We start from the raw sequence: 116,493 nt of genomic DNA, 5'->3' as shown, positions 1-116,493 counted from the left end.
CTGGGCCCCCACTTCCAGCACCCTTACGCCCCGATCCTGCTGGGGCTTGGCCAAACCCTGACTCAGCGGTGCCACGTGCAGCATAGAAACCCACTCCCAACCCAGCCCGGTGGGACTTACTCCTCGTTCCTTCGTGGCTGCACAAAGCGGGAAAGGGCAGGAGAAGTGCAGTCACAGGGCAGGCATTCACTGCCCAGGAATAAGGAAGGGGGCAGGATGGGGGAATGGAAGCGGTTAACGGAGGGCAGGGGGGTTAATACTGCCATCCCCAGGCAGCTCAGCCAGGGTCCATGGGGCTGCCCACCCTTCCCCTCTCCCTCGCTCCGCTCCATGCTGGGACAAGAGCCAGCCTCAGCCCCGGCATAGCCAAGAGCTTCCTGCGCTGAGCTGGTGCAGTACAGGCTATTCCTGTTGTTACCTGCATGACGGCCCCCGGGCCAGGTCGGCCAGTGCCACGGGGGCAGAAACAGGTCACGGCCTGTCCATCCACCGATTGCACCCAATGCATGAGATGAACACGGATCCAGGGGCTGATCTTACATCAAAGTGCCACTGCTCGTGCTTGCCAGTACTTTGAGGATGAGGTATGTACTGGCCATGGGATGTGCAACTTCCCCCCATCCAGCCCCTCCTGTCCCGCTGGCTCGAAAGAGCAAATCCTGCTCGGCTGGCTGAACCGTCTCAGCGTTTCCAGGATCCCACGGCTCTAATCCACACTGGGTCCTGTGTGCACGGGGAAGCTGCGGGTTGGCATATGATTGAAACAGCCAGGAGGATTCCCTGTCCCCTGGCTCACTGACTTGAAATGCCCCTTGTTACCCCCTCAGACGTGCTGCCCCATTACTCTTGTGTGCTAAGTGCTGAGGAGTTGGGCTGCGACTGCTTCCCATGAATGCACGGCTGCAAAACCGTGACACTGAACCAAGCAAGGAAGCTATACGCACTTCTAATCCTTTTTTTTTTTCAGTTAATTCTGTTTCCAGGCCCAGTCTGTTCTGAATTAAGTTCCAAATTTGCACTGAGCAGAGCTCAATGTTGCCAGTTTAAGTGGTGCTACCACCAGCCTGTCTCATCCCTCCCAGGCTCTTCACCCTGGGGCTTCAGATACTTCCATAACCCATGGCAGGCTCCTGCAAGCAAGCTCCAAGCCTGGAGGCCTTGGGCTTCAGATGCCCCCTCGTCTCGCTTGCACTGAGCCAGAAGGGGGAAGCTAGAGGGCGAGCCTCACGGCAACCCCTCATCACTATGAACTGTGTAGACAAAATCTTTGCCTGGGAGGCATGTGTAGACTCTTGCAGGGCTGCCCCGCCACGGTGCAAGGGACAGGTCTCCACCCTCAACTACAGCTTACAATCAGAGGATCATAGAAAAGGAGGGTGTGAAGGGACCTCAGGAGGTCACATCTAGTCCCACCCTCTGCTCAAAGCCAGAACAGCCCCAGCTGCATGGTCCCAACCAAGGCTTTGTCTAGCTGGGTCTTAAACACCTGTAAGGATGGAGATTTCACAACGTCTCTGGGAAAACTATTCCAGTGCTTCACCACCCTGCTAGTGAGAAGGTTTTTTCCTAATATCCAACCTAAACCTCCCTTGCTGCAACTGGAGCCCATTGCTCCTTGTTCTGTCATCTGCCCCCACTGAGATCACTCCAGCTCCATCCTCTTTGTAACCGTCCTGCAGGGAGCTGAAGGCTGCTATTAAATCCCACCTCAGTCTTCTCTTCTGCAGACTAAACAAGCCCAGAGCCCTCAGCCTCCCCTCACAAGTCATGTCCCCCAGCCCCTGAACTATTTTCTTTGCCCTCTGCTGGACTCTTTCCAATGTGTCCACCTCCTTTCTGTAGTGGGAAAGGGGTGGGGGGGGAAGCTGAATAGAGGGAAAGAATCACTTTCCTCGATGTGCTAGCAATGCTCCTACTAGTGCAGCCCAGGATGCCATTAGCCCTCTTTGCACCAAGGGCACACTGCTGGATCATATTCATCTCCTTTTCCCCGGGGTCTTTTCTGCAGCGCTGCTGCCAAGGCAGTCGGCCCCGGCCTGTACCGCCACATGGGATTGCTCCGTCGTCCGTGCAGGACTTTGCACTTGTCCTTGTTGAACCTCATGGGACTCCTTTTGGTCCAGTCCTCCAATGTGTCTAGGTCACTCTGAACCCTAGCCCTGCCCTCCAGTGTATCTAGTACTCCCCCAGCTTGGTGTGATCTTCACTCTTGCTGAGGGTGCGCTGCAGCCCATCCTCCAGGTCGATGATGAAGACATTGAACAAAGCCGACCTGCGGACTGACCCCTGGGGCACTGCTCTTGATACCAGCTGCTTCTTTTTGCCAAATGTGGTTACCTTTGACGGGGAGTCTCTCTTCCAAGCTCATCTTTTCATTCTTAGGTGGGGGTAGGTTTGCTCTCACTGTTCATCTCTGCTCAGGCTGAACTTATTCAATTTAGTTAGCTAACTTTCTGATCAGCTTTAAGGTAGGGACAGTATTTTTCCATCCGTTCCTTTACTGGATGCATGTCTCAACCACAGTTCAACTAAGCATGCAGCTTAAGCTAAGCACAAAAGTCAAAACCCAGGCCTGATGGCCCATGGGTCCCAATACCCCTGCGGGGACCCTGCTCCTGGGTCCAAACCTGTGTAAAGCCTCCCCGTGGGGCCAGGGCCGGTCTCTGCAGGAGCAGCAGGCCCAGCCCCTTGGGCCAGCAGTGGGGCAGTGCCCCGCCTGGATGGAGGAGCAGGAGCAGGGGCCAGGCCGGCACCAGGGAGGGCTCATGCCCAGGGCAGGTGTCCAAAGAGGGACAGAAGGGCAGGGGCCGGTGGCAAGGCTGGCCCAGAGCTCCCCTCTGCTGGGGCTGGGCTGGGCTGGGCTGGACTCGCTGCAAAGGGGCTTGTGTGTGTGTGTGTGTGTGTGTGTGTGTGTGTGTGTGTGTACCGCCCTGCCGGTGGAGAGCCTGGCACGCAGGGACTTTGGCACAGGGACTGCTGATGGCCAGAGAACTGAGGTGCAGCCACTGGGGCTCTTGGGAAGGGGGCTGGGGAAGCATAGGTCATGGCAGAGACACAGCCAGGGACGAGGAGGGAAGGTTTGCTTAGAGGCTTCAGCTGCCCCCAGGACAGTGGTGTATTGTACAGGCCACGTCTGTGGGCCCCTGAGCCCAGCCAGTCCCTGCCCGGCAGACTGAGCGTCATGGTCTGGTTGCCCCACTGTGCCCCACCAAAAAACAAGCTCTGAGTGCCTCCTGTGGTGCATGACCCCCATCCAGGAGCACACCTGCAAGCCTGGGGTACTGTGCCACCACCCAGACTGAGGTCTTTGTCTGGGACCTATACCACCCGGGATATACAGACCCTGCAGACCTAAGGGTTGCTTAATCCCAGAAGGATATAGCTGGGTGCTTCTTATAGCCTGTAGCATAGAAAGTGGCTTCCCTTAGTCAGCCGAGGAAAGGGAGCAACAAGGCCTCTCTCAAGCATGTACAACAAGACTGGCTATAACAGACAGTTTTATTGGGTAGAGGGGGTAGGCATGGGGAGGGGTACAAGTCAGAGAAGTAGCAAAAGAATAACCCCGAGCAAACAAAAGCAGCTCGGTATCCTCCTGATCCGTGGCTAGAGTACGTCACACTAAGTTCCCAGTTAGGTTTCTAGTACGTTTCTCACTTCCGCATCCGAGGATGAGCGAGTTGCGGAGGTCCATGCTTCTGTGTGCGTGTCTTAAAAATGTCTTCCTGCCTTCGTCCTGGCGGGACCCTCTTAAATACCCCTCGTGACCTCACCACCTGGACCCAACCAACATCAGGTATTTTCTCAGCGTCACTGATGCTGACCAGTGGGTTTGAGTAACGTCAGCTCACACCTTCAGGAAGGGCCACTGCCTTAGGACTACCCTCCCAGGCCAAAGGCCAGAAGTTTAACAATAGACCTGGCCACAAGGAGAGGGGAATCCCCCTGCCTAGGGGACCCCCAGTGGCGACCAGCTACTGGTTGAAAGACAATGGCCAGAGAGAGACAGAGAGAAGAGGGGAACAAACAACTCAGAAAGTGAGGAGGCTGGGAGGGAGTTTTTTCAGCGGGGGCATGCCAAAGTTTTGGTGAAACAAATGCATGGAGAGAGGTGGAAGACAACGTCCAATGCTTTCGCCAGAACAGGGAAAAGTTAGGGGTGGGTGTGCAAAGGTTTAGGAGGGAAAGGTGGTGTTAAAAAAAAGCAATCTTCCTTGAGTCAATGCCCCTTTGCAGATGCCTGAAGTACGTGCAGGTTTATCTGCATAGAGCAATGGCGGCTGCCGCTTTCTTGGCTTCACTGATTTTTGTATAGCTTGTCAGGTAGTGAAGCAGGACCGATGCTGAGGCTGTGTCCTCTTAGTCCTTGTACATCTCAGGAGCAGCTCCCCTGAAGACAGCTGGGCAAGCAGCTCTGTCCTGCATCTCAGCCATAGAAAACCAGTGCAGCCAGGAGAATCGCTATCCATGCTTTCAGGGAAGCACCTATGTGCAGGAGATGGCGTAGGTCTGCTATGGGCAGAGCCGTGCTAGGACTTGAATGTGAATGCTGCCCAAGGAGAGGGCGGGAATGAATTTTTTTGCAGGGACTGGATTTCCTAGAAAGCTAAATCCATGGGGGTGCAGTCCGGGCCCATACAGGGACTGATCAGTTAAAGGAAAAAGGATTCTGACTCAATCCAGAGGTCGACAGAAACGGATGAAGGACTTGCTGGATAGCTGGAAAGTTTTGACAGTTCAGTCTCCCCACCTGGATGCCAGCTGGGGAACCTGTGCACCTGCCGCAGGAAGATAATGGGGCTGCTCACAAACACGTGGCCGGGGGTCTTCTCCCTCAGATTACAAGGCACCACTCCAGGAGCACTTGGGAGGGATAAATGGGGACCAGTACGAGAGAGAGAGCTCTAACCAAAGACCATCTCTGCTTGCCGCACAAAGGGTTTTTTGGGCAGCGGAGGGATCTGTTTGCATGCACATCACAGATCTGCAGTCACTGTATGATGGGGTAACTCTCCTGAATTGAATGGCTCTGCCCTAATTGAAGATTTAGCCCAACACATTTGACAGGTGTGTAGCCGCAAGGCAAACTTCTCTTGTACAGTAATGCAAAGGAAGCCCACTGCTGTTACAAATAAAGCTCCCTTTTGGAAAAATTAAGCTGGTGAGATTTTTCTTTAGCCACAATAAGGATTGGGACTGGATCTCCTGGTCTGCTGGGGCCCAAATGGCTAGTGCAGCCTGAAAGCAGCACAGACCCTGCACTGACCCTGGGGGCGGGGAGGGCAGAAGGTGTTTCAGTCCCTTTGCCCATGTGACCAGCACAGGGGACATCATAAGCCCCTGTAAACAACCGTTGCCTGAACATAAGAGGCAACACTGCCTAAAAGTCTTGGGCTGAAAGCCACTGGAGCTGGCAGCCAAGCCCCACTGACTCCAGCTGGGCACAATGAGGCCTGGAGCAGGAGAGAATAGGAAAGGACTCCTTGTCTGCAGGCTGGGGGGACCTGGGACCCTGATCATCCCTATCAGCAGGGCAGTTTCCCAGCGTGACTTGAATGAGGCTGGATTTTGCAGGCAATGAGCAGAAGCAAGCCGCAGAGGACGAAACACTGAATGAAGCCTGTTGCAATACAGCATCCACAATGGGCTTGAAATGCGAGCTCAGTGTGGCCCTAGTGTGTGGAAACCCACCTGACAGCCCCTGCTCTGACCCCAGCATCCACCAGCACCTTTGGCTCCTGCTGGAGCTTTGCCCCGTGCGTGTGGAGCTCATGGCTGTTTGACACACTCGTGCGGTGCTGCTGAGACAGAAGAGGGAACTGGCTCCATCCTCTGCCTCTTACCGGAACAGGCCCCGAGGCCCCATGGACAGGAGCACAGTCTCAGCCGGGAAGCACCCCGAGCCTGGGGCTAGTGTTAAACATGCTTACGCCTAGTTGGAGGCAGTGGGGCAGTGTGTGACGATGCTGGGGGAAGAGGCAAGGCAGGGAGAACAGCCCTGCACTGGGACCGGGCTGGAGGAGAGCGGCTGCAGGATGAGGGGGGAGTCCATACCTGTCCCAAGCTGCTCACCCATCCAGTACCGCCATCACCACACGAGGATCCAGTGCATTCAGAGCGGGGAGGAGAGGGGACTTTCTGGGCAGTTCGGGGAGTCCCCGGCTTCCAGACTAATTTCACAAATGCAAGGGCGGACTCGCTTGCTGCAGCTTGAGCCCATTGCTCCTTGTTCTTTCATCTGCCCCCACTGAGATCAGTCCAGCTCCATGCTCTTTGCAACCCCCTGCAGGGAGTGGAAGGCTGCTATTAAATCCCTGCTCAGTCTTCTCTTCCCCAAACTAAATAAGCCCATTTTCACAGTTGAAAGGAAGCATTTTTTTCTTCTTTAACAACTTCTCGTTGAAACACCGCAGCATGACTCATTATAGCTCATGCATGCTGTACTCAGAGGGGAAGTGCCCCCACCATCTGCAGCTAATGGCCTCTGGAACCTGGAGAGCTCGTTACTGGTACCCAAGAGAAAGCTGAACTCCTGGATGACTATTTTGCCTCAGTCTTTCACCGGACCAAGAAGAAAACAATGCCGGGCGGAGTACAGGATGAGCACGGTAGGAAGAATCGCCTTCCTACTATTGCCATAGAATTGGTGTATGAGCAATTAAAAAAATTAGAGATATACAAGCCAGTGGGACTGGATGATCTTCATTTGAGTGTGCTCATTGTGGATCCCTCCCTCAGAGCTGGTGGATGCCGGGCAGCTGGTAGGGATGCAGGGCAGCCCTGCCAGCCACTCCAGGCAGCTGCAGCAGGGGTGGGGGGGGGTGTGCAGGCAGCCAGATTGCAGACCAGCGTGTGGCTCACTGCCCAGCACGGCAGGCAAGTATCAAGCTACTCTGTGAAGGGGAAGGGGCATGTGAGGGGAGGGTGTCACATTGAGGCCCCCACACTCGGGCCTGGGGCAGGGGTAGGGGCTGGGGTGAATGGGGCTCTGGAGTGGGTCGTGGGAGGGTTGGAGCCCGGGCAGCTCGTCAAGGGGTGTGGGTGGGTCCTGCCACTGCATGCACCCCGGCAGGGGCCCAGGCAGCACGTGCCATCCCAAACTGTGTGTGGGACAGAAGGCACGATGGGATCCGGGGCTGCATTCACCTCCCTAGGCCCCCTGCCTCAAATCAAGCTATGGAGGAGCAGGAAGATCCCGACAGTCACGGCAGATTCAGCCGCCAGCTGGAGCGTGGATGAGGCAGTGTCCCTGTCTGGATGGAGACAAGAGCTGGTTATTCCCATGCCAGACAGAGGGTCAAGAGCTAGAAGAGGTGGCTGCACCAGAGCCATAGGTGATACGTAAGCTTGGGGGCACAGGAGGGACATGTGCAGTTCTCATGCCGTCTTCCCGTCCGTTCACCCCCCCCCGCCGAGATTGGACTAGGACCCCGAGATTGGCAGACCCAGCAGGTGCTTCTCTGTGCTGCAGCTGGGACAGGAAACCCTTGGAAGCTGCAGACAAACGCCTTCCTCAGTCCCTCCCTCCCAGAGGGGAGCAGAGCCTGTCGCCTGGGCCCAGCTCAGTGCTGTTTTGGCTGCTTTGCAGCTACGATGTGCACTGCTATATTCCCAGCAATCGGCGCCCCCAGCACCAGCAGCAGGATGAGCCCCTTGGCCTGGCAGTAGGACAGCGACGAGGCTGGAGCAGAGCACGGCAGCGGGTCAGAGCCGGGGGGAGCGGTCGGCCTGTGGCGGGGCTGGGGTCCCTCACTGGCTGCATCTGGGCAGGAGCAGGCAGCACTCAGGAGCGGGGGCCCTGGGCTCTGGAGATCACTGGCCAGAGCAGGACACGGCTGCTGGGGCCGGGCCCAGAGTGGGGCAGTCCCGGTGCGCGATGCCAGGTCTCTCACAGCACCGCTCGGAGCAGAGGAAACGCCCTTTACTGTAACGGCGGTGATGGGAAACAAGGTGAGCTCAGGCCTCGGTTTCCACAGAGCTATGGGGAAGTGGTGCTCAAGCAGCAGCTCAGCCGGTCCTTGCAGGGCCGAGCAGGGATGGCACAGCTGTACCACCTCATGACGTATCCGGCTGTTTTCATGCTGCTACTGCCAGGACCCGGGCTACAGGGCAACCCCATGCATTCCTGTGTGGCTGGGTTATAGATCAGCCCAGTGCATCCCTATGGCAGGTTGACCTGTAGCCTGGGGAGCTATGCCTGGTCTAAAGGTCTACTCAATGAATTCCTACGGTGAGTCAACCTGTTGTCCAGCACTATCATCATCAGTATCACCTTGCTTGTACAAGTGGAGAAACTGAGGCATGGAATAACTGTGGGCCATCAGTTGTCAGTATTTAGGTGACTAATGCCTTTTATATCTACAAGAGCAATGTGCCTAAATATCTTCCAGGGCCCAGCCCTAAGTGTCTGACTCATGAGCATACAAAGCTTGGGAGCAGGGAAGCGCGAGTCTCCAGCGAATATTGTTGTCTCGGTTTCCCGAGGCAAGAACTTGCTTCCAATGGCAAGCATGTTTCTGCTTCTGGGGTGACTCAAAGGGGCCCTCAGGCCAGATGGGGACAATCTTTAGCCAGGTTCCTGCTAAAGGACATTTACCTGTGGCTGGGAAGATGCACAGCGGTTTGACATCGATGGTGGCCGTGCCCCAGCTGGCTGCATTGCTGGCATTGCAGTGATAGAAGGTGTCGTTGCTGCCCGCAGTGATCTCCAGCTGCAGCTGGGATTGGTGCCCCGGGAGCTGCTGGTCCTCTCTGGCTGGGCTGGAAGATGCACCTCGGGACCAGCTGTAGGTGACTCTGTCGGCAGCTGGGACCTGGCAGGACAGGGTCACGTTACACCGTCCAAGCTGCAGGTGAGCAGAGAGTGCTGTGAGGTTGGGCTGCCGGACTCGGTCTGCAAGGAGAAGTCACGGTGAGAGGGGCTGAGGGTGGCAAGTTCCCCCGAATAGGTGAGACTCGGGGGAAGCAGGGCCCAGATACTCACCGAACACAGACACACGGAAGCAGGTGGTATCGAGACTGCCGGATGCAGATGTCACATCCATGGAGTAGACACCGCTGTCCGACTTGTTAACCAGCTCAATCTGCAGCGAGAGATTCCCGGGGTGGAAGGCGATTCTCCTGCCTAGCGGGGAGGCTGTGTTGAGGTCCACGACACCGTCGCTACTAGACAATGTCACAAGCGAATACAGCTTTCTAGAGCTGAGTTTCACTCTCCAGGTGATTTCTTCCCAAACAGACCATTGATTCTCCGGCACTAACAGCATGTTTTCATCTGTAGCTGCAGCCACTTCTGTTTCTTTACAAGCTAGTGCTACACAAAAGACTGGGAGCAGGAGAGAGCAGGGGGTTAACACGTTCCTAAGCCCATGTGGGAAAAGTAGGGGAAAGTAGTTGCACTTCCTTGTCTGGCTTCAAGGGAACTCAGAGCCAGGGGCAGGGCAGGGCTGACAGCCTTGAAAACGTCTGGATCCAGGCTTCCCCGGACGTGGATACTGGGACAGGAAGCCACCTTTGTTTCTCAGTGCAGGAGCGCCCCGCTACTGGCCCGCCACAGATACGGGCAAACCCATGTCAGGGCTGTGACAGCCCATAATGAGCAAATAGCAGATAGCTCCATGGAGCACAACCCAATTTAAATGAAATAACCCAGCTCAGGTCCTGTGTTGCTGCTCAGTGGCATGTATGAGGGGTTTTTAACCTTCTGAGGCACTAAACTTTGTGCTAGCCCCCATGCACCCCACACACCCAAGCAGCAGCCCCCACCTGCAAACTCCTCCCACACAGCAATTTCCGAAGCTGCAAAAACTTCTTTCAAAGATAATACCGGTGTAAGTGCCCATGTAGCTGCAGCTCACAGGAGCTCCCATGCTGGGGCAGCGCTGGAACAAATGGCACGGCAAGACCAGGAACCATCCCTGCCTTGCGGAAACCAGCAGCCTGTGCTCACCCTGGGAAAACCTAGAATGGTTTACCTAGAGAAGTGGAGCAGTCTCCATCCTTGGAGGTTTTTAAGGCCCAGCTACACAAAGCCTTGGCCGGGATGATATAGCTGTGGCTGGTCCTGCTTTGAGCGGGGGGTTGGACTCAATGAGCTCCTGAGGTCCCTTCCAGCCCTCATTTTCTGTGGTTCTATATCCTCTCCTGGCTGCACCAGGGGTAAATGCAGCCCCTTGGCACTTACCCTGAGCGTGGAAACGCAGGAGGAGGAACAACAGAAAGGGACAGAGAAGTTCCCCCATTGTGGCAGGTGTCTGAAGGACGAGCTGGCAGCGGGGAGTGAGGCTGGAAGAAGTCAAACAAAGACATGAGTAAGGCGGAACCAGGCTGATCCCCCATGGAGAGGTGCATCCTGCAGGCTTTGAGTCCCCATGGCTGTATCCAACAGGGAGGTCATTACTAGAAAGCAGAATTATTCCCAGTGAGACTGACCCGTACAGACGCCCTTGCAATGAACAGCGAAGGCATCAAGTACTGAAGCAGAGCTGAGTGAACCCAAGGGATGTAGTCACAAGTCAGGATGGGGCTGACGTATAGCGCCTTCTTAGGGGGTGGGGAGCCTCTACTCCTGCCCTGGTAGGACAGGAGCTTGCCATATGATGAGAAGCATCGTCTGTGCTGCAGACGGCACAAGTGCAAGGGTTGCATGCTTCCTGCCTCACGCTCCTTCTCCTCCGTGGTTGGGGAGTGGTCATACGGGGTGCAAAGCGCTCACAGCAGCACTGAGAGACATGTAAACTGCAGAGGAGAAAACCTCACACCGGTTATGTCACACCTTTGGCAGGAAATAATGGCACAGAGACAGGGGTGGAGGTGGCGGGGCGGGGACATGCAGGATGGAGATAGAAACCCTGTGCCTGCAGCTGCACCACGATGTAAAGGGGAACATCACCCTTGGCACCCACGGCATGCGAGCAACCCTGAGGGACCTGCTCTGCAATGCCACCTCCGTGGGCCTTATTGGCACTCTCTTGGTCAGTAAGTTTTAAGGGACCCAGCACCCCATCACTGCCATGGAGCTATCAGAAACGGGGGTCTGGGCAGACTCTTTCTGGGTCCAGACAGACATCACGCAGCCCTGAAATCTGCACTGAGCCAGCAGGACACTGGGGAGCATGGATAGGCTTGGACCAACAAGGCTGCAGTAACAGCCTTGTTAGCATCCTCCTCCTCTCTGGAGGTGGAGACACTGCCACAGCATGGGAGAGACGTTGAGTGTGGGAACCCAGGACTTTGAGGGAAAGGCTCGAGTGACTGACATGAATTCTGAAGCGATTTAATATGTTGATGGCAGTGACTTCCTTCACTAGGGTCTCCCTCCCTCCCTTGCTTGACTCTGTTCTTGCAGGAGTGCATGCATCTTCTTTACTTTTCTTTCCATCTAGGAAGAGCGCACACCAACTGCAGAGACTTCCTCAGCCTGATGCAGGGTTTTTAAACCTGAAAGCTTGCTTCAAATGTTTTTCCAACTATTTAACATGGTCTAATACAAGATATCAGATTTACCCAAAGAACCTCGCCTGCATCTCAGCTGTCACCTAGTCCGCATCCCTGCACCACCCCAGAGCTGCTTCCCTTTACAGCACAGCACAGCCATTCCTATCCTGCAATTGGGACCTAGCTCCTAGCAGACAACTGGCCCTATTTTACTTTGTAAGGAAGTGCTACTTACCTTTAGGCTGGAAAAGCAGGAGTCAGAGAAGGGCAGGTGGCAGGGCTCCCATCTTCTTGGCAGCGAGCACGGAGGGTGAGCACAGACTAATGAGTCCCTATGGTGGATATCCATGTTTGGATGGGCAAAGAGCTGGCAGGGCTAAGAAAAGGATTGGTGGGGGGCTGATATTGGGAACACAAGTAAGGAAATAAAGCCACAGCTACCTCGCTTTTTCTTCTTGGCCTGTGGTAAATCTGCAGATGACAGAGACTAGCTCCAGAGAGCACGAGACTGGGGTTTACAGGAAAGAAGGTTCCACATTTCACAGAGAAAGCAAACACATGAAACAAGGGGGCAGTTGTTTTTGAAACCCTACATTTTAATAGAAGTAAAGAGCTGAATGAAACCAAGGCTATTTCCTACTGTTCTTGGCATTTAAGAAACTCTGATCAATCCAAAAGCTGGTCAAAAATGGAGAGAAAAATAATCCTAGAGATGAAAGAACATTTTGATGAAAACAATGAAACCAAAACCTATTGATATGGGAGCAGCTAGCAAAAAAGAATATCAGCTGTGGAAGAAAAATCAGAAACTCAGCAATGGGAAATTTCTGGTTTTCAGGAGTCAAAGGATGGAAAGTTTTCATCTCAAACAGCAAAACAAACCAAGATTAATAATAATAATTGCCATCATCACCACCACCAGAACCATCATCACTACCACTATCATCATCATCACCATCACCACCACCACCTTAATCACCGGCACCACCATCATCATCGTGGGTGTTCTTTCAGGTTCTTTTAGTTTTTAGTTTTCTTTCAGCAAAGAATTCGGAAAACTCCAGTGAAACGGTTCATCTAGGCTTTCAGTCAAAAAAAAAAATCTGGTGGAAACTTTTCGCCCAGGTCCAGTCCAACACAGCCCGGGGGGCCCTGGCTTAGCCAAGGAGATGCCCCACATGCGGCACTTCCACAAAAGGGGCCCAAGTCAGAGGAGTGCAGAGCACGGGGGCGGGGAGGCAGGCGGGGCTGGGGCAGACCTGGTCTCCTGTTCATGTCCCTGGGAAGCAGCTCCGGAGAGACCTGGCAGGCAGATCGCCCGGGGCTGGGAGCTGCCCCACAACATAGTTTTTGGGGCAGCTTTTCCCTGCAAACTCAGCAGAGGCCCCTGTGCTGCCACAGTGCCGGGCTCCAGACTTTCCCGACCCACCAGGAACCAGGCACCTGCAGGGATTTCGCGCCACATCTACGCCCTTTCCCAGCAGGCCCCATGGCCCCATGCTCCAGCACAACCTGCTCCTGCTCCCCCCGCATGGCCCAGCCTGGGAAGGAGGCAGCGAGGCCGTGCCGAGGGCGCCCCCACGCCACTGCTCTGGCGCACGGCTTTGCTGCGTCCATCTGGGCTTGGCGTGTGCGGGGGGAGGGGGAGGCAGGACGTGCTTGGGCGGTGCCCTTGGGCGGCTGGGAGAGGGTGTAGACCTGCAATGAGCCTCCCTACGTCCAGGCAGACCAGCCACGTGCCTGGCCCCGGGGCAGCCCCGCTGGGAGAATGCCACGGCTGGGGACCCCTGGCTTCAGGTCCCTGGCTCTGGGGCAGCCCACCCAGGGGGACTGCCCCAGCGCTGGCACAACGGTGCTCCCAGCTCTGCGGCTTCCCACCAGGGTGCCCGAGGCCGGAGCCCCGGCCCCAGCAGTGTGCCAGGCTCCCGGAGGAGCCGGAGCGGGATGGAGGCTGGGGCAGCTAGAGCATCCTCAGGGACGCTGGGCCCCTTCCCCTGGTTTCATTCAGGCCAGGCTCACGAACCAGCTCCACAGGACCCAGGAAGATGCTAAACATCCCTGTCCCCCCTCACATGTCTGGTGCAAAGGGGGCACTTACTTGTGGAGTTGCACAGCGGTTTGACATCGATGGTGGCCACGCCCGAGCTGACGGGATTGCTGACATTGCAGTGATAGAAGGTGTCGCTGCCGCTTTTAGGGAACTTCAGCTTGTTTTTATGCTCTCGGATCCCATGGTCCTCTGGGGCTGGGCGTGAAGATACGCCCCGAGACCAGCTGTAGGTGACCGAGGCAGGTCTGGGCACTGAGCAGTCCAGGGTAATGTAGCAGCGTCCACGCTCCTGGGAAGTAGATGCCTTGATGCTGGGCTGCTGGACATGGTCTGGAGGAAGAAGCCCCAGTGAGAGGGGCTGGGTGCCCCGGGGGTGAACACGGGGGGGAGGCGGCACCCCCAAACTCACCAAGACACAAACAGCTGAAAATTATTGGTGACATTAGAGCCATCCCCCAGCATCAGGTCCATGGTGTAGAGGCCGCTTTCTTTCTCCGTGACCGAGTTAATCTGCAGCGAGAGATTCCCAGGGTGGAAAGAGACTCTGTCACCAAAGGGCAAAAATGGACTGGCCGAGGTGTTGTTTTGATTGTGTCTGAGGATCCAGTAGCTCTCTGAACGCAGTTTCACTTTCCAGTTGACTTCCACCCAGGACGACGGCCGTGTCTTGGGCTGCAGCTGAACCGTGTCCCCAACAGCAGCAAACACTTTTGCTTCTTGACAACCTGGGGGTGCAGAAGGGCAAGGGGGAGAGAAGGGTTCGCAGACTCCTCAGCTCCTTTGGGAAAAACTGGCTGCCGCACACTTCTCTCCGGTGCAAAGGGCACTTAGAGGCAAGCCGTGTCTTGCCTTTTCTACAGAACAAGTAGAAACGAAGCATCGCCCTGGATGCTCCTGCTGCTTTATGATAACCCTCGTCCTAGCCCAGGGCTGCCCTCTGCAAAGCAGGGCACAAACACAGCTCCCAAAGACAGTCTCTGCTCCAAAGACCTCCCTCTCCCGTGCCTGAGCTCGCCCCAGGCTGCACCCGGGGCAAGAGCAGCCCCTTGTCACTCACCTCCAGCTTGGAGGAGCAGAAGGAGGGAGAGCAGGAGGGGGCCGAGAGCCCCCTTCATCCCGGCTGAGCTGCGCAGGGCAGGCGAGTGCAGACCAGGTGGTGCAGAGCAAGGCTATGTGGCCAGGCTGAAGAAGTCAGATGGAGAAATGATGAAGAAAGAGGAACCAGGCTGAGTTCCCTCTTGAGGATTCAATCCTGCAGGCCTTGAGCACCCCACAGGTGCAAGCAACCCTGCATAAAGCAGGGGAGTGGTGGCTTGAGCAGGGCTGGGCTGCGGCTCCATCTCCCAGCAGCAGGGGAAGTGTGAGAAGAGGCCCAGGGCAGCATGACCGGAAACTGGGTCTCCCTTCCAGCACCGTCCTGCCCCGATCCTGCCGGGGCTTGGCATAACCCTGACTCAGTGGCACCTTCTGCAACACAGATATTCCCCTCCCAACTCAGCCCGCTAGTACTTCCTCCTGGTTCCTTCATGGCTGCACAAAGTGGGAATGGGCAGACAAGTGCAGTGACGTGGAAGCAGGGGGAGGTGATTGGAGGGAGCAGGGAGCACCGCATGGGTCTCTATGCACCTCTGCAGCTGCAGGCAGGTACATGTGCTCCCTGCTACCTCCAATCACCCTCTGCCTGCTCCCACTAATGCAGTAAAGGAAAGTCCTGGACATTTAAGCAGATTTAAATTATCTCACCCAGAAGAAGTGCAGAAGGTTTAAAGAAGAAGAAGTGCAGAAGGTTTAAAGAAGAGGACTTGGACGTATGGTTGCAGAAGGTTTAAAGAAGAAGAAGTGCAGAAGGTTTAAAGAAGAGGACTTGGACGTATGGTAACCCTATCTTGGCAGTGCATGCACACTAAATCAAAAGCATTGTGGACAGACGGAGAGACAGACAGACAGACTAAGCCCTTTATTATATTAGAATAAAGTTACCTATATACACACCTTCTAGTCACTGTTCATTACCACCTTAACCCACCAGTAGAAAACCCACGCGCCCGTTATAATATACATGTCCATGGAATGGCAGTCCCATGCACTCATCCTCAAGGCATCGTGTCCCTTCACCCACCTGTCTCTGAGTCCAAGTACGGGACTTCAAACTCAGTTCATTTGCTGTCACTTTCACTGGAGGACTCACTGCTGCTGTCACCACTGCTGTCCTCATCACTGTCTTCCACTCTGGTTGTCCCTGTGGCAGGCCAGCAGGGGGTGCTCCTGCACGGAGCCACCCAGCTCACTGTGCCCCACCACCTTCCAGGCTCTGAGTGCCTCTCTGGGGGCACCTCATGTTTGGCCACCCCCTTTCTGGAGCATGCCCGCAAGCCTGGGGGTAACACAGCCACCACCCAGGGTCTGGACTCTTCCTGGTCCTGTGAACCCTGGGAAACACAGGCCTAGTAATCCTGGAGGGTACTTGACCCACTGCAAGAACTTGGTGTGCTTCCCTTACTTTGAAGCACAAATGACGGTCTCCCTTAGCCGGACCAAGGGGACCCCAAGGCATAATCTAGACCCCCTCCCAATCTGTCTCCCATGCTAGGTACAGAGGAGAACTTTATTCGTTACAAGGAGTAGGTTTGGAATAGGGTATAGGATAGAGCAATATCAGAGAAATCTCTTAGAGCAAATGGTGGCATGGTAGCCTTTGATCATGCATCTGAGTTACTGCAAGCTATATATTTAGTTAGCTCTGAAGTAGCTTACTCGCAAGTATTATCCAGAGGCAGGTAGAGATTCTCTCTGGAGGCAAGCAGTTTACTGACCATGAGTTTCAAGAGAAAGAGTGAGTTTTAGATGGTCCAGCTTCTCTCGCATCATGGCTGCTGCCCCTTCTCCTGGGCAGTCCTTAACTTATATAGACCTTATGACCTCATTTACCCAATCCAATGAAGGCCAGCAGTTGCTGGCTGCCAGGCAACCAATTTGAAATGCATCACTGGTTGCCGGGTAGACTGGCAGGGTCTCTAGCCCCCTCCCATTCATGATGACATTGCTTTGAACAATAGGGAGCTTATGCACCCCCCACCCAGCTGTGTGAGGCCAGTCAGTAGGCAGAGGGAGCAGGTTTCCCCCATCCCTCAGAAATGAATCCAGCTCAGGTTACAGCTCAAGGTTACCTGAAGAGATGGGGCAGGGGTGTCGGCCCTCTGCAGTGACCGCGGTAACCATATTGTCAGCTAGGTCAGAAGCCTGGTAGCAGACTTTGGGGAGAGACTAAGATGGCATTGTGCCATAGTCCCAACCTCTGCTTCACTGCCTCTGTCCATTTTCCTCCTGAGGGGTCTTGAAAGCTCCTGTGCCGGGTGCTCCTCTGCCAGATGGATTTGCCTGCATCTTCACTACCCTCTGCTACTGACTTCTAGTAGTAGGGCTGAAGTCCGCTCAAAGCCATTTTAACACAGGCTACCAGCTCGAGGTTTGTGTGTCTGTACTTTAGGAGGTGCTTGGACTTCCACAGCCTGCTCCTGATGCAGGACATGAACTCATGGAAGCAGGCCAAAAGGCTCCCCTGGTGTTTAGTCAGGAGGAATTATTATGGGCCATTACTTGACAGTATTTCGGTGTCTGATGCCATTTATATCAACAAGAGCGAAGTTTCTAAATACCCCCCAAGGCCCCGCCCTGAGTGTCTGGCCCATGAGCATGCAAAGCTTGGGAGCAGGGAGGTGCAAGTCTCCAGAGAATATTGTTCTCTGGGTTTCCAGAAACAAGAACTTGCTTCCAACGGGAAGCTCATTTCTGCTTCTGGGGTGACTCAAAGGGGCTCTTAGGCTAGGCAGGGACAGCCCTTAGTCAGGTTCCTGCTAAGGGACATTTACCCGTGGCTGGGAGGTTGCAGAGCGGATTGATATGGATGGTGGCCATGTCCCAGCTGGCTGCATTGCTTGCGTGGCAGCGATAGAAGGTGTCGCTGCTGCCCTCAGTGATCTCCAGTTGCAGTTGGGCTTGATGCCCCGGGAGCTGCTGGTCCTGAGTGTCTGGGATGGCAGATGCACCTTGGGACCAGGTAAAGGGGACTCTGCTGGCATCCTGCACCTGGCAGGGCACGGTAACGTTGCACCATTGGTGCTCCAGATGAGAAGAGAGTGCGGTGAGCTTTGGCGACGCGTAGTGGGTGCACGTGGGTGCATATGCACCTGCTGCGATCGGCCACCTCCCCTGAGAGAAGAGCCAGCGGCACTCTTGCCGCCGGTTACGATCAGCCATTGGGGAAGGCATGGGGCTAATGAGGCTCAACCCCCCAAATGCCAGGGCAACCCAGGCGCAGGCTGCTGCTGTACTGGGGAGGGGTGTGTTGGGCTTGCAGCCAGCCCAGCACAGGTGGCAGATAGCGAAGGTTACTTTTCTTCCTTTAGCTTCTGGGCTTGGAGAGTGGGGGAGAGATCAAGACCCCCACAGTGCAGTAGGGAGCAGGTCTGGGGCAGGGTCAAATCATTCTCTCCCTCTCCTGTCCCACGCCCTGCTGCACTGCGGGGATTGTCCCATGATGTGGCTTGGCCGGGGCCCCATTCATGGAGAATGGAGCCCTGGCCAGGCCGGGTCATGGGACAACTGGAGGCTGGCACCTCCCACCACTATGCGCACTGTGGGGAAGCAGCAGACCCTGTCTCTCAGCCCGATCCCAGCCCCCGCCTCGCTCCCTGCACTCCCTGCCCCCATGGCCCTTTCTCGTCCCCTCTCCCCTTCCTCCACAGACTTTTGCATGGGGGGTGGGGAGTTTGCATGCACCTGCGCGTGCTCAACCCTGCCACACCATTTTTTTTCCTCCCTCCACCCCCAGCCCCTTCGTCTGCAATTGGTTGCTGGAGGACCCCGCTCCCCCCGGTTGGCGATCGGCTGGTGGTGCCCCACCCCAATATTAGGAGGCACCAGTGGCCTATGGCTGTGAGGTTGAGGTGTCAGACTCAGACTGCAAGAAGAAGTCCTGGTGAGGGGGGCTGAGGGTGGTAGGTGCACCTGAAAGGGCGAGACTCAGGGAAAGCAGGGCCCAGATACTCACCAAACACAGACGCACAAAAGCAGGTGGTATCGAGACTGCAGATATCACATCCGTGAAATAGATGCTGCTGTCCGACTTTATAACCTGCTCGATGCTCAGCAAGAGATTCCCAGGGTAGAAGGCGATTCTCTTGCCTATTGCGGAGGCTGTGTAGGGGTCCACACCACTGTCCCTCTTAGCAAGTGTCACAATCTGATATGGCACCCCAGAGCTGAGTCTCACTTGCCAGGTGAATTCATCCCAACCTGAGGGCGATTATCTGGTACTAACTGCATGCTTGTTTCTCTGTAGCCCCCTCCATTTCTTTACAACCTAGTGCTTCGTAAAAGACTGGGAGCAGGAGAGAGCAAGGGTTTAACAAATTCCTAAGCCTGCAGGGGAAATGTGGGGTAAAGTAGTTGCATGTCCCTGTCTGGTTCAGGGGAACTCAGGGCCTGGGGCAGAACTGGGCTAAGACCCTGGAGAACAGGGGGATCCGGGCTTCTCACAGACCCGGATACCTGCAACCCCCTGCTGCAGCTGAGACAGTCCTTGATGGCCAACTAGCAGGTAGCTCCACTCATCGCAGCCTGTGCGGAGGGCCGGTGGGGGTGCTCCTGTGGTGACCCACCCACTTCACTGCGCCCGGCCAAAAACGACGTGGTGAGCGTCTCCCCTGCGGCGCCCTGATCCAGCCAACCTCCTTGCTGGAGCCCACTCGCAAGCCTGGGGTAATGGCTGCCACCACCCGGAACTGGGCCTTTGATAGGACTCTGTGCCACTCAGGGTACTGAGACCCTGTAGACCTTGAGGGAGCTTAACACACGGTGGGATTTTGGGGTGCTTCTATTAGCCTAAAGACTTCACAAGCAGCCTCCAGGACAGGAAGAAAGTAAGAAGCTGAGCCCATCTTAGCCAGCCCAGTAAAGTGAGCTAACAAGGCTGGTCCCTTCCCTCTTAAGCACACGCCGAGAGGCATGCTAAAACAGATAGATTTATTGATCAAAGAGGGATGGGGTGAGGAAAGAATACAACACAGCAGAATACAACCAACCTTGAGCAAAACAGTGTAGGCTTGCTGCCTTTTGATACGCGACTAAAACAACTCTAAATTCCTAGCGAGATTTCAGCTAAGTTCCTCACATCTACATCCAGAGGAGTCTGGAGGCCCATAGCTTGATTCAGGGACTAGATCTCTCTCTCTCAAAATGGAGTGTCTCGCTTTTAAAGCTTTTATTACCACATTGTTATGTTCCAGCCATAACTCGGTATGCTCAGACCACGGCTGATGCCAGCTGGTCAGTTTGAAAAACATCAGCACCCTCAGGTGAGGGTTTAGGGTTACACAGGACAACAGAAGAGCAAGCCCTCCCACTGCCTCAGGAACTTCTCCGGCCCAGGTCACAGGGCTGTCCAAGTGACCAGGTGGAAACAGCACCCAGATTTCAGGGCAGAGGGGACCCATAGTCACGCAGCTCAGTGGCATGTATCTGGGTTGTGACCTTCTGAGATTCAATGACGTTTAGGGCTGGAAGGGACCTCCTGGGCTCATCAGGTCCAGCCCCCCTGCTCTAAACAGAAAAGACTACTGGGGTCAAAAAACCTCAGCAATGTGTGCACCCAAAAGGCACCGAGCTCTATCCTCCCCTCTTCCCGCCCCAGCCCCCACTCACACCCACAGGCCCAAGCAGCAGCCTCCAACCTGCAAACTCCTCCTGCACAGAGATTTCCAAAGCTGTGACAGCTTTTTTTTTTTTTTCCAAAACGAAAAGACCCCAGCCACCCCCACAATTTCACATTTCAAATGCATTTAAAGACCCAATCCACTTGACCCAAGGTCCAGGAGACATTCAGAACAGAAACCTTCTGCAGAAGCAGATGCTTCCAGGCCTGCTAGGCTGTTTGCAGGCTGCCTGCCTTGTGTGTCTGTGCAGCACTCGGTGTTATCCTCTCACCCCTGACACAAAGGACAGTGCTAGGATCAGTGTATAGTGGCCGTGTGGCTGCAGCTCCCAGGAGCTCCCGTGCTGGGGCAGCGCTGGAACGAAAGGCACCAGGACAAGGCCAGAGACCGTCTCTGCCTTGCAGAAAGCATAACCCCTGGGTTACCCAGAGAGGTGGAGCAATCCCCATCCTCGAAGCATCTCCTGCACTGCAGACACTGCCAGCTCAGCAGCTGTGTGCTTCCTGCCTCACGTTCCTGCTCTTTTGCAGGTGGGGACTGGCCGTATAGGGTGCAGAGTGCTCACAGCAGCACCCAGAGGTGTGTGAAGCTGAAGGGGAGAAAACTTTGAACAATTTTCTCACCCCTTTAGCAGGAGATGAGAGCAGGGAGATGGAGTGGAGGTGTGGTAGGTGAGGGGAAGCTCAGGTGGAGACAGGCCTCACACAGCGCTGATGCACTCTTGGTCTCCAGGACACATGACTGCTGCAGGACCCTTGGCTCCCAGGGTCATCATGCAAGTGCCAGGCAGAGGCAGGAGGAGCAGGAGGCTGGAGCCTTCCTCCTCCTGGGAACAGGCGTGGCAGCGGTGAGTGGGACCGTCCACAGGTGGCTGCGGTGACAGCGGTGGCGAGTGGGCCGAGTGGGGAACACCTGCAGGTGGCCGCGGCAGTGTTGGTGGTGAGAAGGGGGGGGGGGGGGAAGTGTCGGCAGTGGCCAATCTCAGGGGGTGCACATGCCCCCCCATACCCTCCCTACGCGTCACCTATGGCATCAGTGCTCCTTACTTGGAGCTGGCCCCAGCTTAGGGACAGCAGTGTCCCTGGTGACACAAGTGCCCAGGGATGGGGGGCAGCACCCTGCAGGGTCCCTGTTCCCTGGTCCATGCCCATGTAAAGCCTCCCCCTGGGCACCACGATGGTGTCTGCAGGAGCAGCAGGGTGAGCTCCTTGGTCCAGCAGTAGGGCAGTGTGGAGGCTTGGATGGCAGAGAAGGAGCAGGGTCCAGGGTAGGCATCCCAGGGCTGGCATCCAAGCAGGGGCAGAAGTGCTGGGGTAGACGGCAAAGTGGGCTGGGAACTGCCCTCTGCCAGGACTGGGCTGCACTTGCTGCAACAACGGCAATGGCAGGGTCCTTGGGCACAGGAGGCCTCAAATGCCTCAACACAAATGCTCGTACTATGGGCAACAAGCAGGAGGAACTCACCCTCCTGCTGGCTGACACCAGCCCGGACATAGTGGGGATTACGGAAACGTGGTGGGATGAAACGCATGATTTGGCGGTCAATGTCAAGGGCTGTAGGCTGTACAGGAGGGACAGGTAGGAGAGAGGGGTGGGGGCATGGTGCTCTATATTAAGGAGGAATACACATCCTCGTTAATTAGCAAGGAGCCAGGGGAGGGGCACTCTGAAGTGCTTTGGGTTAGAGTACAAGGCAGTCGAGGGGAAAGGGACTTAACGGTGGGAGTCTGCTACAGACCTCCCAACCAGGGGGAAGAGCTTGACCAGGAATTCCTGGGTCAGCTCACAGAGGTAGTGAAGGCTAAGGATGTGGTTGTCATGGGGGACCTGAATTTCCCGGACATCTGCTGGGAAGAGCAGTCAGCCAGGTCTGAACGCTCCCGCAGGTTCTTGGCCAGAGTGCAGGACCGCCATCTAACCCAGGAGGTGCACAGCCCCACCGGGGGGGACGCCTTGTTGGACCTGGTGCTGGCCACGGGTGATGACCTGGTGAGGGGGCTGCGGGTGCTCGACCACCTGGGCGACAGCGATCATCGCCTGCTGGAATTCACCATCCAGCGCAAGGTGGCAAAGGCATGCAGTAAGGCAGCGGCCCTAGATTTTAGGAGGGCAGACTTCAACGAGCTAAGGAGGATAGTTGGAGAAGCGCTGAGGTCCCGGGGGGGAGGGGAGCCAGGTGTCCAAGGAGAGTGGTCGCTCCTTAAGGAGACCATCCTCCAAGCCCAAAGGAAGGTAATCCCAGCGAGGATCAAAGGGAGCAGGAGAGCACACAAGCCTCCGTGGCTCACCCAAAGCATCCGGGAATGTCTCCTTGCTAAAAAGGAGGCTTACACCCAATGGAAGGAAGGGGTCATCACCAGGGAGGGCTATTCTGTAGTTGCTTGGGGACGTAGGGGGGTAGTTAGGAAGGCCAAGGCAGAGATGGAACTGGGACTAGCTTCCCAGATTAAGGACGTAGGGGGTAAAAAGAAGGTCCCGGGTAATGTGGGGCCCTTGCAGGACGACATGGGTAACTTGGTTGTCACACCAGACGGCAAAGCTAACATGTTTAACGATTTCTTTGCCTCCGTCTTCCTAAGCAGGGACCAGAACAGCCACCTCCCTGCTGGGCCCCCTCGGGCCCCGGGGGAGGCTCACCTGGGCCACGGGTTAGCAAGGATTTAGTTAGGGAGCTTCTGGAGGGGTTGGACGTATTCAGGGCAGCCGGCCCGGACGATCTCCACCCTGGAGTACTAAAGGAACTGGCCGAGGTCATCGCAAGTCCCCTGGCACGGCTGTACGAGCACTCGTGGTGCTCTGGTGAGGTACCGGAGGACTGGAAGAGGGCCAACGTGGTCCCCATCTTCAAAAAAGGCAGGAAGGAGGACCCGGGAAACTATAGGCCGGTTAGTCTCACCTCGATCCTAGGCAAGCTGTTCGAGAAAATTATGCTGGCACACATCCAGGAGGGGCCAGCTGGGGACGGCATGCTTAGGGGCAACCAGCACGGGCTCATCAGTGGCAGGTCCTGTCAGACCAACCTGGTGGCCTTTTACGATCAGATCACCAGATCGTTAGACGCAGGGGTAGCAGTGGATATAATCTTCCTGGACTTCCGGAAGGCTTCTGACACTGTCTCTCACCCCGTTCTCATTACGAAACTGGGGGGCTGTGGTGTAGACACCCACACAGTCAAATGGGTCGCCAACTGGCTGGAGGGCCACACCCAGAGGGTGGTAGTGAATGGGTCCTTCTCAACCTGGAGGGACGTGGGCAGTGGGGTCCCCAGGGCTCGGTCCTCGGGCCCGCACTGTTCAACATCTTGATCAGCGGTTTGGATGAGGGGGTAAAAAGCACCCTGTTCAAATTTGCTGATGACACTAAGATGTGGGGGGACGTGGGCACACTGGAAGGATGCAACAGGCTACAATCAGACCTCGACAGGTTACAAGGGTGGGCGGACGAGAATAGGATGGGTTTCAACACCGACAAGTGCAAGGTGATGCACCTCGGGAGGAACAACCGGCACCATACCTACAGGTTAGGGAGCTCCCCTCTTGTTAGCACAAGATGAACATGGGCCGGCAGTGTGGGGAGGCAGTCAGGAAGGCCAACCGCACCTTGTCGTGCATCCACAGATGCGTCTCGAGCAGGTCCAAGGAGGTGATCCTCCCCCTCTATGCGGCACTGGTCAGGCCGCAGCTGGAGTACTGTGTCCAATTTTGGGCGCCGCACTTCAAGAGGGATGTGGACAGCATGGAGAGGGTCCAGAGGAGGCCACTCGTATGATCAAGGGACAGCAGGGCAGGCCCTATGAGGACAGGCGGCGGGACCTGAACCTGTTCAGCCTCCAAAAGAGAAGGCTGAGCGGGGATCTTGTGGCCTGTTATAAACTAGTCGGGGGGGACCAGCAGGCACTGGGGGAGTCACTGTTCCCCCGAGCACCACCAGGAGTGACCAGGAATAACGGTCACAAGCTGGCAGAGGGTAGGTTTAGGCTAGATGTCAGGAGGCGCGACTTCACGGTCAGGGCGGCTAGGGTCTGGAACCAGCTTCCAAGAGAAGTGGTGCAGGCTCCTACCCTGGCGGTGTTTAAGAGGAGGTTGGATGAACACCTTGCTGGGGTCGTTTGACCCCAGTACTCTCCTGCCACGGCAGGGGGTCGGACTAGATGATCTGCTCAGGTCCCTTCCCACCCTACAAACTATGAAACTACTATGAAATGGCCTGGTGGTGGAAGTCCTTGGCATGGGCAATTCTGATGGCTGAGCATGCCCTCAGGACCATGGTATAGCCTGCTGGGGCTCTGGAGGGGATGTGAGGGAAGACTGCCCCTGGCAGGGCTCAGACACACAGATGGTGCAGAGGAGGGAAGGTTTGTTTGGAAGCTGAAGTTCCCCTTGGAGCAATGGGGTTTCGTACTCCCTGTGTCTGCGGCCCCGTGCCCGGCTGGCCCCGCCCTGCAGACTGGGAGCCGGGGTCTGCTGAGCGTGCTAGGCAGGGGAGGACACACCGTGCTAGGTAGGGGGACCCTCTGCTCCAGAGTGCCCATGGCCCTGCAGTGCCAGGGCGCTGCATCAGGGACTGGCCTTCAGCACGGGGACTCAGCCCCCCGCAGACCCACCAGCTGTTCCTCCTCCGTGCTGCAGCCTCCCCCAGGCCTTCCCTCCCGGACTGAGCAGAGCCGGTGTGAGCCGGACTCCGCTCAGTCCTGTTTCAGCCTCTTGCCACCCGTGACGTGCACCACCGTGGTCCCAGCACTCAGCGCCCTCAGCACCAGCAGCAGGATGAGTCCCTGGGCCTGGCAGTAGGGCAGTGAGCAGGCTGGGAATAGAGCAAGGCAGCGGGTCGGAGCCGGGGGTGCTGCCCCGTGGTGTTTGCCCCGGGGGGCAGTGGGACGGGGTCGTTCCGCGGGGAGGAGGAGCCCTGTGGGGAGCCTGGGGGCTGGGCCCTCCCTGCGCAGAGATGGTGCAGTGGGTCCCCGGCTAGCAGGGGGAGGGGGATGGACGTGGGGAGCGGGGTGGAATCCACAGGCCAGGGATCTGGAGAGGGGAAGGGGCAGCACCTGGAGTCAGGTGCCTCGTAGGGACAAACCTGGCACGCTCTCCCCACGCGCGGGCTGTGCAGGGCTTCCCCGCAGGGCGTGCGGCTGCACAAAGGGCCGTCACGCAGCTGCTGCTGGCGGGGTCTGCGCCGCGCACGTGACGTCTGACCGAAGATCTGGGCGAGAGACGACCGGGGGATCCGGGAGCGGTCGTGCTGGGGGGCTCCGGGGTGCTGCCGCTGTCGGTCACGTCGCTGCCTCCGCTGCGGATGGCGCAGCTCGGGGCCATGTTACAGGGTCCAGTTCTACAGTCGCGGGCGCTGCAGTGACTCGAGGGCTGGGGCAGCCGCTCTCCAGGGCGAGGAAAGGAATCAGAGTGGGAGGATAGGGAGGGGCGTGAAGGAGAAAAAAACAGCGCCCTGCCTTCACGCAAGCACCACCCTGGGTCACTCCCGGGACAGCAGCGTCCCCGAGAGCACCAGGCGGCAGAGCAGACAGGAGCAAGGCCCCTCAGCCCCCCGGCGATGCCGGATGGGCCCTGCGGGAGCCCCCGGGGTGCAAGGCCCGCGCAGGGATGTGTCCGGCGTGACATGCCCGAGGACTGAGATTTCTGTGCGGGGCTCCTCGCTCAGAGATATCCGCGCCCGGGAGCCCTTGGGTCGGAGGTGACACCGCGCGTTCACGGCTCGGAGCCCGGGTCCGCCCGGTGCCCCGCGCGGCGGAGGCGGCTCCCGGCGCGGGCACACGCACGAGCGCTCGTCCTGCCCCGCCGCGGCGGGTGAGCATCTCTGCGCCCTCCAGCGCTCCGCCAGACCGAGGCTGCCACAGCCGACGCGGCGCAGAGACGTGCAGCTCCGACGCGACGGGATGACTCTGCGGCGCAGCTCAGGGAAGCCCCGGGGCGCCGCAGGGCCGAGCAGCGCGGAGCGGCGGGCGAGCAGCGAGAGGCCGCCGCCCCGCCCATTGCCCCGCCCCCGGCACTGCCCCGCCCCCGGCGGCGGCGGCGGCGGCGGCGGCGGCCGGGCAGGGCAGGCGCGGGCGCGGGGCCCGGGGCCCGGGCACGGCCTGGGCCGGCGGCTGCGGGCGCTGCGGGCCGGGGCGGGGCTGCCGGGCACACGGCGCCGAGCACCCGCCCGGGGCTGCCGCCGCCCCCGCGCCGGGCTGCCTGCCGGGGGGGCGGCACGCAGGGCTGAGCCCCCCGGGCCGGGGAGCAGGTGGGTGGGACACTGCGGGCTCGAGCCTAGCGGGGTGCAGAGTCACAGAGGAAAGGGTTATTCGGAGACTTTTTTTTTTTTTTCTCTTTTTTTTGCACCGGTCCTGGAAGCACTGCAATACCAGGTCACTGCATGGAGTGGATGGAGCACGCTCCGGTTCCACCACCCAGTACCAGAAAGAATCTGCTCAATATAGACCTCCTATGGAGGACATATCAGAGACAATTACCCTGGGGAGCTCGCCTACGTGGTCACGCTGCTGGAGACGCACGCTGATACATATATATACACGCACAACATCTAGCAAAGCCCTTTTTCACACGCCTTGAACCAGAGGCAATCCCATCTTGCAGCCTGCTACAGTGAGCGCCCCTGTGCCCACACTCCCGCTCCCGCTCGCCGGGCCGCCGGGCCTCCCCCGTCTCAGCTGCAGCCTCCCAGCCCCAGCCCCAGTCCAGGGGTTGCAGCCACGGGCCGCCCCCGTCCAGGCGGCTGCTTCGGCTCCTGCGAGCACCGCGCGGTGCTGGCCGCCCGCTCCTGGTCCCGTTGTCTCGCTGGCCTTTTCCTTCCTCCTGTCCGCGCCCTCTCCCGCGCGTCCTTCGAGGGCCTGTGCCAAGTGTCCCCGTGCCGGGTGGAGCTGGCTGCATGTTCTCCGCCCGCCCCCACCAAGGTCCGGTAGTAGGACTGGAGCTCACACAGGAACATGTTACCACAGTCTGCTCCCTGGCAGGTTTTGTGCCTGCACGTCAGGAGGCTCCTGCATCTCCACAGGGCACTCCTGATGCAGGGCGTGAACTGGTTGAAGCAGGCTCTCGGGGTCCCCGGCTCTTTAGTCAGGTGTCCCTACAATGCCGCCTCCCTCATCATCAGCCTGACTCCTGTGACCTTTTCACAGAGCTGGTTTACCTTCTTCCACACCCCCTCGGCGTAGGGGCAGAGCCATAGGAGCTGAACGATGGTCTCTGTTGCACCTTGGCACATATGGCTGGGGCAGCTGGGTCGAGTCCCTTGCCCCTCTCTGTGTTTCCATGGCCAGATGGCTTGGCAATCGTCATCAGGGAGCAGCTCCACGGTCGATAGCACACCTCTGCCTGTGACCGCCTCCTCTATCTTCTTGTGGCAGCTGTCCCACAGGGCTCCCTGCCCCAGAGAGGAGCAATGTTGGCAGCTGTGTAGGGTGAACCGCGGCAGGGCCCAGCTCTCCCGTGCGCCAGGGAGATGCAGCTGGAAGGACACAAGCTCCCCGCGCCAGACACCACTCCCAGAGCACTGCAAGGAGCCCACTTCACTGCACCACCTTCTCCTCCAGCTTTGGACACCTCTGTGCCGATATGGGGCAGCCTGTCTCTGCCAAGGCAGGTTCGGACACTGGCGTCAAGAACGAGGCACCGCACCCCCTGCCCACCCCATGCACCCCCCAGCCCCAAGCAGCAGCCCCCACCTGCAAACTCTTCCCACAGAGACATTTCCAAAGCTGCAAAAGCTTCTTTCTAAAAGGAAAGGACCTCCACCCTCCATCCGCCCACCGCAATTTTCCATTGTGAGCACATGTAAAGACCCCAAACTTTTCCACCCAGTTCCAGGAGACATTCAGACGACAAACCTTCAGGGGACAAGCAGATGCTTCGAAGCCAGCTAGGCTGTGTGCAGGCTGCCTGCCTTGTGTGTCTGTACAGTGCTCGGTCTTATGCCCTCGCCCCTGGCACAAGAGACGGTGCTAAGAGTCCCGGAAGTGCCCGTGCAGCTGCAGCTCCCAGGAGCTCCCGGCTGGGGCAGCACCAGGAGCAACAGCACCATGGCAATACCGGAGACCGTCCCCGCCTTGCAGAAACCAGCAGCCTGCGCTCGCTCCAGCACCACCCGGAGCGGTGGTGCAATCTCCGTCCCTGGAGGTTTGGAGATAGCAATCTCCATCCTTGGAGGCTAGACAAAGCCTTGGCTGGGATTTGATAGATTTCATAGATTTCATAGACATCAGGGCTAGAAGGGACCTCGGGAGATCATCGAGTCCAGCCCCCTGCCCAAAGGGCAGGAAGTCAGCTGGGGTCATAGGATCCCAGCAAGATAAGCATCCAATTTACTCTTGAAGGTGTTCAATGTAGGTGCTTAAACCACCTCCGATGGCAGGCTGTTCCAGACCTTGGGGGCTCGGACAGTAAAGAAATTCTTCCTTATGTCCAGCCTGAAACGGTCTTGCAGGAGTTTGTGACCGTTCGACCTCGTCATCCCTTGGGGCGCTCTGGTGAAGAAACGTTCCCCCAGATCCTGGTGGTCACCCCGATAAACTTATAGGTGGCCATCACATCACCCGTGAGCCTGCGCTTTTCCAGGCTAAAGAGCCCCATGGCTCTCAGCCTGTCATCGTAAGATCTGTTTTCCTGCCCTCTGATCATGCGCGTGGCTCTCCTCTGGACTCTCTCAAGCTTCTCCACATCCTTTTTGAATTGTGGAGCCCAAAACTGGACGCAGTACTCCAGCTGTGGCCTCACCAAGGCCACGTACAAGGGGAGAATGACGTCCCGGGATTTGCTCGAGAAGCATCTATGGAGTTTTCAAAGACCCGTGCCAGGGGCTGGGCTATGACGCTCGCCAGCTCCTTGAGCACCCTGGGGTGCAGATCGTCAGGGCCGGCTGACTTGAAGGTATCCAGCTTGTCAAGGTGTTCCTTCACGAGGTCAGCATTTATGGAGGGTAGGGGATCCCCATCACCCGGATCTCCTTGTCCCATAGCAGGCATGGGCGTCCCGTGGGACTGATGAAAGATGCAAAGTACCTATTTAATAGGTTGGCTTTTTCCTGGGCGTCAGTTGTCAGTTGCCCCATCTGGCTCAGCAGGGGTCCAACGTTGCCCTTGCTTTTCCTCCGGCTCCCCACATATCTGAAAAAGGGATGATGCAGCTGGGGCGGGTCCTGCTTTGAGCAGGGGGTTGGCCTTGATAAGGTCCCTTCACACCCTCAGTTTCAGTGCTTCCACAACCCCTCCTGGCTGGAGCAGGGATAAATGCAGCCCCTTGACACTTATCCTGACCTTGGAAATGCAGGAGGAGGCACCGCACCAAGGGACAGAGAGCTTGGTCCATCACAGCAGGCATCACAAGTGTGAGCAGGCAGCGGGGAGTGAGACTGGAAGGAGTCAGAGACTTGAGGAAGGAAGAACCCGGCTGATTTCCCCATGCAGGGCTCCATCCAGCGGGCCCCAAGTGCCCGCAGGTGCATTCAACCAGGAGGATGTTACTCGAAGGCAGAATTGCTCCTGGGCAGACTGACCCCTGCAAACGCCCTTGCCAGGAAGAGTGAAGGCATCAAGTATTGAAGCAGATCTGAGTGAGCCGGAGGGATGTGGTTGCAAGCCAGGATGTGGGGGTGACTGTACAGCGCCTTCTCATGGTAGGGGGGGCTCTGCTCTTACCTTGGTACAGTGGGAGCTTGCAGAGACACGACCGAGAGGCATCCTCCACACTGCAGACACTTCGAGCACAGTGGTCACGGGCTCCTTGCCTCACGTTCCTACTCCTCTGTGGTTGGGCAGCGGCCATGCAGGGTGCAGGGCGCTCACGGCAGTGCTGAGAAATGTGTAAAGCTGCAGAGGAGAAAACCTCACACCGGTTCTGTCACCACTTGAGCAGGAAATACCGGCACAGAGACAGGAGTGGAGGTGGGGGGAGGGAGCTGGAGGACAGAGAGAGACACCCAGAGCCTACAGCTGCACCGCGAGGTGGAGGGGAACATTGCTCTCGGCACCCATGGCACGAGAGCACCCTAAGGGCCGTTCCCTGCAATGCCTTCTCCATGGGCCTTATTGCTACTCTCTTGGTTGGGAAGTCTTAAGAGACCCAGCACTAAGGGACTGTGCATGGGTGAAGGGAGGGTAGACGGTGGGTGTGCAGGGGCGTGGGGGGTGGGTGCATTTATTGTAACAGCAACGTGGGTTTCTTAATGCAGTTTAAGATGTGTGATGGAAAGTTTATGATAGAGGATGTGCATATAAAGAAATATATTTTATTAAATAAAACTTCAGCACACCCTGCTGCCATGGAGCTATCGGGACCGGGTTTCCAGGCAAGTGCTTTCTGGCTCCAGACAGGCATCACACAGCCCTGAAATCTCTGCATTGATCCAGCAAGACACGGGGACGGTGGATGGGCCTGGACCGCCAAGGCTGCAGTAACAGCAGTCATCATCCTCGTTACCATCCTCCTCCTCTCCGGAGGCTGAGACGCTGCCACAGCATGGGAAAGGCTTCCCGTGTGGGATGTCAGGACTCCGAGGGAAATGCCCGAGTGACTGAAATGACTTCTCAAGCAATGTAACACTGATAATGGCAGTGATGGGAATGATAATGTCACAGTGCTCTAGGACTTCCTTCCCTAGGGTCTCCCTCCCTCCCTTGCTTGACTCTGTTCTTGCAGAAGTGCATGCATCGCGGCTGTCACCTGGTCCACATGATGATAGCATCCCTGCGCCACCCCAGAGCCTCTTCCCTTCACAACTCAGCACGCCCGCTCCTATCCTGCACCTGGGGCCTAGCTCCTAGCGGACAACTGGCCCTAGTTCCCTGATATTTTACCTTGTAATGAAGTGCTACTTACCTTTAGCCTGGAAAAGCAGCATTCAGGGAAGGGCAGGTGGTAGGGCTCCCGTCTTCTTGGCAGCGAGCAACGGAGCCAGAGGGTGAGCACAGAATAATCAGTTCCTATGGTGCTTATCCAAGTCTGGATGGGCAAAGAGCTGGCAGGGCTAGGTTACGGTTTGCTAGGGGATGGGGAGGCAGTGAATGCCCCTGATATTGGGACCACAAGCAAGGAAACAAAGCCACAGCTACCTTGCTTTTTCTTCTTGGTGTGTGGTAAATCTGCAGATGACAGAGTCTAGCTCCAGAGAGCACGAGACTGGGGTTTACAGGAAAGAAGTTTCCGCATTTCACAGGGGAAGCAATCACGTGGAAAGAAGGGGGCAGTTGTTTTTGAAACCATACAGTTTAATAGAAGTAAAGAGAACGGAATGAAACCAAGGCCATTTCCTACTTTTCTGGGCTTTCAGGAAACCGATCAACCCCAAAACTGGTCAAAATGGAGAGAAAAATCATCCTAGAGGCTTCTGATTTTCACAAAGAACATTTTGATACAACCAATCAAACCAAAACCTATTTATATGGGAGCAGCCAGCAGAAAAGAATATCAGCTGTGGGAGAAAAATCAGAAACTCAGCAATGGGTAATTTCTGGTTTTCAGGAGTTAAAGGATGGAAGGCTTTAATCGCAGGAAGGCAAAACAAGCCAAGAATAATAATAATAATAATCACTGTCATCATCATCACCACTGCTATCATCATCATCACCACCACCATCATCATCACTACTACCACCACCACCACCATCACCACCACCATTGTCATCATCATCATCATCATCTTCTTCTTCATCACTACCACCACCACCATTATCATCATCATCATCATCACCACCACTATCATTGTTAGAGGGTGTTCTTTCAGTTTATATGAAGTGGAAAAAAACCCATGATATTTTTTCCATAGAATTTGGAAAATCCCAAGGAAAACGTTCATCTCAGCATTCAATAAAACCCCCCCCAAAAATCTGGTGGAAACTTTTCGCCCAGGTCCAGTCCAACACAGCCCGGGGGGCCCTGGCTTAGCCAAGGAGATGCCCCACATGCGGCACTTCCACAAAAGGGGCCCAAGTCAGAGGAGTGCAGAGCACGGGGGCGGGGAGGCAGGCGGGGCTGGGGCAGACCTGGTCTCCTGTTCATGTCCCTGGGAAGCAGCTCCGGAGAGACCTGGCAGGCAGATCGCCCGGGGCTGGGAGCTGCCCCACAACATAGTTTTTGGGGCAGCTTTTCCCTGCAAACTCAGCAGAGGCCCCTGTGCTGCCACAGTGCCGGGCTCCAGACTTTCCCGACCCACCAGGAACCAGGCACCTGCAGGGATTTCGCGCCACATCTACGCCCTTTCCCAGCAGGCCCCATGGCCCCATGCTCCAGCACAACCTGCTCCTGCTCCCCCCGCATGGCCCAGCCTGGGAAGGAGGCAGCGAGGCCGTGCCGAGGGCGCCCCCACGCCACTGCTCTGGCGCACGGCTTTGCTGCGTCCATCTGGGCTTGGCGTGTGCGGGGGGAGGGGGAGGCAGGACATGCTTGGGCGGTGCCCTTGGGCGGCTGGGAGAGGGTGTAGACCTGCAATGAGCCTCCCTACGTCCAGGCAGACCAGCCACATGCCTGGCCCCGGGGCGGGATGGAGGCTGGGGCAGCTAAAGCATCCTCAGGGACGCTGGGCCCCTTCCTCTGGTTTCATTCAGGCCAGGCTCACGAACCAGCTCCACAGGACCCAGGAAGATGCTAAACATCCCTGTCCCCCCTCACATGTCTGGTGCAAAGGGGGCACTTACCTGTGGAGTTGCACAGCGGTTTGACATCGATGGTGGCCACGCCCGAGCTGACGGGATTGCTGACATTGCAGTGATAGAAGGTGTCGCTGCCGCTTGTAGTGATCTCCAACTGCAGATCGAGTACATCCTCTGGGAGCTGATGGTCGTCTGGGGCTGGACTTGAAGATACACCCCGAGACCAGCTGTAGGTGACCCTGGCATCACCAAGCACAACCAGCCGAAAATTACTGGTGATTACAAAGCCATCCCCCAGCGTCAGGTCCATGGTGTAGAGGCCGTTTTCTTTCTCCGTGACCGAGCTAATCTGCAGCGAGAGATTCCCAGGGTGGAAAGAGACTCTGTCACGAAAGGGCGGAAATGGACTGGCCGAGGTGTTGTTTTGATCGTGTCTGAGGATCCAGTAGCTCTCTGAAGGCAGTTTCACTTTCCAGTTGATTGCCACCCAGGACGACGGCCATGTCTTGGGCTGCAGCTGAACCGTGTCCCCAACAGCAGCCACCACTTTTACTTCTTGACAACCTGGGGGTGCAGAAGGGCAAGGGGGAGAGAAGGGTTCGCAGACTCCTCAGCTCCTTTGGGAAAAACTGGCTGCCGCACACTTCTCTCCAGTGCAAAGGGCACTTAGAGGCAAGCCGTGTCTTGCCTTTTTACAGAACAAGTAGAAAAGATGCATCGCCCTGGATGCTCCTGCGGCTTTATGATAACCCTCGTCCTAGCCCAGGGCTGCCCTCTGCAAAGCAGGGCACAAACACAGCTCCCAAAGACAGTCTCTGCTCCAAAGACCCCCCTCCCGTGCGTGAGCTCGCCCCAGGCTGCACCCGGGGCAAGAGCAGCCCCTTGTCACTCACCTCCAGCTTGGAGGAGCAGAAGGAGGGAGAGCAGGAGGGGGCCGAGAGCCCCCTCCATCCCGGCTGAGCTGCGCAGGGCAGGCGAGTGCAGACCACGCGGTGCAGAGCAAGGCTCTGTGGCCAGGCTGAAGAAGTCAGATTGAGAAATGATGAATAAGGAGGAAGCAGGCTGACGTCCCCCTTGAGCGGTCAGTCCTGCAGGCCCTGAGCACCCCACGAGTGCAAGCAACGCTGCATAAAGCAGGGGAGAGGTGGTCTGGGCGGGGCTGGGCTGTGGCTCCATCGCCCAGCAGCAGGGGAAGTGTGAGAAGAGGCCCAGGGCAGTGTGACAGGATGCTGGCCCCCACTTCCAGCACCCTTACGCCCCGATCCTGCTGGGGCTTGGCCAAACCCTGACTCAGCGGTGCCACGTGCAGCATAGAAACCCACTCCCAACCCAGCCCGGTGGGACTTACTCCTCGTTCCTTCGTGGCTGCACAAAGCGGGAAAGGGCAGGAGAAGTGCAGTCACAGGGCAGGCATTCACTGCCCAGGAATAAGGAAGGGGGCAGGATGGGGGAATGGAAGCAGTTAACGGAGGGCAGGGGGGTTAATACTGCCATCCCCAGGCAGCTCAGCAAGGGTCCATGGGGCTGCCCACCCTTCCCCTCTCCCTCGCTCCGCTCCATGCTGGGACAGGAGCCAGCCTCAGCCCCGGCATAGCCAAGAGCTTCCTGCGCTGAGCTGGTGCAGTACAGGCTATTCCTGTTGTTACCTGCATGACGGCCCCTGGGCCAGGTCGGCCAGTGCCACGGGGGCAGAAACAGGTCACGGCCTGTCCATCCACCGATTGCACCCAATGCATGAGATGAACACGGATCCAGGGGCTGATCTTACATCAAAGTGCCACTGCTCGTGCTTGCCAGTACATTGAGGATGAGGTATGTACTGGCCATGGGATGTGCAACTTCCCCCCATCCAGCCCCTCCTGTCCCGCTGGCTCGAAAGAGCAAATCCTGCTCAGCCGGCTGAACCGTCTCAGCGTTTCCAGGATCCCACGGCTCTAATCCACACTGGGTCCTGTGTGCACGGGGAAGCTGCGGGTTGGCATATGATTGAAACAGCCAGGAGGATTCCCTGTCCCCTGGCTCACTGACTTGAAATGCCCCTTGTTACCCCCTCAGACGTGCTGCCCCATTACACTTGTGTGCTAAGTGCTGAGGAGTTGGGCTGCGACTGCTTCCCATGAATGCACGGCTGCAAAACCGTGACACTGAAACCATGCAAGGAGGCTATACTCACTTCTCATTTTTTTTAAACTAATTCTGTTTCCAGGCCCAGTCTGTTCTGAATTAAGTTCCAAATTTGCACTGAGCAGAGCTCAATGTTGCCAGTTTAAGTGGTGCTACCACCAGCCTGTCTCATCCCTCCCAGGCTCTTCACCCTGGGGCTTCAGATACTTCCATAACCCATGGCAGGCTCCTGCATGCAAGCTCCAAGCCTGGAGGCCTTGGGCTTCAGATGCCCCCTCGTCTCGCTTGCACTGAGCCAGAAGGGGGAAGCTAGAGGGCGAGCCTCACGGCAACCCCTCATCACTATGAACTGTGTAGACAAAATCTTTGCCTGGGAGGCATGTGTAGACTCTTGCAGGGCTGCCCCCCCACGGTGCAAGGGACAGGTCTCCACCCTCAACTACAGCTTACAATCAGAGGATCATAGAAAAGGAGGGTGTGAAGGGACCTCAGGAGGTCACATCTAGTCCCACCCTCTGCTCAAAGCCAGAACAGCCCCAGCTACATGGTCGCAACCAAGGCTTTGTCTAGCTGGGTCTTAAACACCTGTGAGAATGGAGATTTCACAACGTCTCTGGGAAAACTATTCCAGTGCTTCACCACCCTGCTAGTGAGAAGGTTTTTTCCTAATATCCAACCTAAACCTCCATATCTTTTCATTCTTAGGTGGGGGTAGGTTTACTCTCACTGTTTGTCCCTGCTCAGGCTGAACTTACTCAATTTAGTTAGCTAACTTTCTGATCAGCTTTAAGGTAGTGTTAGAAATGGAATATTGTTAGAAATGCACAGCTTGCATCTTGCACCCGATAAGAAAGAAACACTGCCAAGGACTTTTTTCTTTGCCCAGCCTTGCCACAGCTTTTCTTATACTAAATCGCAGACTCTCCCCCAGCTTCTCCCTAGCCTTTCTCATACAGATTACAGAAGCTGGAATTCAACTGACTGTGTCCTTGAAAGGGGGGCATTTAAACTCTTGGTGACCTATAGTAGTCTCTGAGCATGCTTAATTAGCTGATGCATATTTACCTCTCTGCCCTGCATACTTAAGTAGTTAATTATACTATACATGCGATGTATGTAGTGATGTAAGCACATGTATGCTTGTATGAAACGGAAGTGAGCTGTAACAGTTCCTGTTTCTGCACACGTGCCCAGGAGGATAAAGATAAATACAGCCTGCAAAATTCCTTGGTGGGTTCAGAGTAATCTGAGTTTTTGACTCTGCTCTGACCCTATTTGCAAATACACCTTTTGTGCCATCTAATGAGCGTGTGTCTGTGATTTTGGTGGCCTCCAGAGAAACGAACCGCTTTAAACATCAATCTGGCACTGGGAGATGGGACGTCTCTGGATCACCTCGGGGCTCAGTGACAAGATCATCTCTGCCACCACGGGGAGTGCGCACCGAGCCACCTTTTTGGGCTCGCCCAGGGGGTTTGAGACGTGAGTCGGAGTACCCGAGAGATTAAAGGCTCCTGTGCAAAATTTTTGGTTTCTGAGGACGCCAGACACACATTCCGGCATTCCGATCGAGATCTCTGGGGTATCTGAGTGAGTATATGAATTCCCTTGCCCAATTTGGCCTGGATCCGGGAACAAAGACGCGTTCGATTTGGTTTAATACTGGGAAATTTTCGGCCTGGTATATGCGAACCGTCTGTAACTAGGATCTTTTGGTATTTGGTGTGCGTTGGACGCACTTTTGTGGGCATATGGGTGCGGGTCTCTCCCGTGTAGAAAACTCGGATACGCCTTTAAGTTATATATTACAAAACTTCAGTAAATCTGCAAAGCAGGCAGATTATGGAGTGAAGATGAAAAAGGGTGATTTAATTAAGTTTTGACAACTCGAGTGGCCAACATTTGGGGTCCACTGGACCCCAGAAGGATCCTTTGTAGTAAAAGAAGTGATAGCTATCCATGAAATAGTTATGCAGAATGGATATTGGAATCAATTTCCTTATATCGATTGTTGGTTGTGGGTGGTTCAAAATCAGCCACCTTGGATTAAGAAATGCTTAGTAAAGTCTCATGTGATGGTTGTTAAAGGAAAGACTCGAGGAGGACCGCCTGTACTCCCTGAGTCTAAAGAGGGGGGGAATTCTGAATTGGCTGAGTATCGGACCCACTCTCCAGTCACCCTGTCAGGTAGCGAGGATGAATCAGACACCTCCTCGGGATCCAGTCCCTCTGCACCACCGCTCCTCCCTCAGGGAAACCACCACCGGCGTATCAAAGCATACCTAATGATTCAGAGCGTGAGCCTCAGCCAAGTGCCCCATCTGAATCAGGGAATAAGGGCTATTATTTGCGCAAGACTGTAGAATCACAGCCGGCGCTGAATTGCCCGATGTGAGAGGTTATTGGAGAGGGGGGCAATGCAACTTTTGTCTACACCCCATTTAGTACTTCAGATTTATTTAACTGAAAGAATCAGAGCCCCTCTTTTCGTGAAGACCCTGAAAAGATGAGGGACCTGTTTCGATCTATTGGGCAAACCCATTGAGCCACTTGGGCTGATGTCCAGATGATGCTTCAAACCCTCCTGACCCCGGAGGAGAGGAGATTAGTATTGGGGACAGCAGAGCGCATTGCAGCAGCCAGGGTAGAGGCAGAGGGGGCTGCTGGTCGTACCCTGCGTGATACCTGCCCTGTTGAGGAACCGAGATGGGATAATCATACTGCAGAAGGAAGAGAGCTGAGTGCACGGTATCTGGGGATAATAGGGGAAGCAATGGGGAAGGCAGTGTCTCGGGTTACTAATCTGGCTAAATTGTATGAAGTGAGACAGGGAAGAGAGGAGGATCCCTCAGCTTTCCTCGAGAGGCTGTATGAGGCGTTCCGCAGGTTTTTGGACCTAGATCCAGAAGCCCCAGATAATCAACGCATGGTAAATCTTACGTTTATTGGTCAATCTGCTGCTGATATTCGTAAGAAGTTACGGAAAACTGAGGGAGGTGCTGGGAAACCGATTTCAGAGCTGGTGGAAATTGCATATAAGGTGTATGGGAATCGTGAGCATATGCAGGAGCGCAAGGAGGATAAAAAGGCTCAGCGACAGATGGCAGCGCTGGCAGCTGCTATAACTGGAGGTAACCCTGGAAAGGCTGGGATGCAGAAAGGGAAAGGAGAAAGAGTGGGAGCAGACATTTATGCTTACTGCAGGGAGAAAGGACACTGGAAGAGGGAATGTCCAAAGTTAAAGGAGAAGAGAGAGGGGGAACCAAGAGGTCACCTCATGCGGACAGAGGAAAAGGGTGAGGACACAGAATGAAGGGGACGGGGATCTAAGACCACTACCCTTCGGGTTGGAGCCCGAGAAGATCCCATGGTAACCATTAGGTTGGTGGCAAAAACTTTGAAGCCTTGGTGGATACTGGGGCTACATTTTCAATGATTCCAGAAAACCCCCCCTGTGCAGGAACTAGTGAACAGCATGTACTTGTGGAAGGGATTGAGGGAACGCAATCCCGACTCCCTGTTTGTAAGCCACTCCTCACCGAAGTGGGGGACCATTGCTTGAGCAGTCCTTTGTATATTCTCCAAGTTGCCCAGTTGCACTCCTTGGGCGGGACCTACTCACAAAACTGCAAGCTGAGATCTTTTTCAGAGACGATCAGATGGTGGTCCAGCTACCTGTCAAGCAGAGCTCGAACTATCAGATGGCTCTCCTGGAGGACCGACGGCCTGTAGTAAGTTCGGAAGGTCACATGACTGGAGCAGACCCTTCGGTATGGGCTGATGGAACCCCTGTACGAGCTAAGTCGGTCTCCCCGGTAAGGATCATACTCAAGGATGGGGAGGGCCCATTCGGGTAAAGCAGTATCCACTCAGCCGAGCGGCCAGAGCTGGACTCAAGCCATTAATAGAGAAATACAGGAGGTGCGGATGGCTAGTGGAGGGTCCTCACCATATAATATCCCCATTCTTGGAGTGCCGAAGGCAGATGGGGTCTCATACAGGCTGGTCCAAGACCTGCGAGCAGTAAATAAGAAGGTCCTTTCAGACCATCCTGTAGTCCCGAACCCACACACGATTTTGACACAAGTACCAGGGGAAGCTGAAATATTTTCAGTGCTAGATTTGAAAGATGCTTTCTTCTCCATTCCCCTTCACCGAGAGAGTCAAAAATTGTTTGCTTTTGAATGGGAGGACCCAGCTACTTTCCATAAAGCCCAACTCATGTGGACAGTTCTTCCACAAGGATTCATAGCAGCCCCCCATATTTTCGGACTTGCCCTTCAGAAGGACTTGGAGGAGTGGAAGGGATCACACCCCGCAGTGACTCTCCTCCAGTATGTGGATGACCTGCTAGTTGCAAACCCAAACTTGCAACTCTGCAAGGAAGCCACCAGGTCACTGCTAAACACTCTAGGGAAAAAAGGATATAAAGTCTCTAGAGAGAAAGCCCAAATATGTCAGCCTCAAGTTACATTTTTGGGATATAAGCTCTCAAAAGGGAGTCAGAGCCCGGAGTGCAGATCGCATACAGGCAATCCAAGGTCTAACCCCACCTAAGTCACCCAAGGAGCTGCGGGCATTCCTAGGGCTAACTGGGTTCTGTCGACTATGGATACCAGATTATGGTGGGAAGGCTAGACCACTGTATGACTCCCTGACTAAGGAGAGTCTCACTAAATGGAAATGGAATAAAGAAATGCAGCATGCCTTTGATCTGCTTAAGGCAGCATTAACCCAGCCCCCTGCCCTGGCCATCCCAAATAGTAAAAAGCTATATCGACTGTATGTTCATGAGAATCGAGGGGTCGCATCAGGAGTGCTGACGCAGCCATCAGGCCCGACCTGGAGACCCGTGGGATATTACTCAAAGGTTCTAGATCCAGTTGCACTCGGGTGGCCAGCCTGTCTTCGGGCTGTGGCAGCCACAGCAGTGGTTGTTGAAGAAGCCCAGAAGATAGTCATGGGTGCGGATATGGAAATACTCACTCCTCATGGAGTTCCCCAGCTCCTAGGGACTGAGGGAGGAAAGTTTCTTAACCCCTCCAGACAATCACGGTATGAGATATTTTTGCTCTCTAGTCCAGGACTTACTTTCAAACATACTACAGCCTTGAACCCTGCAACCTTGCTGCCGGAGCCAGGGAAGCTGACGCATGACTGCCTTGAGGTCCTGAATCAAACCACACAGGTTTGATCTTGCTGAGGACCCAATTGAAGACCCAGATGCTGAATACTTCGTAGACGGCTCCAGCTCTGTCATCGATGGAAAAAGACGAACAGGATGTGCAGTGGTAACCTTGGATAAGGTAGTATGGAGGGAGTCATTGCCCAGCTCATGGTCGGCACAGGCCGCGGAACTCACTGCGCTCACCCGAGCATTACAGCTGGGGACAGGCCAGCGGGTTAATGTATACACTGATTCTCGTTATGCTTTTTCTACGGTCCATGCGCACGGACTATTGTGGAAAGAAAGGGGTTTCATTACGGCTTCTGGGAATAAAATTGCTAATGGCCCCCAGATTATCAAGCTACTAGAGGCACTCCACCAGCCTAAAGAGGTAGCAGTCATTCATGTGCGGGCCCATGGGAAGGCTGCTGAGGAAAAGCATAAGCTTAGAAATGCAAAGGCTAATGCAGCAGCAAAGGAAGCCGCATTTATTGGGAGAGAAGCGGAGGAAGTATCCAGGCAGGCCTTGTCCCATGCCATATGGCCATACGTCCGGGATTTAGTCCCGCAGTATTCCCCTGAAGAAGATAAATTTGCACAGAAGGCTTGTGCAGAAAAGAACTCCCAGGGGTGGTGGATAGTACCGGGAGGAAAGGTCATGAAACCCAGGCCATTGCTTCGGGAAGTGCTGCAACAGCTCCATGCAAGAACCCATCTGGGAGGCTTGGCTATGGGTGATCTAGTGATCCGCCAAGCAGTAGCCCCAGGGCTGTATGTAGAAGCTCAGCATATTGCTACCAAGTGCATCACATGCCAGAAAGTAAACCCTCGAAGGAAACCCCCTGTGCCAATGGGAGGTACACCCTAGGCAGCGTACCCTGGACAGGCATGGCAGATTGATTTTGCCGAGCTCCCACGGTCCGGACATCACGGGTTTTTACCTGTCGTGGTAGACCAGCTCTCTGGTTGGGTTGAGGCCTGGCCCACCAGGACTGCCACTGCGGCTACAGTAGTGAAGTATTTGTTGCAGGAGATCATTCCCCGGTATTCTCTGCCTGAATCCATCGAGTCGGATCAAGGACAACACTTTGTGGGAAAGGTAGTTCAAGAACTCGCACAAGCTCTCAAGATCACTTGGAAACTACACACACCATGGAGACCACAGAGTTCAGGACAAGTGGAACGCATGAATAGGACCTTAAAGACTCTACTCACCAAAATCTGTATTGAAACACGCCTTAAGTGGCCTCAAGCATTGCCGCTAGCTCTTACTTGCATTCGAAACACTCCCCGACGGGGCATTAAATTAACCCCATATGAAATTATGTTTGGCAAGCCCCCTCGAGTCTTACCCCCTGGGATGCGAGAAAATGTAACTTTTGAATTAAGTAATAGCGAGCTTCATATGTATGTTATTGCTTTGCAGTCTGTCTTGTCTTCTCTTCACAGTTATGCAGCCTCCTTTCAGCGTCTGCCTTTAGACATACCAGTACATGACTTCTGCCCGGGAGACTGGGTCTTGGTGCAGCGGTGGAAAAAGGAACCTTTGACTGAGAGGTGGAGTGGCCCTTTCCAGGTACTTCTAACAACCCACACCGCTGTAAAGATTGCTGGCCATGAGCGTTGGATACACCATACCCGTGTGAAACGACATCCACGAGCGACAGAGGACACCAACTCCCAGGACGAACTCACTCCGGAAGCTGAGTCGTCCTTGGAACAAGAAGCCAGCAAGTGGAGCTGTGAACCCACTGGTGATCTCCAAGTGGGCCTGAGACGGCTTAATCAAAGTTCAGAAAATTAGACAAGAAAGTAAAAAGAAAAAGTTTAGGCTGTATTTGATCTCAAGAAAGGGAGAATATGGTGGGAATCTTAATATGCTTTGTTGTTATCTATGTAGTAAGAGAAGCAGGATTGAGCAGCCCTAGCTGCCAGCCTATATCCCCGCTTCCCCCAATTGCTCCCCCAGGGACAAATTTGTATGTTGACATGCTGGAAAGAATTGCAGGTACCTTCAATCTCACCAACTGCTGGGCCTGTGGGGGACTCCGAGAGGCCGGAGAACAGTGGCCTTGGAGGGCTTTTCCTTTGGCCCCAAAATGGTTGGTAAGTGATAAGGCGGATGTTAAGAGTACTGGTCAAGAATGGGATGAGAACTGCAGCTGGGATCTTTCCCAAGTGGCATTAGGAGAGTACTGTCACTAGACTGATAACCATCACAGTTGAAGGGATGCAAGTTGCAGCAGTCCCCCTCAAAGCGCAGACTGTAGCAAAAGTCATGGTACTCAGAAAAATTCCTCGTAATTATCTTGATCTGCCTAAATGAAAATGGGGAGCAGAAAGCATCTTGAGGGGGGAATATTGTTAGAAATGGAGTATTGTTAGAAATGCACCGCTTGCATCTTGCACCCGATAAGAAAGAAACACTGCCAAGGACTTTTTTCCTTGCCCAGCCTTGCCACAGCTTTTCTTATACTAAATCGCAGACTCTCCCCCAGCTTCTCCCTAGCCTTTCTCATACAGATTACAGAAGCTGGAATTCAACTGACTGTGTCCTTGAAAGGGGTGGGGGTTAAACTCTTGGTGACCTATAGTACTCGCTGAGCATGCTTAATTAGCTGATGCATATTTACCTCTCTGCCCTGCATACTTAAGTAGTTAATTATACTATACACGCGATGGATGTAGTAACGTAACCACATGTATGCTTGTATGAAACGGAAGTGAGCTGTAAGAGTTCCTGTTTCTGCACACGTGCCCCGGAGGAAAAAGATAAATACAGCCTGCAAAATTCCTTGGTGGGTTCAGAGTAATCTGAGTTTTTGACTCTGCTCTGACCCTATTTGCAAATACACCTTTTGTGCCATCTAATGAGTGTGTGTCTGTGATTCTGGTGGCCTCCAGAGAAACGAACCACTTTAAGCATCATGTGTGTGCGCACGGCCCTGCCGGTGGAGAGCCTGGCACGCAGGGACTTTGGCACAGGGACTGCTGATGGCCAGAGAACTGAGGTGCAGCCAATGGGGCTCTTGGGAAGGGGGCTGGGGAAGCATAGGTCATGGCAGAGACACAGCCAGGGACGAGGAGGGAAGGTTTGCTTAGAGGCTTCAGCTGCCCCCAGGACAGTGGTGCATTGTACAGGCCACGTCTGTGGGCCCCTGAGCCCAGCCAGTCCCTGCCCGGCAGACTGAGCGTCATGGTCTGGTTGCCCCACTGTGCCCCACCAAAAAACAAGCTTTGAGTGCCTCCTGTGGTGCATGACCCCCACCCAGGAGCACACCTGCAAGCCTGGGGTACTGTTGCCACCACCCAGACTGAGGTCTTTGTCTGGGACCTATACCACCCGGGATATACAGACCCTGCAGACCTAGGGGTTGCTTAATCCCAGAAGGATATAGCTGGGTGCTTCTTATAGCCTGTAGCATAGAAAGTGGCTTCCCTTAGTCAGCCGAGGAAAGGGAGCAACAAGGCCTCTCTCAAGCATGTACAACAAGACTGGCTATAACAGACAGTTTTATTGGGTAGAGGGGGTAGGCATGGGGAGGGGTACAAGTCAGAGAAGTAGCAAAAGAATAACCCCGAGCAAACAAAAGCAGCTCGGTATCCTCCTGATCCGTGGCTAGAGTACGTTACACTAAGTTCCCAGTTAGGTTTCTAGTACGTTTCTCACTTCCGCATCCGAGGATGAGCGAGTTGCGGAGGTCCATGCTTCTGTGTGCGTGTCTTAAAAATGTCTTCCTGCCTTCGTCCTGGCGGGACCCTCTTAAATACCCCTCGTGACCTCACCACCTGGACCCAACCAACATCAGGTATTTTCTCAGCGTCACTGATGCTGACCAGTGGGTTTGAGTAACGTCAGCTCACACCTTCAGGAAGGGCCACTGCCTTAGGACTACCCTCCCAGGCCAAAGGCCAGAAGTTTAACAATAGACCTGGCCACAAGGAGAGGGGAATCCCCCTGCCTAGGGGACCCCCAGTGGCGACCAGCTACTGGTTGAAAGACAATGGCCAGAGAGAGACAGAGAGAAGAGGGGAACAAACAACTCAGAAAGTGAGGAGGCTGGGAGGGAGTTTTTTCAGCGGGGGCATGCCAAAGTTTTGGTGAAACAAATGCATGGAGAGAGGTGGAAGACAACGTCCAATGCTTTCGCCAGAACAGGGAAAAGTTAGGGGTGGGTGTGCAAAGGTTTAGGAGGGAAAGGTGGTGTTAAAAAAAAGCAATCTTCCTTGAGTCAATGCCCCTTTGCAGATGCCTGAAGTACGTGCAGGTTTATCTGCATAGAGCAATGGCGGCTGCCGCTTTCTTGGCTTCACTGATTTTTGTATAGCTTGTCAGGTAGTGAAGCAGGACCGATGCTGAGGCTGTGTCCTCTTAGTCCTTGTACATCTCAGGAGCAGCTCCCCTGAAGACAGCTGGGCAAGCAGCTCTGTCCTGCATCTCAGCCATAGAAAACCAGTGCAGCCAGGAGAATCGCTATCCATGCTTTCAGGGAAGCATCTACGTGCAGGAGATGGCGTAGGTCTGCTATGGGCAGAGCCGTGCTAGGGCTTGAATGTGAATGCTGCCCAAGGAGAGGGCGGGAATGAATTTTTTTGCAGGGACTGGATTTCCTAGAAAGCTAAATCCATGGGGGTGCAGTCCGGGCCCATACAGGGACAGTTCAGTTAAAGGAAAAAGGATTCTGACTCAATCCAGAGGTCGACAGAAACGGATGAAGGACTTGCTGGATAGCTGGAAAGTTTTGACAGCTCAGTCTCCCCACCTGGATGCCAGCTGGGGAACCTGTGCACCTGCCGCAGGAAGATAATGGGGCTGCTCACAAACACGTGGCCGGGGGTCTTCTCCCTCAGATTACAAGGCACCACTCCAGGAGCACTTGGGAGGGATAAATGGGGACCAGTACGAGAGAGAGAGCTCTAACCAAAGACCATCTCTGCTTGCCGCACAAAGGGTTTTTTGGGCAGCGGAGGGATCTGTTTGCATGCACATCACAGATCTGCAGTCACTGTATGATGGGGTAACTCTCCTGAATTGAATGGCTCTGCCCTAATTGAAGATTTAGCCCAACACATTTGACAGGTGTGTAGCCGCAAGGCAAACTTCTCTTGTACAGTAATGCAAAGGAAGCCCACTGCTGTTACAAATAAAGCTCCCTTTTGGAAAAATTAAGCTGGTGAGATTTTTCTTTAGCCACAATAAGGATTGGGACTGGATCTCCTGGTCTGCTGGGGCCCAAATGGCTAGTGCAGCCTGAAAGCAGCACAGACCCTGCACTGACCCTGGGGGCGGGGAGGGGAGAAGGTGTTTCAGTCCCTTTGCCCATGTGACCAGCACAGGGGACATCATAAGCCCCTGTAAACAACCGTTGCCTGAACGTAAGAGGCAACACTGCCTAAAAGTCTTGGGCTGAAAGCCACTGGAGCTGGCAGCCAAGCCCCACTGACTCCAGCTGGGCACAATGAGGCCTGGAGCAGGAGAGAATAGGAAAGGACTCCTTGTCTGCAGGCTGGGGGGACCTGGGACCCTGATCATCCCTTTCAGCAGGCCAGTTTCCCAGCGTGACTTGAATGAGGCTGGATTTTGCAGGCAATGAGCAGAAGCAAGCCGCAGAGGACGAAACACTGAATGAAGCCTGTTGCAATACAGCATCCACAATGGGCTTGAAATGCGAGCTCAGTGTGGCCCTAGTGTGTGGAAACCCACCTGACAGCCCCTGCTCTGACCCCAGCATCCACCAGCACCTTTGGCTCCTGCTGGAGCTTTGCCCCGTGCGTGTGGAGCTCATGGCTGTTTGACACACTCGTGCGGTGCTGCTGAGACAGAAGAGGGAACTGGCTCCATCCTCTGCCTCTTACCGGAACAGGCCCTGAGGCCCCATGGACAGGAGCACAGTCTCAGCCGGGAAGCACCCCGAGCCTGGGGCTAGTGTTAAACATGCTTACGCCTAGTTGGAGGCAGTGGGGCAGTGTGTGACGATGCTGGGGGAAGAGGCAAGGCAGGGAGAACAGCCCTGCACTGGGACCGGGCTGGAGGAGAGCGGCTGCAGGATGAGGGGGGAGTCCATACCTGTCCCAAGCTGCTCACCCATCCAGTACCGCCATCACCACACGAGGATCCAGTGCATTCAGAGCGGGGAGGAGAGGGGACTTTCTGGGCAGTTCGGGGAGTCCCCGGCTTCCAGACTAATTTCACAAATGCAAGGGCGGACTCGCTTGCTGCAGCTTGAGCCCATTGCTCCTTGTTCTTTCATCTGCCCCCACTGAGATCAGCCCAGCTCCATGCTCTTTGCAACCCCCTGCAGGGAGTGGAAGGCTGCTATTAAATCCCTGCTCAGTCTTCTCTTCCCCAAACTAAATAAGCCCATTTTCACAGTTGAAAGGAAGCATTTTTTTCTTCTTTAACAACTTCTCCTTGAAACACCGCAGCATGACTCATTATAGCTCATGCATGCTGTACTCAGAGGGGAAGTGCCCCCACCATCTGCAGCTAATGGCCTCTGGAACCTGGAGAGCTCGTTACTGGTACCCAAGAGAAAGCTGAACTCCTGGATGACTATTTTGCCTCAGTCTTTCACCGGACCAAGAAGAAAACAATGCCGGGCGGAGTACAGGATGAGCACGGTAGGAAGAATCGCCTTCCTACTATTGCCATAGAATTGGTGTATGAGCAATTAAAAAAATTAGAGATATACAAGCCAGTGGGACTGGATGATCTTCATTTGAGTGTGCTCATTGTGGATCCCTCCCTCAGAGCTGGTGGATGCAGGGCAGCTGGTAGGGATGCAGGGCAGCCCTGCCAGCCACTCCAGGCAGCTGCAGCAGGGGTGGGGGGGGGTGTGCAGGCAGCCAGATTGCAGCCCAGCGTGTGGCTCACTGCCCAGCACGGCAGGCAAGTATCAAGCTACTCTGTGAAGGGGAAGGGGCATGTGGGGGGAGGGTGTCACATTGAGGCCCCCACATTGGGGCCTGGGGCAGGGCTAGGGGCTGGGGTGAATGGGGCTCTGGAGTGGGTCATAGATTCATAGATGCTAGGGTCGGAAGGGACCTCAATAGATCATCGAGTCCGACCCCCTGCATAAGCAGGAAAGAGTGCTGGGCCTACATTACCCCAGCTAGATACACATCCAACCTTCTCTTGAATACCCCCAGGGTAGGGGAGAGCACCACCTCCCTTGGGAGCCCGTTCCAGACCTTGGCCACTCGAACTGTGAAGAAGTTCCTCCTAATATCCAATCTAAATCTGCTCTCTTCTAGCTTGTGGCCATTATTTCTTGTAACCCCCGGGGGCGCCTTGGTGAATAAATACTCACCAATTCCCTTCTGTGCCCCCCTGACGAACTTATAGGCAGCCACCAGGTCGCCTCTCAACCTTCTCTTGCGGAGGCTGAAAAGGTCCAGTTTCTCTAATCTCTCCTCGTAGGGCTTGGCCTGCAGGCCCTTAACCATACGAGTGGCCCTTCTCTGGACCCTCTCCAGGTTATCCGCATCCTTCTTGAAGTGCGGCGCCCAGAATTGCACGCAGTACTCCAGCTGCGGTCTGACCAGCGCCCGATAGAGGGGAAGTATCACCTCCTTGGACCTATTTGTCATGCATCTGCTGATGCACGATAAAGTGCCATTGGCTTTTCTGATGGTTTCGTCACACTGCCGACTCATGTTCATCTTGGAGTCCACTAGGACTCCAAGATCCCTTTCCACTTCCGTGCCACCCAGCAGGTCATTTCCTAGGCTGTAGGTGTGCTGGACATTTTTCCTCCCTAGATGCAGCACTTTGCATTTCTCCTTGTTGAACTGCATTCTGTTGTTTTCTGCCCACTTGTCTAACCTGTCCAGGTCTGCTTGCAGCTGTTCCCTGCCCTCCGGCGTGTCCACTTCGCCCCATAGCTTAGTGTCATCTGCAAACTTGGACAGAGTACATTTCACCCCCTCGTCCAAGTCGCTGATGAAGACATTAAAGAGTATCGGTCCAAGCACCGAGCCCTGCGGGACCCCACTGCCCACACCCTTCCAGGTCGAAACCGACCCATCCACCACGACTCTCTGGGTGCGACCCTCCAGCCAATTCTCCACCCACCGGACTGTGCAGTCATCCAAGTCACAGCCCCTTAACTTGTTCACCAGTATGGGGTGGGATACTGTATCAAAGGCCTTCCTGAAGTCCAAGTATACGACGTCCACCCCTCCTCCTGCGTCGAGGCGTTTTGTGACCTGGTCATAAAAAGAGACTAGATTGGTCAGGCACGATCTACCTGCCACGAACCCGTGCTGGTTTCCCCTCAGCATAATTTGTCCTGCCGGGCTCTCACAAATGTGAGCCTTGATGATTTTCTCAAAGATTTTGCCAAGGATGGAGGTGAGACTGACTGGCCTATAGTTACCCGGGTCCTCCTTCCTCCCCTTCTTGAAAATGGGAACCACATTGGCCCTTTTCCAGTCCTCCGGGACTTGACCCGTGCGCCACGAGCATTCAAATATTCCCGCCAGTGGCTCTGCAATGATGTCGGCCAGTGCCTTCAGTACCCTCGGATGGAGCTCATCCGGGCCTGCCGACTTAAAGGCATCCAGTTCCTCCAAGTGACCCTGCACCACCTCAGGGTCCACGCATGGAAGTCTGGTGCCTTGCTGCTGCCTCCCTACACTCCCAGTGAGAGACTTGTCATGCCTCTCACTTAGGAACACTGAGGCGAAGAACTCGTTGAGGAGTTCAGCCTTGTCCCCTCTGTCCGTCACCAGTTGTTTCTGCCCATTTAGCAGGGGTCCTATTCCTCCCTGGGCCTTCCTTTTACTCCCTATATATCTAAAAAACAATTTCTTATTGTCTTTTACTTGGGTTGCCATCCTCAGCTCCATGGTAGCTTTGGCCTGTCTAACTGCCTCCCTACAAGCACGAGCAGAAGAGGTATATTCCTCTTTGGTGATCTCTCCCTGTTTCCACTTTTTATGTGCTCCCCTCTTGGCCCTTAGTCTGCCCTGGATTTCTCTGGTCAGCCAGGGAAGCCTCCTGGCCCCTTTCCCTCTTTTACCTCGCACGGGGATCGTCTCGCTTTGTGCTCGAAGGATAGCTTCCTTAAGGCACAGCCACCCTTCTTGGGCTCCCATCATTTCAAAACTACTACTCTGCAGTGCGTCCCTCACTAATCGCCTGAGTTCGCTGAAATCAGCTTTCCTAAAGTCCAGCACGTTCACCCTACTGGTTACCTTACCCACTCGACGCCTTATGTTGAATTGTACTTTTAGGTGATCACTGTCCCCCAGATGGCTACCGATCTGTAGGTCCCCTACTATGTCATCCCCCGTTGCCAGTACCAGATCCAGTAAGGCATTCCCCCTAGTGGGACCATGTACCTCCTGCGTCAGGTGGAGGTCCTGTACACAGGTTAGAAACCTGCGTGAGCGGTGGGACTTTGCTGTCTGTGTCTCCCAGCAGATGTCCGGGTAGTTTAGGTCCCCCATGACCACCGCCTCTTTAGCTTTTATGGTCTCCGAGAGTTGCCTCAGGAGCCCCAAATCTATTTCTTCCCCTTGATGTGGGGGTCTGTAGCAGACCCCTACCACCAAATCCTTTTCTCCTTGTCCCCCATGTAGCCTAACCCACAGTCCTTCTACTTCCTCATCCTTTGATTCTGTCTTGATGAGGGTTGATGTATATTGCTCCTTAACATAGAGCGCAACCCCTCCCCCCCTTTTCCCCACTCTGTCCTTTCTGTACAATCTATAGCCCTCAATATGTACCGCCCAGTCGTGGGATGAATCCCACCAGGTTTCCGTCAGCCCCACTAAGTCGTAGTCGTTTAGTGCAACCAGGAGCGCTAGTTCATCCTGCTTGTTCCCCATGCTCCTAGCATTAGTATATAGGCACTTGAGCCCTGTGACTGGTGCTTTTGCTACCCCCTCGCTCCAAGTCCTAAAGGGCTTTTTGTCTCTAACCTTCCCGTTCCTTACCTGTGCCGTATTGCTGTCCACCCCCTGTCTTTCACGTTCCCAAAGCTCTCTTTCTTCAGGCTGGGCTGTCCTTGTGGGTGCCACCTGGTTTGGTGGTCCACAGCTTCCCCCACCCTTATCTTCCCCTCCCCCCGACGAGCCTAGTTTAAAGCCCGCCGGAGGAGATCCGCCAACCTGGAAGAAAACACACGCTTACCTTTGGGGGACAGGTGAAGCCCATCCCAGCTGAGCATGTCCCTCATTGTAATGTGTGGGTCATTGTCCAGGAAGCCGAAGCCTGCCTCGAGACACCACTGCCGAAGCCGCCAGTTGGTCTCTCGGATGCAGTTCTCATGCCGTCTTCCGCGTCCGTTCACTGGTAGGATGGAAGAGAATACCACCTGTGCACCAAATTCCCTCAGCACGCCGCCCAGGGTCGTGGGAGGGTTGGAGCCCGGGCGGCTCGTCAAAGGGTGTGGGTGGGTCCTGCCACTGCATGCACCCCGGCAGGGGCCCAGGCAGCACGTGCCATCCCAAACTGTGTGTGGGACAGAAGGCACGATGGGATCCGGGGCTGCATTCACCTCCCTAGGCCCCCTGCCTCAAATCAAGCTATGGAGGAGCAGGAAGATCCCGACAGTCACGGCAGATTCAGCCGCCAGCTGGAGCGTGGACGAGGCAGTGTCCCTGTCTGGATGGAGACAAGAGCTGGTTATTCCCATGCCAGACAGAGGGTCAAGAGCTAGAAGAGGTGGCTGCACCAGAGCCATAGGTGACACGTAAGGGGGGCACAGGAGGGACATGTGCCCCCCCCCCCGCCGAGATTGGACTAGGACCCCTGCAGACCCAGCAGCTGCTTCTCTGTGCTGCAGCTGGGACAGGAAACCCTTGGAAGCTGCAGACAAACGCCTTCCTCAGTCCCTCCCTCCCAGAGGGGAGCAGAGCCTGTCGCCTGGGCCCAGCTCAGTGCTGTTTTGGCTGCTTTGCAGCTACGATGTGCACTGCTATATTCCCAGCAATCGGCGCCCCCAGCACCAGCAGCAGGATGAGCCCCTTGGCCTGGCAGTAGGACAGCGACGAGGCTGGAGCAGAGCACGGCAGCGGGTCAGAGCCGGGGGGAGCGGTCGGCCTGTGGCGGGGCTGGGGTCCCTCACTGGCTGCATCTGGGCAGGAGCAGGCAGCACTCAGGAGCGGGGGCCCTGGGCTCTGGAGATCACCGGCCAGAGCAGGACACGGCTGCTGGGGCCGGGCCCAGAGTGGGGCAGTCCCGGTGCGCGATGCCAGGTCTCTCACAGCACCGCTCGGAGCAGAGGAAACGCCCTTTACTGTAACGGCGGTGACGGGAAACAAGGTGAGCTCAGGCCTCGGTTTCCACAAAGCAATGGGGAAGTGGTGCTCAAGCAGCAGCTCAGCCGGTCCTTGCAGGGCCGAGCAGGGATGGCACAGCTGTACCACCTCATGACGTATCCGGCTGTTTTCATGCTGCTACTGCCAGGACCCGGGCTACAGGGCAACCCCATGCATTCCTGTGTGGCTGGGTTATAGATCAGCCCAGTGCATCCCTATGGCAGGTTGACCTGTAGCCTGGGGAGCTATGCCTGGTCTAAAGGTCTACTCAATGAATTCCTACGGTGAGTCAACCTGTTGTCCAGCACTATCATCATCAGTATCACCTTGCTTGTACAAGTGGAGAAACTGAGGCATGGAATAACTGTGGGCCATCAGTTGTCAGTATTTAGGTGACTAATGCCTTTTATATCTACAAGAGCAATGTGCCTAAATATCTTCCAGGGCCCAGCCCTAAGTGTCTGACTCATGAGCATACAAAGCTTGGGAGCAGGGAAGCGCGAGTCTCCAGCCAATATTGTTCTCTCGGTTTCCCGAGGCAAGAACTTGCTTCCAATGGCAAGCATGTTTCTGCTTCTGGGGTGACTCAAAGGGGCCCTCAGGCCAGATGGGGACAATCTTTAGCCAGGTTCCTGCTAAAGGACATTTACCTGTGGCTGGGAAGATGCACAGCGGTTTGACATCGATGGTGGCCGTGCCCCAGCTGGCTGCATTGCTGGCATTGCAGTGATAGAAGGTGTCGTTGCTGCCCGCAGTGATCTCCAGCTGCAGCTGGGATTGGTGCCCCGGGAGCTGCTGGTCCTCTCTGGCTGGGCTGGAAGATGCACCTCGGGACCAGCTGTAGGTGACTCTGTCGGCAGCTGGGACCTGGCAGGACAGGGTCACGTTACACCGTCCAAGCTGCAGGTGAGCAGAGAGTGCTGTGAGGTTGGGCTGCCGGACTCGGTCTGCAAGGAGAAGTCACGGTGAGAGGGGCTGAGGGTGGCAAGTTCCCCCGAATAGGTGAGACTCGGGGGAAGCAGGGCCCAGATACTCACCGAACACAGACACACGGAAGCAGGTGGTATCGAGACTGCCGGATGCAGATGTCACATCCATGGAGTAGACACCGCTGTCCGACTTGTTAACCAGCTCAATCTGCAGCGAGAGATTCCCGGGGTGGAAGGCGATTCTCCTGCCTAGCGGGGAGGCTGTGTTGAGGTCCACGACACCGTCGCTACTAGACAATGTGACAAGCGAATACAGCTTTCTAGAGCTGAGTTTCACTCTCCAGGTGATTTCTTCCCAAACAGACCATTGATTCTCCGGCACTAACAGCATGTTTTCGTCTGTAGCTGCAGCCACTTCTGTTTCTTTACAAGCTAGTGCTACACAAAAGACTGGGAGCAGGAGAGAGCAGGGGGTTAACACGTTCCTAAGCCCATGTGGGAAAAGTAGGGGAAAGTAGTTGCACTTCCTTGTCTGGCTTCAAGGGAACTCAGAGCCAGGGGCAGGGCAGGGCTGACAGCCTTGAAAACGTCTGGATCCAGGCTTCCCCGGACGTGGATACTGGGACAGGAAGCCACCTTTGTTTCTCAGTGCAGGAGCGCCCCGCTACTGGCCCGCCACAGATACGGGCAAACCCATGTCAGGGCTGTGACAGCCCATAATGAGCAAATAGCAGATAGCTCCATGGAGCACAACCCAATTTAAATGAAATAACCCAGCTCAGGTCCTGTGTTGCTGCTCAGTGGCATGTATGAGGGGTTTTTAACCTTCTGAGGCACTAAACTTTGTGCTAGCCCCCATGCACCCCACACACCCAAGCAGCAGCCCCCACCTGCAAACTCCTCCCACACAGCAATTTCCGAAGCTGCAAAAACTTCTTTCAAAGATAATACCGGTGTAAGTGCCCATGTAGCTGCAGCTCACAGGAGCTCCCATGCTGGGGCAGCGCTGGAACAAATGGCACGGCAAGACCAGGAACCATCCCTGCCTTGCGGAAACCAGCAGCCTGTGCTCACCCTGGGAAAACCTAGAATGGTTTACCTAGAGAAGTGGAGCAGTCTCCATCCTTGGAGGTTTTTAAGGCCCAGCTACACAAAGCCTTGGCCGGGATGATATAGCTGTGGCTGGTCCTGCTTTGAGCGGGGGGTTGGACTCAATGAGCTCCTGAGGTCCCTTCCAGCCCTCATTTTCTGTGGTTCTATATCCTCTCCTGGCTGCACCAGGGGTAAATGCAGCCCCTTGGCACTTCCCCTGAGCGTGGAAACGCAGGAGGAGGAACAACAGAAAGGGACAGAGAAGTTCCCCCATTGTGGCAGGTGTCTGAAGGACGAGCTGGCAGCGGGGAGTGAGGCTGGAAGAAGTCAAACAAAGACATGAGTAAGGCGGAACCAGGCTGATCCCCCATGGAGAGGTGCATCCTGCAGGCTTTGAGTCCCCATGGCTGTATCCAACAGGGAGGTCATTACTAGAAAGCAGAATTATTCCCAGTGAGACTGACCCGTACAGACGCCCTTGCAATGAACAGCGAAGGCATCAAGTACTGAAGCAGAGCTGAGTGAACCCAAGGGATGTAGTCACAAGTCAGGATGGGGCTGACGTATAGCGCCTTCTTAGGGGGTGGGGAGCCTCTACTCCTGCCCTGGTAGGACAGGAGCTTGCCATATGATGAGAAGCATCGTCTGTGCTGCAGACGGCACAAGTGCAAGGGTTGCATGCTTCCTGCCTCACGCTCCTTCTCCTCCGTGGTTGGGGAGTGGTCATACGGGGTGCAAAGCGCTCACAGCAGCACTGAGAGACATGTAAACTGCAGAGGAGAAAACCTCACACCGGTTATGTCACACCTTTGGCAGGAAATAATGGCACAGAGACAGGGGTGGAGGTGGCGGGGCGGGGACATGCAGGATGGAGATAGAAACCCTGTGCCTGCAGCTGCACCACGATGTAAAGGGGAACATCACCCTTGGCACCCACGGCATGCGAGCAACCCTGAGGGACCTGCTCTGCAATGCCACCTCCGTGGGCCTTATTGGCACTCTCTTGGTCAGTAAGTTTTAAGGGACCCAGCACCCCATCACTGCCATGGAGCTATCAGAAACGGGGGTCTGGGCAGACTCTTTCTGGGTCCAGACAGACATCACGCAGCCCTGAAATCTGCACTGAGCCAGCAGGACACTGGGGAGCATGGATAGGCTTGGACCAACAAGGCTGCAGTAACAGCCTTGTTAGCATCCTCCTCCTCTCTGGAGGTGGAGACACTGCCACAGCATGGGAGAGACGTTGAGTGTGGGAACCCAGGACTTCGAGGGAAATGCTCGAGTGACTGACATGAATTCTGAAGCGATTTAATATGTTGATGGCAGTGACTTCCTTCACTAGGGTCTCCCTCCCTCCCTTGCTTGACTCTGTTCTTGCAGGAGTGCATGCATCTTCTTTACTTTTCTTTCCATCTAGGAAGAGCGCACACCAACTGCAGAGACTTCCTCAGCCTGATGCAGGGTTTTTAAACCTGAAAGCTTGCTTCAAATGTTTTTCCAACTATTTAACATGGTCTAATACAAGATATCAGATTTACCCAAAGAACCTCGCCTGCATCTCAGCTGTCACCTAGTCCGCATCCCTGCACCACCCCAGAGCTGCTTCCCTTTACAGCACAGCACAGCCATTCCTATCCTGCAATTGGGACCTAGCTCCTAGCAGACAACTGGCCCTATTTTACTTTGTAAGGAAGTGCTACTTACCTTTAGGCTGGAAAAGCAGGAGTCAGAGAAGGGCAGGTGGCAGGGCTCCCATCTTCTTGGCAGCGAGCACGGAGGGTGAGCACAGAATAATGAGTCCCTATGGTGGATATCCATGTTTGGATGGGCAAAGAGCTGGCAGGGCTAAGAAAAGGATTGGTGGGGGGCTGATATTGGGAACACAAGTAAGGAAATAAAGCCACAGCTACCTCGCTTTTTCTTCTTGGCCTGTGGTAAATCTGCAGATGACAGAGACTAGCTCCAGAGAGCACGAGACTGGGGTTTACAGGAAAGAAGGTTCCACATTTCACAGAGAAAGCAAACACATGAAACAAGGGGGCAGTTGTTTTTGAAACCCTACATTTTAATAGAAGTAAAGAGCTGAATGAAACCAAGGCTATTTCCTACTGTTCTTGGCATTTAAGAAACTCTGATCAATCCAAAAGCTGGTCAAAAATGGAGAGAAAAATAATCCTAGAGATGAAAGAACATTTTGATGAAAACAATGAAACCAAAACCTATTGATATGGGAGCAGCTAGCAAAAAAGAATATCAGCTGTGGAAGAAAAATCAGAAACTCAGCAATGGGAAATTTCTGGTTTTCAGGAGTCAAAGGATGGAAAGTTTTCATCTCAAACAGCAAAACAAACCAAGATTAATAATAATAATTGCCATCATCACCACCACCAGAACCATCATCACTACCACTATCATCATCATCACCATCACCACCACCACCTTAATCACCGGCACCACCATCATCATCGTGGGTGTTCTTTCAGGTTCTTTTAGTTTTTAGTTTTCTTTCAGCAAAGAATTCGGAAAAGTCCAGTGAAACGGTTCATCTAGGCTTTCAGTCAAAAAAAAAAATCTGGTGGAAACTTTTCGCCCAGGTCCAGTCCAACACAGCCCGGGGGGCCCTGGCTTAGCCAAGGAGATGCCCCACATGCGGCACTTCCACAAAAGGGGCCCAAGTCAGAGGAGTGCAGAGCACGGGGGCGGGGAGGCAGGCGGGGCTGGGGCAGACCTGGTCTCCTGTTCATGTCCCTGGGAAGCAGCTCCGGAGAGACCTGGCAGGCAGATCGCCCGGGGCTGGGAGCTGCCCCACAACATAGTTTTTGGGGCAGCTTTTCCCTGCAAACTCAGCAGAGGCCCCTGTGCTGCCACAGTGCCGGGCTCCAGACTTTCCCGACCCACCAGGAACCAGGCACCTGCAGGGATTTCGCGCCACATCTACGCCCTTTCCCAGCAGGCCCCATGGCCCCATGCTCCAGCACAACCTGCTCCTGCTCCCCCCGCATGGCCCAGCCTGGGAAGGAGGCAGCGAGGCCGTGCCGAGGGCGCCCCCACGCCACTGCTCTGGCGCACGGCTTTGCTGCGTCCATCTGGGCTTGGCGTGTGCGGGGGGAGGGGGAGGCAGGACGTGCTTGGGCGGTGCCCTTGGGCGGCTGGGAGAGGGGTGTAGACCTCCAGGCAGACCAGCCACGTGCCTGGCCCCGGGGTAGCCCCGCTGGGAGAATGCCACGGCTGGGGACCCCTGGCTTCAGGTCCCTGGCTCTGGGGCAGCCCACCCAGGGGGACTGCCACAGCGCTGGCACAACGGTGCTCCCAGCTCTGCGGCTTCCCACCAGGGTGCCCGAGGCCGGAGCCCCGGCCCCAGCTGTCTGCCAGGCTCCCGGAGGAGCCGGAGCGGGATGGAGGCTGGGGCAGCTAGAGCATCCTCAGGGACGCTGGGCCCCTTCCCCTGGTTTCATTCAGGCCAGGCTCACGAACCAGCTCCACAGGACCCAGGAAGATGCTAAACATCCCTGTCCCCCCTCACATGTCTGGTGCAAAGGGGGCACTTACTTGTGGAGTTGCACAGCGGTTTGACATCGATGGTGGCCACGCCCGAGCTGACGGGATTGCTGACATTGCAGTGATAGAAGGTGTCGCTGCTGCTTTTAGGGAACTTCAGCTCGTTTTTATGCTCTTGGAGCCCATGGTCCTCTGGGGCTGGGTGTGAAGATACGCCCCGAGACCAGCTGTAGGTGACCGAGGCAGGTCTGGGCACTGAGCAGTCCAGGGTAATGTAGCAGCGTCCACGCTCCTGGGTAGTAGATGCCTTGATCTTGGGCTGCCGGACACGGTCTGGAAGCAAAAGTCCCAGTGAGAGGGGCTGGGTTCCCCGGGGGTGAACACGGGGGGGAGGCGGCACCCCCAAACTCACCAAGCACAAACAGCCGAAAATTACTGGTGATTGCAGAGCCATCCCCCAGCGTCAGGTCCATGGTGTAGAGGCCGCTTTCTTTCTCCGTGACGGAGTTAATCTGCAGCGAGAGATTCCCAGGGTGGAAAGAGACTCTGTCACCAAAGGGGAAATGGTACTGGAGCGAGGAAGGTGTTGTTCTGATCGTGTCTGAGGATCCAGTAGCTCTCTGAACGCAGTTTCACTTTCCAGTTGACTTCCACCCAGGACGACGGCCGTGTCTTGGGCTGCAGCTGAACCGTGTCCCCAACAGCAGCCACCACTTTTACTTCTTGACAACCTGGGGGTGCAGAAGGGCAAGGGGGAGAGAAGGGTTCGCAGACTCCTCAGCTCCTTTGGGAAAAACTGGCTGCCGCACACTTCTCTCCAGTGCAAAGGGCACTTAGAGGCAAGCCGTGTCTTGCATTTTTTACAGAACACAGTAGAAAAGATGCATCGCCTGGATGCTCCTGCGGCTTTATGATAACCCTCGTCCTAGCCCAGGGCTGCCCTCTGCAAAGCAGGGCACAAACACAGCTCCCTAAGACAGTCTCTGCTCCAAAGACCCCCTCTCCCGTGCCTGAGCTCGCCCCAGGCTGCACCCGGGGCAAGAGCAGCCCCTTGTCACTCACCTCCAGCTTGGAGGAGCAGAAGGAGGGAGAGCAGGAGGGGGCCGAGAGCCCCCTTCATCCCGGCTGAGCTGCGCAGGGCAGGCGAGTGCAGACCAGGCGGTGCAGAGCAAGGCTCTGTGGCCAGGCTGAAGAAATCAGATTGAGAAATGATGAATAAGGAGGAAGCAGGCTGACGTCCCCCTTGAGCGGTCAGTCCTGCAGGCCCTGAGCACCCCACGAGTGCAAGCAACGCTGCATAAAGCAGGGGAGAGGTGGTCTGGGCGGGGCTGGGCTGCGGCTCCATCGCCCAGCAGCAGGGGAAGTGTGAGAAGAGGCCCAGGGCAGTGTGACAGGATGCTGGGCCCCCACTTCCAGCACCCTTACGCCCCGATCCTGCTGGGGCTTGGCCAAACCCTGACTCAGCGGTGCCACGTGCAGCATAGAAACCCACTCCCAACCCAGGCCGGTGGGACTTACTCCTCGTTCCTTCGTGGCTGCACAAAGCGGGAAAGGGCAGAGAAGTGCAGTCACAGGGCAGGCATTCACTGCCCAGGAATAAGGAAGGGGGCAGGATGGGGGAATGGAAGCGGTTAACGGAGGGCAGGGGGGTTAATACTGCCTTCCCCAGGCAGCTCAGCCAGGGTCCATGGGGCTGCCCACCCTTCCCCTCTCCCTCGCTCCGCTCCATGCTGGGACAGGAGCCAGCCTCAGCCCCGGCATAGCCAAGAGCTTCCTGCGCTGAGCTGGTGCAGTACAGGCTATTCCTGTTGTTACCTGCATGACGGCCCCCGGGCCAGGTCGGCCAGTGCCACGGGGGCAGAAACAGGTCACGGCCTGTCCATCCACCGATTGCACCCAATGCATGAGATGAACACGGATCCAGGGGCTGATCTTACATCAAAGTGCCACTGCTCGTGCTTGCCAGTACATTGAGGATGAGGTATGTACTGGCCATGGGATGTGCAACTTCCCCCCATCCAGCCCCTCCTGTCCCGCTGGCTCGAAAGAGCAAATCCTGCTCGGCTGGCTGAACCGTCTCAGCGTTTCCAGGATCCCACGGCTCTAATCCACACTGGGTCCTGTGTGCACGGGGAAGCTGCGGGTTGGCATATGATTGAAACAGCCAGGAGGATTCCCTGTCCCCTGGCTCACTGACTTGAAATGCCCCTTGTTACCCCCTCAGACGTGCTGCCCCATTACACTTGTGTGCTAAGTGCTGAGGAGTTGGGCTGCGACTGCTTCCCATGAATGCACGGCTGCAAAACCGTGACACTGAAACCATGCAAGGAGGCTATACTCACTTCTCATTTTTTTTAAACTAATTCTGTTTCCAGGCCCAGTCTGTTCTGAATTAAGTTCCAAATTTGCACTGAGCAGAGCTCAATGTTGCCAGTTTAAGTGGTGCTACCACCAGCCTGTCTCATCCCTCCCAGGCTCTTCACCCTGGGGCTTCAGATACTTCCATAACCCATGGCAGGCTCCTGCATGCAAGCTCCAAGCCTGGAGGCCTTGGGCTTCAGATGCCCCCTCGTCTCGCTTGCACTGAGCCAGAAGGGGGAAGCTAGAGGGCGAGCCTCACGGCAACCCCTCATCACTATGAACTGTGTAGACAAAATCTTTGCCTGGGAGGCATGTGTAGACTCTTGCAGGGCTGCCCCGCCACGGTGCAAGGGACAGGTCTCCACCCTCAACTACAGCTTACAATCAGAGGATCATAGAAAAGGAGGGTGTGAAGGGACCTCAGGAGGTCACATCTAGTCCCACCCTCTGCTCAAAGCCAGAACAGCCCCAGCTGCATGGTCCCAACCAAGGCTTTGTCTAGCTGGGTCTTAAACACCTGTGAGAATGGAGATTTCACAACGTCTCTGGGAAAACTATTCCAGTGCTTCACCACCCTGCTAGTGAGAAGGTTTTTTCCTAATATCCAACCTAAACCTCCCTTGCTGCAACTGGAGCCCATTGCTCCTTGTTCTGTCATCTGCCCCCACTGAGATCACTCCAGCTCCATCCTCTTTGTAACCGTCCTGCAGGGAGCTGAAGGCTGCTATTAAATCCCACCTCAGTCTTCTCTTCTGCAGACTAAACAAGCCCAGAGCCCTCAGCCTCCTCTTCAGAAGTCATGTCCCCCAGCCCCTGAACCATTTTCATTGCCCTGTGCTGGATGCTTAGAACCAGCAGCAGGGCCAAAGCGCGCAGGTCCCTGAGCCACAGCCCAGCACGCTAGGCCCTGAGCTGAGTCCTACACAACCGAGGACGGAAAACCAAGGGTCTGTCTCACTGACCCGCAGCAATGGGCTGAACACAGGGCCTTTGATGGAGCTGTGAGGAGCTGGATGCACAAGAGTGCACCCCTGAGAGCGTCCTTGCACCAGGCTTCCAAAAATGCTCTGTGCCGCCAGAGCAGATAGAGCCCGTAGTGAGGAAGCGCCTATCCCAGCATCTCTAGTGAACCCAGCCCCAGCCCCACACAGCAGGGGAGGAGGAAGCCAGCTTTGCAGACCCTGCCTGACCTACCTTCGCTGTGCATTGGCACAGCCAGCTGCAAGCCACCGGCAGGCACCCGGCTACACTCACAGGAGGGAAGCTCAGCTGTCCAGGTCCAGGCGCTCCTTATCCTTACGCCTTTGCAAGAGCTGTGAGAGACCACTGCTGGGTGCGAACAGGGTGGGGTGTGGGTGGGAGTGAGGCTGCTTCCCAAGCAGAGGCAAGGGACAGCTGACATGGCGCTGTGCTGCCCGTCGCGGAGCTGCAGTGGGATGGGAGTCCAAGGCGGGTGGTTGTTCCCCAAGGAGACGATCCTCCGAGCTCAAAGGGAGTCAGTCCCAATGCGCACCAAAGGAAGCAGGAGTGCTAAAAAGCCCCTTCGCTCAGCAAAGGCATCCAGGAGGGCCGGAGGGCAAAAAAGGAGGCGTACAAACGGTGGAAGCAAGGGGCTGTCACCAAGGAGGATTACACCGCCATTGCTCAGGATTGCAGGGACGCTGTTAGGAATGCCAAGGCAGCGATGCAGCCAGGGCTAGCGACCAGAATTAAGGTTAACAAAAAGTCCTTTTTCAAATACACAGGGAGTAAGAAGAAGGCACTGAGGAATATGGAGCCCGTACAGGATAGGCTTGGCAATCTGGAGATGGCAGCAAATGAAAAAGCTGATCTCCTGCGACCTTTTGACAGAGCTGGTTTACCTTTTTCCACACCCCCTCGGCGTAGGGGCAGAGCCATAGGAGGTGAACGATGGTCTCTGTTGCACCTTGGCACATATGCCTGGGGCAGCTGGGTCAGGTCCCTTGCCCCTCTCTGTGTTTCCATGGCCAGATGACTTGGCAATCATTATCATGGAGCAGCTCCACGGTCGATAGCACACCTCTGCCTCTGACCACCTTCTCCTCCAGCTTTGGACACCTCTGTGCCGTTATGGGGCAGCCTGTCTCTGCCAAGGCAGGTTCAGACACCGGCATCAAGAACGAGGCACCACACCCCAAGCACGAGGTACTGGAGACGTGTCCTTGCTGGGGCAACTCCTAGGTCCCGGGCCACAGGCTCACCCATCCCCCCACACCCAGCAGCACCAGTCAGTGCAGATGGTGGAAAGGGGCAACTCCTGCAGTTTTGGGGCCATTCTTGGATCCATCAAGTAGCTGTACTCCTGGGTCCTGCTGTTTGTACTGGAGTCTGCTGGCCCCGCTGGGTAGGGGATGAAGCAGCCATGGGGGGACCCTCTGCTCCAGGATACCCATGTGTCTGCGGTACTAGGGCCCAGCATCGGGGACTGCGCTCCGGTGCTGGGACTTGGGCCCCTGCAGACCCACCGGCTGCTTCTTTGGTTGCAGTTGGCCTGGGACAGGAACCCCATGGGAGCTGCAGGCCAATGCCCTGCCCAGGCCGTCTCTCCCAGAGGGGAGCAGGGGCGACGTGGCCTGTGCCCTGCTCGGTCCCATTTCGGCTGCTTGCCAGCCACGATGTGCACTGCCACGGTCCCGGTGATCAGCGCCCCCAGCACCAGCAGCAGGATGAGCCCCTTGGCCTGGCAGTAGGACAGCGACGAGGCTGGAGCAGAGCACGGCAGCGGGTCAGAGCCGGGGGGAGCGGTCGGCCTGTGGCGGGGCTGGGGTCCCTCACTGGCTGCATCTGGGCAGGAGCAGGCAGCACTCAGGAGCGGGGGCCCTGGGCTCTGGAGATCACCGGCCAGAGCAGGACACGGCTGCTGGGGCCGGGCCCAGAGTGGGGCAGTCCCGGTGCGCGATGCCAGGTCTCTCACAGCACCGCTCGGAGCAGAGGAAACGCCCTTTACTGTAACGGCGGTGATGGGAAACAAGGTGAGCTCAGGCCTCGGTTTCCACAAAGCAATGGGGAAGTGGTGCTCAAGCAGCAGCTCAGCCGGTCCTTGCAGGGCCGAGCAGGGATGGCACAGCTGTACCACCTCATGATGTATCCGGCTGTTTTCATGCTGCTACTGCCAGGACCCGGGCTACAGGGCAACCCCATGCATTCCTGTGTGGCTGGGTTATAGGTCAGCCCAGTGCATCCCAGGCTGGGGGTGTGTGCTGTGGGTCAGGAGTGAGGGGTCCCATAGGACAGTGGGGGACGGGGGGCTATGGTTTTGGAGTGAGACACACCAAGCTCAGCAGAGGGAGAGTTGCAGGTTGGGAGTGAAGGGCACTGGGCTGTGTGGGGAGGGTGCAAGGGTCATCATGGCTGCTTGCCAGCATGGGGAGCCATGCCTGGTGTACAGGTCCACCCAATGAATTCCTACGGTGGGTCAACCTGTTGTCCAGGGCTATCAACATCAGTATCACCTTGCCTGTACAAGTGGAGAAACTGAGGCATGGAATAAGTATGGGCCATCACCTGACAGTATTTAGGTGCCTAATGCCCTTTCTATCCATATAAGTGAAGTGTATAAATACCTTTTGGGGCCCAGCCCTGAGTGTCTGGCCCATGAGTGTGCAAAGCTTGGGAGCAGGGAGGTGCAAGTCTCCAGCGAATTTCCAGGGACAAGAACGTGCTTCCAACGGGAAGCACATTTCTGCTTTGGAGAGACTCAAAGGGGCTCTCAGACCAGACAGGGACAATCCTTAGTCAGGTTCCTGCTAAAAGACATATCCCGTGGCTGGGAAGTGGCACACTGTTTTGACATCGATGGTGGCCGTGCCCCAGCTGGCTGCATTGCCGGCCTTGCAGTGATAGAAGGTGTCGTTGCTGCCCGCAGTGATCTCCAGCTGCAGCTGGGATTGGTGCCCCGGGAGCTGCTGGTCCTCTCTGGCTGGGCTGGAGGATGCACCTCGGGACCAGCTGTAAGACACCCTGTCGGCATCCTGCACCTGGCAGGACAGGGTCACGTTGCACCATCTGAGCTCTGCGTCAGCAGAGAGTCATGTGAGTTTGGGCTCCCGACCTCGGTCTGGAAGGAGAAGTCCTGGTGAGAGGGACTGAGGGTGGTGGGTGCCCCCTAACAGGTGAGACTGGGGGGAAGCAGGGCCCAGATACTCACTGAAAACAGACTCACAGAAGCAGGTGGTATCGAGAGCGCCGGATGCAGACGTCACAGCCATGGAGGAGACACCGCTGTCCGGCTTGTTACCCAGCTCAATCTGCAGCGAGAGCTTCCCAGGGTGGAAGGTGATTCTCCTGCCTAGTGGGGAGGCTGTGTTGAGGTCCACAACACTGTCCCTCTTAGACATTGTCACAACTCGATGCTACCCTCCAGAGCCGAGTATCACCCTCCAGGTGATTTCTTCCCAACCAGACGGTTGAGTCCCCGGCACTAACAGCACCATTTCCCCTGTAGCTGCAGCCACTTCCATCTCGCTACAGTTCAGTACATGAGAAAAGACAAGGAGCAGGAGAGAGCAAGGGGTGAACACATTGCTAAGCCCAAGGGAGGAACATGGGGTCAAGTAGCTGCACATCCCGGTCTGACTCCAAGGAAACTCAGAGCCGGGGCAGGGCTGGTGTGGCAGCCTGGAGAACATGGGGAACTGGCCTTCCCACAGACCTGGATACGTGCGACCCCCTGGTCGGGGCCGAGACAGCCCTTGATGAGCAACTCCACCAAGTTGCTCCACTGAGCACAACCCACTTCAAGTGACAGCCACGCAGCCCTGTCCCCGCATTGCTGCTCAGTGGTGTGTTTGAGAGGTTTTATCCTTCTGACGCACGAAGTCCTGCCCTGTTCCCCCCGCCCACCCCACGGACCCCCAGACCCAACCAGCAGCCCCCACCTGCAAACTCTTCCCACAGAGACATTTCCAAAGCTGCAAAAGCTTCTTTCTAAAAGGAAAGGACCTCCACCCTCCATCCGCCCACCACAATTTTCCATTGTGAGCACATGTAAAGACCCCAAACTTTCCCACCCAGTTCCAGGAGACATTCAGACAACAAACCTTCAGGGGACAAGCAGATGCTTCGAAGCCAGCTAGGCTGTGTGCAGGCTGCCTGCCTTGTGTGTCTGTGCAGTGCTCGGTCTTATCCCCTCGCCCCTGGCACAAGAGACGGTGCTAAGAGTCCCGGAAGTGCCCGTGCGGCTGCAGCTCCCAGGAGCTCCCGGCTGGGGCAGCACCAGGAGGAACAGCACCATGGCAATACCGGAGACCGTCCCCGCCTTGTCCCCGAGCTGGAGGACAGAGAGAGACACCCAGAGCCTACAGCTGCACCGCGAGGTGGAGGGGAACATTGCTCTTGGCACCCATGGCACAAGAGCACCCGAAGGGCCCTTCCCTGCAGTGCTTTCCCCATGGGCCTTATTGCTACTCTCTTGGTCGGGAAGTCTTAAGAGACCCAGCACTAAGGGACTGTGCATGGGTGAAGGGAGGGTAGACAGTGGGTGTGCAGGGGTGTGGGGGGTGGGTGCATTTATTGTAACAGCAACGTGGGTTTCTTAATGTAGTTTAAGATGTGTGATGGAAAGTTTATGATAGAGGATGTGCATATAAAGAAATATATTTTATTAAATAAAACTTCAGCACACCCTGCTGCCATGGAGCTATCGGGACCGGGTTTCCAGGCAAGTGCTTTCTGGCTCCAGACAGGCATCACACAGCCCTGAAATCTCTGCATTGATCCAGCAAGACACGGGGACGGTGGATGGGCCTGGACCGCCAAGGCTGCAGTAACAGCAGTCATCATCCTCGTTACCATCCTCCTCCTCTCCGGAGGCTGAGACGCTGCCACAGCATGGGAAAGGCTTCCCGTGTGGGATGTCAGGACTCCGAGGGAAATGCCCGAGTGACTGAAATGACTTCTCAAGCAATGTAACACTGATAATGGCAGTGATGGGAATGATAATGTCACAGTGCTCTAGGACTTCCTTCCCTAGGGTCTCCCTCCCTCCCTCGCTTGACTCTGTTCTTGCAGAAGTGCATGCATCGCGGCTGTCACCTGGTCCACATGATGATAGCATCCCTGCGCCACCCCAGAGCCTCTTCCCTTCACAACACAGCACGTCCCCTCCTATCCTGCACCTGGGGCCTAGCTCCTAGCGGACAACTGGCCCTAGTTCCCTGATATTTTACCTTGTAATGAAGTGCTACTTACCTTTAGCCTGGAAAAGCAGCATTCAGGGAAGGGCAGGTGGTAGGGCTCCCGTCTTCTTGGCAGCGAACAACGGAGCCAGAGGGTGAGCACAGAATAATCAGTTCCTATGGTGCTTATCCAAGTCTGGATGGGCAAAGAGCTGGCAGGGCTAGGTTACGGTTTACTAGGGGATGGGGAGGCAGTGAATGCCCCTGATATTGGGACCACAAGCAAGGAAACAAAGCCACAGCTACCTTGCTTTTTCTTCTTGGTGTGTGGTAAATCTGCAGATGACAGAGACTAGCTCCAGAGAGCACGAGACTGGGGTTTACAGGAAAGAAGTTTCCGCATTTCACAGGGGAAGCAATCACGTGGAAAGAAGGGGGCAGTTGTTTTTGAAACCATACAGTTTAATAGAAGTAAAGAGAACGGAATGAAACCAAGGCCATTTCCTACTTTTCTGGGCTTTTAGGAAACCGATCAACCCCAAAACTGGTCAAAATGGAGAGAAAAATCATCCTAGAGGCTTCTGATTTTCACAAAGAACATTTTGATGCAACCAATCAAACCAAAACCTATTTATATGGGAGCAGCCAGCAGAAAAGAATATCAGCTGTGGGAGAAAAATCAGAAACTCAGCAATGGGTAATTTCTGGTTTTCAGGAGTCAAAGGATGGAAGGCTTTAATCGCAGGAAGGCAAAACAAGCCAAGAATAATAATAATAATCCCTGTCATCATCATCACCACTGCTATCATCATCATCGGCACCACCACCATCACTGCTACCACCGTCACCACCATCATCATCATCCTCGTCATCTTCTTCATCACTACCACCATCACCACTGTTATTATCATCATCATCATCACCACCACTATCATTGTCGAGGGTGTTCTTTCAGTTTATATGAAGTGGAAAAAAAAACATGATTTTCTTTCCATAGAATTTGGAAAATCCCAAGGAAAACGTTCATCTCAGCATTCAATAAAAACCCCCTCAAAAATCTGGTGGAAACTTTTCGCCCAGGTCCAGTCCAACACAGCCCGGGGGGCCCTGGCTTAGCCAAGGAGATGCCCCACATGCGGCACTTCCACAAAAGGGGCCCAAGTCAGAGGAGTGCAGAGCACGGGGGCGGGGAGGCAGGCGGGGCTGGGGCAGACCTGGTCTCCTGTTCATGTCCCTGGGAAGCAGCTCCGGAGAGACCTGGCAGGCAGATCGCCCGGGGCTGGGAGCTGCCCCACAACATAGTTTTTGGGGCAGCTTTTCCCTGCAAACTCAGCAGAGGCCCCTGTGCTGCCACAGTGCCGGGCTCCAGACTTTCCCGACCCACCAGGAACCAGGCACCTGCAGGGATTTCGCGCCACATCTACGCCCTTTCCCAGCAGGCCCCATGGCCCCATGCTCCAGCACAACCTGCTCCTGCTCCCCCCACATGGCCCAGCCTGGGAAGGAGGCAGCGAGGCCGTGCTGAGGGCGCCCCCACGCCACTGCTCTGGCGCACGGCTTTGCTGCGTCCATCTGGGCTTGGCGTGTGCGGGGGGAGGGGGAGGCAGGACGTGCTTGGGTGGTGCCCTTGGGCGGCTGGGAGAGGGTGTAGACCTCCAGGCAGACCAGCCACGTGCCTGGCCCCGGGGCAGCCCCACTGGGAGAATGCCACGGCTGGGGACCCCTGGCTTCAGGTCCCTGGCTCTGGGGCAGCCCACCCAGGGGGACTGCCCCAGCACTGGCACAACGGTGCTCCCAGCTCTGCGGCTTCCCACCAGGGTGCCCGAGGCCGGAGCCCCGGCCCCAGCAGTGTGCCAGGTCCCGGAGGAGCCGGGGCGGGATGGAGGCTGGGGCAGGTAGAGCATCCTCAGGGACGCTGGGCCCCTTCCCCTGGTTTCATTCAGGCCAGGCTCACGAACCAGCTCCACAGGACCCAGGAAGATGCTAAACATCCCTGTCCCCCCTCACATGTCTGGTGCAAAGGGGGCACTTACCTGTGGAGTTGCACAGAGGTTCGACATCGATGGTGGCCACGCCCGAGCTGACGGGATTGCTGACATTGCAGTGATAGAAGGTGTCGCTGCCACTTTTAGTGATCTCGAACTGCAGAACGGGTACATCCTCTGGGAGCTGATGGTCCTCTGGGGCTGGACTTGAAGAGACGCCCCGAGACCAGCTGTAGGTGGCCCAGGAAGCTCTGGGCACGAAGCAGTACAGGGTAATGTAGCAGCGTCTACGCTCCTGGGTAGTAGATGCTTTGATCTTGGGCTGCCGGACACGGTCTGGAAGCAGAAGTCCCAGTGAGAGGGGCTGGGTGCCCCGGGGGTGAACACGGGGGGAAAGTGGCACCCCCAAACTCACCAAGCACAAACAGCCGAAAAGTATTGGTGACATTAGAGCCATCCCTCAGTGTCACGTCCACGGTGTAAAGGCCGTTTTCTTTCTCCCTGACGGAGTTAATCTGCAGCGAGAGATTCCCAGGGTGGAAAGAGACTCTGTCACCAAAGGGCTGGTACGGAGCGAGGAAGGTGCCGTTCTGATCGTGTCTGAGGATCCAGTAGCTCTCTGAACGCAGTTTCACTTTCCAGTTGATTGCCACCCAGGACGATGGCCATGTCTTGGGCTGCAGCTGAACCGTGTCCCCAACAGCAGCCACCACTTTTACTTCTTGACAACCTGGGGGTGCAGAAGGGCAAGGGGGAGAGAAGGGTTCGCAGACTCCTCAGCTCCTTTGGGAAAAACTGGCTGCCGCACACTTCTCTCCAGTGCAAAGGGCACTTAGAGGCAAGCTGTGTCTTGCATTTTTTACAGATCACGTAGGAAAGATGCATCGCCTGGATGCTCCTGCCGCTTTATTATAACCCTCGTCCTAGCCCAGGGCTGCCCTCTGCAAAGCAGGGCACAAACACAGCTCCCAAAGACAGTCTCTGCTCAAAAGACCCCCCGCTCCCGTGCCTGAGCTCGCCCCAGGCTGCCCCCGGGGCAAGAGAAGCCCCTTGTCACTCACCTCCAGCTTGGAGGAGCAGAAGGAGGGAGAGCAGGAGGGGGCCGAGAGCCCCCTTCATCCCGGCTGGGCTGTGCAGGGCAGGCGAGTGCAGACCAGGTGGTACAGAGCAGGGTTATGTGGCCAGGCTGAAGCAGTCAGATGGAGAAATGATGAATAAAGAGGAAGCAGGCTGACGTCCCCCTTGAGCGGTCAATCCTGCAGGTCCTGAGCACCCCACGAGTGCAAGCAACGCTGCATAAAAAGGGGAAAGTTGGCTTGAGTGGGGCTGGGCTGCGGCTCCATCGCCCAGCAGCAGAGGACGTGTGAGAAAAGGCCCAGGGCAGTGTGACCGGATGCTGGGTCTCCCTTCCAGCACCCTTACGCCCCGATCCTGCTGGGGCTTGGCCAAACCCTGACTCAGCGGTGCCACCTGCAGCAGAGAACCCCCCCCCAGCCCAGCCCGCTGGCACTTCCTCCTGCCTCCTTCGTGGTTGCACAAAGGGGGAACTGGCTGAGAAGTGCAGTCATGGGGCAAAACTGCATGCAGCAGATATCTTTCCTGGAAATTTGTTGCCCAGGAATAAGGGAGGGGGCAGATTGGGGGATGGAAGCGGTTAATGGAGGGCAGGGGGGTTAATACTGCCATCCCCAGGCAGCTCAGCCAGGGTCCATGGGGCTGCCCACCCTTCCCCTCTCCCTCGCTCCGCTCCGTGCTGGGACAGGAGCCAGCCTCAGCCCCGGCATAGCCAAGAGCTTCCTGCGCTGAGCTGGTGCAGTACAGGCTATTCCTGTTGTTACCTGCATGACGGCCCCCGGGCCAGGTCGGCCAGTGCCACGGGGGCACTGATCACACCCGATGCATGAGATGAACACGGATCCAGGGGCTGATCTTACGTCAAAGTGCCACTGCTCATGCCTGCCAACACAGTGAGGATGAGGTATGTATCAGCCATGGGATGTCCAGCTTCCCCCCATCCAGCCCCTCCTGTCCCGCTGGCGCGAAAGAGCAAATCCTGCTCGGCCGGCTGAACCGTCTCAGCGTTTCCAGGATCCCACGGCTCTAATCCACACTGGGTCCTGTGTGCACGGGGAAGCTGCAGGTTGGCATCTGAGTAAAACCGCCAGGAGGATTCCTCGTCCCCTGGCTCACTGACCTGAAATGCCCCTTGTTACCCCCACAAACGTGCTGCCCCATTACACTTGTGTGCTAAGTGCTGAGCAGTTGGGCTGCGACTGCTTCCCATGAATGCACGGCTGCAAAACCGTGACACTGAAACCATGCAAGGAGGCTGTACTCACTTCTCATTTTTTTTAAAACTAATTCTGTTTCCAGGTGAAATCTGTTCTCAGTTAAGTTCCATATTTCCACTGAGCAGAGCCCAATGTTGCCAGCTTTTGTGGTGCTACCACCAGCCTGTCTCATCCCTCCCAGGCTCTTCACCCTGCGGCTTCAGATACTTCCATAACCCATGGCAGGCTCCTGCATGCAAGCTCCAAGCCTGGAGGCCTTGGGCTTCAGATGCCCCCTCGTCTCGCTTGCACTGAGCCAGAAGGGGGAAGCTAGAGGGCGAGCCTCACAGCAACCCCTCATCACTATGAACTGTGTAGACAAAATCCTTGCCTGGGAGGCATCCAAGGATGGAGACTTCACAACCTCCCTAGGAAAACTATTCCAGTGCTTCACCACCCTGCTAGTGAGAAAGCTTTTCCTAGTGTCTAACTTAAACAAACCCATGGTGCTACAGCTGGAGCGCTTTGCTCCTTGTTCTGTCATCTGCCACCACTGAGATCAGTCCAGCTCCATCCTCTTTGCAACCATCCTGCAGGGAGTTAACGGCTGCTATTAAATCCCCCCTCACCTTCTCTTCCAAAGACTAAATAAGCCCACTTCCCTCAGCCTCTCTTCAGAAGTCCTGTCCCCCAGCCCTGATCCATTTTCATTGCCCTCTGCTGGACTGTCTTCAACTTGTCCACATCTCTCCCATAGTGGGGGCCCAAAACTGGACACGGGACTCCAGACGTGGCGGCCCCAGTGCCGAACAGAGGGAAGAATCACTTCCCTTGATCTGCTGACAACGCTCCTACCAAGGCAACCCAGGATGCCGTTACCCTTCTTGGCAACAAGGGCTCACTGGTGACTCAAATCCATTTTCTTGCCCACTGTCACCCCAGGTCCTTTTCTGCAGAGCTGCTGCCCAGCGTCGATTCCCAGCCTGTCCTGTGTGTGGGATTGTTCCCTCCTAAGTGCAGGACTTTGCACTAGTCCTTGTCGAACCTCATGAGATTTCTTTTGGGACAGTCCCCTGATTTGTCTAGGTGCCTGAATCCTATCCCTATACCGAGTCATTCAGGGCTGAGCAGGAGGATAGCTCCCCTGCCAGATCTGGAAAACCCCCTGGGCCAAAACCCATTATTATGCTTTCTCCCCTGTTCCCAGCAGATGGTGCAGCATGTGTGTGCATCGTTGGCACACCACAGCCTGGAGGGCAAAACAGGGGCCTGGAGCTCTGCTACTGCCCTACTGTGGGACTCTAGCCCTTGGTTTCCCTGTCTGTGTAATGGGCTGAGCTCTTTGCTGCAGACCCTGCAGATCTGCAAGGTACTTTCTTCTTCTGGTTCTAGCGGGCAGCTCTCAGCCTCTGCCATGTGTCACATCCCACGAGGAAGTGTGGAACACCTCAAACATGGGGTGGGAGGCTTCTGTAATATGTGTGGGATTGATTCCTCTGATGCCGCGGCTGTGTGCTAGGTTGTTTCATTTGCCTGGCGGGACAAGTGAAGGGTTAACTCTCCCACTGTGCTTTAAAAAAAGCCTCTCAAGGTGGCCAGACGTGTGACAGAGGTGCTGTGAAATACAATATGCTGCTTTGCGATCTGCAGTCGAAAAGCCTTGTGTCCGAGCGCGTGGGGGGAAGGTGATGTGCTCACTTCCCGGTTCTTTGCAGGTCTGCTCTGCTCCCTGCTACCTAGATCACACTCAAACCAGCTCTTCTTCACTGAAGGCGGGCAGGGCAGTGGGGGAAGCTTTGACACCCAAGGCTTCCCCCACGGGGCAGAAAGGTTGGGGTTGCAGTGAGAAACAACAGGACGCCTTGCAGATAAACCACGGCAAGCAGAGGAAGTGGTGGGCTGGCTCAGAAGCGACTGCTGCATCAGATCAATTCGCCTTTCTCTGGACACCAACAAGATCTTGAAAGCCAAGAGACCTTCCCACCGTTAAGTGTATCTCTGGAGCCAGATCATGTTTCCCCTGTGCCTTCTGCTCCCCTTGACAGCCTCTGTGTTCAGCAGTGAAGGTAAGAGGGGGAAACATTATTGGAAGGTGACTTATAGCCAGTGCTGGGTTGAGGAGGCATCCTCAGGCCATGGGGGATGAGATGCTCTCCAAACAGACATTGCCTGTTCACATCCATGCTTGATGGGTGATGGTGTCATGAGTTGGTTGGGTCTCAGGCTAGTCCCAAAGGGACATGCATTCCTGGCTCTAAACCTGCAAATGGCCCTCATCGTGCTGTCACAAAGAGAAGCAGGGCTGAGAAAGCAAGCAGAGGATCTGCTCTTGGAGCATCAGGGTGGGTCAGTACTAGGTTGGAGGTCACCAGGCAACTTTGGTTTACTCCAAATGAGTCATTAAGCATTTGAAATAATTGCTGAGAAGTCCCTTTGCAAAGGGCAAATTGTAGGGGTTGATGAGTCCCCGCTACTGCACAGGCTTGCACAGGGAATATAGCAGGGCAGTAGGGTGGTGTAGCCTAATAGTCCAGCAAATCTGAGATTTTGGTTTTTTGGGGGGTTCATTTTGTTTTTTTCTGGGGATCTCTCTCATTGGACCCACTGTACAGCTAGCAGAGATGTCAGACGGAGAATTGAACCCTTCCTGAGTCTCACTCTCTGCTACTGGATATCAGCAGAGCTCAGGGACTTCTGCAAACTATTTGGGCTCCTTGATTTTGGATGGAACGAGGCTGGGCCAAGGCCATGCTGAAACCTGCGGCTGCCCACATCTCCAGGAGCAGAGCTCCACTGCCTGCCTGCATGAACTGCAAACATAAGTCACAACCTCTGACACCCAGTGCTGGAGCCTGCGAGCTGCTGGCACCAGGGCTTTCACAGCTTCATGGATGAAGAAAAGGGTGTCAGCTGCAGTCGCAGGGTTGTCACAGATGCACGGAGAATGGTGTTGGGGATCATCATCTTTCTGTGTCTCTACACCATGTTGGACCATTTTGTTACTCATGCCTGTACTCATTTATGGTACTTTGCAAAGTCTTTCCTCATACATGTGCCTTTGAGCAGCGGGCATGGCAGCAGCTTTGAGGCTGTGTATCATGGTGGCATAATCCACTTCTTTAGTTCCTTGGAGTGTCTGACTCTGGTACGCAGGCAATTAAGACACCACCACCTTTGGCTTGGTTCATCAGCTCTGGTGGTAAAGATTTGGCCACTGGATTATACATTTTTCCATTGTCAGGTATTTTCTTCAGCCTCTTGTTCCACATCGATAGTCGCATCTCCTTGGGTGTGGCATGGAGAGGTTGGGTGCTGATGAGGAAGCTCCTGTGTGACTTCAGACCTTTGTACACTGCAGGATGGTGGTACAGTGGGTATCTTGTATCTTCCATGTGTCTCGATCCTTCTGTCCTCCTGGCCACTGCTCTTTTGATGTCATGCAAAGCGATGCCAGCCAGTGGATACACACTGTTTAGGTTGGCAGGCGTCAGGCATCCTGCGATGCATCAGCAGCTACGGTTCAGAAAGGGCCCAGGCGTTCAGCATATGTGGAGCCCTTCCATACAGGGCATGCATACTCAGCAGAGAAGCTGAGAGCCCGCGCAGCGGTTGGGAGGGTTGAAGGGCTAGCTCCCCATTTTCAGTTGGGGAGCTTATAATGTTGCTCCAAGTGCTTCCCTTTGCTTTGGTCTTCATGATGTGTTCTTTGCATGGGAGGGTTTGACCGAGGGTGACTCCAGGTAAACTGGGTTTGAACAGTGGGATAAGGGGGTCCCCGGCCACATCATGTTGAGATGGAGGTTGGCCTCATGGTTTTCTTCCGTACGTGCATTTTCGCAGGGTTGGTTTTCAATGTAGCATGAGGTTAGGCCAATTAGGCCCTCACTCAGGGATTTCTCAAAATGGTCTTCAGCGATTTTGGTGTTGGTGATAAAGAGGTGGGTTGAAATCTTTGAGGGGCCAAGTAGCTTTGGGTGACTGGGACGTACCCCTGGGCTCAGCCTGGAGCCCCTAAGCTCCAGGCCGTCTCCCTGGCATCCGGCTGTGTATCTACTCCAGGGTCCGTCATGGGAGCTCCAGTCTTTTAGGCTAAGGCAGCTCAGTTCGTAGAGGCTCTAGATTCAGACGCATCCTGGCATGGGTCCCCATCACATGGGTCTTAGGGAAAGCATTGCTTGTGGGACCTTTGAGGCTGTAGTGGGTCACAGACCCCAGTCCCATGCTATTGCAAGCAGTTAGACTAACCCTGTCCTAGTCTATCACTTCGGCCATATCATGGAGCGTTGTTTCTTCTAGGCTCCCTGCAACCCTACCGCCTGCTCATCGTGGGTGTTTCTAGGAGACCGGAGGCATTCAAGCCAACTCCCCCTGGCTGTGGTTTGCTTCTGGGAGGCTTTTAAAGAAACAGGCTAAATCTCTGACCAGAGCACGCAAAGCTTCTTTGGTCAGCTGAGGAAGCCCAGACCAGAGCATGCAGAGCTGCTGAGAACCAGCAGCAGGGCCAAAGCGTGCAGGTCCCTGAGCCACAGCCCAGCACGCTAGCTCCCGAGCTGAGTCCTACACAACCGAGGATGGAAAACCAAGGGTCTGTCTCACTGACCCACAGCAAAGGGCTGAACACAGCTGTGAGGAGCTGGATGCACAAGAGTGCACCCCTGAGAGCGTCTTCCAAAAGCGTCTTCCGGCTTCCAAAAATGCTCTGTGCCGCCTAGTGAGGAAGCGCCTATCCCAGCATCTCTAGTGAACCCAGCCCCAGCCCCAGCCCCACACAGCAGGGGAGGAGGAAGCCAGCTTTGCAGACCTTGCCTGACCTACCTTCCTCCGCTGTGCATTGGCACAGCCAGCTGCAAGCCACCGGCAGGCACCCGGCTACCCTCACAGGAGGGAAGCTCAGCTGTCCAGGTCCAGGGGCTCCTTATCCTTACGCCTTTGCAAGAGCTGTGAGAGACCACTGCTGGGTGCGAACAGGGTGGGGCGTGGGTGGGAGTGAGGCTGCTTCCCAAGCAGAGGCAAGGGACAGCTGACATGGCGCTGTGCTGCCCGTCGCGGAGCAGCAGTGGGATGGGAGTCCAAGGCGGGTGGTTGTTCCTCAAGGAGACGATCCTCCGAGCTCAAAGGGAGTCAGTCCCAATGCGCACCAAGGGGAGCAGGAGTGCTAAAAAGCCCCCTGGTTTGGCAAAGGCATCCAGGAGGGAAGCAGGGCAAAAAAGGAGGCGTACAAATGGTGGAAGCAAGGGACTATCAGCAAGGAGGATTACACCTCCAGTGCTCAGGATTGCAGGGACGCTGTTAGGAAGGCCAAGGCAGAAATGGAGCTAGGGCTAGCGACCAGAATTAAGGATAACACAAAGTCCTTTTTCAAATACACAGGGAGTCAGAAGAAGGCAACAGGTAATGTGGAGCCCGTACAGGATAGGTTTGGCAATTTGGTAATTGCAGCAAATGAAAAAGCTGATCTCTTCAACGAATTCTTTGTCTCCATATACCTGACTGGGGACCGGGATGTCTCTCCCACTAGGATTATGGATGGACCCAGGGGAGGCACTGCCATGCCTAGGGTCAGGGATGACCGAGTTAGGGAACTTTTGGAGGGGGTGGATGCGTTTAAATCAGTAGGTCCAGATGCTCTTCACCCGAGGGTGCTGTGGGAATTGGTGGGGGTCATAGCGGGGCCACTGGCACAGCCCTATGAGCGCTCGTGGGGCACTGGCCAGGTATCAGAGGATTGGAAAAGGGCCAATGTGGTCCCCATTTACAAGAAGGGGAGAAAAGAGGACCTTGGGAATTATAGGCCAGTCAGTCCTACCTCGGTCCTTGGGAAGACCTTTGAGAAAATTATCAAGGAGCACATCTGCAAGGGCCCAGCACGGGAGGTAATGCTCAGGGACAACCAACACAGGTTCATTGAGGGCAGATCCTGCCTCACTAACCTGGTTTCCTTTTATGATCAGGTCACAAAGTCCCTGGACAAGGGTGTTGGGGTGGATGTCGTCTTCCTGGACTTCAAGAAGGCCTCTGACATGGTTTCCCACCACGTTCTCTTAAAAAACTTGGTGACTGAAGCATTGATGCTTACACAGGCAGATGTGTGGCAAATTGGCTGGATGGTCACACCCAGAGAGTGGTGGTGGACAGGTCTTTGTCGACCTGGAGGGATGTGGGCCGTGGGGTCCCCCAGGGCTGCGTCGTGGGGTCTCTACTGTTCAACATCTTTATCAGCGATCTGGATGTGGGTGTGGAAAGCACGCTGTCCAAATTCACTGACAACACCAAGATGTGGGGCAAGGGAGGGACAGCATCCAGCTAGATCTAGACAGGTTATGGAGGTGGGTGGATGAGAATAGCATGGAGTTCAATGCAGACAAGTTTCATAGTTTCATAGTTTTTAGGGTCAGAAGGGACCTGAGCAGTCCGACCCCCTGCCATGGCAGGAAAGAGTACTGGGGTCAAACGACTCCAGCAAGGTGATTGTTGGGCCTGGTCTTAAAGACCCCCAGGTAGGAGCAAGCACCTCTTCTCTTGGAAGTTGGTTCCAGACCCTAGCCGCCCTGACTGTGAAGTAGCGCCTCCTGATATCTAGCCTGAATCTCCCCTCTGCCAGCTTGTGACAGTTATTCCCCCAGTGCCTGCTGGTCCCCTCTGACTATTTTGTAACAGGCCACCAGATCCCCCTCAGCCTTCTCTTGTGGAGGCTGAACAGGTTCAGGTCCCGTAGCCACTCCTCGTAGGGCCTGCCCTGCTGCCCCCGGATCATGCAGGTGGCCTCCTCTGGACCCTCTCCATGCTGTCCACATCCCTCCTGAAGTGCGGTGTCCAGAACTGGACGCAGTACTCCAGCTGCGGCCTGACAGTGCCGCATAGTGGGGGAGGGTCACCTCCTTGGACCTGCTCGAGACGCATCTGTGGATGCATGCCAAGGTGCGGTTGGCCTTCCTGACTGCCTCCCCACACTGCCGGCCCATGTTCATCTTGGCATCAATAATGACTCCAAGATCCTTTTCTGCCTCTGCACTGACGAGAAGGGACTTCCCCAGCCTGTAGGTATGGTGCTGGTTGTTCCTCCCCAAGTGCAGCACCCTGCACTTGTCAGTGTTGAATCCCATCCTGTTCTCATCCGCCCACCCCTGTAACCTGTCTAGGTCCAATTGCAGCCTATTCCTCCCTTCTAGCGTGCCCACATCCTCCCCCCCACATCTTAGTGTCATCAGTAAATTTGAACAGGGTGCTTTTTACTCACTTGTCCAAGTCACTGATGAAGATGTTGAACAGGGCGGGCCTGAGGACTGAGCCCTGGGGGACCCCACTGCCCATGTCCCTCCAGGTCGAAAATGGCCCATCCACCACCACTCTCTGGGTGCGGCCCTCCAGCCAGTCGGTGACCCATTTGACTATGTGGGTGTCGACACCGCAGTCCCCCATTTTCTTAATGAAAACGGGGTGAGAGAGTGTCGAAGGCCTTCCGAAAGTCCAGGAAGACGATGTCCACTGCTACCCCTGCATCTAAGGATTTTGTGAGCTGGTTGTAGAAGGCCACCAGGTTGGTCTGACAGGACCTGCTACTAATGAACTATGTTGGTTGCCCCTAAACACGATCTCCCCTGCTGGCCCCTCACGGACATGTGCCAGGATAATCCTTTCAAAAACCTTACCTAGGATCGAGGTAAGACTAACTAGCCTATAATTCCCTGGATCCTCCTTCTTCCCCTTTTTGAAGATGGGAACCACGGTGGCCCTCTTCCAGTCCTCTGGCACCACACCAGAGCATCACGAGTGCTCGTACAGCCATGCCAGGGGTCCTGCAAGGTGCTGCACCTAGGGAGAATGAACCAGCAACACACCTCTGGGCTGGGATCACCCCTCTTGTCAACACAGTGGCAGAAAGGGATCTTGGAGTCATTGTTGACTCCAGGATGAACATGAGCCGCCAATGTAAGGATGCGGTTAGCAAGGCTAGCCGCACCATGTCGTGCATCCACAGATGCATCACAAGCAAGTCCAGGGAAGTGATCCTTTACCTTTATGCAGCACTGGTCAGGCCGCAATTGGAGTACCGCGTCCAGTTCTGGGCACCGCACTTCAAGAGGGATGAGGCTAGCATTGAGAGGGTCCAGAGGAGGGCCACTTGCATGGTCAAGGGGCAGTGGGGCAGGCCCTACAAAGGGAGGCTGAAGGGCCTGACCCTATTCAACCTGCACAAGAGAAGGCCAAGAGGGGATTTGGTGGCCATTTCCAAACTCACCATGGGGGACCAGTGGGAATTGGGGGAGGCTCTGTTCCCCCGAGCACCACCTGGGGTTACTAGGAATAACGGCCACAAATTGTTAGAGCAGGTTCGGGCTGGACATCAGGAGACATTACTGTACAGTGAGGGCTGCCTGTACTGTACTGCCAGGCTCTGGAAGGGGCTCCCCAGGGAGGTGGTGCTCCCTCCTACCTTGGGGGTCTTCAAGAGCAGGCTGGACAGATATTTGGCTGGGGTGTTATGACCCCGGCACTCATTCCTGCCCAGGGCAGGGGGTCAGACCTGATGATCTGTTTTGGTCCCTTCTGACCCTAAGCCCTTTGAAACACCATCACACTGATGAGTGTGAACTCACTTGTTGCCCTCACCTGTGGGCTCAGAGAAGCCAAATCCTAAGCAATCCCAACTCCTGGCACCGCGGGGATGATGGGCTCATAGAATCCATCACAAAAAGCCCCTAACCCAAAGAGCCTGGGAAAGCCTCAGCTCCTCGGATTTGGGGTAATGGGCTTCAGAAAGGACATCTCCAGACACTTTCCAGTAGGACTGAGAGCAGGTGAAACAGCTGGCAGGCTTGGAAATAGAGGGAAAGATGAACTATCTGTGTGGGTTAGTGTTGGGAGAGGTGACAACTGCCTCCAAACAGGCAGACACAGGCCTCTCCAGAGCAGGGAGGGAGGGTGGTGGGAAGCCCTCGTGATGGGGCACTGACAGGTTGGGTGGCTGCAGGGGTGCTACCCCCATCTCCTGGCTTTGGGGCCAGGCTGGGGATGTGCCTGCTGGTGCTTTGTAGAGGGTTCCAGGGGGTCAATGCAGCATCTGCCCACAGCTGCATTTCAGCCCCACCTCTACTAGCCAGGGGAACATCCCTGCTACACCCCATGGTGCCCAGCTGTGCAGAGGGGTGCGTTAACACCTTGCTCCCTGTCTTTTCTGAAGCACTAGGTTGTAGAGAAATGGAAGTGGCTGCAGTTACAGAGAAAACCGTGCTGTTAGTGCCAGAGAATCGACTGTTGGATTGGGAAGAAATCACCTGGAGAGTGAAACTCAGCTCTGGAGGGCAGTATCGGATTGGGACACTTGCTAAGGGGAACAGTCATGTGGACCTCAGCACAGCCCCCCTGCTAGGCAGGAGAATCGCCTTCCACCCTGGGAATCTCTCGCTGCAGATTGAGCTGGTTAACAAGTCGGACAGCGGTGTCTACTCCATGGAAGTGGCATCTGCATCCGGCAGTCTCGATACCACCTGCTTCCGTGTGTCTGTGTTTGGTGAGTATCTGGGCCCTGCTTCCCCCCAGTCTCACCTATTTGGGGGAACCTGCCACCCTCAGCCCCTCTCACCATGACTTCTCCTTGCAGACCGAGTCCAGCAGCCCAGCCTCACAGTACTCTCTGCTCACCCAGACCTCGGACGGTGCAATGTGACCCTGTCCTGCCAGGTGCAGGATGCCGACAGAGTCACCTACAGCTGGTCCCGAGGTGCATCTTCCAGCCCAGCCAGAGAGGACCAGCAGCTCCCAGGGCATCAATCCCAGCTGCAGCTGGAGATCACTGTGGGCAGCAACGACACTTTCTTTCATTGCAATGCCAGCAATGCAGCCAGCTGGGGCATGGCCACCATCGATGTCAAACCGCTGTGCATCTTCCCAGCCACAGGTAAATGTCCTTTAGCAGACGAATGTGAGGGTTTATTTCCTTTTGCAACATACATCAAGAACTACCCAAGTGCATGGGACAGAGCATACAGTGCTGGGGGCCCCTGGCCCAGGCTTTCCTAAAGCTGGTGCGTTCCCTGGGTTGGAGATGAAATCAGCTAGTTTGGAGAAGGCAGAGATCTTGTCCTGCCACCCAGATGCACCCTAGGGGGTGATCCTCCCCCTCTATGCGGCACTGACCAGGCCGCAGTTGGAGTACTGCGTCCAGTTCTGGGCGCCGCACTTCAAGAGGGATGTCGACAGCATGGAGAGGGTCCAGAGGAGGGCCACTCGTATGATAGGGGGACAGCAGGGCAGGCCCGACGAGGAGAGGCTATGGGACCTGAACCTGTTCAGCCTCCAAAAGAGAAGGCTGAGGGGGGATCTTGTGGCCTGTTATAAACTAGTCAGGGGGGACCAGCAGGCATTGGGGGAGTCACTGTTTCCCCTGAGCACCGCCAGGAGTGACCAGGAATAACGGTCACAAGCTGGCAGAGGGGAGATTTAGGTTAGATATCAGGAGGCGCTACTTCAGTCAGGGTGGCTAGGGTCTGGAACCAGCTTCCAAGAGAAGTGGTGCAGGCTCCTACCCTGGGGGTGTTTAAGAGGAGGTTAGATGAATATCTTGCTGGGGTCGTTTGACCCCAGTATTATTTCCTGCCATGGCAGGGGGTCGGACTAGATGATCTGCTCAGGTCCCTTCCGACCCTAGAAACTATGAAACTATGGGACCCAGATCTTCACTGGGGTCAAACATCTCTGTTACATTTTCACTGCCCAGCTTGGCAATTTCTGAGACTGGAAGCAAAGCACTGAACAGAGCCGTTCTCCTGGGACCTGATTATTAGTCGCACTTAGAATCACAGATGATGAGGGTGGGAAGGGACCTCAGGAGGTCACATCAAGCCCAACTCCCTGCTCGAAGCAGGACCAGCCCCAACTACATCATCCCAGCCAAGTCTTTGTTGAGCCGAGTCTTAAAAATCTCCAAAGATGGATACTCCACAACCTCTCTGGGTAACCTGCTTCCACGCTTTACTACCCTCCTCATGAGAAGGTTCTTCCTAATATCCAACTTCAGCTTCCCTTGCTGCAACCAGAGCCCATTGCTCCGTGTCTGCCATCTGCCTGCACTGAGATCAGTCCAGCTCCATCCCCTTTGGACTCACCCTGCAAGGAAGTGAAGACTGCTATCAATCCCCCATAAACCTTCTCTTTTCCAGACTAAATAAGCCCAGGTACCTCATCCTCTCCTCAGAAGTCAAGCCACTCAGGAAGCGGAAGTTGCCTTGGCCCTTAGGTTGGTGGAGTGGGGCTGGGGTTGCCACGTAAGCAAGAACCAGGGACCAGTTTGAAGGCTTTTCTGGCAAACCTTTTCTACATCCTGCCCCCTTCCTGTAGGAAGCATATACTGGTTATAAAGACTTTTAGTCTGGGCTAAACAAATCCATTTTCAAATGAAAACCAGGCTGGAATGAAACAGTTCTGGTGGCTGGGGAATCTGAAGGAGCTGGGGGGACCTTAGCTGGGCAGGCACCACCAAGCAGACCATCCAGGGGACTGTATTTAGGGGCCAAGTGCAAGCCTTCACGATCAAAGCACTTCACAACCCAAGCACACAACACTTCCCTTGCCTGTGCAGTCAGCAGGGTCAGAGTGGTGTGGTAAGTCAGATCACAGGTTTCCTGTGCTAAGAGACATATTTAGCTGTGTTAGTCTGAAGTCAAGTAGAAGACAAGGCAGAACTGTACCTGATATATCTCCTTTGTTTTCTGAGTGTGCATCCATCTATCTATCTATCGATCTACCTACCCATCCATCTATCCATTCATCTATCCATCCACACAGAGCGATATACATACATCTCTTTCTCCCTATCTATCCATCCATCTATACATATATATCTATATCTATATAGATAGATAGATAGATATGCACACAGATAGATATGCACACAGATAGATAGATAGATAGATAGATAGATAGATAGATAGATAGATAGATAATCACAAGCTTTTATGAGCTGAAGCTTACTTCATCAGCATCTGACAACTTGAGCTTTGGCGTTTGCAAGCTTGTTCTATGTATCTGCTTTGGTTAGTCTATCAGGAGCAACATTATGCTGTGTCTTTCTGTGGTTATACATCCAGGCTGCTAGCAGAAAACAAACAGAAAGAAAAATGCATCTCTCTGCCCTTACCATCCCCCCAGCAGGGGAAAGGAAATGAGAATGGTCAAGCCATTTGCAAAAGATGCTCTTATTTATGCTGTATTAAGGGGATAGCCCTTGAATGAAGGTGGAGAATCTCCTTGGGGCTTCTGGTATCAAGGGATCAGGTCTGGGTTGTAGCCAGAGCATGTTTAGGTGTGATTCAAAGTCTCCTAGAATCACAGACAATGAGGGCTGGAAGGGACCTCGGGAAGTCACATCTAGTCCAACCCCCTGCTCCAAGCAGGACTATCCCCAGCTACATCATCCCAGCCAAAGCTTTGATTAGCCGGGTCTTAAACACCTCCAAGGATGGAGAGTCCAGCACGTCTCTAGGGAACCTGTTCCAGTGCTTCACCACCCTCCTAGTGAGAAAGTGTTTCCTAATATCCAACCTAAACCTCCTTTGCTGCAACTGGAGCCCATTGCTCCTTGTCCTGTCATCTGCCCCCACTGAGAGCAGCCCAGCTCCATCCTCTTTGCAACCCCCCTGCAGGGAATTGAAGACTGCTATCAAATCCACCCTCTCAGTCTTCTCTTCTTTTCTTCTACTAATGTCAGTACAACTGTTCCAGGTGTAACATGCTGCTCACTGTGATGAAGGACATAGGAAGCATCTTTGAAACAAATTTAATTCCTCACTAACATAAAGCATTTTCCTATTAAAATCCCAAACAAAACTATGCACTAGAATATTTTGGAGAACTTGCTTTTCATGTTAAACACCCACCTAAAATTATTATGAAGCATTAATAAAAGATGAACAGGAAAGCTGGGAAGAGACAATTTAAAAATCTTCCTTTCTGAAATGCAGCGCTCGTGCAAAATGAATCGTTAAAGAAATTCCTCATTTTTTAAAGATTCCTCCCCTGGCGAATTCTGCATTTCTTTTCATTGCAGAATGGAAAGGACTGAAATTCCAGAATGGTTTTAACCTGATTTGATTTACAACCATCTTAAACTTAAAAAAATATTTTATATGTAGAAAGATTATATTTCATTATGAAAAGTAATGTCAAAATGTTGCATTCCAGACAGACCAGGCTGTGGGCTTGGTGGCCCCAGAAACCGCTTCTTGTCCTGTGTTCCAGCACAAATGAACCACTCCAATTTCATCTCATTTCCTAAAAAACAACTTCATCAGCACTGGCACTTTTCCTCTAAGTGTAACTGTTTCAATGAAAAATTTCCAAGCAGGCCTAGTTCTAAGCAGGAAAAAGCCACATCAAGTGCAGGTGTTAAGTCAACAATTTGTGCTGTCAGTTCTCATGATTTTATCACGAGTCTTATGATATGAAGTGTCATTATTAAAGCTCCAGCTCCTGGAGTCATGCAATTAGGTGAGAAACTAAAGTAGATTGGCGGGGGTGGGGGTGGGACACCCTTTAAGCTACAGGATTGTTTAAAATGCCAAAAACTTTAAGGTAACTTTGAAGTAAAAAGACTGTTCCAACTTTTATCTGAGCCTAAGCTGCACAAAATGAACTATTCCAACTAGGAGATCTTACTACATACCTTCAGCTCTCTTGTAAAATATGAATTTTCAGTTTCGCCTAGGAGAAATTTTATATTCTTTGCACTCTCCTATGCCTGAAGAAGGATGGATGCCGGTTTCCAAAAGCTTGTAAGATATTTTGTTTGCAAATGTCTAGCTGGTCTAATACAAGATATCACCTCTGCCACCAGTTCTGATTCCTTTTGCCTGTAGACCAATATGGCTAACACCTGGATACCTGAAGCTAAATTCATGGCAGTTAGGGCCCTGAGTCCTCAATTCTGTGCACAAGGGGTTGAGCAGGATTGGTGTATTGGGTGTCACACAAATCAGCTGTTTATTGAGAAGCATCTAACCCCTTATAAGCCCTTTATCAATAGGATGGGAGATGTGATAGTCAACAGGGTTTTGGAAATGCCCTGGAGGCTCTGCAGGCTAGTGATGCTTTGGTTTTTCACCTTATTTGCTACAGATATTTTCCAATCACTGCTTTTTTGGATTATCGGTGCTATAGCATGCGGCCTGGTGTTCCTGGCCATTGGTGTCATCATCCTGTGTAGATGTTGCAAAAAGCAAGGTAAGGGCTTTAGGAGGAATCTCTTCTCTGGGACAAGGGCCTCCTTGAGGCCATGGCAGTGGGGCAGCATGACTGCAGATGGCCACACACCCACCTTCCACCCACCCCAATGTCCTGGCCCCTCTGGGATGATTTCTTTTCACTCATTCCTGCCACATTGATTATCCTGCTCATTTTGCCCTTTCTAGGCAAATATGGAATAACTGAAAGGCCAAACTGTGCTCCCTTAATCCTCCTGGCCAGTCTGCACCCTGATTAGTCTAGACTCCACCCTATATTGTGTCCTGCCCATGGAATGAATACGGCAAATATAACCAGAGACAGAGTCGGGGATGGGGCATTTCTACACCCACACAGCCCCGTTATACCGGGCAAGCACAGCAGTGGCAGGACATGGTCCACTTGGTCCCTAACAGATGTCCACCTGCACTCTGGGATACTGGAGATACACTGAGCATAACTATAAGGTGGAACATTTTAATGGTGAGATTAAGTAACTACGGGTACATACCTGGTGGATAAACCTGGGTAAATATCTTCAGAGAAATCTCTTAGCCATGGAAAAGTGCCGGGTTGTGGCAACTGTTCAGGAAGGCAGGTCAAGTCTGGTGAATAATTCTGGGTGCAAAGAAAAGTGAATAGTTTTACAAAAACAGAAACAAGACTTTTGGACTTTTCACCCCAACACCATGTTTTCAAAGCAAATTTATATCCAGTTAATTTTTTTTTTTTAATTAAGAAGCAAAAATGACATGGAACCCTGAAAATGACTTGCTATTTTGGGGTCAAACAAAATATTGCATTTGGCCTGAGATGAAATTTCTTTGTATTTGATTTTCATCTTCTTTCAATCAAATAGAAATGAAAAGTTCAAGGTAAAAGCAAAGTGTTTGGACCATGTCAAATGTAAACTTTTTGACTGCCCCCAAATGGTTTGTTTTAAAGTGTTGTTCCTTGTGACTTTATCTCTGGCTTGAGCTGGGATCCGCTGTTTTCTTCCATTGCCAGGGACCTGAAAATTGGCAAATTATAAGTGAAGTGGGAAAAAAAAAATTTCTATTTAACTTTTTCTTATTCGTGCCTGTTACATGGGGGTGAGCATCACCCGAGGAGCACAGGATGCAACGGGGCTTATTCAAACTGTCTTGCTCTGTTTCTTTACAGCTTCCTGCCAGCCAGAAGAGCCTCCCGTCACCATCTATGATGAAGTGGATGAGACTCGCTTCAGCAGAAATTTGGTGAGTCCATAAAGGACCCCTTTGCTCTCCTCTCTTCCCTACACAAGGCAAGGAGAGGTGTTGTCCCAGCCCATCTGGCTTGAGGATGGAGACAGTGAGTTGTTGAACACCAACTGTATTGGACCCGGGGTATGTCTGTGTGTCAAGGAAAGATGTTATAATGCAGGGATCTGGTATACAATTCACTTGGCGGTGTGCTGAGATCAAGCGGTGACAGAAACACGAGCTTGACTTGTATATGTGCATGCACACATATAATCTTTGCATTCTCCTATGCCTGAGGAAGGGCATGTGTGCCCAAAAGCTTGCAAATAAAGAGAAAACAACTAGTTGGTCTAATAGAAGATATTGCCTCTAGCACACTGACTACATGCACACATAGGTGCATATATAACGGCATGTTATGTTACAGCATTTACATATACATCACATCAATACAGGGCATAAAAGCACCTCAAATATCAGACACACCTAGTGCATGTCAAGCTCCTACTTCTATCACATTTCTATCCAGCACAGCATGCTGATTTATCTGCCATGCCCACAGCTTGCTCCATCTATCCTTGAAAGCTCAGACTAAAACAAATTGTCTGCAACAGGTGAATACCATGCCCATTAACTCAGAGGTGGGATGTGCTCATAGACATGTCCCGGTTGCGGCGCTGCTGTTTCCACTGGCTCCGTGAGCCATTGCTGCCCTCTAGGAGCTATTCTTATTTCATTACAGCAGCTGGGAAGTGCTTTCCCCTGCCAGGTTTCGTCTCCTTTGTGTCTCGTTGCACTTATCTGAATTACTCTGGATCTAGCATCTTCTAGGAACCTGAGCCGAAGCCAGTTCAAGCCCAGGGACTGATTCCTACTGATCTCACTTGCCTTTGGATCAGAACCTGCTGAATTTCTGTTTGCTCAATAGTTAGCCCAGTGTTGCTGTCTCATAGAGAGAGGAAAGAAACATCATTCCTCATCACTGACCCTTGCTATTTTCACCCCCTGGATGGTTATTTTCTCTTAAACAGGATGGGAATGCACAGGGCAGCGTGATTGGAAGCACCGTCTATTCACAGGTCTTTGCCAAGGGACAGGTAAGTGCCCAGATTTCCTTCCAGCCTGGGTTATCCCCTGCTTTCAGACCTGAACTTCAGATTTATATAAAGCAACTTCAGATTTGGTCTCAGAGTGGGAAGGAACCAGCCCCTCTGACTCTCCAGGTCAGTGGAGCCATGTGAAGCTACACCAGCTGATTTACCCCTACGTGAGCATTGGCCCTGCACTGATTGGGCTTGTTGCTGTTCTTCCACAGAAACCCAAAACCCAGGTTCCTGGAGAAATAGGCTGCACCCTGTACAGCACCATCCAGCCCCTTGCACGGGTGAGTCTTTCCGGGGATGATTAGCAGCAGCTGGGTGGGCCATGACAATGGCATGTCTTGGGTCTTCATCTCAAGTGGCTTCATCCCAACCTGGGATGCTAAACTTCAGAGGGCAAACTGCCAAGTGGGTTTTGCAAGACTGGGGCTGCTGCAAAGTCATTCATGGAAACTGAAGGGGGGGGCAGAGAAATAGGGGGAGATTTGCATGGTGAGGGGGCTATGCAAAGGCAACGACAGCAGTTTGATCCCATGGGCCTGATTGTCAAAGGGGTAGCAGTGCCTGAGAAGATGAGGGGCTCAGAAGAGCCAGTGCCTGGCACTAGAAGACCCTCTGGGCATCTGCATCCTGAAGTACTGCAATTGCCCTGAAAATCCAGGTTGCACTGGGTTCCCCGTGGCTGAGATGTGGGATGCAGCCCTTGCCCAGCTAACTTCAGGGGAGCTGCAGGGAAGGTCCTCAGCCCTTGGCAGTCCTGGTAGAGTCCACTACCCGCTCCTCTTTAGACCTCTTTAGAGTATGTAACCACCTGTCCTGCTCTGCTTCTCAGCCAGCCTCTGTCAAGAAGAGCAGACTCAACCCAGCCTTGACCTCGACCATCTACATGGAGGTGATGGGGGGTTCCCAGCACATGAAGCTCTGAGGGGGTGGGGGTGGAAGCAGGGGATAACACCCCACAGCTGAACGCTGCTTGTCCCAGAGACCTGGGTCCCTGGCTAAGGGGTCAGACCTGGGATCCAGCTCCTCAGGGGAGGGGACAGGAGGAAAAGGAGAGGATGAGCAATGCTTCCTCCCCAGAGGGAAAGGAAAAAACAAACAAACCCTTGCTGCTATGGGAGTAAATAAATTGCAGCTCTATGGGGTGAGCACCCCCCGATGCTGTTATCCTGTGCTGTCTACATGTCAGCTGCAGATTTGACCCCACGTGTGCATTTCCCCTGAGATGCAGTCCAGCCCTGCTGCAGGGAAGGCACCTGGGCTGGGGAACAGGGCTGCTGTCCCCAAAGCCTGGTCCTGGGACTCCACGTGAGCACCAGGCCCAGCCAGCCTCTAAACACAGCCCTCACTGTTCCCCACCTATGCCTGGTTTGGATGGGGGCCCTGATCTTGGCTCCATTGCTCTGCAGCCTTTTGGGGAAATGGAAGAGAGCTGAGCAATACTGTGTGATTCCTGAAAAGAAATCCATTTTCTTACAGGTCAATGAAACCTTTGACAGACCCTCATGCCCTCTCAGGTCAGCTCTCCTTCCACCAAAGCGATGCCTCCCTATCCCAAATGCTGGTGGCCTGAATGCACCACAGCATTACAATTTTTAACTGCTTTGGATCTTGGAGCCAGCTCCTAGCCGAGTAGAAGACGCCCATCTGCTCAGCTCACCACCCGAGACATGGCTCCGACTTCGACCCAAGTTCTTCCAATGTGTAAAACTCCCCAGACATAGAAGCCTTCCAGTCTGGCAGTCAGAAGTGCAATACTGCCATCACGGCTGTCCTTGCCATTTGGACGGGCATGGGAAATGTTGGTGAAACAAATGCGTGGAGAGAGCTGGAAGAGAACGTCCAATGCTGTCGCCAGAACCAGGTCACGTCAGGGGGTGTGCAAAGGTTTGGGAGGGAAGGATGGTGTTAAAAATGCAATCTTCCTTGAGTCAATGCTCCTTTGCATATGCCTGAAGTAGGTGCAGGCTCTTTGCATAAGGCAATGGCGGCTGCTCTTTCCTCGCCATCACTGATTTCCATATGGTTTTGTAAGGTAGTGAAGCAGGACCAGTGCAGAGGCTGCCTCCTCTCAGTCCTTGTACATCTCAGGAGCAGCTCCCCTGAAGGCAACTAGGCAAGCAGCTCAGCCATGGGAACCCACTGCAACCAGGAGACTCGCTATCCGTGCTTTCAGGGAAGCATCTACATGCAGGAGACGGCGCCAGAATCCAATGTCTAGGTCTGCTACGAGTCAGGGCAGAGGGCTACATGAGGGCTCGGATGCGAATGCTGACAGAGGAGAGGGAGGGAATGAATTTTTTTTTAGGGACTGGATTTCCTAGAAAGCTAAATCCATGGGGGTGCCGTCTGGTCCCATACAGGGACTGATTAGATAAAGGAAAAATGGCTCTGACTCAATCCAGAGGTTGACAGAAATGGATGAAGGACTTGCTGGATAGCTGGAAGGTTTTCAGCTCAGTCTCCCCTCCTGGATGCCAGCTGGGGATCTCATTGCACTTGCTGCAGGAAGATAACAGGGCTGCTCACAAATGTATGGCCGGGGAAGAGGGGGAGCTTCTCCTTCTCACTCAGGTTAGATGGCTCCACTTCAGTTGCACCTGGGAGGGATACATGGGGACCAGTAAGAGAGGGATCAGACCAAGGACCATCCCTGCTTGCTGCACAAAGGGTGTTTGGGCAGAGGCGGGATCTGTTTGCATGCACATCACAGATCTGCAGTCACTGTATGATGGGATAACTCTCCTGAAGTGAATGGCTCTACTCTAATCGAAGATCTAGCCCAATCCATTGACAGGTGTGTAGCCATAAGGTAAACTTCTCTTGTATAGTAATGGAAAGGAAGACCACTGCCCTTACAAATAAAGTTCCTTGTAGGATTTTTCTTTGTCCATGATAAAGTCTGGGACTGCATCTCTTCTGATGGGGCCCAAATGGCTAGTGCAGCCTGAAAGCAGAAAATACCTTGTACTGACCCTGAGGGCTGGGATGGGAGGAGGCATTTCAGTCCCTTTGCCCTAAAGTCTTGCTCCAAAAGCCACTGGAACTGACAGCCAAACCCTCCCGACTCCAGAATGAGCTGGAGCAGGACAGAGGAGGAAAGGACCCTTTGTCTGCAGGCTGGGGGGGTGGGGAACCAAGGACCCTGACCATCCCTTCCAGCAGGGCAGTTCCCCAGTGTGACTTGAATGAGGCTGGATTTTGCAGGCAATGAGGAGAAGTAAGAGGCAGAGGGCAAAATACTGTGGCCTGTTGCAATATGGCATCCACAACAGACCTGAAATGAGAGCTTCGTGTGCTCCTAATACGTGGGAACCTGCCTGACAGCCCCTGCTCTGACCCCAGCATCTACCAGTGCTTTCAGCTCCTGCTGGAGCTTTGCCCCATGGTGCCATGGGCATTGACCCATCTCCACGGGCTGGAGGAAAGCAGCTGCATTGTCTGGGTAATGGTTTGTCCATAATTGTCTCTCCTCTGTGCGAACAGCAGATGGTCCCTGCGATGGATGGGAACCACTCAGGGCTGGAAGGGGTCAGTACCCAGCAGGAGGGGCTGGTCCCCTTTTGTTTCATGCCTCTCTGCTACATCTCAGACCCTCTGCCGCATCTCAGACCCTCTGCCTGTTGCAGAATGCAGCTTCCACTGGCTATGGCGTGGGGGAAGTATCACCAGTCACTTATCACTGGTGCTCACGTGTAGAGCTCGTGGTGCCATTTGACACACTTATGTGGTGCAGCAGAGACAGAAGAAGAGGAAACTGGCTGCATCCCGTGCCTCCCACCGGAACAGGCCCCAAGGCCCCATAGAAAGGAGAATGGTCTCAGCCGGGAAGTACCCTGAGCCTGGTGCTGGTGTTAACATGCTTAAGCCTAGTTGGAGGCAGTGGGGCAGCATGTGACGATGCTGCAGGAAGAGGCAAGGCAGGTAGAACAGCTCCACACTGGGACTGGGACCAGGCTGGAGGAGAGCGGCTGCAGGACGAGGGGGGAGTCCGTAGTTTCATAGATGCTGGGGTTGGAGGGGACCTACTAAATCATCGAGTCCGACCCCCTGCCTGGGGCAGGAATGAGTGCCAGGATCAGATGACTGCAGCCAGGTGTCTGTCCGATCTCCTTTCAAATGCCTCCAAGGAAGGGCACAGCACCACCTCCCTTGGAAGCATATTTTGGCAACCCTCGCTATAAAGAATTTTTTCTGATGTCCAATCTGAATTTGCTCTTCCAGTTTGTGGCCATTATTTCTAGTTACCCCAACAGGCGCCCTGGTAAACATAGTATCCCCTATTTCTTGCTGCCCCCACCGATGAGTTTGTAGGCGGCTATGAGATCACCTCTCAGCCTCCTCTTGTGGAGGCTGAAGAGGTTCAGGTGTCCCCGTGAGTCCACACAGGGTTTTTTGCTGTAGGCCTTTAACCAGATGAGTGGCCCTCCTCTGAACCCTCTCCAGGCCATCCACATCCCTCCCGAAGTGCAGCGCCCAAAACTGGACGCTGTACTCTTGCTGTGGCCTTACCAATGCTGCATCGAGGGGGACTATCACTTCCCTGGACCCGTTTGAGATGTGCCTACTTGTGCAAGAAAGGGTGCGGTTACTTTACTTATTACCCCATCACACTGGATTATTCATTTTCATTTTGGAGCCGACTATGGCTCCGAGATCCCTTTCCATGGTTGTGCTACGCAGGTTGGCCCCTCCCAGGCTATGGGAGTATTGATGATTCTTCCTCCCCAGGTGCAACACATGACACGTGTCCTTGTTAAACTGCATCCTATTCTGTTGGGCCCATTTCCCCAGCCTGGCCAAATCAGCCTGGATTCGCTCCCTGACGTCTAGTTTGTGTACCTGTCCCCATGGTTTGGTTTTGTCAGCAAACTTGGTCAGGGTGCTTTTTACTCCCTCATCCGTACCTGCTTTAGGCTGCTCACCGCACTGCCATTGCCATGCATGGACCCAGTGCATTCGAAGCAGGGAGGGGAATGGACTTTCTGGGCAGGCGGGAAAATCCCTAGCTAGACTTATTTTGCAAATGCGAAAGGCAGACTCAAAACAGCACCAAAGAACAGGAAGGAGATGTCCTTGGGGGTGGAGGGTGAAAAATCACAGGAGGAACTTGCTGGCAATTTAATACTGCAGAATGAAACGTCAGCTGCAAATATCAGAGCCCTTCCCCACACCTCTCTCAGACAGGCAGAGAGATGCAAGGAGACTGGTGAGAGCACCTGGTTTGGACCACCGGATGAGCTGGCTGAGGAAACAAGCCAGTTTTCAATGACTGTGCCCACCTGCTGGTTTGGTAACAAATTGGTCTTCTTTTCCCAGACTAAATCAGCCCGGTTCCTGCAGCCTCTCCTCGCAAGTCCTGTCCCCCAGCCCCCCAACCATTTTTGTTGCCCTCCACTGGATTCTCTCAAATTTGTCGGTGTCCTTTCTGTAGCGGGGGCCCAAAACTGGACACAGGACTCCAGATGCGGCCTCACCAGTGCTGAATAGAGGGGAAGTATCACTTGCCCTTGATTTGCTGACAACGCTTCTACCAATGCAGCGGGATGTCATTAGCCTTCTTGACAACAAAGTCACACTGTTGGCTCCTATTCAGCTTCTTGTCCACTGTGACGTCCGGGTCCTTTTCTGCAAAGCTGCCCAGCCAGTCAGCCCCCAGCCTGTCCTGGTGCATGGGTTTGTCCTAAGTGCATGGCTCTGCACTTGTCCTTGTTGAACCACGAGACTCCTTTTCGCCCAGTTTCATAATTGAAAAGGAGCATTCTTTCTTCTTTAACAACTTCTTGAAACACCGCAGCACGGCTTGTGACAGCTGATGCATGCTGGACCCAGAGGGGAAGTGCCACCCCCCACCATCTGCCCCTAACAGCCTGTGAAACCCACATCTGTGCACGTCTGCACCAAAGACTCTTTTCTTGCCTTTCGATTATTACTCTTTGCCCAAACATTTCCAGCAGCTCAAAGGGCAGGGAACTTCAGGGAGTGGTGAATGTCTTCTGCACTACTTTTAGATACCAGAAGATGGGGCAGGACCAAGCAAGGGAGGAAGATTGTCCTTCTGCGGTGGTGCTTATTTTCCTTCTGCTTTCCGTGCCGTCGTGCAGCAAGGGTAAGGCCACCCTCTCTCATGTCTTCTTGGAAAGGGGCTCTTCTGAGGTGCTTCTTCCCTCGTGGGGCCAGCAGTGTGGAGGGGCATTGGGCTGGGCAGTGTTTAAGAGAAACGAAAACATGTCTCGAGTAGACTTGTAGCTCTGATCTTGCGGTGGTGGAAGGAGAAGATGACGACTCCTTTAACCCCCTCGCAGCTCATTGCGAGGGGAAAGAGTGGACTCATGCTGATGCCCTCTCCACTTCCTGCTGCAGAAGGCACTCGAGGGGCTAAAAACCAAGGAGGAGACAAAACATAGGCAGATTTTCCCCTCTGTTCTCCCTTGTCCCATCAAAATGTGACATTCTGCTAAAACCTTTTGCTAAGATTTGGTGCCTGCCCTGCCCTTAAGAGGAAGCATTTCTCACGCTCTCCCTGCAGGAAAAGAGCAGACATCTACTTTTCCTTTTATAAAAACAAAACAAAAAGCACATTTTCTTCAGCACAGAGGTGAAAGACTAGGGCCACGAAGAGGCTTCCCAGAACTGAGATACCCGATTAACTCTGAAACAGCTCAGAGCATCTCTTTCGGGTCCTGAAAACTGGCACGCATTTCCCCAATCTCCGTGTCCTTCATTCACTGCAGTAGATTACAATCCGGGCTGTGAATAAAAGGTCTCCCTGCTCCTATTCCAGACCCTCTCCCCTCTGATGGGTAGAAACAGTTCCCATATTTCAAGCACCTTATTAAAAAGAAACCGAAACAAACGAACAAAAAACCCATGCAACAAAAAACTAACCTCCCCGCCAAAAATCCCCAAACAAACAAACAAAACCCCTAAAAAACTCTGCAAAATCCCAGAGGGAAAGAGAAGAGTGACAACAGCATCTTATCCCATCATTAGCATAGTTACCAAGAACTCTCTCCCCACTCCAGCTCCCTGCTGCAGCGCTGATCTTTGGGTGCGTGTCCACAACTCAAGAGGAGACAAAGCTCATGAATGGGATTATTAATGGCACTGTGGATTTAAGACCAGGGAAGCTCAACCTGGAGGGATACCAGCAAATCAAATGGTTTTACGACCACACCCAGCAGATTCTGACAAAGAAGGACGGCAAAATTCATTTCTATGGTAAGTATTTTGAAAAGACGACGGATTTGTCTGAGAACGGGACTCTGCGCGTCATGAAGCTTCGGAAGCCAGACAACAGCAAATACAAGATAACTGTGGAAGACCAAGAAGGCACAGAGATGACTATGATGATCCAGCTGGACATCTATAGTGAGTATGGACAGGGGCCTTTGTACACATGGCCAAGGTGAAGCCTGAGAGCCTGTGCAATGTGTCCCTTGAAATCCCCCCCGCCCCCCACTCCCAAGGGAGGACTAAGAAGGGCTGGGTCCTCTGCTGCTCTCCAAGGACTTTGATGGAGAAATATTGCTTTGCCTTGCTGAAGTGCTGGTGTTCAGATGCAAACAGGAGTACCCACAAAGAGCCAGGCAGGGACAGAGGTGGGCAAGGGGGGAGTGGGGGAAGGTCTCCAAAGAGTGCTTGAAGGTCGGGGAGAGGGAGGTGGGCAGTCATGTTGCCACCTGCTTCTGTGTGTGTTCGGTGAGCATCTGGGCCCTGCTTTGCCCTGGTCTCACTCCCTTGGAGGCACCTGCCACCCTCAGCCCCTCTCACCAGCACTTCTCCTTGCAGACCGAGTCTGACAGCCCAACCTCACAGCACTCTCTGCTCACCCAGAGTTTGGACAGTGCAACGTGACCCTGTCCTGCCAGGTGCCTGTTGCCAGCAGAGTCACCTACAGCTGGTCCCAACGTGCGTTTTCCAGCCAGCCGAAGAGGACCAACAGCTCCAGGGACATCAATCCCAGCTGCAGCTGGAGATCACTGCGGGCAGCAAGGACACCTTCTACCACTGCAACGCCAGCAATGCAGCCAGCTGGGGCACGGCCACCATCGATGTCAAAACAGCATGCAGCTCCTCAGCTGCAGGTAAAGTATCCCTTAGCAGACCAATGTGAGGGTTTATTTCCTTTAGAAATGTGACACATGAACTGCCTGAGTGTGTGGACAGAGCAGAGTGCCAGGGGAGCCTGGCCCAGGCTTTCCTAAGGCTGGGGCATTACTTGGATTGGAGATGAAATCAGGTAGTTTGGAGAAGCCAAAATCTTGTCCTGCCACCCACATGCACCTTCTCATGGAAACTGGATCCTTACTGGGGTCAAACACCTCTGTTACATTTTCAGTGCTCAGCTTGGCAGTATCTGAAAGGTGCAGTTCTCCTGGGACCTGGTTCTTGGTCACAGCTGGAGTCAGAGAAACTGAGGGCTGGAAGGGCCCCCAGGGGGTCACATCTAGTCCAACCCCCTGCTCCAAGCAGCACCAGCCCCAACTACATCCCAGCCAAGGCTTTGTCAAGCTGGGCCTTAAAAACCTCCACCTCTCTCAGTAACTCGTTCCAGTGCTACACCACCTTCCTAATGAGAAAGTTTTTCCTAATATCTAACCTAAACTTCTCTTGCTGCAGCTTGAGCCCATGACTCCTTGTTCTGTCATCTGCCCCCACTGAGATCAGTCCAGCTCCGCCCTCTTTGCAACCCCCCTGCGGGGAGCTGAAGGCTGCTGTTCAATCCCCTCATAGTCATCTCTTCTGCCAACTAAATCAGCCCAGGTCCTTCAGCTTCTCCTCGCAAATCAAGCCACTTGTGCAGAGAAGTTGCCCCGGCCCTGGCTTTGCAGCCCCTCAGGCTGGCGGAGTGGGGATGGGGTTGCCACATAAGCAAGAACCAGGGACTGGTTTGAAGGTTTCTTTTCTGGCATATCTTTTCTTCACCCCTCCTCGTTCTCTGCCCCCATCCTTCCTGTAGGAAGAAGATGCTGATTATAAAGGATTTTAAATTTTGGCTAAACAAACCCATTTTCAACTAAACACCAGGCTTGAATGAAATGGCTCCTAAGGGTTGGGAAGTCTAAAGGAGCTGGGGGGACCTTGGCCAGGCAGGCCCCACCAAGCAGACCATCCAGGGTACTGCATCTACGGGCCAAATGCAAGCTTTCATGATCAAAGCACCTCACAACCCAAGCACACACAACATTTTCCTTGCCTGCCTGCAGTTAGCAGGGTCGAAGTGGTGTGCTAAGAGGCCACTGGTTTCCTGTGCTAAGAGATGTATTTAGCTGCGTTAGTCTGAAGTCAAGCAGAAGGCAGGGTAGACCTGCACCTCTTTGCTTTGAGTATAGTTACCTATCTACATGCACATACATACATTTACATACATCTAAATCACAAGCTTTTATGCGCTGAAGCTCACTTCATCAGCATCTGACAACTTGCGCTTCAGCGTGTGAAAGCTTGTGCTATGCATCTGCTTTGGTTAGTCTATAAGATGCAACTCTATCCTGTCTTTCTGTGCTAATGCACCCAGGGTACACATAGCAGCAAACAAACGGAAAGAACAACAAAAGCATCTCCATCCCTTTACCATCCTCCCAGCAGGGAGAAAGGAAATGAGAGAGATCAACCCACTTGCAATAGATGACTTTATGTATGCTGTATTATGGAGCTATCCCCTGAAGAGAAGGGGGAGAATCTCCCTGGGGCTTCTGCTATCAAGGGCTCAGGTTTGGGCTGTAGCTGGATATTAGGAAAAACTCTCTCACTAGGAAAAAGCATGGGTCACCCCAATGACCTGGCCCCTCTGGCATGTGATTTCTCTTTACTCATTCCTGCCATGTGGACTCCCCTGCTCATTTCCCCTTTTCTAGAGCAATGTGGAATAAGTGAGATGCCAAAGTGTGCTTCTTTAATCCTCCTGGCCAGTCTCTGCCCTGTTCAAACAGTCTAGACTCAAGCTTATGTTGAGTTTTGTCCATGGAATCATTGTGGCAAATATAACCAGACAGAGCCAGGGCTGGGGCATTTCTACACCCACGCAGCCCTGTTATGGTGAGCAAGCATAGCAGTGGCAGGATTTGGTCGACTTGGTCCCTGTTCTGATGTCCAGCATCAAGGCACCCGCTCTCTGAGATACTGGAGATGCACTGAGCATGAATGTTTTAACCATGAGATTAAGGAGCCATGAGAACATACCTGGTGGGTAGAGCTGGGTAAATATCTTCAGACAGCTAGGCAGGCAAGGTTTTTGGACAGATGTGATATCTTTTATTAAACCAACTAAATAACTGGGGAAAAGTTCTTTGCAAGCTTTTGGGCACAAACACCCTACCTCGGGCATCAGGAGACTGCTGCTGTTCCGAGATCTCCAAGGTAGAAAAGAAGCTGGTGCATTAGATATCAGGCAGGTTGTAATGTGCCATAAAAGATATCATTTCTACCCAAAGAACCTTGCGTGCCTGTGTCCGTAGACCAACCTATGTACAGCCAACAACCCTGCAAATTCAGTGAGCTCTCTGATCCATGGAAAAGCGCAGGGTTGTAGCAACCATTCACAAAGGCAGGACAAGTCTGGTGAATAATTCTGGGCGCAAAGAAAAATGAAGAGTTTGAGGAAAGCAGGAACAAGACTTTTGGACTCGTCACCCTGATACCAGGGTCAGACCAAATTTATATCCAGTTAACGTAACCCGGGCAGTACTCCAAGATATATCTCCTCTCCAATCGAAGGGATCGGAGCAGGTGCATGACCACTGTGGGAGGTGTAGGGACTCTCCTTCCCTATAGAGCAGAGCTAGATCACCAATGGGGACTTAGCCAAACTCCTTTTAATGAGAGGAACAGCGGTGGGAACATAACATATATAGACCAGGGGGCATAGGGGACACTACAGTACCCCAAGGGGATGGGATTCAATAAAGGTAAGGCATTCACATTCGTAGACATGTTCATCTAGTTAGGCGAAGGCAGGTTTAACAAAGTATAAAAACACAAACACAATAAACAATACTGATTGACAAAATATAAAATGCATAAAGTACAAAACAACAAATAGCAAAGAGACATAGGTACCTGGAGGGGGAAAGCACAAAGACCCCCTCCCCTCCAACAAAGGTTTCTACCCTGTTGCTTCACTCATCCCTACTGGACCCAGCCAGGACTTGAACCTGGATCCTCAGATAACAGGCAAAAACTACCACAGAGCCACCACCGCTGGGCCCAGGTTAGGCTGCTGACCTTCTGGGAGCTCCTACTTCATGTCAAGCGGCCCTACCTCATACTGGAGAAACTGGAAGCCTCTCAGGTCACTGCACAGCTTTCTGCCGGAGCCAGGTGGGGAACCTCTGCTGCTGGTTGTAGCCTCTTGCTGGGCATCTGGAGCCAGCAGGGAGCCTCTCCTGCCAGCCGTGCTGCGCTGCCCGTGGGTCCTGGTCCTTTAGGGTCCTCTGGGACAACTGCTTCTGCCCCACTGGCCCAGCTCCTTACAACTCTTTCATGGTCATCCCTTGCAGGTCTCTGAGTCAGTGTGCTGCCCCTTTTATCCCCCTCCAGGTGACCCAAGGGGCCAATCAGGGGAGATGGAGGGTGAGTCTCTGAGTCCTGATTGGTGAGGAAAAGCAATCCCAAGCCCTCCAATCATCTTTTACCCTTTCAAACCCCCTGGGCCAAATCACAACAGCTAGTTCATCACATCATTTTCCCTTTTTTTTAATTAAGAAGCAAAAATGAAACCCTGAAAATGACCTGATATTTTGGGATCTAACTCAATTTTGCATCTGGCCTGAAATGAAATTTCTTTTGATGGTTGCTTCTGCCTTTCCTTTTATTTGGTTTTCCTTTTGTTTCAGTTAAATAGAAATGAAAAGTTCAAGGTTAAAGCGAAGTGTTTGGATCACATCAAATCCACACAATTTAGCTGCCCCCAAATGGTTTGCTTTCAATCGTTGTTCCTTTTGACTCCGGCTGAGCTGGGATCTGCTGTTTGCTTCCACTGCCAGGGACCTGAAAATTGGTAAATTATAAGTGAGGTGGAAACCTCGCCTGCTGTTTCTATTTAACTCTGCTTTGCCCGTGCCCATCACATGGGGGTGAGCGTCGCCTGAGGGATGCAGGATGCAATGGGGTTTGTACAAACTGCTCTGCTCCATTTCTTTACAGCTCCGTGCCAGCCAGCAGAGTAGCATGTGACCGTCTATGATGAAGCGGATGAGACTTGCTGCAGAAGAAACTTGGTGAGTCCATACAGGACTCCTTTGCTCTCCTCTCTTCCCTACACAAGGGTTGTCCTGACCCATCCAGGTTGAGGATGGAGACAGGTAGTTGTTTCACACTGACTGTGTCGCACCCAGGGCGTGTCTGCGTGTCAGGGGAAGATGCTGCAACACAGGGGTCTGGCATACAATTCACTTGGCAGTGTGTTGAGATGAAGCGGTGGCAGAAATGCAAGCTTGACATGCATATGTGCATGCACACATATAATGGCATGTTATTTTTAGAATCCAGAGGGCATAAAAGCACCTCGTATATCAGACATACCAGGTGTACATCAAGCTTCTCCTTCTATTGCATTTCTATCCAAGCGTGATGCACCAATTTATCTGCTATGCCCATGGCTTGCTTCATCCACCCTTGAAAGCCCAGACAGTTAGACCCTATGGACCTGGATGTCAAAGAGGTTGGAGTGTCTGAACATGTAGGTAAGTGGATGAGGGGCTCAGAAGAGCCAGTGCCTGGTACTAGAAGACCGACTGGGCATCTGTCTGCATCTTGAGGTACTGAAGTCTCTCTAAAAAACCAGGCTTCGGCATCCACTAGCTCCCTTTCAGAGAGGAAGGTCCTCAGCCCTTGCAGTTCTGGCAGAGTCTGCGCCCCTCCACTGGAGAGGCTGCTGGGCCCCATGGAGGTGATGCATGGGGATCGCGAGGCAGAAAGGCCAGGAGACAGCATGTGGTGAAAAAGCAGGGGGGTTCCCATCCTGCTGGTGGAGTATGTAACCGTTTGTACTGCTTTGCTTCTCAGCCAGACTGTCAAGAAGGGGAGACTCAACCCAGCCTTGGTCTCAACTGCCCACATGGAGGTGATTTCCCAGCACATGGAGCCCTGGGACTGGTGGGAGCACGGGATAACACCCATGGCTGAGTGCTGCTTGTCCCAGAGACCTGGGTCTCCGGCCAAGGGGCCAGGCCTGGAATGCAGCCCCCCGGGAGAGTGGACAGGAGGAAAAGGAGAGGGTGAGCAATGCTTCTTCCCCACAAGGAAGGGGGAAACCCCCCCACTCCTTGTGCCGCTATGTGCACTAGCAAGTTGTGGTGTTATGGGGAGAGAAGGCCCTCACTGCTGCCAACCTGTGCCATCCACCCGCCAGCTGCAGATTTGACCCCGCGTGTGCATTTCCCTTGCGGTGCAATCAACCCATTTCTTTGCATGGAAAGCTACATCTGTGGGGGCAGTTAGGTCCCATACAGGGACAGATCAGTTAAAGGAAAAAGGATTCTGACTCAATCCAGAGGTTGATAGAAATGGATGAAGGACTTGCTGCATCACTGGCAAGTTTTCAGCTCAGTCTCCCCTCCTGGATGCCAGCTGGGGAACCTGTGCATCTGCTGCAGGAAGATAATGGGGCTGCTCACAAATACGCGGCCAGGGGGAGGGGGGACTTCACTCAGATTAGAAGGCTCTGCTCCCAGGGAGGGATACATGGGGACCAGGAATAGAGAGATCAGACCAAGGACCATCTCTGCTTGCTGCACAAAGGGTGTTTGGGCAGAGGAGGGGTGTATTTGCATGCACATCACAGAACTGCAGTCGCCATATGATAGGATAACTCTCCTGAAGTGAATGGCTCCATGCTAATTGAAGATCTGGCCCAACACATTGACAGGTATGTAGCCATAAGGCAAACTTGTCTTGTATGGTAATGCAAAAGAAGCCCACTTCCCTTACAAATAAAGCTCCCTTTTTGGATGAGTCGAACTGGTAGCTGGTAGCTGGTTTTTCTTTGTCCAGCATAACAAGTGGGGCAGAATCTCCTGTTCTGATGGGGCCCAAATGACTAGTGTGGCTTGACAGTGGTACAGACCCCATGCTGAGCCTGGGGGCTGGGATGGGAAAAGGTGTTTCAGTTCCTTGTGCCCTAAAAGTCTTGTTGTGAAACTCACTGGAGCTGACAGCCAAATGCAACCAACTCTAACTGGGCAGAATGAGGGTTGGGGCAGGAGAAAGGAGGAAAGTACCCCTTTTATGCAGGCTGGGGGGACCTGGGACCCTGACCATCCCATCCAGCAGTGCAGTTCCCCAGCATGACTTGAATGGGGCTGGATTTTGCAGTCAACAAGCAGAAACTTCTGGAGAACTAGGTCAGTGCTCAGCAGGAGAGGCCGGTTCGCTTTTGTTTCATGCCTCTGCTGCATCTCAGACCCTGTACTTGTCGCAGAATGCAGCTTCCAGCAGCCACGGTGGAGGGGAAAATATTAGCAGTCGCTTGTCAGCAGCTGCCCATGTGTGTGGGGCTTGTGGTGCCATCTGAGGCAGGAGAAGATGGGATTGGCTCCATCCTGTGCCTCTTACCAGAACAGGCCCCAAGGCCCCATAGACAAGAGCACAGTCTCAGCCGGGAAGCACCCCGAGCCTGGGGCTAGTGTTAAACATGCTTACGCCTAGTTGGAGGCAGTGGGGCAGTGTGTGACGATGCTGGGGGAAGAGGCAAGGCAGGGAGAACAGCCCTGCACTGGGACCGGGCTGGAGGAGAGCGGCTGCAGGACGAGGTGTGGGGTCCGTACCTGCGCCAGACCGCTCACCCATCCAGCATTGCCATCGCCATGCAAGGACCAGTGAATTCAGAGCAGGGAGGGGAATGGACTTTCTGGGCAGGTCGGCAAGTCCCTGGCTTCCAAACTCATTTTGCAAATGCAAGGACGGACTCACAATGGCACCAAGGAATAGAAAGGAGATGTCTGGGTGGAGGGTGGAGATGATAATTCAGAGGAGGAACTTGCAGTCAGTTCAACACTGCAGAATGGCTGTCAGTATTAGAGCCCTCCCCTGCCCTTTCCCTGAGAAGCAGAGGGGATGGAGAGGAATGCAAGGAGATCCGTGATAACACCTGCTGAGTTTCCCTGGCTTGGACCACGGGATGAGCTGGCTGAGGAAACAAGCCAGTTTTCAGTGACTGGTTTGTTACATGTTGGCCTCTTGGGCAGGGCAGAGGGAAGGAGATCCATTCAATCCGCTGTGAATGCCAGAGAGAGACTGCAAAGGCCAGTCCATGCTTTTTGGAGAATCAAATCATAGAATCATAGAAAGCGAGGGCCCTGTGGTCCTGCCCCATCTTCCAGTATCTACAAGTAGCATAGAAGATGTTCACCATGCCCTGAAGTGACCTGCCCTTTGAGCTGCTGCAAAGGTTTGGGCAAAAAAGAAATAATCCGAAGGCAAGAAAAGAGCGTTTGGTGCCAAAGTCCCTCACATCTAGTCCAACCCCCTGCTCCAAGTAGGACCAGCCCCAACTACATCATCCCAGCCAAGGCTTTGTTGGGCCCGGTCTTGAAAACCTCCAAGGATGCAGCTTACAACACCTCCCTGGGTAGCCTGTTCCAGTGCTTTACTATCCTCTTAGTGAAAAATTCTTGCTAACATCTAACCTAAACTTTCCTTGCTGCCAGGGCCCAAGCATGGCTGGGGGGAAGGGTATACTTTACCAGGGCCTGGAGATCCAGGGAGGGCCACCACCCCCTGATTGTCGGGTCCTGGTAAATTGTAGCCTTTCCCCCCCATGTTTAGGCCCTGTCTGCCACCACTGAGGACAGTCCAGCTCCATCCTCTGATGGCTGCTATAAAATCTCCTCTCCATCTTCTCTTCTGCAGCCAAAATGAACATTTTCTCTTAACACCGCAGCCGGCTTGTGACATCTGACACATACTGGGCTCGGAGGGGAAGTGTGCCTCCACCCTCTCCCTCTTGCAGTGTACGAACTGAAATGTGTGCATGTCTGCACCAAAGACTCTTTTCTTGCCTTTGGATTATTTCTCTTTCCAGCAGCTCAAAGGTAATTTCTCCGCCACTTTTAGATACCGGAAGATGGGGCAGGACCAAGGAGAGAAGATGGCGCCGGTGCTAGCTGTCCTTCTGCTGTTTGTGTTGTCGTATAGCAAAGGTGAGGCCACTCGCTTTTATCTCCTCTTGGAAAGGGGCTCTTCTGAAGTTCCTCTTCCCCCGTGGGGCCACCGGTGTGGCAGGGCATCCGGCGGGGCAGCGGGGAAGAGAAGCAGGCATTGGGATGGGCGGACACGTTTCTAGAGTAGACTTGTAGCTCTGATTTTGTGATGGTGGGAGGAGAAGACGACTCCTTGCTAAACCACCCTAAACTCATTGCAAGGGGAAGAGTGGACTCACACTGATGCCCTCTCCACCCCCAATGGCAGAAAGCACCGGAGGGGCTGAAAAGCAAAGAGGAACTAAAACACTGGCACATTTTTCCTTCTGCTTCTCTCCAATGTCCTTTCTCCCATCAAAATGTGACCGTTTACTATAATCTTTTGCTGAGATGTTTGGCCTGGGGAGGCTGCCTGCCTTGCCCTTAAAAAGCAGCTTTTATCACACCCACCCTGCAGGAAAACAGCAGACATTTACCTTTCTTTTTATTAAACACAACCACATTTTCTTCAGCACGGAAACGAAAGACACAGGCCATGACGAGACTTCCCAGAACTGAGATCCCCGATTAACTCTGAAATGGCTCAGCCATTTCTGTGTCCTTCATTCGCTGCAGTACATTAAAGTCAGGGCTGTGAATGAAAGAAAATGGTCCGGACTCTGAGAGCAGTCAGGGGGGTTAATATTTGAGATGAGAACCTGGAAAATCTCCTGAGAGTTTGCAGCGGACCGGAGAGCATTTGCAAGAAGGTGGATGGATGTGGTTAAGAGGATGAAGCAGATTAGACAGTTATGAATGGCTTCTTGTATAACCAAAAATGCTGGAGTTGACTGGAAGGGATGGAAGGGCATTGAGGGCGATGAAGGAAAAGAATAGAAAATCTGGCTGAATAGGGTGGACTTCTTAAGCGGTTGCTAGAAAAGAAGTGGCTAATGTCAAGTAATAATAAAAGTAACGATTTTTTAATCCAGTGTTTCACAGGGAATTAATTCTGTTTGGCTACATAGCAGCTTAACGAGCCTCAGTCAAACCAAGCAAAGAGGAGGAAGAAACGTTTAACGATTTGGGATTTTTTAACTTTTTGGTGAAAAAGAAAATTATCTCCTCTTTATTCCTTCTCCCATCACCAGCAGCAGCCTGCAGGCTCTATATAGCACGGCCATACAGGGCCCGGAAAGGGCTGGGCCCCTTGATTCAGGCTGACTGGTAGGCTGGGGAACTTCTGGTAAGGTCTTGATTGCAAAACACATTTGCTGCCTTCCTGTCATGCAACCTCCTGACACAATTTAAACGTTTGTGATCGCTGAAACTTGCTCACTTTTCAGGCTCAGACAAAGGCCTTCAAAGAATCCCACATTTCTTGGGGGATTTTTTCTCCGAACCCTGGCACGACTGGGGGCCTTGGGTAGCGTTTTGCTCTCCTTACCTTGATTCCACTGTTGCTGACTCTCAGGATTGTGTTGCTAGTCTTTGCCTTGCTCTAAAAGCCCGAGCTCCAGGAGTCTTGTGACTCTTCAGGAGTCTTGTGACTCATGAGTGGAGCAGAGTTAAATCCCGATGGTGGCGGCTGTTGTAGCTCCTGCTGTCCCGGCTGCTGCCATGATGATCCACACCCACAATGGATCGGAGACGGGTGTTGGCTGTGGAGCTTATCCTGCAGAGGGGAACAACAGCGTGAGACGGCTCCCGCAAGGCACAGGCCTGGCTTGGCTGGGTGTGGACTTGGGTGCCTCCGATGCCCTGCTTGGATTTTAAACCCAGCTTATAGAAATCTCTGGCCAAGATGGGCATTGCCTCTAATCTTCCATTTCTGCCTCCTTTGTCCTGCCTTCATCTTCCTACCTGCTGTGGCTCCTCCCAGCCACCTCAGTACATTTGAGAAGTGGGTGTACTTTTCAGTGGTGTTGCCTTGTATCCCTAACTAACATGTGTGTTACTACCATGTGTCGGCATGAAACTGGTGTTATGAGATAAAGAAAGACTCTCTAATGCTAAAAATAGGTGGGCTCACTTCCTTGCATCACTGCCTAAAAGCATCTCCATTTCCCTTTTCTATCCTGATAAACACAATGGTTTAGATATAGGAGATGAATGCATGGAGGGTGGCAAGGAAGATGGAGATAGATTCGTCTCTGTGGCTGCAGTGGGCAGGACAAGAAGGAACAACCTTAAACTGCAACAAGTGGAGTTTAGGTTGGATATTTAGGAAGAACTGTGTGTCTGAGGGTGATTCAGCACTGGAGCAGGCTCTTCCAAGGCTGTGCAGTCTCCATCCCTGGAAGGTTTTAAGGTCAGCCTTGGAGTTGGTTTACCCAGGGCTGGTCCTGGGACTAGACGTGAGCCCCTGAGGTCCCTGACAACCTAACTTCCCTGTGATTTTAAATGCGGGACACCTTGAAAGAGACCCCCACAAGTCACAGAAGCTGCTTCCCTGCCATCACAGCTAAGCACATCATGCAGTCCTGGTGAGAAACTGATTGAGCTCCAACCTAAAAACAATTTGGCTTCCTGGTCTCTCTGCTCCTATTCTTGCCCTTCTCTCCTCTGATGGGTAGAAACAGTCCTCATATTTCAAGTGATTTATTAAAAAGCAAAAAAATAATCTCACCCCCACCAAAAAAACCCAAACCAAACCAACCCTGAAATATGCCAGAGGGATCGAGTTGGGAGTCAACAGCATTTTAGCCCTTCATTAGCATAGTTACCAAGAACTCTCTCCCATTCCAGCTCCTTGGGGTAGCGCTGATCTTTGTGTGTGTGTCCACAGCTGAAGAGAAGACAAAGCACATCGCTGGGATTGTTAATGGCACTGTGGACTTACCACCAGGAACTCACATCCCGAAGACATACAGGCAAATCAAATGGTTTTACAACCAAACCCAGCAGATTCTGACAAAGAAGGCCACCAGAGACGTTAATTTCTATAGGGATTTTCGAAAGAAGATGCATTTGTTTGAGAACGGCACTCTGCACATCATGAGTCTTCAGAAAGAAGACAGCAGCAAATACAAGATCATTGTGGAAGATCAAGATGGCTCTGAGATCTTTACAGAAATCCAGCTGGGCGTTTATGGTGAGTAGGGACAGGGGTCTTTGTACACCCAGCCAAGGGGAAGCCTGAGAGCCTGTGCAATGAAATCCCCCCTGGGCAGGAAAAAGAAGGGCTGGGTCCTCAGCCACAGTCCAAGGACTTTGCTGGAGAAATATTGCTTTGACCAGCTGAAAAGCTGGTGTTCAGATGTAAACAAGAGCACCCATGAAGAGCCAGGCAGGGACAGAAGTGGGTGGTGGGGGGATCTCCAAGGAGTGTTTGAGGGTAGTGGGGAGGGAGGTGAGCTGCACCCCTTGGACCAGGGCAGTGCTGGGAGGGCAGGGAAGCAGGAGTCTGGTCAAGCAGGGAGGCCTCGAGCGAGCCTCAAGTGACTCCCAAGCCCCTGTCCGAAGCAGGCTGGAGGGTCAGGTTGGGCCTTGCCATCAAAAACTGGCTCACAAGCCCCTCCAGCAGCTTACAGCAGAACGTGTGGCCCCAGCTGCTTCGAGTTGCCAGGGCTTCTGCTGCCGTTGAATGTGATCTTTGCTCTGTTCCCAGATCCTGTCCCAAAGCCCTGGGTGAATGTCACTGATTTCAAAATGACCAAAGGATTGTGCGTTACCACCTTGAAGTGCTCTGTCGATATCCCTAATGTGATCTACACATGGTACGAGAATGACAAGAAGTACGGCAACCCCAGCGCGGATGGAAAACTGACCCTCTCTCTCCTATCAGAAAGCAACTTAATATACAACTGTAATGTCTGCAACAGCGCCAGCTGCAACAATGAGTCCCTGTATTACCAAGGCAACTGCCAATGGCGAGGTAGTGTTTGACCTATAGTCACTTGCCTTACATGGCTTTAATGCACTTCCACAGCCCCATGGGCCCTGTAGACGGCTAGCATGCATCTGAGGGAGCTGAAGGGCTCAGCATACGTGTGTGCGTGGGGGGCTTTGGCCTTAGGTGTCTTGAGATCGACCGCCCACTGCTGACCCCAACAGGGCTCCATTCAATGAACCGATGCAAGGGTGGACACACACAAGGAGAGGAGGAGTGTGGGGCCAGCATAGAGGATGTGGTCCCTGCAGTGCTCTGGGGGAGGTTGCCTAGGAAAGGTGCTATCCAGACCCCCATGGAGGCTTTGCTCTGGGGGTGCTGCAGGCGTTCCCACAAACCGGGTCTCTTGCAGCCCTGCTATTCAGGATGAATCAGGGAAGTCCTCCCCCAAACTGGTTTGGACTACCTGAGCTGCCAGTGGCCGACATACTTCCAGCTGGCTCATTCTTGCCCCCAGCCACTTATTTCTGACTCCAGCTCGAGTCCCCACGTCCTGATTTGCCAGCTCCTAGCTTGTGGCTCCCATCCCACCACCCGCTTCTAGCTCTTGACCCTCTGTCTGACACAGGAATAACCAGCTCTTGTCTCCGTCCAGACAGGAACGCTGCCTCGTCCACACTCCGGCTGGTGGCTGATTCTGCAATGACTGTTGGGATCCTCTGGCTCCTCCATAACTTGCTGTGAGGCTGGGGGGCCCAAGGAGGTGAACACAGGCCCGGATCCCATCTTGCTTTCTGTCCCACGATGCACTGAAGCCACCTGCACATAAATCCACTCAAAAGCAGCACCACAACATGGCCCAGAAGCGACACCATGATATGTCCACCAGTACTGCAGTTTTGGTGACCCATATCTCTGTCAACAGGAACCAGCTGGAGATGAACATTGTCCTAGGGAATGACAGAAATGTAGGGTGGGAAAGAGACCTCAAGGGGACATCTCCTCCTCACCCAGGCAGCAAGGCAAGATGTGGGTCTGGACTAGAGTCGGCAAACTGGGCAGTCAAATATTATCGATTGACTGCATGTTTTTTGACTGGTCGAAGAGCAAGTTTACCAAAAAAACCCTACATTTTTTAATTGCTTGATAGAAATGTGATTTTTTAAATTGTTTTTTTGAGACTTTTCTTAATGAAAATGTCAGTGCGTTTGCTATGTATTATTTAGACCAAATGACATTTTTTAAATCAGTTTTAATCAGTAAGCTAGTCTAGGCATATGTCCTGAGAAGGCTTTATTCCACCTGCTCCTAATGAGCTACAAAGAGGCAGGTTCCACCTCGGCCCCCGACAGTCTGGCCGAGTGCTTCGGCTGGGCAATAAAAGGGCCTGGCCTTACCGTGAGCTAACTGGCTTCAGTTGTAGCACTGCAAAGGGGTCAGGTGCAATTCATGCTGTTGGTGCACAAACCTGTTAGCTGCTCTCAAAGGGGAGGGAGGCTCACCTAGCACCTGCTGTTTGCCTGTTCTTGAACAGCTTCAGTGCTACTGGGGGTGCCTTGGGCTTGCAGCCTTGACAGCAGTAAAAAATGACAGCAAATGCCAGATGATTGGAAGATAATCAATGTGGTCCCCATCTTTAAAAAAGGGAGGAGGGAGGACCCGGGCAACTATAGGCCTGTCAGTCTTACTTCAATCTTAGGGAAACTCTTTGAGAAGATCATTAAGGAGCACATCCATGATGGGCTGGCCTCAGGGATGATGCTCAAGGGCAACCAGCATGGTTTCATTAGGGACAGGTCCTGTCAGACCAACCTGATTGCCTGCTATGATCAGGTCACAAAAGCACTGGATGCAGGTGTTGCCGTGGACGTAGTCTTTCCGGACTTCAGCAGGGCATTTGACACCGTCTCCCACCCCATCCTCATTAAAAAACTAGGTGACTGTGGCATTGATGCCTACACAGCCAGATGGACTGCAGATTGGCTGAAGGGTCGTACTCAGAGGGTGGTGATGGATGGGTCATTTTCAACACTTAATAGACTACAGTATAGTGTAAACATAACTTTTATATGCACTGGGAAACCAAAAAATTCGTGTGACTCGCTTTATTGCGATATTCGCTTTATTGCGGTGGTCTGGAACCAAACTCGCAATATCTCTGAGGTATGCCTGTAATTATCCCCCTCAACTGGCCCAGTCCTCCTAGGCTGGCTGTAATCACTCTTGACTGTCTGCAGCTGGGTGGTAGCCTCTTGCAGCCTGCTACCCACAGCTGTTCTCCATGTGAGGCAAAAGCGTATCACTAAGTTAATTAATTTGTACTGCCCTACTGCAACCTTAGTCATGGGGGAAAAGGTGAGGTTACAGACACCTTGACTACAACGTTCGATAGTCTTTGAGTACTTCACGTTACAGTTTGTTCAGAGACAATTCCCTCTGCGCCCCTGTGGGACACCTCCTTTGTACCCTCATTAAATTAAATAAAACACATCTTTTATAACCAGCTGTGTCCTTTAAAGTGTGAACATCTTAGGGTGTTCTGGATTGTCCCAAATGCTCACCCCCAAACCACCCCTTTCCTATACAGGCACCTTGTTAACACACCTGAAGATCCATTGCTGGAGCTGGTCATTTGCCAACTGGTGTTTAGGATGAATGGCTATATACAGGCTGTAGTTGGTGCCTCTCTTTCTTTTGTCCTGGGAAGGGTTAAGCCAGGGTGCCCTCACCTTAGGGTGGGGTGTAAGGTGTGGGAAGGTGAGGAGTGCTGTGGACAGCTAGAAATGCTGAAAGGAGACCACAGTTCAAAAACTGTGGATTAGGGAGACCTGGCCCCTCATTACTCCCAGCCTTCTTCATTAAACCGCTTCCTCCAATCTACCCCCTTCCTCCACCATTGCAACCACCCGGGAGAAAGGATGGGAAGTTGAGAAGGGGAGGAAATGCAGAGCTGGCAAGGATGCCACCTTAGAGCCTGGCTCCATGGTGCCCAGCCCCAAGCCCCAGAGAGCCAAGGAGGTTGTTTCGACCATCTGATGCCCCTTGAGACCATACCCTGGGGTTCACACACGATCCTCCCCAGTTCCTCCCAGGAAATGGAAACCAGGCAGTAGGAGCATGCTGCACTGGAGAGGTGATGCCTTGGGATCCTACCTGCTCATCCAAGCTGAGCAGGATGTAGAGGGTGCACAACGAGCCCAGGAGATGCTGCGCTCACCACGGAGATGCCCCCTGCCTCCGTGGCGGGTCTGAAAGCCCAGACACAATTTGCAGCAGCTGACAACTCAGCCCAGAAGCTGATCCTAGTTTTCAAAGTCCCCAAGACCCAGCAGCTCCTTGGGGTTTTACAAGATGAGAGGTTCCCAACAGACTTCTGACAGCAAGAAGAGACTTGAGTAGCAATGCATCCAGTTTCTAGAGCTGGCCTTAAACAAAGACTCCCCAGGCCAGACTCATCAAAGCATCTGCAGCAAGGCAGCTGGCTCCTTTGAAGATCCTTAATGAGTGCCTGGCCTTCAAGCTCCCCCCTGCATTAATGAAGGGCTTGCGATAACTCAGGCTCCACTGCTGAAATGTAGCTGTCCCAGCCCACCAGATAGGCCTTTATCTCAGTATCAATATAGTTTTGTGCAGGAATCTCCATGTAAATATTTGCCATTATACCCAGTCCTTTCAAACACACACCCGGCCCAGAGCACAAAGGCAAAGCTTTCTGGCTTCAAAGAGCTGGGGAAATTCAGGGCGGTCTGATTGCAATTGAAAGCAAGGGCTAAGGAGAACTGCAGAGCCCTTGGGATAAATAAGCATGCTCAAAACAGCCCCGACATTTTTTTGTTATTATTTTTTTAATAATTGGTATTCGTGGCCAAATTAGCCCAATCGAATTCCAAATCCAAGAGTCCAGAACCATAAGTGGCCCTACTACCAGCAAACATCCTCCACCGCACCTGGGGCTCCAGATGTTCCCAAATCCTTCGGCAGGCATCCTACTCACAGGCCCCAGCCTGGAGGCTTGGGGTTCGGATGCCCCTGAGTTTTGCTTGCCCTCAGCCATAAGGTCCTCAGAGCAAGCAAGGAAAGAGACTCCCATTTCCATAAACTGGGCTTAAAGCCGCTGCGCCTCGGCGGGTACCGAACCACCCCAGAGGAGCAGATCTCCTGTGGAGCAGTTCAGGAAAACTGCTTTCTTGGACACAGATGCATGGTTTTTCCCCTGCCAGGTTAAGAAGCCACTACGCTTGATCTGAGCCTTCAAGAGGCTGAGAAGCAGCCCTGCAATTATTGTTGTTGCACTGTGTCAGCACTGCCCTGGTGCCTGGGAGCACCCCCCGTAGGGCCCACAACCCCACTGTGCCAGGCGCTGTATGCATGAAGAGCAAGCCCCTCCCTGGTAATCTTGCATTCTGCATCACATCGGAGGCTAAGGATTGACATCAAAACAACCCTGTCTATGTCATGGAAAGTGCTTACCAACAAACCACGTGGATCCTTCTCCACCAGCTTTGTTTTAGGTGCTGCTGTTCGTAAGGGTTACCAGGGGAAGGATGCACAGCTGCTATAAGCAGCACAGCTCCATTGGCATCAGGGGGGTCAGGCCAACCGACTCCAGTGGATGCTCTGGCACCTGGGCATACAAAATGAAAGCCCAGAGGGTATTTTTTGCAGCTGCTTCTTGGAAAAAAAAAGCCTTCTCTGAACAGCAGGGGACAGCAGAAGCTGCAGCCAGTTCTTGGGTGATTTGTAGGAACTAGGCACGTTTCTCTTGCATTCACTGCCGGGGACATCATTTGGTAAATAGCGTTTTGTGGCAACGGCTGGGTTCCCCGAAGCGTAGGCCAGGCTACAGCGAAGGCGTATTTAGTGCTGGAAACCTCTTCCTTTCCACAAACCAGCAGGCTTTTGAAGAAGAGAGCTGGGATGTCCCCCACACAAACGGAAGGTGATGTTTCCATGAGGGTTGCAGGGGACGGGACCCCTGTGTGGGGATGACTGCACTATAGCAAAACAAGGAATTGCCTCATTCTTGCTCACCCACACAGAATCGGAGAGAATGAGGGTGGGAAGGGACCTCAGGAGGTCGCATCTAGTCCAACCCCCTCCTCAAAGCAGGATCAGCCCCAACTACATCATCCCAGCCACAGCTTTGTTTACCCGGGTCTTCAAAATCTCCGAGGATGGAGACTCCACCACCTCTTTGGGGAGCCTGTTCCAGTGCATCATTATCCTCCTAGTGAGCAAAGTTTTTCCTCGTATCCAACCTCAACTTCCCTTGCAACTTGAACCCGTTGCTCCTTGCTCTGTCATCTGCCACCACTGAAAGTAGTTCAGCTCCATCCTCTTTGCAACCCACCTGCTCAGAGCTGAAGGGTGCTATTAAGTTCCCTGTCAGTCTTCTCTTCTCCAGACTAAATCAGCCCAGTTCCCTCAGCCTCTCCTCACCAGTCCTGTCCCCCAGCCCCCCGACCATTTTTTTTGCCTCTCCTGGACTCTCTCCAACTTGCCCACATCCTTTCTGTAGTGGGGGGCTCACAAGTGGACACAGGACTCCAGATGTGGCCTCACCAGTGCCAAATAGAGGGAAGAAACACTACCCTTGACCTGCCGGCAACGCTCTTACCAGTGCAGCCCAGGGTGCCGTTAGCCTTCTTGGCAACAAGAGCACACTGCTGGCTGCTGTCCAGCTTCTTGTTCACTGTCACCCCCAGGTCCTTTCCTACGGGGCTGCTGCCCAGCCCGGTGGCCCCAGCCTGTCCCAGTGCAGGGGATTGTTCCATCCTAAGTGCAGGACTTGGCACGTGCCCTTATTGAACCTTATTGAACATGCTCCCAACACCATGCCTTTCAAGTGCTCCTGCGTGCAGATATGCCAGGCATTGGCTATGTAGCAAACTGATTTTACCTTGTAGTAAAAATGGAGCAGACACTTCATTCCCAGCCCTAGAGAACTGCAAATCCCTTGAAGCCAAGGTAATATTAAATCCTTGAGGACAGCGTAAGAAGTCCACGGTCTGTCCCCTTGCTTGCTTTCACCCTGGTAGATGTCTACCCCAGGCAAACAGACTTTTGTACCATGTAGTAGCTAGGCTCTGAGACAGTGCCTGCTGCAGGCTGGTAGCTTGGAAAAGCGGCTCCTCTGTCTGCTCCTTACTACAGAATACATTCACTACTGGGTAAAAGCCTGGGGTGAATGACTCCGTCCTACACGTGTTGTGTGTCCACATCCAAGAATGTCAGAGCAAGGTGCAAGGTACTCCTGCGTGACAGTGGAGAAAGACCTTTCTAACACCTGCTCTTAGAGATGAATTCATGCTCTGAGGTAAAAGGACTCTCATAGACCTTCAGAAATAGCTTTACTATATAAATACCCAGTGCAGTGCAATGCCCTACATGCACTTAATCTGTATAAAGCCCATTTCCTATTCCTGATCCTGTTCTGCTCTGGGTCTCGCAGCCCAGAGCTCAGTGGGTTACTCAGACATGCCCAGCATACTTCCTCCTGACGGTCTGGAGTAGGGTTTAATGGCACAGCTCATCACAGTGTTGTAAGAGGGTGACCATACCTAACCAGCTAGCTCTGAACCGTTCACTCTTTCCTACACCTCTGCTGACTTCTCTTACTCATTACCTGTTTACACTAATAAGCCTCTTGGGAACATAGCCCTCATGATGTACGAATCAGCCTTGTTCCATTCAACTTCTTACCCGGCCTCTGAATGGAAGTCTTTCTAAGTATTTTTAACTACCTTTATTTTTTTCCCCCTAAACGCTTCCTGCACTAGTGACTAGATCTTAACATAGAAGGCCAGGGGGAACTGATTTGTGTATTGGTATTAGAATGAGTTTTTTGGTAGAGGGTTATCATGGCTGGTAAAAATGTTTCAGACTAAGTATTTTTGCTTTGAGAGACAAGGGTGGTGTTATGGAATCACAGAACCCTAGAAAATGGGGGTGGGAAGGGACCTCGGGAGGTCACATCTAGTCCAATACCCTGCTTCAAGCAGGACTAGCCCCAATTACTTCATCCCAGCCAAGGCTTTATTTATCCAGGTCTTAAAAACTTCCAAGGATGGAGATTGTACCACCTCTCCGGGTAACCTGTTCCAGTGCTTCATTATTCTCCTAGTGAGTAAGTTCATCTAATCTCCAACCTCAACTTCCCTTGCTGCAGCTTGAGCCCATTGCTCCCTGTTCTGCCATCTGCCCCCACTGAGATCAGTCCAGCTCTATCCCCTTTGTAACCCCCCTGCAGGGAGCTGAAGGCTGCTATTAAACCCCCACTCTATCTTCTCGTCTCCAGACTAAATCAGCCCAGTTCCCTCAGCTTCTCCTCACAAGTCATGGCCCTGAGCTGCCAAACCATTTTTGTCACCCTCCACTGGACTCTCTCCAATGTGTCCACCTCCTTTCTGTAGTGTGTGTGCGTGTGTGTGGGGGGGAGCGAAAACTGGACAAAGATGTGACCTCCCCAGTGCCAGATATAAATTGTATTTTGCCACTAAAACACCATCACATTTTTACAGTTTTAATTGTTGAAAAAAAATATTTTTAAACAGGCAACGCGGCAGATTTTGAAAAATACTTGCACATTTTACCTGGATGGATATTTTGGTGCTGTTTTCTTTTGACATGGTGGGGAAATTTCCACGTGTCATTTTTTCCTGTTTTTTTTCCACTGGAATAAGTGCGGAAAAGGTAACAAAACCTAAAGCAGAGAGAGAAAAACACTTTTTTGCTTTGTAAAACCTCTTCTTCCCATTGGAAAGCATGAAAAGTCTTTTTAAGGTGTTAAAAACCAAGAAAACTACCATTTCCTTCCCTGTGATACTTTTCTTGCACATTGAAGTAGAAAAAAACCCTAAAAGCTGGTAAGCATTTTCCTCCATTTTCACATTTTTAATTTTCTTTTCTTTTTTTTTTACTGAAAAAGGTGCAAGATTTAAAAAGTGGGGGGATAGGAAGAACCCCCTCCAATAGATTTTCAATGAACCATTTGAATCCAAAATGGAAATTTTCAGACAAAACAAAACAATTTTCTTCCATTTGATAGTTCCAATGAAAAAAAAAATAGAAAGAAACATTACCCAACTGTCATTTTTATTTCCAATAACACTCTATTGTTTGCTCAGTTAGCTTTGATTGCGGTTTTCCACGGAGCACAAGCATGCCTGGAACAGCCCGCAGCGACGCCTCGGCTCTTTTCCTGTGGGGTGGGACCTAATTTGGTGCATTTGACAGAAAGCTTTTGGGGACCAAAGAGGTTCGGTGTTTGTGCAGCCCCCGCCACCTTGGGGATCCTGCGGCACATCACTACGGTTGCCTTGCACTCTTCCACTGATAGTGATTGTCACCACAAGCAAAAACAGGTCAAAATGTTCCTCCTACCACGGATCTTATACTTATCAACCGTTCAATTTTGTCTCCTGTGATAATGCCTCTCTACCCCTCCTCTCTTAACCCCACAGGGCCTGCTCTTGCTCCAGGCCAGAGAGTGCAGAGAGGAGAGTCGATATAATGTGACCTGGAGAAGTGTGGAGCCTGGCTTCAACGGCCTGTCGTACCAGCCCGGGACTGCTTAGCAAACAGCTTCGTGGTGCTCAGGAGACAGTTGCCTGACCTCACGGTAGGCACCTGGGGCATATCTACACGTGCATTAATGTGCATTAGTTAATGCACATGAAATCTAGTACCTCCATTTTGAGGTACCAGGAAAATGCACATTAGCTTGGCTTAATGCCCATTAACTGAAGCAAATGCTTTTTAAGTGATGCTTAATGCACATGAGCCTGTGTTAATACACATGAAGTAAAAAGCGTTACTTTTTACGTGATGCTTTAATGTGCTTTAAAGGAGCTAAGGAGCACCAAAGTGCATGTGTAGATGCGCCCCTGGGCTCTATCCAAAACCCTGCACTTGCTGCAGAGAATTGCCTTCATGCCCAGTCCTCCTCAAGGTTGGCACAGCTCAACTGGGCTGCAAGGAGAGCCTGGCCTTCCTCTGTTTGCATGGGAGCAAACCCCATGTCCACGGAGACTGCCCCAGGCTCAAGGGTAGGGGGGTACCCCATGCTCCTGCAGCTGCAGCAGTGCCACTGGCCAGAGATCTTAAGCTTCTGTAGGTCAAAAAAAGAGGGAACCAGAAGAAACGTGGCAGCAGGCAGGGACCTCCCTGGCGGGGGAAGTCCTTGCTTCCTTCTAGGCTTCTAGGACTGCGTCCGCATTTTTGCCAATGCCCTGAGAAGGTCAAGTGTGCAAACCATCCTCAGAGCAGGAGCTGGAGCCCAGGTGAGTCCCTGCCATGGAGATGAGGGGTGGCTGGGGCTGGCAGTCTTGGCTGCAACAGGTGAGGGATGGAGAATGTCCCTCCCCAACCTCCTGGGCAGGGCTGGGGCAGGGGCTGGCTTGGGTGACCGCCCTATGACCTTGCAACTCTGTGCCCCTGTGAGAGGAAAGGGATGGGGAGAACAGCTGGGCTCCTCTTCTAGATGCACCTTACAAGCCATGGAGAGGAGGCTGCTCCTGCTAGGGTGGTGCCAGGTGAGCTGAGTGCCCTCCAGGGCATGTGGGCAGAGGAAGGCCTCATTTTTGGATCCAAGCAGGAATGAGGTGCAGCCAGGCACTCGTAAAGGCAAGGATGCATCTGTGCACTGGTGAAAGCAGAACCAAGCTCAGAACAGAGTGCTTTTCCGAAGGTTTGGGACCTCCGGGGTCAGGCAGCATCTAGTCCAGGACTTGGGCAGCTAAATTCTGCCTCCATCCCTCATCAGGCACCCTACAACCCTGAACCAATGGGGATCTTCGCCTCTCTACCTGTGAAATGGAGATCGCACCCTTGCCCTCCCTCACCTAGCCCTCCAGACTACACAGTACTCCCATCCTAGGGTACATGAGGCTAAGGTGCTTAAAACTGATGAGGATATTGCATGTTAATAAAACCTGCTGCTTTTTGAAGGGTTGGGTCCATCTATGCTCAGACACAGCTGAAGGAGCAAAGCTGGCTGTACAGCACGGGGAAACAAGGATGCTGGTCTCAGCTAGGACGGAGACAGAAAACACCTTTGGGTACCAATCCAGACTTGTGTAAGTACTTAGCTCTGGCTTCTGCAAAAAAGAAGAGAGGATGCTGTGCCTATGCCAAGCCTAGCAGCAGTGGGTGCTTTCTTTAAAGCTTTTGGAGTTGAGAGACCGCATCTCTGGAGTTATTTAAAAAGAAGTGGGGCTAGCTCTTCCACTTGCCTGCAAGAGCTTGAGAAAATGATGTGGACAACCTTTGCAAACCCACATTATTTCAAATACATAAACAGCTCATGGTTTAGCAGGTGACCTTATCATTCTTTTTTTGCGGGTTAGGAAATGGTTTGTGATTTTGTAGACCACTCTGT

General features: G+C 53.7%; 7 protein-coding genes and 1 pseudogene across 20 annotated transcripts; 2 read left to right on the top strand and 6 right to left on the bottom strand.

The window, feature by feature from the left end:
• Positions 1-3,484: 3,484 nt before the first annotated feature.
• LOC149861110 (natural killer cell receptor 2B4-like) lies at positions 3,485-18,167 on the bottom strand. Of its 5 annotated transcripts, XM_090051381.1 has the most exons (5): positions 14,541-18,167; positions 13,895-14,208; positions 13,532-13,814; positions 10,181-10,281; positions 9,181-9,322 (listed from the first exon to the last, which is right to left on the bottom strand). In XM_090051381.1, exons 1-5 carry the CDS (start codon positions 14,596-14,598, stop codon positions 9,311-9,313), a joined length of 768 nt encoding a protein of 255 aa, XP_089907507.1. In that variant the 5' UTR covers positions 14,599-18,167; the 3' UTR covers positions 9,181-9,310. The 5 variants fall into 5 exon arrangements, with proteins under 5 accessions (XP_089907505.1, XP_089907503.1, XP_089907504.1 ...); XM_090051379.1 differs by lacking the exons at positions 13,532-13,814; positions 13,895-14,208; positions 14,541-18,167 and adding exons at positions 3,485-7,250; positions 8,594-8,890 and having other exon boundaries at positions 8,981-9,322; positions 10,181-13,480; XM_090051377.1 differs by lacking the exons at positions 13,532-13,814; positions 13,895-14,208; positions 14,541-18,167 and adding exons at positions 7,457-8,890; positions 10,429-13,480 and having other exon boundaries at positions 8,981-9,322.
• An 8,565-nt stretch (positions 18,168-26,732) lies between these two features.
• On the bottom strand, positions 26,733-69,718 carry LOC149861105 (natural killer cell receptor 2B4-like). 2 transcript variants are annotated; one of them, XM_090051390.1, is made up of 5 exons: positions 69,191-69,718; positions 68,414-68,644; positions 67,768-68,082; positions 64,291-67,688; positions 26,733-27,780 (listed from the first exon to the last, which is right to left on the bottom strand). In XM_090051390.1, the coding sequence occupies exons 2-4, from the start codon at positions 68,469-68,471 to the stop codon at positions 67,351-67,353; spliced, it is 711 nt and encodes a 236-aa protein (XP_089907516.1). In that variant the 5' UTR covers positions 68,472-68,644; positions 69,191-69,718; the 3' UTR covers positions 26,733-27,780; positions 64,291-67,350. The 2 variants fall into 2 exon arrangements, with proteins under 2 accessions (XP_089907516.1, XP_089907517.1); XM_090051391.1 differs by lacking the exons at positions 26,733-27,780; positions 69,191-69,718 and having other exon boundaries at positions 66,184-66,315; positions 67,401-67,688; positions 68,414-68,578.
• LOC149861109 (uncharacterized) lies at positions 29,420-34,300 on the bottom strand. The gene is made up of 4 exons (XM_090051393.1): positions 33,685-34,300; positions 32,837-33,355; positions 29,843-30,013; positions 29,420-29,667 (listed from the first exon to the last, which is right to left on the bottom strand). The coding sequence occupies exons 1-4, from the start codon at positions 33,965-33,967 to the stop codon at positions 29,567-29,569; spliced, it is 1,074 nt and encodes a 357-aa protein (XP_089907519.1). The 5' UTR covers positions 33,968-34,300; the 3' UTR covers positions 29,420-29,566.
• Positions 43,591-56,521, bottom strand: LOC149861108 (natural killer cell receptor 2B4-like). Of its 7 annotated transcripts, none has more exons than XM_090051383.1 (5): positions 53,379-56,521; positions 52,388-52,729; positions 52,001-52,297; positions 50,221-50,379; positions 47,752-48,290 (listed from the first exon to the last, which is right to left on the bottom strand). In XM_090051383.1, exons 2-5 carry the CDS (start codon positions 52,668-52,670, stop codon positions 48,223-48,225), a joined length of 807 nt encoding a protein of 268 aa, XP_089907509.1. In that variant the 5' UTR covers positions 52,671-52,729; positions 53,379-56,521; the 3' UTR covers positions 47,752-48,222. The 7 variants fall into 7 exon arrangements, with proteins under 7 accessions (XP_089907514.1, XP_089907509.1, XP_089907510.1 ...); XM_090051384.1 differs by having other exon boundaries at positions 52,388-53,688; positions 53,836-56,521; XM_090051385.1 differs by having other exon boundaries at positions 52,388-54,141; positions 55,076-56,521.
• LOC149861107 (natural killer cell receptor 2B4-like) lies at positions 56,726-57,989 on the bottom strand. The gene is made up of 4 exons (XM_090053721.1): positions 57,932-57,989; positions 57,506-57,600; positions 57,282-57,438; positions 56,726-57,202 (listed from the first exon to the last, which is right to left on the bottom strand). Exons 1-4 carry the CDS (start codon positions 57,987-57,989, stop codon positions 56,871-56,873), a joined length of 642 nt encoding a protein of 213 aa, XP_089909847.1. The 3' UTR covers positions 56,726-56,870.
• LOC149861106 (natural killer cell receptor 2B4-like) lies at positions 60,594-63,588 on the bottom strand (annotated as a pseudogene).
• Positions 69,719-70,920: 1,202 nt separating the features above from the next.
• LOC149861104 (natural killer cell receptor 2B4-like) lies at positions 70,921-89,010 on the top strand. Its single transcript, XM_090051376.1, has 9 exons — positions 70,921-71,688; positions 78,804-79,133; positions 79,224-79,520; positions 83,735-83,839; positions 85,004-85,077; positions 86,094-86,159; positions 86,378-86,446; positions 86,995-87,054; positions 87,642-89,010. Exons 1-9 carry the CDS (start codon positions 71,634-71,636, stop codon positions 87,759-87,761), a joined length of 1,176 nt encoding a protein of 391 aa, XP_089907502.1. The 5' UTR covers positions 70,921-71,633; the 3' UTR covers positions 87,762-89,010.
• An 8,960-nt stretch (positions 89,011-97,970) lies between these two features.
• On the top strand, positions 97,971-108,605 carry LOC149861103 (CD48 antigen-like). 3 transcript variants are annotated; one of them, XM_090054562.1, is made up of 7 exons: positions 97,971-98,163; positions 98,310-98,383; positions 99,171-99,382; positions 102,219-102,304; positions 105,072-105,377; positions 105,894-106,160; positions 106,771-108,605. In XM_090054562.1, exons 3-7 carry the CDS (start codon positions 99,342-99,344, stop codon positions 106,857-106,859), a joined length of 789 nt encoding a protein of 262 aa, XP_089910688.1. In that variant the 5' UTR covers positions 97,971-98,163; positions 98,310-98,383; positions 99,171-99,341; the 3' UTR covers positions 106,860-108,605. The 3 variants fall into 3 exon arrangements, with proteins under 3 accessions (XP_089910688.1, XP_089910685.1, XP_089910684.1); XM_090054559.1 differs by having other exon boundaries at positions 97,971-98,383; XM_090054558.1 differs by lacking the exons at positions 97,971-98,163; positions 98,310-98,383; positions 99,171-99,382 and having other exon boundaries at positions 102,111-102,304.
• Positions 108,606-116,493: the final 7,888 nt, after the last annotated feature.

This window comes from Crocodylus siamensis, chromosome 6, assembly GCF_052110815.1.
Source record: "Crocodylus siamensis isolate JL-2025a chromosome 6, ASM5211081v1, whole genome shotgun sequence".
In the NCBI taxonomy this organism is placed as follows: domain Eukaryota; kingdom Metazoa; phylum Chordata; order Crocodylia; family Crocodylidae; genus Crocodylus; species Crocodylus siamensis.
Note: the sequence above shows the minus strand (reverse complement) of the source record. Positions and strands in the feature narration are given on the sequence as shown.

What these genes read in the sequence shown, in the direction of transcription:
- LOC149861104 (XM_090051376.1), top strand. Translation starts at nt 71,634, where the DNA reads ATGTTTCCCCTGTGCCTTCTGCTCCCCTTGACAGCCTCTGTGTTCAGC. An exon ending in CTCTGTGTTCAGCAGTGAAG is followed by an intron (nt 71,689 to 78,803) that starts GTAAGAGGGGGA and finishes TCTTTTCTGAAG; the next exon opens with CACTAGGTTGTAGAGAAATG. An exon ending in AGGTCTTTGCCAAGGGACAG is followed by an intron (nt 86,160 to 86,377) that starts GTAAGTGCCCAG and finishes GTTCTTCCACAG; the next exon opens with AAACCCAAAACCCAGGTTCC.
- LOC149861103 (XM_090054558.1), top strand. Translation starts at nt 102,136, where the DNA reads ATGTCTGCACCAAAGACTCTTTTCTTGCCTTTGGATTATTTCTCTTTC. An exon ending in TGTGTTGTCGTATAGCAAAG is followed by an intron (nt 102,305 to 105,071) that starts GTGAGGCCACTC and finishes GTGTGTCCACAG; the next exon opens with CTGAAGAGAAGACAAAGCAC. An exon ending in AGGCAACTGCCAATGGCGAG is followed by an intron (nt 106,161 to 106,770) that starts GTAGTGTTTGAC and finishes GTCTCCGTCCAG; the next exon opens with ACAGGAACGCTGCCTCGTCC.
- LOC149861110 (XM_090051377.1), bottom strand. Translation starts at nt 10,238, where the DNA reads ATGGGGGAACTTCTCTGTCCCTTTCTGTTGTTCCTCCTCCTGCGTTTC. An exon ending in CCTGCGTTTCCACGCTCAGG is followed by an intron (nt 9,323 to 10,180) that starts GTAAGTGCCAAG and finishes TCCTGCTCCCAG; the next exon opens with TCTTTTGTGTAGCACTAGCT. An exon ending in CTTCCGTGTGTCTGTGTTCG is followed by an intron (nt 8,891 to 8,980) that starts GTGAGTATCTGG and finishes TTCTCCTTGCAG; the next exon opens with ACCGAGTCCGGCAGCCCAAC.
- LOC149861107 (XM_090053721.1), bottom strand. Translation starts at nt 57,989, where the DNA reads ATGAAGGGGGCTCTCGGCCCCCTCCTGCTCTCCCTCCTTCTGCTCCTC. An exon ending in TCTGCTCCTCCAAGCTGGAG is followed by an intron (nt 57,601 to 57,931) that starts GTGAGTGACAAG and finishes CTGCACCCCCAG; the next exon opens with GTTGTCAAGAAGTAAAAGTG. An exon ending in GGGTGGAAGTCAACTGGAAA is followed by an intron (nt 57,439 to 57,505) that starts GTGAAACTGCGT and finishes TCCTCGCTCCAG; the next exon opens with TACCATTTCCCCTTTGGTGA.
- LOC149861109 (XM_090051393.1), bottom strand. Translation starts at nt 33,967, where the DNA reads ATGGAGCCACAGCCCAGCCCCGCCCAGACCACCTCTCCCCTGCTTTAT. An exon ending in TCTGCTCCTCCAAGCTGGAG is followed by an intron (nt 33,356 to 33,684) that starts GTGAGTGACAAG and finishes CTGCACCCCCAG; the next exon opens with GTTGTCAAGAAGTAAAAGTG. An exon ending in ACCGCTGTGCAACTCCACAG is followed by an intron (nt 30,014 to 32,836) that starts GTAAGTGCCCCC and finishes TCTCCTCTGCAG; the next exon opens with CTTTACACATTTCTCAGCAC.
- LOC149861105 (XM_090051390.1), bottom strand. Translation starts at nt 68,471, where the DNA reads ATGAAGGGGGCTCTCGGCCCCCTCCTGCTCTCCCTCCTTCTGCTCCTC. An exon ending in TCTGCTCCTCCAAGCTGGAG is followed by an intron (nt 68,083 to 68,413) that starts GTGAGTGACAAG and finishes CTGCACCCCCAG; the next exon opens with GTTGTCAAGAAGTAAAAGTG. An exon ending in TTTTCGGCTGTTTGTGCTTG is followed by an intron (nt 67,689 to 67,767) that starts GTGAGTTTGGGG and finishes TTCTGCTTCCAG; the next exon opens with ACCGTGTCCGGCAGCCCAAG.
- LOC149861108 (XM_090051382.1), bottom strand. Translation starts at nt 52,670, where the DNA reads ATGCTGTTAGTGCCGGAGAATCAATGGTCTGTTTGGGAAGAAATCACC. An exon ending in CTTCCGTGTGTCTGTGTTCG is followed by an intron (nt 52,298 to 52,387) that starts GTGAGTATCTGG and finishes TTCTCCTTGCAG; the next exon opens with ACCGAGTCCGGCAGCCCAAC. An exon ending in GTGCATCTTCCCAGCCACAG is followed by an intron (nt 50,380 to 52,000) that starts GTAAATGTCCTT and finishes CCATCCTACCAG; the next exon opens with TGAACGGACGCGGAAGACGG.